Below are 140325 nucleotides of genomic sequence, written 5' to 3' on the forward strand. Positions count from 1 at the left end.
AGCAATAACATTGTCTATACCAAGTCGTATATTAGCTCCATCCCCCACAATATAGCGAGTGCCTTTTTTAAGAAGATCTAACCCAATTAATATTGATGACCATCCATATGACTGGTTTTTCCTAGCACGAGCATCCAAGATAGAGTCATCTTTTTAATATCTGTTTTTCATTACGCGAGCAAAGAGAGAGTTGGGATATTGGATTAATCTCCATGCTTGTTTAGCTAGTAGGGCATCATTGAATTTTGCTAGATCTTTGAAACCCAAGCCTCCTTCCCTTTTTGAAGTTTGTAGTTTCTTTCAAGCTATCCATGGGATGCCTCTTTGGTTTGATGATTTTTCCCACCAAAAGTTCATTAAAAGTGATTCAATCTCTGAAGTGATTCCTAATGGTAATTTAAAGCATGACATAGCATAAACAAGCATGGATAAAGCAACTGATTTTAGCATGATCTCTTTTCCTGCTGGTGATAATTTACTTGCATTCCATCCACAAGTTCGTTTTTTAACTCTATCAACAATATGCAAACATCTCCCTTTTCTTTCAACCAAACTGTTCCGGTAAACCGAGATACTTACCTCCTCCTCCATGATTTGGGATATCTAGGGTTGCCATTAACCGAGTTTGGGTTGTCCCATAAACTCTGCTTCCAAATGTTATCATTGATTTTGAAGTATTTATTTTCTGACCAGAATAGAGCTCGTAGATATCAATACATCTTTTAGAGCTTGACAAATTTTCCTATTAGCTTTGCAGAAAAAAAGGCAGTGATCTGCAAATTGTAAATGTGTGATGCTTGGAGCTCCATTACCAATTTGTTTTCCTTGAATATCACCTTCTTGTTCCCTTGATGTGTTTAGATGACTTAGAATGTCTGAACAAAGAATAAATAGATAGGGAGATAACGGATCTCCCTGTCTAATGCCCCGCGTTGGTTTAATATGCCCGTATGGTGATCCGTTAATAAGAAACGAATAGTTAACAGAGGTTACGACTGCCATAATCCAACCTATCCACCGATCACAGAAGCCAAATATCTTCAAAGTTGTTTCGATGAAATTCCATTTTATTCGGTCATATGCTTTTGTGACATATGTTTTCACCGCCATGTAGGTTTGAGATACTCGTTTATGGACTTTCAATGAATGCATTATCTCATGTGCTATCATAACATTGTCTTGGATAATTCGGCCAGGGATAAAACCTGCCTGTGAGTCTGAAACAATATCATTCAGGTGTGGTTTTAGTCGTTGGGCTAAACATTTAGACACTATCTTGTAGAGAACATTGCATAATGTTATAGGTCGATAGTCTGTAAGAATTTGTGGATTTTCAATCTTTGGAATCATACATATGTTGGTATGATTTATGCTAGGCAAGAATGAGGTTTCAAAGAAATTTCTAACTTCTTGAATGACTTGAGGATCAATTGTTGTCCAACAAATCTTGTAGAATCTTCCTGTTAATCCATCTGGACCTGGAGCTTTGTCATCACCAATCGAACAGACAACTTGCTATATTTCCTCATTTGTAAACGCTTTAGTTAAAGTATCATTTGCGTCATCCGATACTCTTGGAGCAAAATCCGCGAACACTGTAGGTGAAACATGGTGACCTAAAGTTGTGTAAATGTTTGTGAAAAAAGATTCAGCATGGTCTCCTATTTCTTTATCTCCTTGATGAATAAGCCCTTGGTCATCATTGATTGAGCTGATCCAATTCTTAGCAAATCTTGTCTTGGCACAAGCATGGAAAAAATTGGTGTTGCGATCTCCGGAAGTCATCCACTGATTTCTGCTTAGTTGCTTCCAATGTGTTTCCTCATCGATATAGGCTTTAGTAAGACCATCTTGGAGGTCATGAATTGTTTGTCGTCACTAGTTTACTACTCTAGTTGTTCAGATATTAAAACAAAAGATCAGGTACAGAGCGTTTAGACTCTCCATTGCATAGTTTAGTTTTGCTTGAAAAGACACAATTCTTTTCTCTGAGTTTAACCGATTTGTTCGTTTTAAACTTGCCATCGCCTGCCTGCAATTTGTTATGCGTTGGTTGATTGGTAGATCCATAGAATCTGAGTCAGAATGCCATCCATTCTTAAGCGTTTCTTGAAAGTTTGGAAAGTCAACCAATCGTTTATCAAACTGGAATGACCATCGTTCGGGAAACTTGCAGCACCAATAGAATTAAACATGGCTCTATCAAGGCAGCATTGGATGGTGTGAGAGTGTCGTTCTCCAACCCATGAGAATGGATTACCTTTAGAACGTATATCTTGTAGGTCACATATAGAGATCATGTGTCGAAAGTTCCGGAATGTCCATTCATCACGCAGTGGACCACCTAGTTTTTCTCTGTTGAAAGTTATCTCATTAAAGTCATCAGTATCCATGGCATATTTCATGTATGTGACAGTTGTTCTAAATGATCCCATAGTTCATGTATTTCACTAGAATTGGGATGGCCATACACACAACACAAATAAAATACTCTCTCCGTTTCAAAATATAGGATGTTTTAGTGAAAACATGCATATTAAGAAATAGTTACTTTTAAAAAGTTTAACCAATCATAAATAAGTCTGCAGAATATAAAATATAAATTTAATCTAAAAGTTGCATAGATAGTTGGAAACATCCTATATTATGAAACAAAAATACTTCTCTAAACTTCCTATATTATGAAACGGAGGGAGTATAGTTGTATTAAAGTTAGCTGAAACATCAATGAGTCTCTCATCCTTAAAAATCAAGGAGAGAGATACATTGTCATTCCAAAACAAGGCTAAGCCACCATTCCTACCTTGAGGGGGCTGGATAATAACGTTAGCAAATCCTAAGTCACACTTAGGTTTAGTTATTACATCAGATTGATTGAGAGTTTCAGATAGGAATAGAATATCACACTTAGTACTAAAATAGAGTTTTTTAAAACGAGAAGTAGTTAGCTGCGGTCCAATCCCTTGACAATTCCATGAGAGGATCTTCATATTGGATCTATTGGGGGTACCGGACCCCCTGCGCCTCCATCGAATCCTTTGTGAACAGAACACGAACCTACCAAAGTTGTTCGCTGATTCTTATTGCGAAGCTGATTCAGGACCATCAACTCCTCCGCTGCTTCTGCATTGTTGAAAGAAATCTCGAACTCCACTCTCTTTCGCTTCATAATTCCAAAGTCTCCATTTGCACTGTGCGCATGCTCATGTTGTTTGATCCTTGTCTGATAATAAGCATCAATGGTTTTTCCTGCTCTTTTGGCCTTTAAGTAACAAATACGTTCAGCCGTCAGGTCTCTGTCTTGCATCATACTAGCAAGGCTTTGGCTCTCCACCGAATGTGGTACATACTGTTGGACCATGGTTTTTGGCATTGATGGCAATTTTAAGCCCGGGATGAGACTTGCCGGATCAATTGATGGAAGAGTGTTTGCCTCGGACATATCTTTATCACCATCATTGTGATCATCACCATCACTGTCATTGTCAGAGTTCTCTGGACCAGCATCCTCAAACCCAATTTGACATTCCTTGACATCGTGTTTAAGAGAGCCACATTTGGTACAAAAGTTTCGGAGTCTTTCATATTGGAACTTAACAATGGTGTTTTCTTCAGCAATAAAACATATGTTCTTTTGGAAACGTAAAGGATCATCTACATTCCAGTCAATCCTAACTCTTACTGCCCCAGTTTGGTTTTCATTCTCATTATAGTCTACCTCAGACACATAACCTAATTTGTTCCCTACCCATCTAGCCATAACATTGGTTAAGAAAAGGGTTGGAATACCTTGGATTTGTACCCAAAAAGGGATGATCCTCATGTTGGTCTCACTGATATTCGGATACCACCGATGCATAGTGACCATCCAATCATTGAAGGATCACAGTCCCCTGCGCATAACGAGATTCAGAGAGTCTTCAGATTGGAAACGAAATTGAACTCGACCGCCCTCAAGTATCCGTCCGACGCATTCCTCAGCAAAGCCTCAAACTCTTGGCATCTGTCTGATTAGAGCACGAAGATTCTGTTTTCTTGGATTGACCGGAGTCACAACCAGAGTGTGACGATTAACAGCAATTGCGCGGGTGAGGAATTCTGGTGGTAAGGAGATTGGAGCATCGTCAATGCCCAAATCCAAATCTTGAACGGATTTACGAAGATAATCGCTCATTGTTTTTGGAAAGTGGGTGATAGCAAAAGGGTAATTGGAAAGTCGTTGAAAAAAAACGAGGGAAGAGCAGAGATTTATAGATGATCCATGGCGGTTTCTGTTGACGGTTACCACCCGTGAAAAGGGCATACAAATAACTGTCGGAAGAAACTGACAGAAAGAAACCGCCGATATGGATCCCCAAATCAAGACGAAGGGAAATATCGGTCGGAAAATTACTCCTAATAGGAGACAAGATCGGAAAGGAACAAATGGTAGACGGTTGGGTACAATCGCCCAAAAAATCGCCTCTCATCGAATTCTTAAAACGCAGTAAAATCAGTTTATTTTTTTTGTTTCTCCAAACAATTTAATAGTCACATTTTTAAGAAACATGGAACATAATTTTTCAGAAAGAATTTTTGCAAATATTTCTTGTGTATTGTTTTGGTTGCACTATAAAAGTAAGGAATAATAATTTAAATAATCAATTCTAATTTCGTGAAATAGATGGAATTTTTTTTTTGTAGCACTTTCATTTTACATATGTTTCGTTTCTTTTATTTTTCAAAAGTAATATATTTTATATTTTGATGGCAAAACTTTATAAAGCATTTGGTGTATTTTTTTTTTTTTCATTAGTGAAAAGTTTGTAAAGTGAATTATTTATGAAAGGCATAAATTTTCGTAGGTAGGAATTCATCCGAATCTTGGTTTCTCGGTAAAGATTATTACTACTATACTACTTTTGAAAACGTGTGGTACAAATAATTCAATGTTTTAATTCAATTATTGCTGCCATATCTTACTTTGTGTGTCCCATCTGATGTTATTTACTACGTACCCAGTGCGGTTAAATAATAAATGGACGTGTCTACCCGTACGGATGTGGCTGTGGTTAAATTAACTACGAACGCTGAATTTCCCACCAAAAAAAAGAACTACGAACGCTGAATATATTTACACAACGTGACAAGGGAATAAGTGAAACAATTAATAAACATAAGTGAAACAATCAATATACACGACGATTCAGAAGATAATGTTGTGTAAATTATTGAGCAATTTGTATAGTTTTTTAAAAAATTTAAACCTTTACGCTGAATATATTAACACAACGTGTCAAGTTATCACATCTTCATTGTTAGCTGATGTGTGAGCGTGACAATACAAATTTATTACAGATAGAGAATAATAGTGTGATAAGATCCATCTATTTTTCTTTCTTTCTTTCTTTTTTTGGTTGGGAACACTTTCATTTACTAAAAAGGAATAAAAGAAAAGAACACTCAACAGTTCAACTAACTTTCCGGTTTTTTATTTTATTCTTAGGACAGTTAAGAGCCTAACCACATGCTCTTCGTCATGACTATCAAAAAAATTTATATTGTTTTTTTTTCTATTAAAAATAGTTAATCAAATTGAAAATATGGGTGCCATTTATGATTTGTGAAATTAGTGTTCACTTGTTAGTTTGTGACTTACGGATTAAATATTAATTTGGGACGCAAGTAAATTGCATCGCATGTTCACCCTGACTCCTAGTCCAACTCCTAACACAGTAAGAAGATAAGTTTAGGCTTAGCCGGTTAGGTTCACGTTCACGTTCAGGTACATTTAATACATACCTATTACACTATACATGACTATTTATTATAAAGAAAATAACTAATTGCAAATGTAAACTTTAATAATTTTTAAATATTCTCAAAACACTTTAAATGTAAGAGAGGATAATTGCATTGGTAAATTAGACGTGGCCGGTGAACATGCCATGCAATGAGAAATAAGTGTGACGGTACATTTTACGATATTCATCTCTAAAATATATAATTCCCTTTGTTTTATAAGAAGCGTCATCTTACCATTTTCCACACAAATTTTTTTTTTAAAAACATTTAAATTATTCTGTTACATGTTGTAATACACTAAAATGTATTTTATTTCTACCTAATAAGCTAAAAAAAAATAGGAATAAATTTGAGATTTGATTTAAAATATGCATTAAAAATACATAATAAAACCTTTAAATGACACTCATTGTGAAACTAATGAAGTGCAATATATACAACTTCTTCTTAAATTCAGCTTTTCTTTCAATGAAAATATCTGATTGAAATTTAACGAAATGATATTTAAAAGTTAAGAAAAAGAAAAGTGAACGAGTTTTACTAAAATCGAATTTTGGTGGAAAATCAATATTTAGAATGATATTTACCTTAAAACGAAAGAAGTGCTATTTGACTTATTCTTAAATTCAGTTTTTCTTTCTTTGAAAATATTTTATTAAAACTTAATGAAATCAGATTTAAAAGTTAAAAAAAAAAAGTGAATGAGTTTACTAAAATCAAATTCCCGTGGAAAAAACTGTAGAAGGTATAGTAAAACACTAAAACTCATATAGTTTTTTTCCTTTCTTTTAATGCGCAAGGTAAAATGTATTGCCCCTTTGGAAAATATAAAGAAGTACGTATAAGTATTGATATCAATATTCATATGACATCGGTATCCATAAATAGTTGTTATTTTATCTCAGAATTAAGACAATTCAAAACAGTAACACTTAAACTAAAGGCAGTACTCAATATCAGAAGCAAAATTCATCATAACAAGTGAACTCAACTCGAACTCGTCTCCATGATCCCATAAAGCGTTATTGCCATAATACTGACTTGGATCATTAGTACTTGCCACTAAGACACCGGTTTGATCCGGTTCCGGTTTTCTTTTATCCTCATACGAAGCTGATACGATGCCGTCGAAGTTTTCATCATCTCCGGTGGTTTTGACGGCGGATGAGTAATCTCCTACGAGTTTTTTACTGAGATGAGTGTTCCAGTAATTCTTGACTTGGTTATCTGTTCTTCCCGGTACTCTTTTAGCTATTAAAGACCATCTGAATTTGGGGGAAAGTATCTTAAATAAATTCACATTATGAACATGAATGATGATATGGTATGGAGCAACAATATAGATACTATCTCTCTAAACCTATGTATAGCAATATAGAGATATAGTATCTAAATGATATGATTATGACATCTATCTGAATATGATTTATAAATGAATGCATAATTTATATACAAACCTAGAGAGAGCTATAACTTTTTTTTTTCGAATTGTGGAAAACGTTTCTATATATGTAATGAATTTAATCTGAAAAGCGACTATTTTCACCATATACACTTAATATGAAAATTATATATAAAAAATTGAATATATTTTAAGTTTAAAAAGATATACTTGAAGAATGTATGGAGAAACACCTTTTAAAATTGAAGTAATCCACCGAAGGCACCAACACATATGAGAAAGCAATTGTTTTTCTTGTGCTACTTATTTTATTTTTTACATTCGAAAATAAAACATTTAACTATTTTTTCACTTAAAAAAACTCTTTCAAATTAAAAGACATGGAATATAATATAGTATTAATTACATAAAAATGTATGTACCTATTGCCGAGGAGCTTGTGGAGACGAATAATGAGGTCTTCTTCTTGTTCAGTGAAAGTGCCTTTCTTCACATTAGGGCTCAGATAATTCATCCATCTCAGTCTACAACTTTTCCCACACCTCTTCAGCCCTAACAATTCATTAGAACAAAACAAAACCCAAAATTAATCAAGTTGAGTGATATAGAAAAACTAGCTAGAGACTAAGATTTATATAAAGAAGACACACATTGAGAGAGAGATGGTACCAGTTTTTCTGACGATGCGGTTCCATTGCCAGTGCCGTGAGTAAGAACATAGTCCATAAGGATGTTGTCTTCTTCAACTGTCCATAACCCTTTCTTGTATTCTTGATTCTCTCTTTCTTCTCTTCTCCTTATTCTCATCCTCTCTTTTTATTATTATTCTCTGATATTTTTTTTGTTTGTGTGTGTGTGTGATAGAGAGAGGAAGATATTGTTTCCGTGACACGGGCTTATATACACACACTCATCAATACGTATCATTGGGTAATTAATCATGACTATTTACATAGCCCTATCCTCTGTTACCCTACATTCCCACCGGCTACGTACCTTATTTTTATATATTTAAAAGCCAAAATTTGCAGTTGGTTCTATTATGTTTATTTTACTTTCTGGCAATACAGGTAAGTATAAATTTACCCCCAAAGAAAAAACAAATTTTACTACATGTGAATCAGATTTTTTTGCAGAATGTTATATTGTATGTTTAACAGATTTGCATTTTTATTCACTTCATGTTAACCAGTTTGTTAGTTACATTGTATACTCTATAACTTCAATATACTAATGTTTTTTTATATATAAAAACTACAATATGCTACTATTTACTAAATTCTACTAAAATTATCCTTTTTTTTGTTGAAATATTAAATTTTATATTAATGTTTAGTTATATATATATATATATAGATATAGACACTACAAGAAAATCGTGTATTCTTAGCATCGGAAAAACGCTATCGAACAATATCATAGCGTTTTAGTAAACGTTCTATCATCGCCCGCGATAATAGGTCCGAGACATTAGATAGCACTTTACGACATGCTATTTTGTCTTCATCAAATATAACATTTTTTCTATGCAATCGTACATTCAATAATAGCAATTGTAATTTGCGGTTAAATGTAATACTAAATTTTATTGAATTACAATTTTCTAGGATATTTTTTTTGGTTTTTGGATAATTTGAAAAATTAAACGAGAAACATACCATAATTTTATAAAAATTAATTTATTATTATATATATATATGAAAGAGGAATACAAAATATCTATATTACAAAGTAAAAATATATAATTAAAAATAAGTTCAAACAACTCTTGTATATTAAAATTGTGAATTTTCCACACTCTTGAAACTTCTTTGATATCATCACTTAATCAGCTTCAGCTTCAACCTGCAACAAAATAAGACAAACACATGAAGAGCAAAGAAGCATTAATAATCTAAGTTTACAGAAAATGATATAGCAAAGTGATATGCTTTTAGGGAGCATGTTTTGAGTACCTCCGGTGAGTTGAGCCTTGAGTTCTTTAAGCCGCCTACTGCCCCAATAAGCTTATGAACACATCAAAAATTAAAGAGTTAGAAGATACAAGAGACTAAGTCAAATATACACTAACACGTACCATTAACGAGCCTTACAATTCAATCACTGCTCATTAAATAAGAGAACAAAAGTTCTCCAGCTCCACTGAACACGTCTTCTTAGTCAAAATCATCTTATGAGTCGTAAGAAGAAGCTAATGCAAAATTCCAATATTCAGAAACTCTTATTTAAATATTATAAGAGATTATTAGTCAATGAGAAGAAAGATTATTACTTCATGACAAAGAATTTTTTTAACCCACTTAATTATACAACTCCACCATTGAAATTTCTGATGATTTTAATTGTCTCTAAGTCTTTAAAGGTCATCTCGAAATCAAGCTACCATATTGCTATAAAAAACATAAAACCCACAACAAATTATCGAATTATTGAGAGCTAATAAACAAGATTATGGTTGAAATTAAACTTCTCTTGCTTCTCATCTGAAGATCAACTTTAGCCCCTTTTTATTCAGAACAAAATCTCCATTGAAACCCAGAAAAAAAGTGGTTCAAGACTTTCAAGTCCCGTTTACTTTTATCTGCAATTCGATAAACAAAAAAAGGGAGAGTATAATTAGAAGTTCTGAATCAAGCAAATAACATCCTTTTGCAACAAACAAATAAGATCTACAAGTCAAAACCATTAATCACAATTGGAGCTGCAAAGAGGACAACATAATCTCACTGAACCTAACCACATAAAAAACCTTGCTCAATGTACTTCTTGAAATCAATCCCACACTCGGAAGAAACAAGAGACTTGTACGGAGATCTCTAGATCTGCAAGCGAGACCTTCCAATCTGATTTCAAAAGACCAAACACATAGCTAAGCGATTAAAGTGAAACGAAGATATGCAAGTATGTAATTAAAACGAACAGATCTATCATAGAAGAAGAGAGATCTATACGATGGTGGGTAGGGTTTCGAGTCCCAATCTCTCTTTCTTCGACGGTGGCTAGGATCGATTTCAAAAGGAAGAGTGAGAGGGAGAGAAACAACATGATAAAAATATGGATTTACTGAAGAAGAGGAAGATTATTCATCTGGTTTTGAATCTGTGCAAGGATTTCATCGGATGAGAAGCCTGGTTCTAAATCTGGGAAATTGATAAGGAAAAATTAAACGAGTGTGAGAAAAAACTGGAGAAGTTAAACAATGGAGTGAGAGGGAGAATGAAAATTTGTTAGCGGCTCTATTTTTTCACCAAGTATTTAGCAAAAAAATAGATTTATTTTTCCGAATAAAGTATATATAGCGTTTTAAAAATACGAATGCTATCTATACTACAATTAAAAAAAATATTATTAAAAATAAAATATTACCATTGAAACATAGCATTTATATTTTAACAAATGCTATTTAAAACTAAAGCGTATATCAACTATAACAAAAAGACATAAAACGCTATATTGTAGTGCTAACAATACTCTAATTTCTTGTAGTGAGAACAGAGTCGATCGGAACAACTTATTTAAAAGTTCCACAGTTCACCATAGAACAACAGGGCCAGGAGGATAACTTTTTTTTTTTTTTGAGTTAATTCGGTTGTACGTATATGAACTCGAATCATCTAACAAAATAAAAATTATTATTTTAATCTCTTATATTATAGCAGCTTAGTCAATATATTAAGCTATCACTCAACATAAGAGTTTTCAAGATTGTGAGTTCAAGCGTCTACAATAAATACTTCTTTCATTTTAAAATATAAGATGTTTTTACTAAAAACACTTGAAAACTATATTATGAAGTAAAAAAATCTTTTTTAAAAATATTTTATACAATAAAATGGGGAAGCATATAAAAGATTAAAATAATCTGCTATAGTTTCCGGGCTCCAAAACATATGGACTTGAAATCTGTAACTTATCTAATTATATATAAATTGACAAGTACATATTAAAATATATTTGAGTATGCGTTGTGTGTGTTTTAATAACCTAGTCCCAACTAACAAGTTAAGCGGTAGAGAATAAAAATTTGTGAATAGGTTACGAATATTGTCTCTCAATTAATGAATTACTCAAGTGGAGGAATAGAAGATCCGCTGGTCACTTGTCTCCACACCACACACTCTCCTGTATTTTGATTCTCGAGCTAGCTTTACATATTACCCATTATAAAATATGTATACATTTGTTTTATATGAACACCCTTATAAAACGCTATATTCATTTGTTTTATATATCAATAGTAGTACACACACATATATATATATATATATATGGGGGTGTGTTTTTATAGTTTCCACTAAATATATAATTTATATGTTAAAAATAAAAATTAAAACTATATAAATATCACTACTTTTTTACTAAATTGAGAACTTAAATTATTTCTTGAAAAATGTTTAATTATTTACATAAAAGTAGGTATTATTATTATCACTATTTGGATTACTTATAGATTGCTTGTTTTTATATAGAAAGGGGAGTTCTTGAACAAAACTCCGACTAATATTTTCCAAAATCCATAAAAAGTTTGGGTTTTTTCTGTTACTGAAATTTTTTACGGATGACTAAAACTACGATTTGTGATGAATGATTTTTTTTCTTTTTCTTTTTCTGAGACACCTAAGAAGAATAGATAAAAACTATTGATATTTTTTTTTACTTCTTTAGTTTAGGTTGTTAATTTGGGGGCTATACGGTAAAAAGAAAGCCAAACAAACATATATGATTGGAATAGTCAAGCTCTCAACAAGATATTCTCTAACGAAGCAGTTGAGGAAAGGAAACGACATGTCGTATACCAAGTATATTTAATCATTACCAAGTCTGCTCGAAAAGCGTAGTTCTATATTTAACTATTTATGGGTATATATATGATATATCTAAATGAAGAAACCCGTTATTTATGACCCTACAGATTCGAGACAAAAATACAATGCAAAACCAAGCCCTATTAAACCGGTTTGGTTAATTTAGATACAGTCGTCCCAACCATAGAAGATAGATAGAGATTCCTTATTACATAATTTGCGTTACGAAAAATTATAAATACCATGTCAGTGTCTTGTTGGTGTTGTTTATAAATTATAAAGGATGACACATATATTAAAGTCCACGTAGGGACCTTTCTCCTGATCATCTCAGATTCCGGTCGTTATCACATATCTCGTGGGTGATATTTTGATGTTTGGTTCGTGAAGTGTGCTAGAAACTAGACACATGGTAATGAATTTGTTAAAAAGGGGCCGTGAACAAAAAAAAAATGCAAAAATAACCTCAAACTCTCAAAGCCTTGTTCGGTAGAGAGTCACAACAACTGCTAAAAAAATGCAAAAATATCTTCATCTCCACCCTAAAAATAGAAATCTTTGTTGGGAGTTTGATGAATTTATAATTATAAACCTTATTTTTATTCCAAAAAAAAAAACTCAGTCGCTGATATGAATGGTACGACACTGTTAATAGAACATGGGCAAACTTATTTGTTTGCCAAAGCTAGCTACCTTTCACCTCTAGGCTTAAACACAACCATCCACGTCACACACCCAACCTCGATTAAATGATCCCTATCATCAACCGTATAGAGATTATGAATAACATCATTTTGGATATTTATAAAAACAAACCTAATGTCAAATAAAGACCTTGAATGACTTAACAGTAGTTAAACTAATAACCTAACCGTATGAAATCGTAAAATAAAATTATAAAATCAATTTGGCTCACAATATGACATATTAAGGATCGTCCCATGAACATAACATGGTCTTCATCTTTTTTCGCTACAAAGCATAATTATCCCCATCGAATATGGGAATCACCTTGTTGTGATGTTGCCTCCCAGATCTCAGATTTTCCGTAGAACTTTTCTGAATTTTTTCTTGTCTTTGTATTGAGATTGGCCCTCGAATCAATAGAGCTCTGATACCATGTTGGATTTTTATGAGATAATCAATATGAGATACCTGTCGATTCTGGTCTGATAACTCGTCTCTCTATGGGAAACTCTCTGACTATCTGTGCTCGGGAAGGGACTCACGACTGGGGATCCCATCAACTGCAACACTCCAACAGCTCTTCCTTCGTGGTCAATGGTTGCTCCCTCATGCACGGACTGATAATCAGGTTTCTCTCCTAACCCACCTTACAACACTTACCTTAACAGATGAAGAGGATCGATTTGAATGGGAAGTAGAAGGCAAGGTGTATACACGATACTCAACTGGCCTGGTTTATGGTCTCCTTCGGTCTGCTTCCCCTCTTGTACCATGGGCTAAAGCAGTCTGGTTCGCCGGCGGGATCCCGAAGCACAAGTTCCACACTTGGCTACTCACCTTAAACCATTGTCCTACTCGCGATCGTCTTCTGGGATGGGGACTACAAACAGACCCACTTTGCCTTCTATGCAACGCTTCGCCTGAAAGCAGAGACCACCTGTTCTTCAACTGCACCTACGCCTTCGCTATCTGGACTCAAATCGCCACTAGATGTCGATGCCAACCCTCCCCTTCTTGGGAAACGACACTGGAACGCATGCAATCTTTAAGGGGACCGAAAGCTTTGACTCGTCTAACGCTATTAGCCTGGCAGTGTACATTGTATCTTCTTTGGGAGGAACGCAATCGTCGCCTGCATTGTCGTCAATTCCGATCTATTGACGCCCTGCTCCGACTGGTGGATTCTATCATCTGTAACAAGATTACAAACATTAGGGAATCAAACCCTTCCTTATCATCGTCGATGTTCGATCTCTGGTTCTCAAGTTAAGTCGTCGTACACCCTACGACGTTTCACTATTCCATCGGCTACAAACCCTACCTCTAGGTTCTTACTAAGTTCTTTTGACTATTGTGTTGTATTATTGGGCTCGCTTTTTACTGGGCTCCCTAATCTAAACTCTAAAGCGCTGGGCTTTTGTAACATTTTATTTCTCTTTTGCATTTAAATAGAAAGCCTTTTTCAAAAAGAAAAAAAAAAGAACAGAGTAAGATGAAATTTATCTCACAATAATCTTTTTGATTGTGATCACTAACAACACTCCCTTCGGTGAAGGAAAAAAAAACACACTCTACTTTATTAATTCAAGATCTGAAATCTGGTAGTTTTACAACACGACAATAATTGTTTAAATAGAAACCAACGTAAGAGACACAAGTAAAGAGTTGAAGTCCTTAACAATAAGTCACGACTCTTAATCATAAATAAATATGTAACATCCATATTAATAATAATATCTAAACTCAAATTATCGATCAATACTGTCATCTCAACAAAGAAGGATTGAGAGAGAAAGGGTTCATGAACTTGAACGAGGGTTTTTTTTTAAACCTCCTACGAAGTTTATGCTAGTTCTGTTTATATAAAGTATTGCGGATATGCTTGTATATTGTTCTTATTTATCTTGGTATTCTGATAAAGACATGTTGTCCGATAGTTTAGCAACTTTAAGCTTATCGTTTATGGTGTGTCTCCTGTATAAATACTCTTCTTATGAATGTGAATAAAACAAGTTGGTTTGATATCAAAACTCTACATGGTATCAGAGCTAAGATCTGTTTAAATCAAAAAAAAAAAAAGAAGATTCTTCAAGCTACAATGGTAAACGAAGAAGAAAGTAGTGCTTCCGCTCTCAAATCTGGGTCTGAAGTACAGCTACCAGATGCACCGGTGGTGTCTCCTTATACTTTGTCTAGTTCCGACAACCCCGAGGCTATGATCTCATCTATTTTGTAAACCGATGATAACTACAATGAGTGGGCAACGGAGATGCTCAACGCTCTCCAAGCCAAACGAAAAACTGGTTTCATCAATAGAGCTTATCGTTTATGGTGTGTCTCCTGTATAAATACTCTTCTTATGAATGTGAATAAAACAAGTTTGTTTGATATCAAAACTCTACATAGAGTTTCTTCCGCTATTGTAATAGTTTGCTTCTCTTTTTTAAAAATAAAAGTAAAGTGGATTCTTCCACTGTAGGCTTCTTCGTAGTGGCCTAATTTGTAATAAAGTAAGAACTCTTGTGAAAAAAAAAATGAAAAAAAAAAAACTACTCTAAGTCAAGAGAATGAAATAATAGGAACGCGTATCAGAAACTAAGCAAGATTTAGAAGAACGATTTTAACCTCTTGTGATCAGGGTGTGTCGAGGAGAAAACCATCATCCAGCGGGCATGCATGAACGCAGGCGGTACATCCCAGCCTTCAAACCCTATTGGTAGATTCAGGAGGTTAAAGAGTATGATGAGATATAAAAATTGCGTATACAAAGTAAGTAGTGTTTAAGGAAATCTGTCATACCTGTCTCCAACCATATATGTGTAGGTGAGTTAGTTTCTCATATGTTGGTTTTTCCAAGTGTATGTTTAAGCTTTGGCTTTGATCTATGTAGCATCCACGACCAACAGCGATGTCCACCACTGTTCTTTGTTTGATTTCCCAGATAGTTCTGTGTTGGCTTTTAGAAGAAACAAGTTAAATCTATATGTCTAGACAGTAGTGACTCAAACACACAAAATAACTGGAAGCTATATTTGTAAATCGCCTTCAAGTGATCAGGTATCTCCCCAATATTTACTATAGAACCATTCTCATTAATTAATTTGTTTTTCAGTGTTGAAGTCCAAAGTCCCATATCAGCTAAGTCATGGAGAAAATGCTTCTTCACGACACTACGAAATTCTCATCACCACCACTGCATAAACCAAGGAGACGCAATGAGTAAGCAGTGGGGAAAGACCATAAACATATTTAGTCAAATGATTTATTCCCACACCTCATGCCTCTACAGCAGTAGATGTTTGATTCAATTTTGGTTATTTCCAGTTATGCAATATAAACAGATTTTATATGTACACAACCGGACCATCTATTTTCCGTACAATTTGATATACAAAAGTATAACCCACCGGACATTTTTTTCTACACGTTAGGTATATTTACTTCTTAACGACGTTTCTAAGACTCGTCCGGCTTTGGTTCGAGAGTTACAGATATTTTCTCCTTGTGATCGCCTCTTAGAACCTCTACGGTCACCTAATCAAAAATTATTATAATGTCACAACTCTCTCTCAGATGAACAAACTTACTTGACCAAAATGCGGATTTAGGACTTTAAGATTTTACCTCATCACCGACTTTGCATTGATCGAGAATCCGGTACAGATCACTCCCGTTAGAGACTTTTGTACCGTTCACTGACGTGATTATGTCTCCAAGTACTAGTCTCCCGTAACCATCACGTTTCGTAGATTGAAGTCCCTGTAGAGCAAAATCATCATCACACACATTTTAATGTTTAAACCGCAGAGTGGAACATAGAGAAATATATGTTATACGGAAACTTAACAACAACAAGAGCTTACGGCTTTCCCAGCTGGGCCACTTGGAGGAGCATCCAAGACGAGCACGCCACTTACTCCCAATTGTTCAACAGATTGGTCTGGTGCGAATTTGATACCTAAGATTGGTCTCGTGACTTTACCAAATCTCACCAACTGATCGACAATGCCTCCAACCTGAACATGAGAGAAACAGAGGTCAAAACAACTTTACTCTCCCGTTAGTGGGTCAAGGATAGAGTAAGACTCTCTCTGATCGGGTTTAGCAATGGGGGGAAAAAGGAGAGAGAACTCACGGTGTCAACTGGGATCGAAAAGCCCACTCCAGAAGATGCACCAGAAGGAGAATAAATGGCTGTGTTTATACCTATTAGGGTTCCTGAACTATCTAGAAGAGGTCCTCCACTGTTACCAGGGTTAATGGCTGCATCTGTCTGTATCACATCTTGAATTGGACGACCAGTTGCAGCAGAACTAATTTCTCTTCGCAAACCACTGTACAAATCATAAATACACAAACATGCTACAGTTATAAGGAAAGAAAAGGAATAGTAAAGTCATTCGACATGACGAGGGAGCGAGGGAATATGTATATCCTCAAGTACCAGTCATCTATTAGTAAACCACCATTCAAATCATTATACACAAACATGCTACAGTTTTAAGGAGAGAAAAGGTCAGAAAAGGAATAGTAAAACCATTTGGCATGAAGGGGCACGAGGGAATATATTTATTCCCAGGTACCAATCATCTATTTAAACCTTTTCGTATACAAGTAAAATCATTTCCAGCGTAATCATGAAAATCAAAATAACACATCGAAGAAGACAAAGAAGATTTAACATACCTTATAACACCAGTTGTAAGAGTATGATCAAGTCCAAACTGTACAAAAAGGTTCTTGCTTTAGTGTGTGTATACAGGAAACACAAGGTCTGACCCAGCATCCAATATAAAGCAACAAGCAGAGCACTGATATATATACTCACAGGATTTCCGATGGCAAAAACTTTCTGGCCAACAAGCAGATCAGCAGAGACTCCAACAGGTATAGGTCTTAACTTATCTTTCGGTGCATCAATACGTAGAACTGCAACATCCTTGTCTTGGTCAAATCCAACAACTTTTGCATCAAATGTTGACTGATCAGCAAGAGTAACCCTATGATCATTCAGTTTCATCATCATTAGACAAACATCGAATCAACCATCCAACGAAACAGTGTAGTCATGATACCACAACTACTAATTTCCATATCTTGAATCAACCAAATACAATTGTTATCCAAATCAATCAGATTCTCAAAAGTTTCAACATAACTAACCTGAGATCAGAAGCACCACGAATCACATGATAATTAGTAACAATGTGACCTTGCTTATCCCACACAAATCCTGAACCAGAACCTTGAGGAACCTCAAGCACGTCCAATGTAAACGCGTCCTGCCTAATCCAAACCCCGAGAAACCAAATCACATTATACAACTCCTCAAATCCATAGCTAAATTCACCAATTAAATTGTGAGAAATCGAGATCGGTAAATTCATTACCTGACGGCGAGATTAGTGATGTAAACAACGGAAGGAGTGTTCTCTTGAAACAATCGAACAGTCGCGAGCTCATCAGTCTGAAGCTTCCTGGGAGTACTGACTACAAACGCCGAAGCGGATTCGACGGCAGGAGACGCGGCGAACAGAGAAAAAGACAACGCGACGGAGGTGCAGAGGAGGAAGAAAGGTTTCACGGCGGAGAAGGGAGTAAGAAGAAGAGCATCATCGTCTCCGCTGTTGTCGTTTAGTGGAAGCTTGGAGGAGAAAATTCGGAAATAGCGTTTGGATCGGATAGGGTAGAGAGAAATCGAAGTCGGAGGAGAAGATAGAGAAGGAGAGAGATTGAAGAAGGAAGATGAGTTGGAGAGTTGAGGTGAAGGAGGAGAGTGGTGAAGGAAGAGAGTAGAAAGGAGAAGCGAACAACTCGTCGTCGTCGCCATTACTTTGTTTTCTGGACAAATGGGATTGTGGCTCTGTTTTATTTCTTTTTTTTTTTTTTCTAATTAAAAAATGGTAACCTTTGAAAATAATTTTTTTTTTTTTTTTTGAGAGCGATTTTAAAATACGGAACCGAGAGTAACCGAAATAGTTAAACCAAAATTGAAGTAAATCTTCTTCTTTTTTCTTTTCTTTTAACAAGATTTATATTATTACCCTGTTTATAAACCACTAATTTTGTTATTTGACTCAAAATATATGATATATAATAATTTTTATATAACCTAGGTTTAATATAGAAATATTTCAAAGAGTCTGTATATTGTTAACTGGGAATATTCGTGTTTATAATAAGATGCTAAATAAATTCGTAATTTTCTTATTTAGTACAAAAATCTATTTATTTAGCAATGATTTGATGTTAACAATTGTATAATTTGTAATATCAAATCGTTGCTTTTATTAGTAAGTCATCTTTTAACAAAACCAAACCAAAATACCGAACCGAAACAAAACCAAATATTAAAACTGAGAAAAGAACCGAGAGTAACCGAACTAGTTAAACCATTTAACCAGTATATGATTTTGCTTCTTATAAAAAAAATAAAACTGAGAAAAGAACCAACAGCCTAGTAACGAACATTAATCCAGATTAGCCGCCCTTAATTTTGAACACTAGAAAATTAGAACTTGTATCCTCCTACTCCCGTACGAGTAAATGGTTATTCCTATTAGCCTATTCTATATCTCTAGAATCTTTTACTCGAGCTTATTAGAAACGTGACTTGGTCGATCTCTAGTAGATAAAAAGTGCAAAAAAAAATACGGTTAAAGTTTAGAGAATCTTCTGGGACGGTCTTAGTTCTTTTGGCACTTCATTGAAATTCTCGGAGTCCACATCGGATTGATACATTGGTCTCTTCCCCGTTTTCCACACAATCCCTTCAGCCAAATGTTCTTTGTTCGGTGTCAGCATTACAAAGTTTGGATCAGCTCTTTGGTAACTGCAATGTCAGATAATTCAAACAAATGTAAAGATCATATACTGTTTTCTTTGAAACCATCAAAGCTAAAGAGGAATTTTTTTTTTTGGTAACTAGTTACAGAGGGTTTGATTGATCTCAAACAGTCACAAATGGACTGACCTGGCTTCTCTTATGTTATCAACACGGATACCGAACCCACATTCCACGTTTCCAGTCCGATGATTAGTCGTTGCTGAATAAAAAAAAGAGCACGACATGTTCAAATACCAACGTTCATCTGGATTTTGCTGAATTTAGAGCACGCAGATCACGAGTCTCCATATTTGTTTATCGAAGCATACCTGAAAGATTGAATGCAAAAGATGGTTTCCACCACGACTTGAATGCTAACGAGAATGTTGAGCTTCGAGCCCCGACTTTACCCTGCAAAAATTAAAAATGTATATAACTGAGCTGTTCTTTTTGGGTAACTCGGAAAGATATGTGTTCTGCACCTTCAGCAAGAAGTTCTTATTGGCCTGCCAAGACGCAGCCATCTGCAATAAAGAATCTGCGGCATTGTCTGGCTTCTTGGAATCATCAACCCTTCAATATTAAGACAAAAATAAAGATATGTTTCCGTATAGACAAACATTAGCTAAAATGTTTTTTTTACTGAGAGATGTAAACTACCTCGACTGTAGCTCGAAACCTAAATCGATGTAGTTTGTGATTCCAACTACTTGGTTTTCTTCAAAAGGATTTTTCACCTGTTCCAAGTCCATTATATATTGAGCCAAAAGTTAAGCTAAACATTATATATGGAAGACTAGTAATAGATGCAGCACAGACATAGGACTAGTTTAGAAGAGTAGTACCCTTCTTTGAACCACTATGTGTTGGTAGAACGAAGCGATAAACTGCATTTACAAGAAGGATAACACAATCAGCAAGACTAAAAATGCTACAAAATGAATGATATGCGATTGGACAAGTAATATGGTTGTTAGTCAAGTTCCATGAGAAGTGGAGGAACTGTTTCGGCTTAAGACTTATGATAAAGACAGCAAAACAGCCATGTGTTTTTCTACATGGATTTATAAAGCATGACCTGAGAGCTTCTTGCTAGTTCAATCCCAATGTTAAACGAAGGACTCAAGGGGCTTTTTGACCCTACTCCATAGCCAGCAGCACAACTCCAGTTTCTTTGGTCTGTGTACTTTGCCATATCGTCGCTTCCATCTAAAACAAAATCCAATAACAGTTGTCCAAGCTCAGTTTCTTCAATCACATAATGTATAGATAATAGATTCCATGTGTGATTAGTCAAATCTGTTCGACAGGAATAAAATAATGTACTGACTCACGTAGCGGCTCATACTGCACTCCTACTGTAAACCTTCCCATCTTGCTTACAAGCCATGCATGTTTTGGCAATTCGTTATTCGCTGAATTGAAGAATTAAAGGGTCAGCAATGTATCCAAAAGAAACAACAGCAATTTGCAGAAAAACTTGATGTGCTCACCAGAAAAAGGAGTGACAGTAGCTCCGATAGACAAATTTGGTGAGCCATATCTCAACCCCATGATTCTATATTGTTCAGATAAGTTTCCCCTAGAGAGAAAACATTTATTCATGTTACATTGTAGCAAATAATCTACTCAAAGTAAAACGACATCATATACACCTAAATATGACGTACTCCTTTTTTGAAATCAAAGGGTAGACTGCAAATGCCCCAATCCCATATTTAGGGTAGTAAGCAGAAGACCTCATCAGTAGAACCCTTAGTGATGACAAACAAAATAAATAATTTCAAAACATTAAACTGCTGTTAATAAACATAAGCTCCCGGTATATATCAGAAGTAGCACGGAGTTTACGGATTTGAAGTTGACACAGAGAGGTCCACAAAAGTATGGGGATCATCAACATCACTGCACATTTAAGAGAAAAAACAAACTGATGAGAATTCTAATTTTCCAACAGCAACTTGTAATCTTTCAAAAAAAACTTAACATATATACCTTTGCCAGCGAAACTCTGCATTTCCGACAAAATCTCCGTCCCTTCTGCCATCTACTGCGCCCGAAACCTTCGACTATATTAAGGAAAATTTTGATTTTTTCTCTTATCCCCCCCCCCCCCCCCCCCCCCCCCGATTCATCCACAAGACAGATACTTTTAAAAAGCATTATTACATAGAAACTAAAAACAGAAAAGAGTATTATCAAATGGATACAGATGCAACCAAGTCCACATGAGGGTCATCAATAGGCTTCAACAAGAACTTTGCAGTGAAATTATTTGCTTCCTCAAAGTAATCCTCAAAGAGACATTTCAATGCAAGCTTCCCAAACAACAAATTATATGAAGATTCCAACATCCTGCATCATCTCAACAACAACAATACTACGAAATCAAACAAATACACACATTCATACGTATAACAAAATCAGATATCATAATTTATATCAAATCATGTCTAGATTCTCAAACATTAAAAGAAGCCTATAGACTATATATATGCATTGAATCCCAAAATTACTGCAACCAACCAGAATCTATATGCATTGAAACAGCGTCTAATAGATCACGATTCTAGCAAATTTTAACACTCAACAAAATTACATATATATCAAAGCACAAATTACACTAAATACATGTATCAGTACAAGCTATAGAACTCAACCAGAATCCGTATGGTGATTCGAAACCAGCCAGAGAACAGATCGGAGAAGAAGAAGGATTAACCTAGTACGGGCGGAGAGAGGAGGATAATCAAAGAACGGAGGGACAAGCACCACCGGAGGCGGTGGTTCTTTGCGCATAGAATTCCCCATATTCTACAACGGAGAGAGAGCTTCTTCGATGATTGAAGAAGAGAGCTTCTTATTTAGAGCGGCGATGGTCTCGCTTCAGCTTTTTGATATACAGAGGTTTGCATCTTTCAATTTTCCTATATTAAGACTATATTATCAAAATCTAAGGGTTTCTCAAACAAACAAAAATATTCGTATTTTAAACTATTTAATTATATAATTAATACAAAAATCTCTTTCTCCCCCAATATTAAATGTATTATATCTCATATGTGTTGTAAGAGTTTGATTCTATGTTTTAATTTAGAAAATATTATATACATTTAACACTGTTTTCAATTTTTATTTTATTTATATAAAAATAAAGCATTTTTTTTATATTTCTTGCCTTTCTAATTTATTCATATTTATTTTTTAAATTTTCATAGTTAAATTTAAATTCACATATGTTGGTTTTAACAAAAAAAAAATCAAGTTTATTTGAGAATTAGATGTTTCTATTCCTTTTAAACGATCAATGTGTAACATATTACTTTTGAACCAAATTACGGACCCACCAACACTCACTTTAAAATTAAATGAGTTTTAATTTTAGGAGTTGAAAAAGTATAAAAATTTGTTTGTAACTCTCATAATAATATTATAGTAGTGTTCTAAATGAATTTAATTTAATATGATAGAACATGTTAAAAATATATTAATATGCACTTAATTACACTTTTGTAACTCTCAAATAGTTACTTTTGATACCTCGATTTATGTATTATCTATAAAAAGAAAAGCACACATCTCATTATAACCCTCGTGGTCTCATATTTCAAATCTCACATAATTTTATAAATCTACAATATCATTATTTTTTCCTTGATTCAACTCAATAAAAGTTTCAGTTTATTTGAATAGGATATACATGTAATATATGATATATAGTTTAGTTTTATCATATTTTACTCGAAAATATATACTTTGTTGTTTGTTACTTTCAATTGTAGTCATTTCTTTTTTTTGTATTTGTATATAAATATAATTTCAAATGAATTTTTAATGTTGTAGTCATGTTATTTTCTTCATTTGTATATAAATATAATTTTAAATGAATTTTAAATTTTCTTTCGATCTTATGATTAAATGAATTTTTAATTTCTTTCTACCTCATAATTTTTAATCACGGTTTTTAAAATAGCGTTAATTAAACAATTTTATATTATGATTTGTTTATAGTGATTCCATGTATGTGTGATGAATTATTAAAAAATAATTAATAATCGTTGATTACAAAATCAAATATTATATTTTTTTAATTAAACCTTTAGTTGATCTCAAAATTTTAAATTTATGTTCAGAAAATTGATGAATGTTAGATAATATCCTAAATAAAGTTAAACTTAAAGTAAAATGTCAAATTTTAATGTTATAATAGAATTATATATATATATATATATAGATTAGATTTAAAAGAGAAAACTTAAGTTCCATATTCTAGGTCTTAACGTTTGTTAACAAAAGAAATAGTATTTATGTTTATGTGTCTATTATGCTATAATATGCTAATTATTCTTTTGTATATGAAACATTATCATTTTATATAAATCGAAGTCTATACACAATTAAAGACTTTAGTATAATCCTTTATCTGATCAATCACAAGTCATTGTACCAATGATACTGTAACACATCAGCCAACACAAAATCAATTTTCAGAAAAAATAAGAGAAAAGAGAAACATAAAAAATCTCGACAGTGTAATAACTACTCTTTCTCCACATTTTTTTTCATCGTTCCTCTTCTCCATATCCCCACGATCTCCATTATCCTTAATTAATAACTACTATTTTTATGTAATTTAAAAATACTAAACGACTTCTATTTGGCTTTAATGTTTGTGTATCTGATTTTGAATCACTTTCTCTAGACTTTTTTCAGTACTTCATTAGTTTTTTGTACAAAAAGCAGTACATGCCAAAGATGTAACCAATCAGATGAAACTGATCATCATGCTTTATTTTCATGTCCTTTTGCTACATTGGCATGGAGATTATCCAATACAAATCTAATTAATACTAATCAACTTCCATCTACCGCAGAAGAGATCATATATGAAATCATTACTCTCTCATCTCAGACAACAGAAACTTTTGATTCCTTCCTACCTTTTTTCCTGTTATGGCGTATTTGGAAAGCTAGAAACAATTTAGTTTTCAATAACTTTCGCGAGAGTGCAAGCAAAACAGTTCTAATGGCAAAATCAGAAACAAAGGAATGGATTAAAACTCTACAATCAAAGGAGCCAACAACAAATGCCAACAACAGCAGAAACGTTTGGATACCACCATTACATCCGTTTATAAAATGCAACTTTGACGCAGGATATGATATCCATACTAAATAAGGAACATGTGGCTGGATTTTCCGAGATCACCGAGGTGAAGCTTTAGTATGGGGTGTGTCCAAATTATCTTATGCAGGATCAGCACTAGAAGCCGAAACAAAAAGTCTTTTAATATCATTACAATAAGCGTGGATAAGAGGATATCAATCAATAATTTTCGAGGGGGACTGTGAGGTTTTAATCAAACTAGTGCAGGGTGAACAGTCAAATGCTTCCTTACGAAATCTCTTACAAGACATTACCTTGTGGACTTCACGTATACAACAAGTCTCTTTTAGTTTTGCAAAGAGAGAATGTAATAATGTAGCAAATGCCTTAGCAAAGTATGGTTGTATTGATAACTCTTATTATGCAAATTCTGTATTCAAGCCAATATGGCTATTACAATCCCTTTGTAATGACATTTCCTAAATCAATATATTTCACTTTGGAGAAAAAAAAAAAAAAAAGGAATGGTACTTCAACCTCCCGAAACAATCTTTTCTCATGCAAGATTTTGCTTTCTCTCAAGACATTGTAGCCATGAAATCTGTGAAGGAAGATATTTTACTTCGACTAAGCAATAATATTGTTTGTTTCTATTATGGAGTTGAATTTCTGTGTGTATATATGAATTCCCCCATTTCTTTGTGTGTGTTAGTGTCATTGTTGTTCTAAATCATTCTTCCTTTTTTACTAAATTTTAAATATAAACATTTTCAATTTCTCCTTCACACATATCATGCTAAACCTATTTTGTTGAATTGGTACAACATATTTTATCTGAATTTACTATACTAATTATAACTATATTAAAATACAATATTATTCTTTACTCATTTTATTCAGTATAAGCTTAATTACAATACTACAAAGTCTATACCTCTTGTCCGTACGTAGTTGCTGTTTTTTGTTTATGGAAATGAATTAGTCTAATAATCTAATGTTAGACTAACTTAGTTAAATATGTATGAGACACTGCAAACCTACTGTTTATTATTTGATGTTTTCTTAATTGAAACATTTTAAATCTCTTTAAGTTATCACCATAAATAAATAAAAAATATACATAACTAACACCACAAAATAAATTTTATGAAAATATATATCACAATGATTTAAAAATATGACTACAACTACAAAAATATATGACATATGGCATGTAAAATACAATATGACTTAACTGCACTAAATATATTATCATCAAAGGAAAATTTGATTTTTTTACTTTATTTAAAGTTATACAACCTAGTCTTTAAATTTTGATGTATACCAAACAAACTAACATGTTAATTTATATTATTTTTTCAAAATAAAATAGCAATTATGTAAGAACTTAATCGTAGTGTGGGCTAACAACCATAAAAGAAAGCAGATAAGTTGACCCGCAACAACTCCAAGAGCTTTTAGACAATCGAACATACTCACAACCATCAAAGAAAGTGTAGCAATCGCGGTCATCACACAAGTCTCGTTGATAAATCTTGTTCTCCGTTCTGCGATTAGATACAATAAATTTGAGATTTTAAAAAAAAAGTTTCTAGATCTCAAAAACTGACCAGAAATTTTTGACCATTTGGCAAGCGCGACGGTGAAATAGAAGAACACCGTAGCCATAGCCGTAAACCAACTCAGATAGACGTTGTTGCTGCTCCCATTCATTCCATGAAATGTTCCAAATAGAGTCATAAGGATGAGATTTGTTGACGATGTGAATATTAATTTGTTATAAAAAAATTATATTATCCTATAAAAATATGAAGATTAATTTTTATTAAAGTCGTTTTTGTTACAGTTATTTTTCTCATTTGAATATAGTGATAATTGGATGACATATCCATGCTAAATTACACTTCTTCAAAACTGATGATCTTATTATATAAAGTTGGGTTTTGAAAGTAAATCATTAACAAGATGTTGACATGTGTCAATTTCTGAAAATCAGATTTTGACATGTGTAAAAGTTAATATTTAATAGGAAGAATTTGATTACAACAAAAAGAAAATATTTTGTTTAAAAAATCTTAATAGAGTAAAAAGATAATTATAAAAAAATTCAGAATTTATAAAAAAAAATACAAAGTTTTTTAAATAATTATGAGGAGATTATATATATATATATCATAAAATTCGAAATTATAATATTATCTACTATTTTAAGTTTTAAGTCATTAATTCTACAAAAAAATATAGAAAAAGTGATTAAGAAAAATATACAGTTAATTATTAATTCTAAATTTTGTAAACATTCACTTCTATATAAACATAGATTGTCTCATATATAAATAATGTGTAAAAGTTAATATTTAAAGGAGGAATTAGATTACAACAAAAATAAAATATTTTGTTTAAAAAAATATTAATAATGTAAGAGGATAATTATTAAAAATTACAAAATTTATAAAAAATACAAAGTTTTTTAAATAATTATTAGGAGATTATATATATATATATAATTCGTAATTACAATATTATTTACTAATTTTTAATTTTAAGTTATTATTTCTACAAAAACAAATATAGAAAAAGGGATTAAGGTAAATATACAGTTAATTACTAATTATAAATTTTGTAAATATTCAATCTATATAAACATAGATTATCTCATATATAAATTTTTCTTATTTTTTTAAACCAAATTTTTCGATTACTTTCTCCTTTTTCAGTTGGTAATAGGTAATATTAATATGTTGAACCAAAAAAAAGATTAATATATTCGTCTTTTTTTCCTAATACTGTATTTTGAGATTTATTGTAGTATTTTTAGTTTGTTTTATTTAAATTAAATTTTCATCATTGAATTATTTGGATTCATATATTATCGTGCATATAATTTTCTATTGTTTCTTTAATTATGCCAAATTAATTTTGTTCTAATTTCTTAACCTTGATTGGTTGGTCAAAAACCCTTCTTTTTTTATGCAAACATAATTGTTACCATTATTCATTCAATCCCCAAGGGAGATAACGAGTAGAAGTTCATCAACCTAATGGATGGATAAAATAGGCTAATCAAACACAAGTTTAAAACAAACTTAAATAGATAAATTAGAAAAACATAAATCGTTGTTGATAGATCCATAGGAGCTCAAAGACTGTGATACTATGGTTTGCGGAAATGTTTAAAAAAATTGATTTGACCATATATGTCACCAAAATGCACTTATTTTTTTGGTTAAGGGTCCTGAGAGAACTTCATGATGGGTGACCTTTTTGGAAGTGATTGTCGGAACAGTGCGAGTGAGGACAAAACACAAGAAAATATCATTTATTGATTTGTAGGGTCAGTAAACAAATTTTTAAAGCCTCATAGACGTAACAAACCGACCATCGAATATGGGTGGATCCACGGGCCGCGAATAGATGTAGGGCCCACATAGGAAGGTGTGCCCATGGACTGAGAGTGGACATGGGCTCACTAATAAAGGTGGCAGTTGAGGCGTTACAGAGACAGACTACATCATGGTGTGTCAAAGACACTTCCACAAAAACATTGAGAAATTTAACATTGGTTACTATCAAAATATTTTGTGACGTTAGAAAAAGGTTACTTTCATTGGTTGTCGGAGCAAGCCATTTTGAGATAGGAAAAAGACGTGAATTTATCTCCACACAGGAGGAAGGAAGAGCCGAAGTTCTCTGTATGGTTGAGAAGGTTGGACACAAGGTTATCTCTCAAAGGGCGAAAGGTAGAGGAGGTTTGACGCAAAGTTATCTCCCCAAGGGAAAAATTAGTATTAATTACTATCAAAAGATTTTGTGACGTTAGAAAAAGTTTTTACTTTCATTAGTTGTTGGAGCAAGCCATTTTGAGATAGCAAAAAGACGTGAACATGTTCTCTCCACACAGGAGGAGGGCAGAGTCGAGGTTCTCTCTATGATGGAGAAGGTTGGACACAAGGTTATCTCTCCAAGGGAGGAAGGTGCAGGACGCAAGGTTATCTTTCCAAGAGAGGAAGATGGAGCCAAGGTTCCTCTCCATGGTGGAGGAGGTTGGACGCAAGGTTCTCTCCATAAGGGATGAGGTTGGAGCCGAGGTTTTCTCCATGGTAGTCATACATTATTGTGATGATACATCGTTGATTAGTATATTATGTTAGATTTTTTTTATTCAAAATGTTTTTTGAGCTAATAATTTTAGTAATTAAAAAACTATACAGAAGTGAAAGTAAAATAGCTGGCTTAATGTGTTCATATAAACATTTTCTAGGTGGTGTCGTAAAGAATATATTTGTAACATATAGTATATTTAGGTGTAAAAAATACACTGTTCATAGTAACATACCTAACATAATTATAAATTGATATAAATCAGTGTATTATAATAAAAATAAAATATATAAATAACATACAACAAATTGTAATATATTTTTGTTAAATTTAATTTAATTTAGAAAACTTTAAACCCGCACATCGGACGGATCCTCGTCTAGTTCTATATAAACAATGGGTTATGGTTGATTTTGATTGATGATAAGGTATTGACTCACCACATAATTATTTTGAAACTTGCTTAAGATTTTTATATTTATTCTTATTTATGTTTGTTTGTTTGAATAGTTAAATTTATTATTATTATAGTTGTTTATGGTGCCATAAAATTTAGTGAATTGATTTGATATATTTGAATTATAAAGATTTTTGCATCTTATTTCTGAGATTTTAAACATAATGTATTTACGGATTAAAAATTTTACGTACTTAATTCGTCCAATTTGTAAATCACCGCCCAAAACAAAAGAAGAATTTTCCATCATTCCTTTTTGAGCAACAATACCAAAGTATATTTGGATCACCATTTGCTAAAATCATAATTCTAACTTCGTTCATTATTTCATCATAAAGCTTTAGACGCTTGATTGAAACATCTCTATTTTTGAAAGATCCATTCAATTTCGTGGTATGTTCACCTTGTCAAAGTAGTACCATATATTCAAGTTTTTCCACACCCGTGATTACTTTCACTGGTGATGAATCAAATTCATTTTTTTTTCCTTTAAGACACCAACTTCTCGTCATTCTCAATAGGCATTTATACTATTCAAAAAGAAGTAAAAAAAAAATTAATATTTACTAATTGTATGACTCATATGTAGATATGATAATAAACCTCATTAGGGTATATCTTGGGTTTAATATTAATGGATTTTAAAATGGTTTATTCAAAATCACAAGAAACTGAGCAAAAATTTTGAAATCTGATCTATAAACTTGATATGATTCGATTGTGAAGGTTTGACCAATTTATAATTTCCTTATATGTAAAAAAAATAATAATTAAAAAATCTAATTATATAAAGTTTGGTTTTAAAAATTGGTAACTCACTAGATCATGACACGTGTCAATTTTATCGATTAGATATTTTGCAATGTATAATACAAAAATTTCGGTTTACAAATTTTAAAATTAAAAAGATATTTATAAGCAAATTGAAAATTTGAATTTTTTTTTAAAAAATATAAAAAGATAATTATAATACATAATTAAAATTTTAAGAAAATATAAAAGATAATTATAATAGCTAGTATTTCTAATTTTATGTTACCAAATTTAAAAGAATAAGGATTACAAAGACAAATAATTAATATAGTCAATTATTGGTCCTAAAAGGAAAAGGATCGCAGATAATCACCTCTTTATAAGCAAATAAATTGTCTCATAATAAAATAGTTTATACAAATACATCACCACTAATTTAGTTCTTTCTATTACTAAAGCTTTTTTTGCAAAAACATAACTTCTTATAAAGTTTTCTAGTTTTATGTAATTTTTTTAATTTAGCTACATGACAATTGTATAAAAATTTTATTTTGGTCAAATTTAATTATGAGGTAAAAAAAAATCATATGTTTACGTAACTTAGATAATATGTTTACTTGTTATGCACATATTCTTTTTATAGATTTTAAGATTATAAAATTTACCTTCTTCTACCAGGATAACATTAAAAAATTAAAAGCTTCTATGCTTTTCAAAAATACCCCTTTTTCTATGTCACTTTTAAAAAATACTCTTTCATAGTGTCAATTTTCAAAAATACTCATTTTTAATATATAAAATGATTAAATTCTAAACCTTACCTCCTAAAAACTATACCTTAAATATAAATTAGAGAACCCAAATCTAAAAAAAAATTTTAAAAATTAATTTAATATATTATAATTGTGTAAAAGAAGATAAAAACGAAAGTGTTTAAAAAAAAGAATATTTTTGAAAAGAAGTATTTCAAAAAAAAGTATTTATAACACAAACCTCATATAACCGAAATAAAAAACCCTATCCAATTTAAACCTCACCCAGTTTCTTTATCGTCTTCACCCAACCATTTTATTATTTTCATGGCTTCTCTAAAAGTAATACTGATTTAAAAAAAAAGGATATTGGCAAAGTAGTTCAATCAAAATAGAGCTATGGATATTAAAAAATATATATAAATCTAAGTCCGATTCTCCCGAAAAATACATTTTCATACCTAAACTAAACTCATATTCATACATCAAGTAGACGACTGTGCTAATTTATACCTCAACAAATAATTATTACAAGTTTACTACTCAAATTTATGAATTTGTCTAATATCATATATCAGCAGTCATAGTGGCGAAAAATAAATAATTTTTAATGATCTTGAAGACACATGTGAAATGACATAGATAACATGTCACATAGTTAACAATTCGGTTTTTTTTTCTATTTTTCACCATTTAAACTTATTTGTTAAGTTTTGCATAAATATTTAGGGTTTATTGCATCTACACCCATTTTGGATTTAACTTGTTGCACCCACATCCACTTTACAAACTTGCTATACTTTCTTAAGTTTGCTGCTTAGGTGTCTTTGTTAGTTGGACAATTTTGCCCCTCTCATTTTTCTCTCCTTATTTTAAATATTTTTCTCTTTTTTTTTGTTATTAACACTTTATTTGGTTATTATAAAACAAATTATCTATTTATTTATATACAATATATTATGATTATATATTTTCTATATTTTAAGATACATATTGCTATATTTTTTATGAATTTTTAGATTATAAAGTATCTATTTGTCGTTGAAAATTTGTTCAATGATAAGTGGATAGTCAATTGCAGTATTGTTAATAGATAATTACTTGTGTTTATTCATACAGAATAGAAGTAATACACATCAATTCAGATGACTATGACAACATGTCCATATGGAAACATATGAGGTTATAGTGTAATTTGTGGATATGATATTTGTCCACTTGGATAACTATTTGTGGATACATTATTTGTCAAACTTATCCAAATGGATAACTATCTGTGGATACAATATAAGTAATAAATAACACTCACACACCAAAACTCAAATTTTTTCCCAGATCGAACTAAAACAAATTCAATATTTAAAAGTTCACAATTAATCAGTAAAATCACAAAATCACAATAAAACCAAGAAAACCCAGATCAAATTTCATATAATCTAAAGTGATAAGGAAAAAGATCTAAAGATTTCACCTTCTCTAGATTTCCACCATTGTTGAAATGGTTTTTGAAAACTTTAGAAAAGAAATGTGAGAGAGAAAGGGAGAGAAACATAAATAGGCTTTTCTCTTTCAATGGATGAGCAAAAGCAAAACAAGGAAGAATAAGATGTATTGTTTGGTTGAATAATTGTGAGAGAGAGATAGAGAGAGAAAAAAATAGAAGGGGTTAGAAGGAGTGAGGGGTAAAATGTAATTAAACTTGAGAAAAGTATATGAGTAGTAGAAAGTAGATGTGAGTGTTAATACTTTTGGAGAAAGTGGGTGTGAGTGCAAAATTCCCAAATATTTATACCTACATATATATAATATCTATCTCCGATAAATTATTGAATCTTGAAACATAACCAAAAATCTAATATTATTGAACTAGTGTGCATAATATAATAGGGTCAAGCATACAGGTGTAAGGACAAGATTATCGGTGGGTTCTTATAAGGAGGATGTTAAAGACTGTTTGATTTTTTTATGAATTAATTGTGTATTGTTTTGAATATAAGAACCCATGATCTCTTAGTAAAAAATTTCTTCTCCAATGGTAGATTCTAATTTTGGGTCTCTTATTTTAGAAAATATTGTTTTTTGAAATTTATAAATTTTAAATAGAATAGAAGTGGTATAAATGTGTAAACATTTAAGAATTTATAAAAATAGAAAATATTGCATTTAATTAATTTTCAAACATACAAAACATAATAAAAACATTAATACATATTATAGTAGAAGTGCAATTCATAAATCGGGAAAATGATTAATGTTATATTGATTTGTGCCAAATTTTTAGGTTCTGTTTCTAAACAAGCTGTGTTTTGGTTGAGTGTGTTTTTAAAACAGTAAAGAATGGGAGAACAGACCCAATTTGTTGGTCTTGTACCAGAAATTTAGACCAGTCTCCCTATGAACAGACCGTGGAACAAAGGTCTTGTGTCTGCAGTGGTTAGCGTGGACAGTGCTGAGACATGACCATCAACACTGGCTTTGTCTTCCACTTCCATAGCATCTGAAGAAGCTTCTTCTTTGTCTTCTTTGTGTTTCAAGTTCTGTTGTAAAACATTCCACAAAAGCAGATACATTTATACATGCTAGTCATATAAAAGTTTCTTTCATTAAGAATCTAAAGCACAACCATGATACTTAAACCACCAATGCCGCCTCTCTATGACTTCAGAATTAAAACCGAGAATGCTAATAAGTTCTGTTTCAATCAATTCTACATGCACAATCATGAGTTCTTGACACACAAACCTCAGATTCACCAATGTTTAATGTGACACATAAATCACCAATATTACTTGCCTCCAAATTAAAAATAGAGAACATGCTAGCTAGTTCTGTTTCAATCGATTCTATAACAGCATATACTTTAACACCATCTTTAAAACAAAACATGTCACATAAACCAACAATGCAGCGTCTTTAACCTCAGATTCACAAAAGAAGAAGATGAAGAGAGAAGGAATCATACGATGGAACAAACACTTAGCAAGAGTATCATTAGGCATGAAATCTAAAACAAGAAGCCTTTCATCTTCATCGAAACAGTACCCCAACAACTTGACGAGTCTCTTTTGCTTTAGCTCCGCAGCGTCTTGTGCCTCTACCTGAAAAAGATGGGACAAACAGAATCAAACCCATAAGAAGAGATCACACCTCTGCTCCTAATAGTCCATCTATACATAAAAGTTACACCTTTGCAACTCTGAGACTAACAACTTCAAATTGTGAATTCGCAATTGCCCAGATTTAGTGGAATTCACAAATTAATTGAGCTATTCCCACGTTTATTCAAAATCCAATGAAACCAATCTAAAACAGTTTTAACCAAATCTTTCTAAATGAGTACCAATATATGTATATCACCCATTCAATCAAAACCAGCAGAAACTGCAATCTGTGAAAATCAAATAGAAACAAAAGAAGAAAGAAAGAAAGATATACCCAAGACAGAGCATAGTTTTTGGACAGCCATGGAAGCAGGAGAAGGAGCTTTGCCAGTGAAAGTCTCCTTGCAGAGGTCGTAAAGCTCTTTTACTCTGGGAGAAGAATTCTCCTGATTCCTTGACGCCATGTGAAAGTCTTTCTTGTTAATGAGATTCAACAAAACCTTTTCACCAGCTTTGAACAATCTCGACAACATTCTCCTCGATTCAAAACCCTCCGATTAGCGTCCGCTGATTCAATCTCCGTCGCACCTCCTCCGACCCGATTGTCCTCTGATTCCATCTCCTTTGATTTCATCTTCTTCCATTGCCAATTCGACTTCGATCCAGAGAGAGAGACAAAGAGATGGAGAGGAAGAAGAAAAATAATCAGTCGATATTTTGTTTTAACCAACATATAAGTGACATGTAGAGTCTCTTAGATCACAAATGAGTATACTACACAAGGGGAGTTCTTAGATTTTTTTTTTTTTCCACCAAAATGCTAAGAACTCCCCCTAAAAATCTGCCGATGGGGAAGGAGGTTAGACTATCCTCATTGGTGTTTCTTATTAGAAACTTTTACAATAAAAAAATCAAAAAGTTATGAAAAGTTATGAGTGAGGAGAGAAACGTTTCTTCATCAAAAAACATTTGAAACGTTTCTTGCATTATTAGACTATCCTCATTAGTTCAACTTTTTTAAAAAAATTAAATATAATCAAACAATTAAAATATTAATTTATTTTGTTTATAAGAAACTCTGTGGATTTTTTAGTGATGAGGATAGTCTTATATTTCATAAGAGAGATTGTTTCTTAGGGAGAAGTAATTTAACACATTTAGATTACGGAAAAATCCAGCATAAATGTTAACAAAATCGATATATGGATAATTCAGATAATGAGAAGCAGGTAGTCCGAGATGCTTAAACACATGAACTCAAAAGGTCGAGATTTGTTGATACGAGTTTGGTTTAGGAAAGCTTGTGTTTTTGTTTTGTTTTTCAATTTACAAAATCTAAAGAGAGCTTTGTGATGGTCGATATTGTATGAGAATTAGAGTCAAAAGGTATTAAGGTATAACACTGCATTAAATTAATACACCATACTTTCTGTAGACTGTAGACGTACCTAACAGCTATCAATTTTGTTTTCAATGAACATTTTTAATAACCACTATCATCATTTTTAGTTTTTTTTACTCCTACATGTTCTTATATTTATTAATTTATAAATAAATGTCAGTCAAATATAATTAAAACCACTATGTATAAAACATAATTTAGCAATAATATTGTGGGTGAACACTATAAACTGTGTTATTCTATTTTCTTGCTTAAATCATTAATCTGAGAATCATATTTAGGATCCAAATCCTAACATGAAAATTACAATAGAAGATGCCATTTTACACATAATTGTAAGTTTGCAACTTGTAAGTGTCCAACGTTGACATTCGACTTCGAGCTTAGTTATTTGATCCACAAAATCATAAAAATCGACTGCAAATAGTCAAGCAAAGCGCCCCATGCACGTGATTACACAACAACTTGCTATACAAACTTTGATATATCTGTTTATTTTATAATCTACTTGTTGATAATATAATTTCATCTACTCTCTTCCCTTAATTTAATCTTTGAAAAAAAGCTTAACGTGCCATATAAATCGTGAAGCGACGACTTCAATAAATACCAGACTAATCTCGTATTGTCAAGCTCTTCTCATCTATACTTACTTGACATGGCTATTTCTAAAATAACCCTTGGAATCATATTTTTACTTCTCGGGCTCACTGATACGTTATCTCCTGTATCGAATAATTGCAAGTTCCCGGCAGTTTATAACTTTGGAGATTCGAATTCTGATACCGGAGCTATTTCTGCGGCCATCGGAGAGGTTCCTCCACCTAATGGCGTTGCCTTTTTTGGAAGATCCGTCGGACGACATTCTGATGGCCGTCTCATTATAGATTTCATTAGTAAGTAATCTTTGTTTTTTTTTTTTAATCCTTTTCTACACATTCAACTATGTCTACAATGATTTTGTATTCAAATTTTGTGTTTTCAATTTGTTGGTAATTTTGCTTACTAGAGGACAAAGCATATATTTTCCTATGGTTATTGAATCGATCTTGGCGATATATTTGTTATGATTTTTGGCAGCTGAAAATCTCACGTTACCGTATCTAACACCGTACTTGGATTCTGTTGGAGCTAATTACCGGCATGGTGCTAATTTTGCGACTGGTGGTTCTTGCATCCGCCCCACGGTTGCTTGTTTTAGCCCATTCCATCTTGGGACTCAAGTGTCACAATTCATTCACTTCAAGACTCGTACCTTGTCTCTCTACAACCAAACCAAAGGTATGTTCAACTGGTGAAGTCATACCAGTTATACCAAACCGGAATTTAAAATTAATGCATGCCCTTATAAACATGTTCTTTTATAGAAACCTTGTTGTTTTCGGCCATAGGAAAAAGTCCATTTTGTAGAGGAGTCCTTGCACGGCCCAAAGATTTCTCAAAGGCTCTTTATATATTGGATATCGGCCAGAACGACCTTGCGGTTGGGTTCCAAAACATGACAGAGGAACAACTCAAAGCAACTATACCTACAATCATCGAAAACTTCACCATTGCCTTAAAAGTAAGCATCTAAATTATCGTTAGGCTTATGGGACAGTTTAATAGAAATGAATCTCTAATCTTTACAATATACTTTGTTTGTTTCCTTAGTTGTTGTACAAAGAAGGAGCAAGGTTCTTCTCAATTCATAACACCGGGCCGACAGGTTGTTTACCGTACCTTTTGAAATCTTTTCCCGCTACACCGCGAGATCAGTACGGTTGTTTGAAGCCTCTTAACAATGTGGCCGTTGAGTTCAACAAGCAACTCAAGTACAAAATATCCGAACTAAACAAGGAGTTACCTTCTTCTCTCTTTACTTATATTGACGTCTACACAGCCAAATACAACTTGATCATCAAAGCAATAAATATCGGTAAGCACTAAACCAAGAACCAATTAAACCAAATCTCATAATCTTCTGGTTTTTCTTGGTTTCATTTAATCAAATCTAAATGCAGGTGTTGTGGATCCATTTGATTATTGTTGCGTTGGGGCGATCGGACGCGGAATGGGATGTGGGAAAACAATATTTCCAAATGGGACAGAACTTTATAGTACTTCCTGCAAAAACCCTACAAATTTCATAAGTTGGGATGGTATACATTACACCGAAACTGCGAATATGCTTATCGCAAACCGGATCCTCGATGGTTCGATATCAGATTCACCTCTCCCAACACAAAAAGCTTGCAAGCTGACGAAAACTTAAATTTCCAATATATGAACTAATGAATGTAAACTACATATACTAGTTTTTATTGCTTTCTAATAATTAAACCAATATTCGATTCAAAAAACCTTTTCTTATTTTGTTGGTTTGCATAGTGACAACTTCTTGATTCGGTGGGACGTTTCTTTTTCTCATGTTACATGTGGAATAGGTATGTGTACATTCGGTGGCTGTTTTGTTTGACATTCATGAACATGACAAACAGACCAGACACAAGAGTTGATCAAAAACTTGTTGACCAAGATCAGAAACTTACATCTAGAAGATCATATTAGTACCAGAAAGACCAATCTAATTGCGTTTACTCTTTTTTTTTTTTGTAAAGGAAAATTAAAATCGCCAAGATTTACAAAAACAAATGCAACAAGAATATTTTTTTTACTATTGCATGAAATCAGAAAACGCAACACCTCTTCAGTTTTTCAATCTCTCTCGACTGTGTAAGTACAGTATTTGAATTCGTATTTCGTATATATATACATATTAGACCGGATCATATAACCCGGTTCATCAATAAACCGATCTCTGTCCATTTGCAATTTCAGGGTTGTTGTCCAAAAGGGTAAGAAGTGCTCTGTTTCTCTTGCTCCTTCCTCTTCCAGCTTCTTTCAACAACGCAGCTAGCCTCTGCTTTTCGTCTTCCACCTCAGGATTCGCTGTCCCGAGCTTCTCTTCTCTTGTCCCAACAACATACTCCAATATCTCTATAGCATCATCTAACCTATAAAAACCAACAAAAGATTACTTGTACCACAGGCAATCCCAAAAAAACATAACCTAGCAAGAAAATGTGTTTTCCAGTTTTTACTTTACCTTCCCATTGCATCGTATGTTCCAGCGAGGTTACTATAAACTGCTAATGTATCAGGATGGTATGGTCCATACTCTTTCTCGAGAATAGTTTTTGCTTCTTCGAACAAATCCGCAGCTTCGTTGATCGCGTAACGCTGAACACAAGCAAGTCCCATCTGATTCAAAGCAATTCCAAAAAGAGCTGTTTTCTTCTCCCCGCTGTTACGAAACTTCGATATCGCACTCTTGAATATGTTGTAAGCTTCTGAGTAGTTCCCCATCATATAAGAAATCACACCCATTTGAGCTTCAATACCAGCAACTGTGTTCTGCTGACCAGGAGCGTTTCCATATATCTTCAACGCCCTTCTCAGCAACTTAAGAGACTGATCAAGCTCAGTCATCGACTGATATATCGCAGAAATCTCTATAAAACCCGTAGCAACCTCTTCCATAGGAGTTCCCGGAGTTGGTTTTAGGTAAATCTTAAGAGCGTTTTCGCAGTACGATTTGGAATCACGTAGTTTCCCTATTTTGTTGTACAAATCAGCAAGCCTGACGTAAACTGAAGCAACAGAGGAATGAGTCTCACCTTTCGCTTGCTTAAACACCGCTAAAGCCTTCTGGTATGCGAATATTGCTTCATCAAAACGAGCTAGAGACATGTAAGCATCACCTATACTGCAATCTATAGATGCAACATCTTCTCTGTGATTCTGAGACGACATTGCCATGCTCGCCAAAACATAATGCTCAAGTGCAACCTCGTAGTCTCCTTTAGCATCGCAGATAAGCCCCATTAGTTTTCTATCAGCAGCTTCTTCAATAGAAGCCGTAGTGGCAGCTCCGTTTTCTTTGTGAATGTCCAATGCCATTTGACAAAGCCTTGAGGCTTCATCAAACTGCATTGCTTGAACATGAGCTTCTGCTAAGTATCTACAAGTTTCACCAACTCTTGCATCAGACTCTCCAAGAACTTGTCTTTGGATCTCCAAACCTGCCGTGTAGAGCAAAATCGAATTCTCCACCTGGCCCATCAAACCATACATGTCACCAAGCTGCATACACCCTGCAAATTTCGCCAACGCGTGATCCTCCCCATCTTCAATCATAGGTATCTCAATAGAACGCTCAAGAACAGGTACCGCGTCGTTGTACCTCCCTAACCCTGCATATATAGCAGCCAAGATATGCAAAGACATCACCAGATTCAACCCGTGTTGTTTCTCTCCTTCTACTGATTTCTCAAACGCCTTCACCGCTCGAAGCGCCAGATCAAGAGCCTTATTCAGATTCTCACCAGAAGAAACCAACTCTCTAGCTTGCTTCAACAACAACACCCCAAGCTCAGGACTCTCCTCATCCTCAGAAACCTTCCCTAAATCCGGAGACTTCCTCGAAGAGATCCTCGAACCAGGAATCTTCGGATTAGTAGGACTCGTTTTCGCAACCTTCTTAACATTCGAATGAGATACAACAGGTTTCTTCTCACTCAAGCTACCTCCACCATTACTTTCCTCCTTCTTCTTCTCCAAAACAATCTCTTTCTTCCTCTCTCCTCCATCTCCTCCCACATCTCCTCCAACCAAATGCCTCAACTCCAAATCAATCCTAGATTCAGCTCCATACGAAATAAAACTCGCTCTTGACGGAGACTGATCATCAGAGCTCTCCATTTCACAAACGTTGTGATACAACTGCTCAATAGAAGCATTCATAGCTCCATCAACTGCAAGATCTATAGAACTGAGAGGACTCCTCGGTGAAGCTTGAAGGGCTGAATCGTCTTTTCCCCCCTCATTGCTCTCTCCTACATCCATGGCCTTTCTCTCCCAAAAATCACCAAATCTGAATCAATGGAGAATCAAAGATTTAGAGTCAAATCAGTTAGAACAAGAAGACAAAAACATCAAAAGACTCCAACTTTTCTGTTACCAAATCGAGAAACTATAAATTCCTCTAAATAGGACGATGTGTATTCAGTTAATAACAACAGAGCACAAGAAACCCAGAATCAAATTCAACGAAATTGAAAAGAAAAATGAAAACTTTATACAAATTAAGAGATAAAAATCAAACCTTTATGTGTCTTCCTCTGACTCTGAAGAACAGATTCTGTTATTTTTTCGTAACTTAGTGGTTTGTGTAAGAGAAGGGATTTGGTGTATTGTACTTTTCACATTTAGGTGTTACTTTGTTTTATATCTCTTCTTCGCCTCTCATAATCTCAAAGCTAATGAGAATGATGTATAAGATTAATACAACAAACTCTATAATGAGAGAGATGAGATGAAGCAACAATAACATTTATGCACAAACCCTTTCACTGTCCTATATGTTTTTTTTTGAAAAAAGCTCTTTTTATTTTATTTTATGGGTCTACAAGGGGATTAGTTTAATTTAAATGTTTTTTTGTTGTTTACCTTTTAATTTAATTATTATTGAGTGATTGATTATATTAAGAAAATGAAGATGATAATTGACTCTTTTTCATGTGATTAATGATTAATTATTTTAGGAAAGAGATACATACTAACAAAAATAAAAACCAAAAAAAAAGAAATTGAAAGATCATTCATTAGGTTGAAGAAGATTGACTCTTGAAGCAATAAAAAGAAGATGACTTCTCCCCTACTCGCACTCTCATTTTCTATTTATCTTTTTCCCTCAATTTTTATAAATAAATTTAAAGAATTTAATCTTTTTTGTTTGGTGTGCTCAATACTCAAATCTTTTACTGATTTTTTCGTCATTTTATTTTCACTAGTTGAGTCAAATATATAAAAAATAAAGATGTGAGTTTTCTGTTTAAAAATTTAACTTAGACAGCTCAAATCACTTAAGAGAATTTTCTCATTTAAAAAAAAATATATATATTTATAAATAAAGACGTGAGTTTGCTGGTTAATTAATTAAACAGCTCAAATCATGGTCTTATTATTTTTTTGTAATTTTTTTCCATATTACTTTCACTTTTAACGTTTTTTTGGTGTGTGCACAAAAATACATAAAATATTTTATTGAGTTTTTTTAGTATTTTACTTTCATTATTTTTTTTGGTAGACATTTTACTTTCATTAGTTGAGTTAAGAAAAAAAAATAGCAAATAAATAAAAGAATTGAGTTTTGCCGGTTAATTAGTAGCCAGCTAATTAAAAGCTGGGGGAAAGAGATCACAAGTCTACGTCAAACCCTTCAAATTCACAGCTGTATATTATTTCCGTTGAGATTCCGCCACGTGTCATACTTAATCATTTTATTATCTCTAATCATCATCCCATTATCTCTTCTTATCTGTAATAAATAATAAAAATGTGAACAGTTAAAAAATGAGCTTTTTGATGTAATGATGGCTGCACTGTTATAATTACTATACTCTTTAGACTCTTTATGAAAAGAAAAAAAAAACAAAAGAACTGGACCACTCGGTTTATAAACGATTGGATCACTTTTGATTAAATTAGTTTAAGTAAGAAATTTTCTCTTAATGACAAAATGATATTACACGTGGACTACAGCTGCATACTAAGTTCGACAGCCTGGTTTTATGGTCCAGATGTGGTCCACCTTCAAGCCCATTACGGCTATTATGGGCCCTTATTGGCATCTCTGTAGGGTCTATCAAAAATGTAATACTAATAATTATTAAAATGAAACGATAACAAAAGTACATTGAAGATTTTTTTTTTTTTTTCTTTGTCAACGTAGAAGAAAATATTTCAATACCTTGTTGTTAGCTGTTTAATGCACCAAGGCAAATTTTATAATGTGGGACGATGAAATAAGTAAGTCAGAAATAATAATGTTTTTTTTTTCCACGTTAGAATGAATAATGTGATATATAGCTATGTGGATGAAAGAAATAATTATTATTATCGGTTGGTAGAAAATTCATTCGGCTAATCAACCAACAAAAAAGCTAAATGACTGTTTCTATATAGTCCACTAATTTTTTTAATTGGTAATTTTTTGGTCAAGAACGCATAATTGTGTATAACATTAATTATTTCAAACTGAGTTTAACTACATTTTATCTATCAAAAGTCAACATATGGTTCATGCACAATATTATTTAATTAATACTTAAATGAAGATGTTTTTAAGATTAAATTTCTCAAAAAATTGTGAAAAACACGACGATAGCCATTCAAATTTATATTGAGTCTTTTCTTTTGTCAACATTCAATTTTAATAGACAAAACTGAATTTAATTTTGCCTTGGAATGAACATTTAATAATGGAGTCATATAATCTCAAGGCCAATAACATTAGGTTATTTGGTTGGTCGGTCATCATATACATTGACTTAGCCAGATTCTTACAAGAGACAGAGACAACCCACACGTTTGTTCATGATGCTAAGACCTAACAACAACTTTTCTTCCTTCTGATTTGTATTTTTGTGTTTCATAAAGACAAAACTCTCTATAACCATATTATTGTATATTTTATCTTTCATAACGTTCATAAGCAATTAATTAATTTATGGACCGAGAACAAATTTTAATCATTGTGGACTGTTGGGCGGTGCTTCCTTTCTTGAACTCTTTCGCCGCTCGAATCACTTATCAAAATCTTTATCTATTATTTGGTTTTATAAATACGTACACGTTGATACACCAAACACGTTTTTGTTTTCTTCTACCGTCATTTCAAAGTTTTCGGATCGGGGATGTGTATGAAATTTTGACAAATTGGTCAATAAATACCGATGTCAGTTCGGGTTGAGAATGTGTTGGTCACACATAAATGTTTCTTTTTTTTCGTTAATCATTCGGCGACAACAACATGACCCATTACTCTAATCTCTAGATTTGTAGAGAGTGAGATTCGATACCTGTTGTGATAGTATCTTGTGCCTTAATAACTTACCATTGGCAGTGTACTAAAACATAAATGTTCTACAATTAGTCGGGTAAGACTCTAAAGTAGATATGGAACAAATTCGACAAAAATTCATTAGAAAATGTTATCTAATTAGACAGACATTTATATTAAAAAAATATTAATGTGTTATTGGATTAACATATTTTAAACATTCTTACAAACTATTTCAATTTTTAGTGTTTTTCAATTTGTTAATTTCTTGACTAGAGTTTTATTCACTGTTAAGAAGTTTTGTATGACAATATTATTTGACAGGAATTTAATTGGTAAAATTAGCTCATAATAGTATGATTTTCTTTTGGAAACTAACTTTAGTTTTTGGAATATGAAATAATGTTTCTTACTTTTTACAAAATATAAGATATGAAAGAAAAAAAACTAATTTGAAGAGCTTTTGATTAACCAACAACTCTCACAATGTTAAAACAATGTGAGTTATGATCATTAGTACTTTTTGTAACTGGTGTCTGGTGTCATGATCTTTCGTCGATTGGCAAAACCTATATATAATACTTTCACTACAAGTAAATTGGTGACACAAAACAAGAGGACTTGACATACTTTAAACTTATGCATCACCAAGCGGTCCAAACCGACAAATAACGAACCATCTTTTCCTCTTCTCTTCTTCTATGGTTAATTTAACAATGATTGTTACAAGACAGTTTTAGAAGCCTAGGTCAATAAACCCTTTCTCTGGACCTGTAATATATAGCACTGCATGCTTCCGCAACTATATGATTTCATTATTTCTACTGCTTCACCTTCACCAATATATAAATAACCACATTATCTTCACGACTCTTTTGCAATTCCATTTCCAGCTCTTAAACTTGTAGCGTTAATATTTCTACTTCTTCAGTAGCTTTAGAGGCACAGCCGAACCATCTAAAGATATAGAAACCCCACTTTGGAATGATCCAAGTCCAAGTACACAACTATGTTTCGATATACCAGCAATCATACATGTGTCATATTTAAAAACTGGTTGCGGTGATTGAATATGTAGAGTCAAGATTGATATTTCTTACATCATGAAATCTACTTAAAATACATCAAGTTCTGCTTTAAACATGCAGCAGTTTCTGGTTTAGCAATGTGTGTGTTTTTCTTGAGCTTCCATGAGGTATCTTGCTAGGTACGTAAGATATATACTACAATTAAATACCTTTATTTTATTACATGACATAATTAGCTAGAGAATTGGAATAAGAAGGGTATGTGTGTGATTTGGCAAGTGTTGCAACTATTGCCTACAACTTTGAAAAATTCTATTACCGTCGAAAGCCAATCCTAAAGATTTTTTTTCTTTTTTCTTTTCCGAAATAATATATTTAAAATAAAAAAATTCAACATAGTTTAGAATTCAGAGTATTTAGATCATTTAAAATTTTTTAAGTTCAATACACCAAACTTATGTAAAAAAAACAGATTATCAAAAGCATGGTATCCCTTTGAACTAAACTTAATATACCAAACTTATTAGTAGTATTTCTTGTATTATCTTGGCATTTCTCAAGTATTTACTTCAAAATAATCATTATTCATAGTACGAGATACCAAATTCATAATTTTTAGACGATCGAGAGTAAACTTTTTTTTTTGTAATCATAAAACACAAATTTTTAACGTCGATGTAAAATAATATTAGTCATATTGAAAATACTAACTACATATAAAAAAGGTAAAGCCCTACACGTATATCTTACATGTGTTTCTTATATATATCGAAAACATTTTTGTAAAAATGGTAGCAATCCTTTGTGTAAAGTCGATTTTATTAACCATAAAATGAGAAAATAGAAAAGTATATCTAAATACATTATAATAAATATAAGTAAAAATAAATTATAAATTTAAAACATAATATATTTTCATACATATATAGGTAAACAATAAAATCCATGACTCCATGATAAAACTGAATACGAAAAAACTTATTGATTCTTTTTTTTTTTTTTTTTTTCTTTTTACTATAATAGCTTTTTCTTGGTAAAGTAAGCATCTTTCAATCTTATTTAAAGATTCTCTGAAGTATTTCATCTTTTACATTGTCTTTTGAAACCATATTTTTAAATCCTTTTATAAGCAGAAAAATAGCAAAAGACAAAGAAGATTTGTATTTGCTTGACTTAGGTGTACGAGTGGGATTGACAAAAAAAGAAAAAAAGATTTACGAGTGGTTGTTGAGAAAGTTTGACTGTCCCATAATGGGCTTCGTGTCCTTCCCATGATGACCAATCCATTCCGCATTCGTGTATACTGTAAACAGTCTTAGAATAATGAGAGATACATTATTCCATGGAAAATATTGTGTTAATATTTTTGAAATTATGTCTTACAGAAGAATTAGGATGATCGTCTGTATTTCGTATATAAAAACTATTGGAACGATATGATTCCTTTTTTTTGTTGCTCGTGTTACGCAATAATTTGGTCATCATACGCCTAATTTAAATGGAGACGGATCACACAGTCACAACATGTACATACCACATTACCACTACAGTTTTTAGAAGAATATACAAATTTTAAAATGTTTATGAGGTCATATAAGGAAAAGAAAATTACTAAAATTTCTTTTAAAACAAATCTACTAAATTTTTATTTACTGTGCTATTTAAAGTTATTCTTTGTAACAAAGCAAACAAATGTTTTTAGTTCTCTGTTAACATCTCTTTATTCGAAGGTAATATACAAGCAAACAATGCTTTTATTTAATAATCCAAAAACTCAAGTGTATATTAGAGCTAGATAGTTACTGACTTATATTATGTGTGATTATGTTAGTCATGAAATAGATGAATTAATGAATAGATGCAGTCATGAAATATGACAAAAGAGCATCTGAAATTCCGAATTATACGGAATATACTAACTTTTTTTACCTAAATACATGTGAGTAGACCTACTAACAATGCCCCCTCGTAAACCTATATTTCTTCATCTATCTTTTGTTTTTCATTTTTAAAAAGAATTATCTTTCAATTTTTCACATTCTCATTTATACATATACATGTATGTAAATTGACATGTATAATATGGTTTCAATTTAAAAAACACAAACATGTGTAAATTGACACGAAAAAGAGAAATACGACGATCAAATTAAAAGATAATAATTACTTTTTTTTTTGGTCAAACCATGAAACTATTATAGACGAAACGAGTTGAAGGAATATTTTCAACAAGAAAAAAAACATTGAAAGTATTAATTGGATTTTCTTAGGCTAGAAAAGAGATAGGTGTATATACATGGTCTGATACCAAAGGACCATTTCCGCGTTTGTTCTTTAACACAATTTTTTATTTTCTTTTATGAGAATTTGGAATCCTTTTGGATCAAACACTACAAATTAGAATCTTAGACTTGGTCCATTGCTCGGTCAAAAGATGGTTTTCTAAATATGTGCCAAAAACTTCACACCTCGAGGATACCACCATCAAGAGGAATAATTACTTTGAGTCAAAATTAAGAATCTAAAAAACATGAGTTATAATAATGCAGTGTGACTGATATATCTTATAGTTTATGTCCCCAAGATTAAATTGTAGGTTATCAGAAAAAAGAAATCGTCACTCAATATTTGCGGTATTTGATGATGTTTACATTGAATATTATGATAGAAATCATCGTGTCAATGATATGACATACATACAAACTAGGAACACATAATACCGAAAACAAACCATTGGTAGGAAATTTAGATAGTTCGTATTGATAATGGTATGTTATGTATTGCAAACTTGTGAGCATGATATTGTAGCAGTTAAAAAAAAAGTTTTTATGGGAATACCCTAAACCTTATCTTCAGCATAAATAAGATAAAGATAAAGATAAGACTTTAATATTGCATGACTTATCTTCAGCATAATAAGTTTTTTTCCATTTCAGAACTAGAAATTTCTTTTAATAAATAATTTTTCGTAACTTTTGTTTTCCATTATTATTTTGATCAAGCATAAAATTTTTTAACTTAAGGGTTTGCTAATTCCTTCTCTATCACGGGAAAAAATGTGAAATATGGGCCTACCCTATATAAAAACACTTGTAAATGTAATAATTAAGCAAATGAAAATATGATGGATACTTACCTGTTTTGTGCCTTTGTAAATTAAGTAAAAACTTCCTTGGTGTGAGCTTTCAATTTACATTTTTTCTTGCATAAAACTACTGTACTTGGTGTTCGATACTTGCCTGTTTTAAGCTTTTCTTGTTTACGAACTCGATCGACGTCAAGTATTCACACACTCGTGCACACATACGATATTAGCATCTTCGTTATCGTTCAGACAAAGGAGAACTAAAACTGTGATTCTTTTTACCATGAGAAGTCGACCCTACCGCATGAAGGCATCTATACATCCATTTGTGTTTGTCTTCTTTTGTAATTATCTTTACAAAGCTCCAAATGGTTATAGATGAGAACGGTCAGCTTTGCTTTTCTTCTTTTTCTTTCATACACCCATCTATAAATACCTTGAGACACCTTCTCCATGTTTCACACACTCAGCTATTAAGACGAGAAAAACTGATCGAAACGGTTCTTTAAACTCCCTCAACGCTAGTTCTCAAGTTCGTGCTTGCAGTTTCCAGTACTTACCATGGAGTACAGATCATCAATGGAGTCGTCCGAAACCTTAAGGTAACTATTTCTAATGCCTAGCTACGCATATTATACCAAGAGAAGACTCATAGAGTCGCATGCAATATCATATCCAAACTCTATAATAAATTGATTAATAACTAAAACTATGTTTTTTATTATAATGAAATTATATATACACGTGCAGGAACAAGTGTGCCGCTTGTTATAGGCAGTTCAACAAAATGGAACATTTAGTGGAGCACATGAAGATCTCTTATCACTCGGGCCATGAGCCTACTTGTGGCGTTTGCAAGAAACATTGCCGATCTTTTGAGTCCCTCCGCGAACATCTCATTGGTATATAAGAATACATATATAATTGTCCGCGAACAACTATTATGTGTAATATATATACAAAATTATTTTTAATTGTGTTATTATCTGTAGGGCCGTTGCCAAAACAAGAATGCAAGAATATTTTCAGCCTTCGTGGATGCAGATTTTGCATGACGATCCTTGAGAGCCCGAATGCTCGTAGGATCCATCAAGAGAGATGCCAATTCTCGAGCGTCAACTCTGTAATCTTCTTTTCTAATATCTATGTAAATTGAACTTGTAACCTATGAATTAACGCAAGCAATGTATACTTATATATTATATGGTTTTCTCGTTTTCAGGGACTTGCGACTCGTATGGCAGCTTTAGGTCTAAGAGATAAGTCCATGATCGACAACACGTCATCACGGTCTCCACGAGTGGTTGCTTTCTCTTGCAAGATGGTAGGTGGAGGAAGCGACGGGTCGTTGGATCTATGCGCGAGGGTTTGCATAACGGATGAGAGTGACAATGTCGTGTTCCACACGTATGTGAAACCGTCAATGCCTGTGACAAGCTACAGGTACGAGACGACGGGGATACGTCCGGAAAATTTAAGGGATGCAATGCCGTTGAAACAAGTACAAAGAAAGATTCAAGAGTTTCTTTGTAATGGAGAACCCATGTGGAAGATTCGTCCAAGAGCTGGAAAAGCAAGGATTCTTGTGGGACATGGCCTCGATCACGATCTTGACCGTCTTCAACTTGAATATCCTTCTTCCATGATAAGGTTGACACTTATATAAAAAACAAAGATTCTTTAGTCTTATTTCCCTTGCAATATAACCCATAGTACTATGTGAGTTTATATATTAACGGTGAAGTTTATATTATGTAGGGATATTGCAAAATACCCTCCTTTGATGAAAACAAGCAAGCTGAGTAACTCTCTCAAGTACTTAACCCAAGCCTATCTCGGGTAATAATATATCCTTTTATTTTTTTATGAGATAATAATATTTTGAATCAAATTGATCAATTCGTAAAGCGAGTATACACTATATGTGTATCATATGTAGAATTACTATTTTTTGATGATGTGGGTATTGATGCTTTGGATGGGCTTAAAGTTATATGGAAGAGTTTCAGAACGTGAAAAGATTCACATGCTTTTAAAAATATTAATTTCTATAGCTACACACACGTATACATTTTTATTCTTATTAGCTAAAAAACGTTTCTCCATGCATATACCAAATTCACTTTATAACTGTTCCCTCTCTTTTCATTAATCGTACAATAGTTAAATATTGTGTATAGGTAGATAGTTGTACACAAAATTTTACGGATATGTATAATTAGTATCATATGTTTTTGTCTTTACGCTCAGCAGATAAATCTAAACTACTTGAGATCAACGAAACGAAATGTCTAAATTCAAGATTATATATTAATAAATGATGTGTTTATTATAGGTATGATGTTCATTATGGGATACAAGACCCATATGAAGATTGTGTAGCGATGATGAGGCTTTACACGAAAATGAGATATCAGAAACACAAGATTGAAGCTTACCCATTAGCCGCCGATGCTCAGAACCGTAGCAACCAGGTGGCTTGGAGGCAGAGCGAGGTCGAGAGGATGTCTCCTAATGAAATGCTCTCCATCTCTCGTTCTGACTATTACTGCTGGTGCTTGGACTCCCTCGCTTAATTTTTAAACCTAAGTGGTCTCTCAAAATTAGTAATTCTTACAACTTTTCCAGAGATTTTTAATTTAGTAGTGTAACGTCGAATAAGCATTGATATGATTTTGTAGTAGTATCTACATTTTAGAGTGTGTGTGAGAGATGCATATATTGTAATTGTACTTTGCAATAATGCTTTGATCTCAATTATTAATTACATGCACGATTTTCTTTTGGTATCACCTACTCCCTCTAATATATAAAATATCTAGGCTTTTTTCTTTGTTTTAATTTATAAGATTTTATTTTCTATGCACTTTTTAATATTAATTTAATATTTTTTTGACTATTTAAATTCTGCATGTTGTCTTTCCATTGGTTGAATTATGTTAAATGATTAAACATTTATTGGTTTTTAATTTTGGTGCTTTTAACCAAAACTCTTATATAATGCAACATCATGAGTATTTAAAAATCTATTTTCTTGGATTTCAATAAATTTTTGAGCTAGTTAGTATAATTTTAAGATGAGTATTCTACTAATAGTTCATTTTCAGTACTATGTACGTAAGTGAAGAGAAAATTTTATTGTCTTCTATTTTATGTAAAATTTATTATTAAATGATTAAACAACTTTATTTGAAGTTCTCTAGTAAAGAGATAATTTTATTTAATTTTTTAAGTGGATTGTTTTAATTAATTTAATATTAATTATATAATTAATTAATATTTGAGCAACATAAGTGAGTTGCTGGAGATGGTCTTAGTTATTTGGAAGAATAGTAATTAAGTCTTTCGAATCGCGTGAGAAAGCATGTAGGCACGCAAACAATAATATTCAGTATGTGAAATTTATCAATGCATGCTAATATGATATCCTCAAATTTTTTGATAAACTAAACAATATAATTTAGAGAAGACTATATAATATTTCTATTACGATAGATATAATAATTCCATGGAAACAACATTGCTTGTTTGAGATCTTTGATATGGCGGAGATCATCATCGACGATCCGGAGGTGAATGCTATTTTTACCTCAACTTCTCAAGGATCAGGAATCCACCCTGACAAAGCTTTGTATCTGTTTGTCAATTCAAATTGGGACCCAAAGAGATTTGAGACAGCATCAAGAACTCTCAATCATACTCATGAAACCCAATCTTCTGTGCGTTTTTAAGGAGAACGTTTCATTATGTGGCAACTGTCAGCTTCAAAAGGCCAAAATGTCTATTACTGATTGTGGTTGTTTCCTGTGTAACGATTGCATCAGCACCCATGTATCTAATGTGGTTAAAGAAGGATATGTGCTTGGTCTGTGCCCTATTTGCGTGAAGTACTACCTAGCTCCTAAGTTTCTTTCGGAAACACTCTCTTTAGCTATGCGTATTGAGTGTACTAATCTTATGATTGAAGACTTCAAATAGAAAACAAAGAAAACATTCATTTCTCAAGGTGTTGAATGTGTTTGGAATCACAAACACATCATTGGTGTTGTGTTACTGGCTTTCTATGTGATCCCTAAATCACTGAACGGTTTCTACACCACCATTGCCATGTCCCTTGATGAATTAAAAACCACTTTCTTGGATGTCAAAAATGGCCTCAAATCTTGGATTGAAAACCATCCAAGAACAGTCAGTGCATTGAAGTATTTGCAGGATCAATATGAAGAAGGTGGCTCTCCATCAAGCCCATGGTTTTGGGGGAAATTTGTTAGGTCAATCTAAAGCTGCTGAAATCAAGTTTATCGTCCTCTGTTTTTCTTTTGCAACAACACTGTTAAACAAGTTGTATTTATTTATGCCTTATTTACTTAAATACGATATGTTAATAAAGATCTTTGATATATATGAATAAGCATGTTATCAAAAACATCATCGTCGATAAAACAACGTATATAAGAAAAAAAGAACAAATACATTAAATCGTCAAAAAAATATTCATCACACCACACAAATCTTAAATTTTATATTCTTCTTGGGTCCATCTGAATCTACTAATATTAGTGACTGGGAACCCAGTTCTACATTTACCAGAAAAAATTACACACCATTTTGAAATACCATTTTCCTTGCAAGCACTACTAATTAGTTTTATAGTTCTTTTAAAATTAACCGCAAAGTATCCATGAGTAGCAAATTATCCTTTGTATATAGATTTGAAAATTGCAACTTTCACTCCATTTTTTTTTTGGGCAAACAAGGAATTAGATTGATAGAAAGGAAGATTACACTCCATTACAGGAGGAAGAGTTTAAAGCCATTAAGGCTGACTTTGCAACAGAATCAACAGCAGAATTGCTAGCTCTTGGAATAAATTTAAAAGAGATAGTGGCAAAGAAGGACTTTAACAGAGCTATATCATGAAGGATCCCCTTGAGCTCTGTAGTATTTTCATTTGCATTGATGAGTGTTATGAGGATTTTGGAATCCGAGAACACTGAGATGTTAGAGACGCCTTGCTGACCTGCAATCATGGTGAGAGCGCTTCACATGGCTAAGGCTTCTGCAGCTAAGGCAAAGCCTACGAAATCTCTAGTAGCAGAGTAAGATGATGTCTGGTGGGAGGTTGGATCTTTGATTACCCACCCTGCACCGTATTGACAAGAGGAGGATGACCATGCCGCATCCACAAAGCAGGAGAACCCTGATGTAAGTGATCTTTGGACATATGGGGGCGGAATATTGTGCAGGGGTTTTGAGGACTTTGTTTGTGCTTCGTACCATATCTTGGCATCCCGGATCGATTTAGTCACAGTTTCTTCCTCTGGGAAGTTACGGTCCTCAAAAACAAAGCTGTTTCTTGCCTTCCATAAGTTCCACAAGATCCAAGGAAAGATAGGGGTGGAGGCGATACCTGTTGGAGGGAGGTTTTGCATTAATCCTGCATTTATAATGAGGTGACATATGGAGGTGGAGCTGAGGTTATTAGGCTTTTTCAAACCCGGTACCAAGTCCCAAACTTTTGCCGCGTAAGGACAGAGGAGAAACGTGTGCAGTTCATTCTCAGCCTCTCCACATCTTTTACAAGAGTTTGCGGAGCCCATGCCTCGTTTTGCTAGGTTGGAGCCTAATGCAAGAGCCTGATATGTGACTTTCCAGAGAAAGCTTTTTAACTTTGGTGCAGTTTGCTGGTTCCAAATGTTTGCGTGCCAGTTGAAGGGGGGAGATTCCTTGGGGGAGTCCGCTAAGATAGCTAGTGCATACCCTGTTTTGGTTGAATATACGCCTGATTTCTCAGGAAGCCAAGCCAGGGAGTCTCTGTGGGGATGGGTGCTAGTGATTAATTTCCTGATCATGCCCTCATACTGAGGTAAGTTTTCGCGTATAGCACTGACATTCCAGTCATTAGTGTCTGGACAGAGGAGATCACTGACTTTGAGTGATATGTTTTCCTTGTTAGGAGGACCCATAGGAGTCAGCGGTTGTGAAGTTGAGAGCCACGGAGTGGTTCATACATTAATGTCTTTTCCATCACCTATAGTCCAGCCTAAGCCCTTGCGTAGGATTTCTCTGCCCAATAAAATGCCTCGCCATCCATGAGATGCTGAAGTTGGTGTTGACGAAGCATTCATGAAAGTGGTCGAATGACAGTATTTGCCTAAGAGGACCCGTGCTAGTAGAGTTGTTGGCTCTTTTAAGATTCTCCAGCTGATCTTAGCCAACATGGCGTCGTTAAAAGCTTCTAGGTCCCGAAAGCCAAGTCCTCCTGCATATTTCGGTTGAGTCAGTTTTTCCCAGGCAACCCAACACATCTTCTTTTTCCCCGGTTTGTCATCCCACCAGTAGCGAGTGAGGACTGATTGGATTTGTTTACAGAGTGAGGATGGGAGTTAGAAGCAAGACATTGCATATAAAGGCATGGCTGATAGAACAGACTTAAGGAGAACTTGCTTCCCAGCTCCCGAGAGAAACTTTGTAGACCAACTGTGTGCCTTCTGTCGTATCTTGTCTACTATAGAAGAGAATATATCTCGTTTCTTTCTGCCAAAGTGTTCTGGTAGCCCAAGATATTTGCCTATTCCTCCTTCGGTGTTGATTTGCAGGGCTTCTTTCACCCGTTTCTTGCATTCTGGTGATGTTTTGGCTGAGAAAGTTATGGAGGATTTTTGGCGATTGATACACTGGCCAGAAGCTTTTTCATAGATCTCAAGGATGTGAGTAAGGGCGGCACAACATTGGGGAGAGGATTTGCAGAAGAACATAGTATCATCAGCAAATAGCAGGTGATTGACTAGAGGACTCGCTCTCGCTACTCTGATCCCTGAGAGGGTGCCTTTCTTTTGAGCTTTTGTGCATAAACCAGAGAGAACTTTTGTGCAGAGGATGAACAAGTAAGATGACAGAGGATCTCCTTGCCGTAGTCCGCGCGTAGGTAACACCTTGCCTTGAGGAACTCCGTTTATAAGAAAGGAGTATGAAACGGAGTTTACGCATGTCATGATCCAAGAGATCATAATTTCGTGAAATCCGAGACGGTTAAGCACTGCTTTGAGGAAGGTCCACTCTATGCGGTCGTAAGCTTTGCTCATATCGGTTTTTACTGCCATAGAGCAGTACTTCTTAGCCTTTGAGGTTCGGAGGAAGTGAAGTATTTCATGCGTAATCAATACATTGTCAGAGATGGCACGATTAGGAACAAAAGCTGATTGGTGGATGGAGATGATTTTAGGTAGTAGAGGTTGAAGTCTTCCTGTGATTATCTTTGCTATGATCTTATAATGTGTATTGCATAAAGCAATAGGTCGATAATCACTCACCTTTCTGGGAGTTGAGCCTTTAGGTATGAGCCGGATGTGTGTTTCATTCTGTCTGGGGTCCAGAAAGCTTGTTTCAAAGAAGGTGCGTACATCCCTTGATACATCTTTCCCGATGAAGTCCCAGTAAGCTTTATAAAAGCTTGAAGAGAACCCATCGAGCCCGGGAGCTTTGCTTGCGTTTATAGCAAAAGCTGCTGCTTTAATTTCTTTATCATCTGGTATTGTGATCAGTTTTGCATTAATCTCCGGGGTGATCTTAGGTTGTAGTACTTGCTCAACAATGCTGACGTCCTCATTCAAGTTGGAGGTAAATATATTCTGGAAATAGCCTGCAATGACAGAAGCTATTTGTTCTTCTTCGTGCACCTCTGCTCCAAGTTCGTCCTCAATAACAGAGAAAGAATTCAGGGTGCGTCTGCTTCTTGTTATGACGTGAAAGTAGGCTATATTCCTGTCTCCTTCTTGTAGCCATTGGATGCGACTTCTCTGCAGCCAAAAGCTTTCCTCTTCTTTGTAAGCTTTGTCTAATGACTCGGTTAACTGAGCAATTGCTTCCGGGTTCTCTATTGTGGATGACAGTGCCGTTTCTAAGCCGCTTTGAAGCTCTTTTATAGTTTTGCTACTATTAAAGTGCTGCTCTTTTGTCCAGGCAATAATTTTTCGATGACAAAGGTTGAGTTTGGTTAGCACTGAATCCTCCTGGGAGAGGTTCCAGGCTTTCTTGACAATATCAGTGACCTCTGCTTTTTCCACTAACCTTCTGTCAAACCGGAAAACGCCTCGTTTCTTCTCTTTCAAGACATTGAAGTACGTCACTAAGGGACGATGATCTGATCCCTCAAAACGGAGGTAATGACACCTACCAGCAGGGTAAGTTTCTGACCAAGAACAGTTTGCCAATGACCTGTCTAGTCTGGATTTGATGAAATGTGTATACCTAGTTCCTCTCCAAGACAGGGGACAACCTGAATGTTTGAGGTCACATAGCCCGTTTTGTGATACGAAGTTTCGAAAGTTGAGGAATGAGCCTTCCCACCGTGCAGGGCCTCCTTGCTTTTCAGAATTATATAGTATGTCGTTGAAATCGCCTGTTAGGAGCCAGGGGGAGCTTCGAGTAGACCCAACTTCAGAAATTTGTTGCCAAAAGCCAGCTCTGTTTTCCATATTAGGTGGACCATAGATAAAGGTAATGAAAGAGGAGATCCCTTTAAACTTGATTTCAGCATCAATCATATTCGTGGAAGAGTGAATAACATTGATTTCAACTGTTTCTTTCCACAGAAGGGCTAACCCTCCACTCAAACCGGTGGGAGGGACAGTGAACTTGGAGGTAAAACCCATCCAATCAAACTTTTCAGAAATGTATTCATCAGAGTTCTTAGTTTCCATAAGGAACATTATGTCTGGAGAAATCGTTTTATGAATTTCTTTGTGACGTCGAACTGTAAAGGGGTTCCTAAGACCTTGACAGTTCCAGCTCACCACTACTAAGGAAGAGGATTTGGTGGGGATTGAAAATCCACCACCTCAGTGTCGGTAGATCGAAACAGTTGTACTGCAGGGTAGGCTCCTGTTGGACGAGAGCTTGGTCCGGTTTTGTCTGAAATACTTGGACTGGCTTGACCCTTTTTAAGGCATCGTCGCTTTTTTGGAGGATTAGTAGTAGTGGTGGTCTTCAGTTTCCTGGTCTTAGCTGCTTGACCTGGGCTCCTCACTCCTCTGGTTTTGATTGGTACCCGGGGAACCTTCCTTTTAGGTGCAGCCTTTGGAACTACAGGTTTTCTTCCCGGTTTTTTCCCCGTGACGTTGGTAGCTGCAGGCGGAGATGGTCCTAGACGCAGGGACGTCTGAACTCTCCCTTCTTGAACAGGGGATGTCCCTTGCGGTTGAGATGCTGGATTCCCAGATGAGATATCAATAGGAGTGGGGATACGATTCCCCGACATGTTTTCGATAGCAGTCTCATGAGTTTCCTCATTCTGGTATCTGATTTCTACATCCTGTAGTAAAGTTGAATCTATGGAATTGCCAGTCCCCAAACGTGACTTAACAGATGGAGCAGGGAGGGACAGACGTTCTAGGACAGGTCTTCTTTCCCGTGATGAGCTGTTTGCAGATTCAGAAACTTGTGTAGCAGGTAACTGCAATGGTTCTCTAGTATTCCTTGGAGAAGGCGTAGCAGAGTAATGTTGTGAAGGTTGTGAAGGTTCTCTTAACCCTGATAATCTATGTGAGTCTAATGGAGAGACTCTATTGGTTCTACCAGGACTAGCCTGGGTTCTTCCTTCCACACGGTGAGACAGAGTAAGAGGAGATGGTTCTCTGAAAGACGATCCTTGAATTTGGTGTGAGTTTGTTTTCATGACCCATTCTTTTTGAGGTGGTTCCCTTCTAGTCGACTGTGCTCTAGAGTAATTTCTGGAGGGAGTGGCTGCTCGGTTAGGTTCATATTGATGACGATACTCGCGAGCTTGGTTTGATCTAGACCTGATGGAACCATTGAGGGAAGCTTGAGAGGTCTGAGGTCGTCGAGAATAGTGGTTGTCATCTTGCTCTCTGGATAAGGGAGCAGGGGTTCTTCTCGAGATTGATTCTGGGCACCTTCCTTTAAATCCCTCTGAGGTTTGGTTGGAAGGTGGAAACGTTAAACTTCTGCGATTATCCGCCCTACGTTTATCAGCCTCTAGTCTTATGAGGGTTTTTCGCTGGTTAACTCCCAAAGGGCGGGTTTAAGGGTCTTTCGCAGTTGAACTTTTAGGGCAATTTTTCTCTTCATGTGAGAGAGAGAAACAAATGAAGCAGTGCTTCTCAAGTTTTTCATATTCCAATTCAACAGTGGTGATTTCACCAGTAGGGAGACGGATATCCATGAGCATTTCTAGAGGTTTTAGTCCGTTGATATCGACTCGGATTCTGGCTTCCTCGATATCCTTTTCAGAGACGTGTCCTAGCTCCTCGCCTATTGTAGTGATGGTTTGCTCAGTCTAGTGGAGGGTAGGGATCTCTTGGATTTTAACCCAAAAAGTGATGTTTGATGGGAAGGTGTTGGACACGGAGGGTTCCCAGCATTGGAGAATGAGCATCCACTTCTTGTAGTGGAGTGGAGACTTTTTCAGGACATTTAGGAGGTCCTTTTCGAGCTCAAAGCGGAACTGAAAGCGTTCAGAGCCAAGTACGCGTCCAGTGACTTTCCCTTCTAAGGTCCAGAGTTGGGGGAGGAACTCTATGACTGCACGGGGTTGTTGTACAAACGGGTTAGTGACTCGGCCAACCAGTGACAGAGCATTTTCTTCAAGGAGGTTGGAGTTGTCGCTCTCAGGTATGTTCACTGGGGGACGTCGGACGTATTTGTTGGCTCCAAGAGGCCATTTTTCCTTCTCAACTCTAGAGTAACGGTGAGACATTTTGAGTCAGGAAGGGAGCGGTTTTATTACCGCTAAGGGGAACACACTGGAGGGTTCTAAAGCAATAGATGAAGTTAAGGTCTGCACACTGCAGTAGGTACCTGCAAAGAAACGGTAAAGTCTGCACAAGGCAGTAGAGGGGTCAAAGGTACTACCACTGTGTTACTACGTCCCAGCTGCGGATGGGGGTAGGGTTTAGCTTTCCCATTGGAACAGATGTAGTGAGGTGTAAGCTCATAAGCGTCTCAGAATTTTGATTCTTAAAAAACAGCGTGAAGAAACACGTTTTTAACAAGTACGAGCGGTGGCGCTGTGGTGGAGGGAACTGTGAGAGATGGTGGGGGAGCGGTGGGGGAGTCGCTGGAAAAAGTTGGTACGGTGGAAATTCAAAAAGCAAAAGGAGAAAGAGCTTTTCTCGGGAATCGGGCCTGAGGGAATTTCAAACTCGGCTAATAAATATTTATGTATGTTCTTTCTTTCTCCTTTCACTCCATTTATTACTGTGAAATCTATGATCATTATTGCAATAATCATCATTGCAATATATACCTTGGGATTCTGGCCCATTGTAAATGAACATCTCATCACATCTCTCAATTTACTTCATTTATCTTGTACAATTCCTCATCTTCATCAATTTTATACATTTTCCCTTATTTGCTCTAACGTCAAATAGGGAAACTTAGCATACATCAAGGAGCCGTTGATCAAACTATTATTAGGTGAAAAAAAATTATATATTTATTGAGACCACTCATATTATTCAGCAAATCAGATGTACTATTTTCAGATATTTTTGTAACATTAATGCAGTTTTTGATTTTAAAATATTTTTAACAAATGAAATCATGGGCTTAATTCAATGGTATTTTTGAAAAACCTCATTTTAGTGGTATTTATTTATTTATGATAATTGACCAAATAACAAAGTTGTTACAAAGTGGATTTCATATGTGATTTGTAAAATGACATTCTATATCTATATGACTATATCCATAACCATATTTGTCTCCATTACCTTTTTTAAGCTGACACTTCTGAAATCAACACTACTGATACTCTCTTAAGATTTACACTTTACAATGTTTCTACTTAACTATTTATACACAAACATTGAGACATTGTAAAACCTAGTTGCTCTGACACATGACTTCATTATCTTAAAGGTGACTAAGGATGTCGAAAATATTATTTGTCTCTATCTGCAGAGCCTTATGACAGCTCATATCTTTAGTTTTTGCAACGGCTTGGTGGTACGAAGGTTCCTCTGCAACTTCCTTCTTCTTATCTTCATATGACCGTTGCTTTATGTTGAGTTTGGTGGGCAGCGTAGTGAGCTTCGTCATTTGAATGTTATTAGGCTTCAGTTGAGTTTGATCCATCTTCTTGCTTTTGAAAGGCTCTGTTTGAAAGGCTAATTAGGCTGAGAGCTTTGTTTCTCCTTTATACTACAATGCAAGAAACATATAAACTCGATTTACGTTTCTCCACTTACAATCAAATTCCAAAATTTGTATGAAATGATACTATTGCCATATAAGAAGTTACATAACCCATTTTATTAAGTGGTTGTGAGCACTTTGTCATGGATGAAGTACGTTCAATTTTGTTTTCTTTTTTCTTTCAACTTATGAAGGGCGTTGTTTTCTCAACTTCAAGCTGGTTTTAAAGATGCCTTTAACCAGCCGCTAGCTCTTCATATCAGCATCATGTCAACAACCTCGGCAGAAACAGTTGACCTCGCTCCACAAGCTCTTCTAAATGTTAACATGTCCAACAACACGATATTGTCGGCAAAATAACTATACGATGTGAAGTGTTCAAGTCTATGCTCTTCAGCTCTTCTTGATGGTTCTGAGATGGCTGGTTCTTAATCTCTGCTGGTTTCTTCTTACGCAGCAACGGCTATGCTAAGCAAAAGGCAAAATTAAAAATGCCGAATTTCACCAAAAATATGTGAATTTTGTGATCTTTAGACTCTGAATCGTTGTGCTTTTGTGTGTACTACGGTTTGCATCTAGTGATGAAGGTATTTAAGTCAGTTCGACTACTTCAGCAATTAGAGTTCATTTTTACTGTCCCATATTAATTAACTTAGCAAACATTTCTCAAACTAAAATAAAAAATCCACTCATATATACATATAGTTTAACATAGATTTATATTGTCGCACATTATAGTTATCTTTCATAGACGAAAAAGAGTTTGAATTTTTACACAGCAAGAAAAAAAACTCACAAAAATAAGATTACTTATAGTTTAATCACCCAAAAACTTTAAAATAGAAAAAAAAAAGGACATAAAACTAATTTCATATCTTATTATCCAAAATATATAATCAAGCTGCAACTCGTTTAGCTTGTCCATGGTTTCTACTAAGTTGTAACTGAGAGTTAGCCTTCGAAAGATTCTCCTCATCTTCTTCTTCATCATCTTTTGGTGTTGTCTTGTAATAGCAAGCATAGAGTATCAGTTGTACTAAACCTGATACTGTTCCAAGTCCATTTCCAATCTATGAAAGAAAAAAAAAAGTGAAACTAGTACATAATAGAAAATGATGAATAAGAATATAAATAATTTAATAAACTTACCAAAATGAAAAGATCAAATTTAATAAGTGCATAAATAACCCAAACGACACCGTTGAGAAAGTTGGCAAGTGAGAGAGAGAATGGCATGTACTTCACACTTTTTGTCTTGATCACCTTACTCTGTTTCACTCAAAGATGAAAAATATCATGTTTTTTTTGTTTTTTAATAAAAAGTGAAGGACACATACAAAACATTTGAGAAGTGGATACTTAATATTACCATGATGGTGAGAGGAGCAATATACATGAGGCTAACAAATATGACACAAAGGATTCCAACAAAAGAAGATCTCTGGTTATGTGTGTGGAACAATAGCAATGTGCATGTGGCTACTATTCCTACAAACACCATCTCTCCTATTAACCATAGCCCCACTTTCACCTGCACCAAGAATCACAATTTTGATTAAATCATTTCATAAATAAAACTGTGTAAACCTTTTGTTTTGCCTATCACTAACCTAAAACAGTATCAATCATTGTCTCCCACTTCTTATTACTAATTTACTACGGTATTCTAGCTTTCATTTTTCCCCCAAAAAAACAAAGAAAAAATTGAATATTTCTTTGTAAAATTTAATTAAGTATATTGTACAAAAAAAACATAATAATTAAGTATTATAATAATTAGGTACGTATAATCAGAGCTGTTAGGTATCGTACCTTGCGAGTAGTTGGAGAAAAGTAAAAGAACATAGCGAGATAGAAAAGCTCTATTGCAAGGCCAGTGGCATTAATGGTGATCACAAGGAGACTATCTGGATGAACCACTGGTAAGCCATAAAAGACCCATAGTGCGCAATTTAGCACCGTGGCTAAGTATGGGTCAGCTTTGTACTCCTCCACCTTCTTCTTCTTGTATATCGTTATGAACGTAGGTCTGCATAAAATATAATATATATTTACTCATAAACATTAATCTAAGAGATCTAAGTTGTTAGCCCAAAAGAATAAGATCAAAGGTAGATATAGAGATCAATAATTACATGGGAGATAAGAACAAGAACAAGGAGATGACATTTCCTGCGACAATATAAACAAATAAAATTACAAGTGTTAGTAAAAAAGAGAAAGGTCAGAGATTCTTATACGCATACAAAACTTATGTACGTACCACAAATGCCGGCAATGAATCTAGCAACTGTCGCGTTAACCATTTCACTTCAAACGCAAAATCTGAACAAGAACAAGAAGAAAGAGAGCAAGAGAGAGAGATAGAGAGGGATATGTAATTTGGTATGTCAAATATGTGTGAATGGTTTTCGCATATATTTATAGATACAAGATGAGATGTTGGTATATTAATATAGGTACTCATTTGTATACTTTTACATATAAGTAATAAGTATATATATGTGTCTATGTATTGATGACGAAGCGAAACTCAAGAAGTAAAGGAATTGAAATGAAAACGACCTTGAATTTTTGTTTTTTCATTTTGGGGAAACAATCATGACATTTATCTACATATATTTCAACACTTTCTCGTTTGGCTTATTGTTTTTGGAGCCATGATTATAACTATTATGCCTACCCTATATAGTATACGTGTGTATGTACATGTATATGTTACATTACATGCATGTGCATAGTATGTAAGTTACGTGTCATAATCTTATTCACGGCCATCTTTAACTTTAAAAAAAATACAAAAAATTATCCACGTGAGTGTAAGCGAGTGATCTAAAAGAAAAACAAATCACGTAAGATTTATTTTCTTCTCCTTTTTGATCTTTTTGGACGACTACTGAATTTGTGTTGTTAATATGTATATATCATATTTATATGTTGAAAAAGGAAAAATAATTTATTAGTTTTCATGGATTTCATATGTGTATATATGATCTTTCTCTTCATTTCGTTTTTATGAGGCATCCCATTTGCTTGCGATTATTAAGCAGAATAATAGTTTCATTAATTATTTTCTTCTGAAATCAAACGTTATATATGATTTCAAAGAATATATTACTTTTTTCTGTTAAAGGATCTTCTTCAACTCCAACGAATATATTACATTGAAACTAAATAATTTATAGTATCAAGTGCTATATAAACAAAAATTTTAGGCAAAAGGGAAATAACTTTACAGGTGTTGTGAGAAGGTACACAAACCCAATGATTTTTGTAACTTTAATATAAAATAAAGTAAGCATGCGACTATGTCCATTTCGAATTTTGGATTCCGATACTATATTGCTAACGATCTTTTATGAAATCTATGGACGATAAAAATCGCAACATCTATGCTTCCCGATCGGCGCAGTTTACCTAATTTTTTTATAAAAAGTATCAAGAAAACAAATATCTATGCTTTGTGATGAGTAAGGTACACCAACAACTAGATCAATTATTTACTAAAATGAAAAATTAGTCGTGCTGAGACAATTACATGGTGAAAGGGATGTTTTTTCCAAGATCAGATAGCGCTGTTGCTAGGAAATCTATGCTAAAATACTAATTTACTTATTAACCTAGTCTCGGACTCGCACGTACGTGCGGGGTTAATTTCAAAAACTAAATTTATTATCATGTTTATAATATATTACGTATATATAGATAAACCAATAGCTCTTTCAATCATGCAAGCAAGATTGGTTGGATCAGCTCATTTTTCTGTAGGTTATATATTCACATAGGTTTATGTTTATCTTTTAGGAATCTTAACATACATATTTCAAACTCATACTAATTTAGTATTCGATTTGTCTTTAATTAATTCAGTTTAGAGAAAAGAATAATCAAATTTGTTGTTTGTTAGATGTAAAGGCAAAAGTCTAAAGGTCGCTGGTTCGAGGGACGACGCTTGGAAGAGGACCATATAAAATGCTCTGGTCCCTGGCGCGAAAGAATGTACAAACGTAGGCCCCAAACCTCTTAATAATTAAAAAAAAAAAGACAACTATATTAAAAAATTGTGAGAGATAGTGATATGTCTATTTGGGACAGAAAATAGTAAGAGAAATGTGATATGTCTCGTTTCAGATATAACTTTTTAATCTCATAATTATAGTTTTAATAATAATTTACTCATTTCATATTGTATATTTTATTCCAACAGATAAGAAAATAGGTAAGTGTTTCACATCCGCCGGTTTTATTTGTGGATATATTTATTTGGTATAACATATATAACATAACTTTATATTGGTTTGCTTTCATCAAGTTTGTGAATGAAATAATTATCGTTTCTCCATAAATTTTATAGAAGATCTGAATCTAGTATAAACTAGATTAGTAATCAGCTATATTAATCTTGTGAACTATGAGACCAGGTAAAAACAACAAAAAATATTAAAACTTCATGAACCGGATGGTCTAAATATTTGAATCAAGCGTGTCAAACCCGCTTTGTGTGCCTTCCACGTAACTTATTAAAATATTTTGATCCACAAAAAGCTTGTTCCCTGTAAGGTCGTAATCCACATGAGTAAATTTTGTGTCCTCAATTATCATGCTCGAATTCACGTTACCCAAAATTATCAACCCATATTTTATATAAAACAATTTAGATATTTTTTTTTGTTTTTTGAATTACCCGTACGCATTATTTCATGTCAATATTTGAAATAAATAGGGAAAATTGAAATTAAATTTATCAATTTAAATCTCATGTTCATGTATTCATTATTTGATATTTCAAATTTGAAATTAAGATTTAATCCAAATTTTATGATCTCCTCTTGGTACCTTTGTCCCCATTTTAATAAAACAAATAGTTTAAATAATATTTTTATTTTTTGAAGGACCTGTTGTCGTAATCATTTTTAGACCATCTCCAATGTAAATCTCTATACTTTCGAAGTATATATTTTTTAAGTTGACAAATGATTAATTTATATTGGATTACATTTCTTTATTGTTCAATCTGTTAACTATTAAAGAACATAGTTTTGTGTCCTTCTTTATTTTTTGAACATTTTTTATGTTAGAGAAATTGAAAATTGTTACATAGAAAATTGGAAGCATTAGTTTATTTTAATTATAATATGAAGTTGGACTATGTTTTTTTTTAATTATTTTTTGGTCTCATCCGGTTCCATCCCGTTTTCTCAAATTATGTTCCTAGAAGTTAGTACACAATCACGTAACAGATTAAAATTCTTTGAGCTCTGGTTGACTGGTTAATTAGTTGCCATTACCCTTTTATATGGAATTTCATTTTGTTTTTTTTATCCCTTAGTGTGCTTTCCAAATATTTTTTATATATTTAAAATATATAAGGTTAGTTTTAGAAATAATCCCTAAATTTTAGATATTTGGTAAACTAATTACTGATTTATTTCAAGAAATCTTGAAATAAATCATCTGTTTAAATTAAAGTTAAGTTATTTTCATACATACTATTTGAATTTAATTAGATACAGTTGTTATGGAAATCTTAAATGATAAGTTTTATTAATTGCTAAAATCTCTTATTATTTTATACAATTTTAATAACTATATAAAATTCAGGAAACTGTTAATATAAATACTTTCGTTTTTATTATAATATTTAATATTTTTATTTTGTAATCTTATTGGCTGTATTTTTATGTATCATTTATAGTTAATATAGTTTCCTAAGATACTGGAATATTTTGAATTATAAAAAAAGTTAATCAATTAGTTCATTAATAATTGTTACCATTGTTGAAGGAAGTTTTTTTTTTTTTTAATTATGTAAGTAAGTTGGTCTGTTTGGCAACATGGATATATGTCATGTTTTTTGTTTTTTGTTTTATTCTTAAATATGCTCCCTATTTAATAGTATAGATAGTAAATTATTATAAAAATATATTCATAATGGTTAAGTAATTGAGAATTTTACTATTTAAATTGAGGAACCAGGGTCCGGATATTTCTAATGCGATTTCAATAATTGTTTCTACTGTGCATATTTAAAAATACTAGAAAAAGGTACTCTTTCAATCGTATTCTTCGCGAGGCACTAATAAGTTTGTAACAAATGAAACATTTAACTTGAACGAATATGCGCAAGCCGATCAACAAATGAAAATCAAACAAATGCATTTATTCACAAACGTACGATTGATTTTTTTTAATTAGCAAGTAGTATCGATCTAAACACTTCGATGATATTAGTCACTAAAATTTTTAAACAGACATACTAACTCGTAGGAATAGTATTAAAAATGGAATAGTATTTAGTTGTTAAATATCACGTCAGCATGAGATGTTCATGGTTTTGATATGTGAACAGAACACTAGTGAGTTTTTAGAGTAGAAATATCCAACTAGGTTTTTTTTTATCGATTAGTGAGATCTTTAAGTCGTGGAATGGACTCCTCTATTTATTGAGAACGAACGTATGTATATAAATTACTTTGCCCGGTTTGGTTTCCGGATGATTAGGTCTAAACTCAGGTCAAAAGATGGTACGTAAACCTCATGAACGTGTCCACTCTAGTCTGTTCATGCATCAATGCGTATCTAATGCTTGAGTGATGTGCTTTGGTCATTAATGTTCGTTTGGCAAATTATGATTATTCTACTTACTCTACCTATCTATGTAGTAATGAAGTTTTGACCCTATATCAATTGTCTTTTAGTATACAAATATATATTCGAGGCTGAATAATACTGCTGAAATGGAAATCGGAAACAAAACAAATCTGGTGTATAAAAAGCTTTCTTCTCTAGGGTGATTACTTGAGAAAGTGTCACACACATTTAATGGTCAATCCATCGGCTCCAACTACTTTGTATAATATTAATTAAAAAATATACAATATTCTCGAAAGTATATAACTATAACTTAAAACATATATACTTTTAACTTGTATACTAATTACCATTTACCGAACATTCTTTAAAGATTTACGATATAATTTTATTATTTTAACCATGTAGAAAAAATATCAACTGTATAATAGTAGTGTTAGTTACGGAAGTCGTTATCTATTTATATAATAAGAAGATATGTGTGGACCTAATTTCTTATAGCAGATGTATAGTATGTTAAAATTGATGATAATCAAAAGTTTCTCTTATGTTATCACATTTGTTTAGATTAGATATGATAGCTTAATTGACCAATATTAATACGTTTTACATAACAAAATAAGTAGGATTTGTATCACGTACGGCATGAGACCGATGTTTCATACATAACTTAAGAATATAGGATGGTTACATATTTTGGACATACGTTATATAACATACATCATGTTTACATCAAGCTTGACTTTTTCCTAAGCTATTTTAAAAGCCTAAACTGTAATCAAAAATACTCTACGTGTGCCTTTTTTTTTTTTTTCTAAACTCTTTAGGGCAATTTTATTAATTTAAAACAAAATGCGCACCAATAGGTGGCTAGGCAATTCCCAACAATGTGACAATCATTCAACGTGTCTATAATAATTGTTCCTTAAAATACATAATTTGTTTGTTGTGAGAAAACTAACTTCGATTTTGTTGGATTACTAATAGATTTATCATAGAAAATGAACTAATGCTTTTATTTCAAATTGGTTACGATAGTGATCATCAGTTGATGAATTTATTCTATGCAACAACTAATGTATTCGATGTGTTATGGGCTTATGGCATGGGTATAAACATAATATGCACATTTTTAGTGAAAAGAAAGTGAAACCAAAATATTTGATTTGGCACACCAAAAGAAAAGGAGAAAAGAAACTACAACAATCAAACTAAACCAAACGGTCTAAATTCAAATGAACGTTACAAGTTTCAAACAGTAATATGAAACGACCAAAACAAGAAAACATCAATCCACTATCGGTTGTTATCCATTACTGTAATTGTAATATATTGGCTCAATAAACATATTACTTTATAAATTTTTGTACCAAACACGATAGAATTGAATCCTAACAAGGAACAATTCCAAACCGTCCATATTTTTTAAAATAGTCTTAATGAAGAAAAGCAAAAGCTTTTTGCGGTATCTCTATCTCTTACAAACAAAAATAGGCATAAAGTTTGAATTATTGCATCATGTGATACTATACTATTGGAACAACGAAAGTCCCACCCAGGATCTGTAACTCATTATCATGTTAATTACGTACATAAAAAATCTTTATAATTTTTCTTTATATCTTTCTAATTATACTTTAATATTGGTTAGAAAGTTTGTTTAACTTTTTAAGTTTCAAATTGGTTAGAAAGGTACGTTCGTAGTTTAGAAAGATTAATTTCTAAAGGATATTTTATGGAATTTGGTTGAACGACTTGTTTTCACTATTTCCTAGGACACTTTAGTCCTTATTCTAATGAAATAAAAAGATAAGTTTACGCCATTTTATGTGTATGATATGAAACGTGTGTATATCGTACTACGCATCGTTAATAACGACGGTGAACAGTTTCCAATCTACAGCGGTGTATAATGTGAAGCGGTGTGATCTCAAAACTACTTATTAATATAAGATATGTTCTTAGCATCGATCCGTACTATCAAATTGGGTAAAGACGTTACCAAAATTGACCAATATGTACTTAATACGTAATATAAACATAATTTTTGTGATTATAATTGTTTTGATCTTGTGGTTGATCAATGATTAGGGGTTTAATGTTTTAATTTACCCCATTTTTGGGATTTTGATCCTAGATAATGGATTTTTTTTTCTTCTTTTTGTATATTATGGATGCAAACAAAGGTTATGTAGCATATTTAACATAACCATAACTCACATTAATACTGTCTTATATTAAACGGATAGAAGCATCTAAGTTTACCTTTATGCTCGGCTAGATATTCGCATTTTTTCTTTTTTTTGTTCGCTTTCTATTGTTCTACTTTTCTTTTTTGGTCGGCCATTTTTTTGTTTTTGCCTTCGTGTTGGTTCGACACCCGATCACCGGAATAGAAAACTCACCAGCTCAACATCACACGTGTAGACAACATACATGTTGGCTTACCCGTTTTCGTTTGGACTTGTGATATCCCAAATAAAATTAGTCAAATAATTAATAAATGGGAAGAAGAAGAAGAGAACGGACATACATGTATAAAAGAAGACATTTGACCCCAAGAAGAAGAAAAAAATCTATATAAAGAAGACGTTATAAACAAAAAAGCGGAAAAGCATTTATCTTCAGGTTTTAATAAATTACTATTTTGTATGCATATTGTTACTACGTTTTCGTTACTAGTAGAGAATATATAAGTTCCTTCTTACACGGTTCTCATGTTTCACCAGAAACTTTTGCCTCCACATGTAGAAACAGTATTGTTTTCCACAAGCTGAGAGCTGTTTTGTGTATGATTCAGCATCAATGCTCTTCCTCGTCACAAAATTAGTCTCGCTAACATCCTGATTGAGTTCACATGCAGTGCGGAGTTTAAGATCTTGGCAGTGTTCTTTGATTGAGAGGAGCTTGATCTTTGAAAGAAACAACAGAACCTCAGGATGAACGTTGTAAAGCTGTTCTTTCACTGACTTTACTTTGTCACTCTTGAAAGGTAAGATAATGGTTGTGGTCAGAAGAGCAGAACCTTTTTTTTTTTTTTTTTTTGGCAAACAAGAGCAGAACCAAAACCGTATATCCTTTGTATATCAACTAGAAAAGGATGTTGTTCAATCACCCACTCAGGAACAAAGTAGCCAAGGCTGCGGTGGCTGCATGGTGCCTCATAACCCTTACTGAAAATGTATCATATATGGCGTTGAGGTTATCGAAAACACACTCTTGAAACCGATACCTAGCTACCACGATTGAAACAGAACAAACATGTAAGAATAAATGTCTGCGAGGACATATATGAAAGAAGGCAAAGATGTACCTTTGTCTCCAATATAACCACGTTTTCTATTGCATTTCTTTGTTGACCTTCCAACGCTGCAAATCGAATCGATGTTCTTCTCGGAGAAACCCTTCTCATTTTTGAAGATAAGACCAAACGAAATGGACCAAATAAAAATGAACGTTACAAGTTTCAAATAGTAATATGAAAAGACCAAAACAAGAAAACATCAATCCACAATCGGTTGTTATCCATTACTGTAAATGTAATATCTATATTGGCTAAATAAACCTATTACTTTATAAATTTTTGTACCAAACACGATAAAATTGAATCCTAACAAGGAACAATTCCAAACCGTCCATTTTTTTAAAATAGTCTAAATGAAGAAAAGCAAAAGCTTTTTGCGATATCTCGATCCATCTTATACAAACAAAAATAGACATAAAGTTTGAATTATTGCATCATGTGATACTATACTATTGGAACAACGAAAGTCCCACCCAGGATCATTCATATCTGTGTAACTCATCATGTTACATATATATATATATATATATATATATATACAAAATCGTTATATCTTTCTAATTGTACTTTATTATTCAGAAAATTGGTTGGAAAGATAGTTTAATTTTTAAGTTTAAAATTCGTTAGAATTAAAGGATAGTGTTTTAAAAAAAACTTTGGTTAAACGACTAGTTTTCATTATTTCTAAGACATTTTAGTCCTTGTTCTAATGAAATTACACAATTGTCACATCCATACAATATTCTGTGTATGATGAAAAGGTGTTTCGTACTATGCATCGTTAACAACGACGGTGAACAGTTGCCACCAAGCCACCAACACACGTTGTGACTTGAAGCGGTGTGATCTCAAAACTACTTCCATTTTTATAGCATCGATCCATACGTGATACGTAGTACTATCAAATTCAGTTAAGACATTGGTACAGAGTGTCAGAGCATATATTACGTATATTGGTCAATTTTGGTTTCTCATACTGTCATACATATATGTGTGTGGTAGAACTGTAGAAGGTAAATACCGTTTGTCATATACGAATCAATCCAAATAAGCTATAGCCTAAATATATTGGCATTATCTTTTTTTTTTTTTTCTAGTATTCTTACCTTTTTTGGTCAGTTATTTTTTTGTTTTTGCCTTCGTGTTAGTACGATCATGAGTACACCCAATCACCATAATAGAAAGCTTACCAGCTCAACATCACACGTGTAGAACATACATGTTGCGCTGACCCGTTTTCGTTTGGAATTATGATATCCTAAATAAAATTAGTCAAAGAATGAATGTAAGAAGAAGAAGAAAAACGGACAACGACCGGCGCAATCTCATTTCAAAACCATTATGCAGATGGAGAAACATACATTCTCACTCACTCTTTTATATTACATACATTTTCACTCACTCTTTTACATTACTTGTTGATATTACAGGTGAAAACAAAGAGGAAGTATGAATTGTGGTGGACATTTTCAAGAAAGCTAATAAGATATGCGATTGAGGATTTTTCCTAGTTACTGATTTAAATTGCGACCTAGGAAAGTAAATCTAGCTAGTAGTTGGTAATAGAAAGGAGAAAAAGAAAGAGCATATATCTCTATCACTACAAGAAAATATGGTTTTTACGACTACAGTTGGTGACTACATATGTAGTCGTTATTTTTGGTGACTATCTAACGACTATTGGGCGACTATTTTACAACCATAAATATTTGGTCATACATTAGTCACCTTTTTATGACTACATATAGTAGTCGGTATAATAGTCGTAGTTTAACGACTATTTTATGACTATATTGCATATCAGAACAAATAGTCACTAATTTAGCGACTATTTTATGACTATATCGCATATCGGAACAAGTAGTCACTAAATAGTTGTCAATTTAGCGACTAATATGCGACTCAAAGTAAAGATCGCTAAAAAGTCGCTATTTAGGAAAACATCAGTCGCTATTTAGGAAAATTTTAAAAAAATTAAAATATAGCCTCAAACCCTTAACCAAACTCCAAAACTTAAATCATAAACTCTAAATTTTAAAGTTTGACTTTTTAATCTTAGAAATTAATTCATAAAACATACAACCAAAACATAAACATTATTATATATACATAAACCAAACTTTAGAACTTATAAGAAAATATATCCCAAATCTTAAATCTTAACCCTAAACCTTATACCCCAAACCATTAACCAAACTCCAAAACCTAAATCATAAACTCTAAATCTTGAACTTTGAATTCTTGATCATAGAAATTAATTTATAAACCATAAAACCAATATTTAAAACCATTTACAGAATTTTTACGAAAAATAATTTTTAAAAAACCTACTAACTTATAAATTTAAATCTTTAAACAACAATTCAATATATATATATATATATATATATTGAAAACTAAATTTTATAGTTCTATATTTCTAAAACTTAAATCCCAAACCATTATAAACTCTAAATCTTGAACTTTATACTCATACTTCAAAATTAAATAATCTAAAATTTACATTTAAAGATTTATAATATAGAGAGAAATTGAAATTTGAGGCCAATTGGAGGAAAGTGAAATATGGGCCTACAATTCTTCAAAGCCTTACTCTTTCCCTTTTCTATGTCTGTGCTTCTTCTTCTGCCGTAATTCATCTCTCTCTCTGTATCTCTCTCTCTCTCTCAGAATCCAAATTCACACTTTGAAATTCCGACTATGAGCGAGCATGTTGCTGGTGGGTTCGAGATCGGCGATGATTGGATCTGGCCTTTCTAAGAAGGCGACAACTGAAAAGCAGTACAGCCGGTCTCCTGTTCCCCATTGGCCGATTAGCTCGATTTCGTAAGAAGGACGAGTACGCCGAACGTGTTGGTGTCGTTGCTTGGATTTAGTTAGCCGCCGAGGTAATTAGCCCTTCTCTCACAGTTATTTTGATTTTCAAATTCATAAAACCCTAATTTGAACGGGGTTTTTTTTTTTTTTTTTTTTTGTAAATTATATCTGTGTAAGTTATGGAATTGACAAGAAACACAGAGATGGATAATAAGAAGACTATGATTGTATCACTTCACTTTCAGCTTGCGGTGAGAAACGATGGGGAGCTGTGTGAGTTGGTTGGTGATGTGACGATTTCTAATGGAGGTGTTGTTGGGTTGTTGTTCTCTTTTTTTTTTTTTTTTTTTGGTTGAAGTAAATGGATAAGAAAGCCAGAAAACCCCTTCATCTCAAGTAAGCTTCTTTCTTTGATCTTCTTCGTTTCGTTTTCTTTCGTTTCTAATTGTAAGTCTTCTTTGGTTCATTATACATTTCTTTGTTCTGATGTTTGTGAGATCGTGTTAAACCCAACCGTTTCCCAGTTCTATTGTAGTTTGTAGAAACTCACTTTGATTTTGTCGATGAAATCTAACCTATTGTATGATATCGTTGAGTTTCATGATCTTCTCTTCCGTTGGTTTTCAATCATTTGTCATAGATGTTCCTGCCTTGCTTCAATTTCCACCTGTATTGCTCAAAGGTGTCTCTTTTTTTTTTTTTAATTGTTTTGTTTAGTTTTATTTGCCTTGTATTTGTAGGAGAAATGGCTGAAACCAAGGTAGTGGTTCCAGAGTCTGTCTTGAAAAAGATCAAGAGGCAAGAGGAATGGGCTCTGGCCAAGAAAGAGGAAACTGTTGCTGCCAAGAAGAAGAGTGTTGAGACCCGTAAGCTTATCTTCAAGAGAGCTGAGCAGTATGCCAAAGAGTACGCTGAGAAGGTAAAAGAGACATGCTTTTGTTGGTTTTGGAAGTAATTAAGATGATTGTTCTGTTGATGTTTGTTCTAATGTTGTATTCTTTGTTTTAGAATAATGAGTTGATCCGATTTAAGAGAGAGGCTAAGTTGAAAGGAGGGTTCTATGTCGACCCAGAGGCTAAGTTGCTCTTTATCATTCGTATCCATGGGTATGTGTTTTACTATTATGTTCGTATTCACATACATACTGCAAACAGTTTCTGTTGTTTCATGTACATTAGTTGTTTGTGCTTTTTGCAGTATCAATGCCATTGACCCAAAAACCATAAACAGCTTTTTTTTCTTGTCTCAAATGCAGCTGAAACTTGAGCTGAAGGAAAAGGGTGTCTTGGTCTCTGCTGTTTGTTTGCTTCAGGTTAATCTTTAACATTCATCACAAAAGCAAAAGACTTCCCATATGGGGAAAGCAAAGCAACCTCCATTTCCCTCGTTTCAAGCTCAGCCATTAACCCTTGATATTTTTTAATTATGTTTTTAGTTTTATTTTGTAATACATTTTTTTTTATATCATGGTTTCATAATAAGAAATATAGTATTTTTTATTTTTAATATCAATTCATTCCAAAAACAAACAGTTATTCAATAACTTACATATATTTAAGAATAGTTATAAAATTATATATATATATATTATTAAAATAGTATATATATAATGCTGTATAAATACAATATTGTTTAAATACATAATCAGTCGTTAATTAGTCACTAAATTTGGTGACTATATTATGACTATTTTACGTAGTCATAAAATAGTCGTAGTTTAGTCGTTAAATTTAGTGACTATATTACGACAACGTTTACGACTATGGAAAATAGTCGTAATGTAATCGCTATTTAGCGACTAATTTTATGACTATTTATTTTAACGACTTTTGATTTACGACTGGTTTTAGTCGATATTTAATTGTAACACATTAATTAGTGACTAATAGTGCAGTTGTTATTTGCCTGTTTTTTTGTAGTGTATTAACCAAGATGATTTAGATATGAGGAATTTTTTGTTCTTGAAGGGGAGATACGGACACCGAAATCTATTATTAACAACCTAACCATCAAAAAGTTCAGACACTTTTTTAAATTATTTGTACCAACTTTTATATTACTAGTTGAAACGAATATTTGTCTAACTAGTGATTTTTCTAAAGCTCATATTAGACGCGAGATAGTACGGATGTTGGGTGGTGTAGAAGAGTTACTAAAATGCCCATCAAGACAAAAAAAAATTCTCTTTGCTATTCAAAACTTACAGTCAAAAACTCCTTTTCATTACACTTAACAATCATTAATTGTAGTGCAAAGTTTTACACATGCCATGTTTCTTGTAACCATGTCCCACTCTAATTGGTCATTCAAAAAAGGGGTCATAAGAAACATTATAGAATGTTATGTCCATAGAAATTTTGGTCATTCGTGTCCATTTTGCATGTAACCATTATCAACATGGACAAGTGAGTTGGTTTTTTTTTTTTTGGCTTTCGATAAAATAACAACTCTTTATGGACATAACATTGTGTAATGTTTCTTTTTTGGCCTTTTCATGGATGACCAATTAAGGTGGAACAGCTGCAGAAGGTTATAAGCAACATGGCATGTGCAAACCCTTGCACTGCAATTGATGATTGTATAGGGTAATGAAAATGAATTTTTGATTGTACGTTTTGAACAGTAAAGAGAAAAGATTCTCGTCTCTATGGACGTTTCAAAAACACTTCTTCATCACCCAACATCCGTTCTATCTTGTGTCTGATAAATGCCTTAAAAGAATCACTAATTAGACAAATGATTCATTCAACCAGTATTATAACACCCACTCTAAACAGTTTCAAAAGATCTCTGACTTTCTTGCTAGTTGGTTTGCTAATAATGGATTATGGTGTGGATATCTCCCCCTTCCAGAAGAAAGGAGTTCCGAATGTCATCATCATCCTGGTTACTAAAAAGGTCTGCTATTTTTCTTTTAGCCTTTATGCTACTAGCTATTAGAGAGGTTTGCCTTCCTAGCTTGCAATATAAAATAGTAACTAGTGCAAAATCTTCAATTGCAACTCATAATTCTTCTTTGTTTTTAGCTGCAGTGTCAACATGTAATGTACAAGAGTGACTGAAAATGTTATATTTTTTTTTGTACAATTTATTATTAAAAATATTATATCAACCAAAACTGATGATTTAAGGCTAATAAGAGAATATTTGGTACTTTTTTCAACCAAATTTGAAAGTTGATGATTTCTTTGACAGTTTTTCTAATTTGAAAATATATATACAACATCACAAAATAATAAACTATATATATACATGTATTTCCACTTAACCAATGCCTTAAGATTTGGGCCTACATTGAAGATCTAAAATTCATCGGAAGTTAGAGTCTTTTGCAGCGAAGATTGTGTAATCAACACGTATCTTTTTCCTTTTGACGCGTCATGTGAGCTGAAGAGTTTGTTTTGCTCTCTCTTTTCCCTTCTCGGAGGGTTTTATCTTGGATCTATTTTGTGGGCTTTATTCTTCAAAGTCCACTGGATACGGTTTGTTGAAGGATTTGGGTGATAGGCTTCTTCTATCAATAATAAATAAAACTCAGTTGACAAAAAAAAAAAATTTGGGCCTACATGGAGAAAAACACAACCAACGGTTGGTAGATTTTTTTAGTACGGCCAATATTGAACCGGTTTAGTTAGCTCATAAACCGGGCCTGAGAGCACGAAACGACGCCGTATAATTTTTGACCGCCGTCGATCTTCAAGGCATATATATAAAGGGTTTCCGATGGCGGCAGATTCAACGGCGAAGTATCGGTGAAAGAAATTTAAGAAACTGAGAAAAAAATGGGAGTGCAAGGTCTTTGGGAGCTTCTCGCTCCTGTAGGTCGCCGCGTCTCCGTCGAAACCTTAGCCAACAAACGATTAGCCATCGGTAACAATCTCCGACGATCCAACTTCAATTGAATTCTTTTTTTTTTTTTTCTCTTTCCTCGAATTCGAAGGTATTAACTGATGATGTTGCAGATGCGAGTATATGGATGGTACATTTTATCAAAGCGATGCGTGACGAGAAGGGAGATATGGTTCAGAACGCACACTTGATCGGATTTTTCCGAAGGATTTGTAAGCTTTTGTTCCTAAGGACTAAACCTATCTTCGTCTTTGACGGAGCAACTCCGGCATTGAAACGACGCACTGTTATTGCTCGTCGTCGTCAACGTGAGAACGCTCAGACCAAAATCCGCAAAACCGCTGAGAAATTGCTGCTTAATCGGGTTTGTTTTCCTGTGTTTAACTAGTTTCCAATTGGTGTGGTTGCTTAAAATTTAGCAAGTTTTTTTGAGTAAATTGCTTTGGTTTTTGGGATTTGTTGATGTTAGCTTAAGGATATGAGGCTTAAGGAACAAGCTAAAGATATTAAGAATCAAAGACTGAAGCAGAATGATAGTGATAGAGAGAAGAAACGTGTGTCTTCTGATTCTGTGCAAGATAAGTTGCGAGATTCGGCAGAGCAAGATGATGCAGGGGTTAGTTTTTCTGAGGAGATGTAAGCTATCAAATTTTGGTTTAACTTTAACAGTAAATTTCAATTTTGTTGGTAGAATTTGCGTTAACAAGCTTAGTTGATGTAGATCTCCAGCATCTATGGTTGGAGAAAAAGGTGTTGGTGAGGTCATCAAAGAGTCCACGGTAAGTGACTGCAAATAAAAACATTAGTTGGTGTTGTTGGACTGCCTTGGGTGATTTGTGTTACTAAGTATCCCACTTCTTTTTGTTGATTAGTTAGGATTTTTTTTGGCACTGACACACTCAAAATAACTTGATGCTAATTGTGTATGTCATAGTTGATATTCTTTTTGTTCCTTTTTATGCCATCAATCATGCATATTGCGGTAAGCAATCAGGAGTTGGGAAATCTATTTACGCTTTTTTGTGATGTCTTACCAGTTAAATGTTTATCTTTGCTTCCACATGCCCTTAGCCTTGCATCTTTCGTAGTTTAGTGAACACAGAATCTGTTTACGGAACTCAACACTTGGTAGCAAACATGGTATTGATTTCTTCATGGTATTTTTATGGCTATTCCATAATCTGTCAATTCTTTTACGGTCACTCTATGTTCAGTGTTTTTTAAGTACTTTGTTGTTGAGATTTAGATAATGTCTATGATTTGTTTGTTGGTAATTCGTAGAAGGATGATCCCAAGGGAAAGGGAGTTTTGTTGGATGGGGATGACCTGGATAACAAAATGAAGAGTAATATTGAACATGATTCCTCAGTACAGGGGAAAGATTATCAGGAAAAATTGGATGAGATGTAAGGAGAGTAATTGAGAATTTGAGATATTGATTGAAGATGTTTATTTGCATGTAGTCATTTCGTGTTTTCCTGTCTTGGTTTAATATAGGTTGGCTGCATCTCTTGCAGCAGAAGAGGAAGAAGAAGAACAAGAACGAAACTTTACCAGCAAAGCATCAACTTCAGCTGCAGCTATCCTATCAGAGGAAGAGGACAGTGACGAAGATGAGGAAATTTTATTGGTAATCTGTGGTCTTTGTACTACATCTTTCTCGTTTTATTTACTGTTTCTTAAGTTACAGATCACTTATATTCAGGGGATATAAATTGGTTAAGTGGAAGATGTCTTAGTTAAGCAATTAACAACAGTTGTCAACTTGTTTGGTCCTCTTTCTGAAAAGGGGAGATCTTTATATCTGGATGAAATCTTCAATTGCTTAGAAACGAATCATGATAATGTCTTTGGAATTTTATGCTCGCTTTTTCCTCTTTATTAAGGAGTTATCTGATACTTTACCATCCTCAATCCTCATCTGCTAATAATATTTTGTCTACCTTTCTAGCCAGTAATGGATGGGAATGTCGACCCAGCTGTTTTGGCTTCCCTTCCTCCATCCATGCAACTTGATCTCCTTGGTCAGGTAATTAACAAATTTTACACCATATCTTTGCAGCATGTTGAATTTCATGGACGTTTTGGATTATTTTATAATGTCTTTACTTGTAGATGAGAGAAAAATTGATGGCAGAAAACCGGCAAAAGTACCAAAAGGTCAAGAAGGTGAGTTACACAAATCACTGGCTCATTCTAGCCCCATTTATGTATTTGAATCTTTCTGTATTGGGAGACGCGGAACACTGACTATGGAATTAATTATCTTGTTTATGAGTGTAGGCCCCTGAAAAGTTTTCTGAATTGCAAATAGAAGCATACCTTAAAACTGTAGCCTTCCGTCGGGAAATAAATGAAGTTCAGAGAGCTGCTGGTGGAAGGGCTGTTGGTGGAGTTCAAACTTCTAGGATAGCTTCGGAAGCCAACAGAGAGTTTATATTCTCATCTTCATTTGCTGGTGATAAAGAGTGAGTTTCAGTTTGAAGTCTTAGTTAAGAATAAGGTTCTTTCGTAGTAGAAAATAACTGATATTTTTGTTATTTAGAGTACTTGTGTCTGCCAGAGAAGGAAGAAATGATGAAAATCAAAAGAATACGTCACAGCAGTCTTTGTTAGTCCCCGTTAAGAATGCTTCCTCGCTGAAAAAATCAGATGCTACCATTGAGTTGGATAGGGATGAACCTACAAATCCTGATGAACATATTGAAGTATATAAAGATGAAAGGGGGCGTTTTAGAATAAGGAACAGACACATGGGAATCCAAATGACACGTGATATCCAGAGGAACTTACATTTGATGAAAGAAAAGGAGAGAACAGGTTCTGGTTCTGTGGCAAAAAATGACGAAACATTCAGCGCCTGGGAGAACTTTCCTACTGAGGACCAATTTCTTGAAAATTCACCTGTTGAGAAAGATGATGTTATGAACGTGGAGATCCCGAATGATGATTCCATGGTGCAAAATCCATCTTCAATAGAGATATCATTTGACCATGATGGTGGTGGAAAAGATCTCAATGACGAAGATGATATGTTTCTTCAGTTGGCAGCTGGAGGACCGGTGACAATCAGGTCTACAGAAAATGATCCTAAAGAAGACTCTTCACCATGGGGTTCTGACAGTGATTGGGAAGAAGTGCCTGTTGAACATAATACTTCTGTCACTAAGCTTGAAGTGAATTCAATAAATCAGCATACCCCCGAGGATATTAGTATCGATGATGGCGGCGCAGCAAGGGAAGAAAGTAGTTTCGAATATGCCAGTAACTCCACCGAGAATGATACAGTAACAAAGTTCACAAAAGGCTATCTGGAGGAAGAAGCTGATCTGCAGGAGGCTATCAAGAAAAGCCTTCTTGAATTACATGATAAGGATTCTGGGGATATCCTTCTTGAAGAAAATCAATCAGCAAGGGTAAACCATGTTGACAAGCCAAGCCAAGATAGTCTTTGCTTTAGGGAAACCGTTGGTGATGCTGAACAAGAGGGATTTCTTGACGAAATAACAGACTTGAAAACCAGTGGTGCTATAAATGAGCTGTCCAACACTTTTGTAGCGGAGAGTCCAGATGGTCAGAAAGAGATAACCAAACAGTTTGGCACACACTCTTCTTCTGGTTCTAATAACTTTAGCCGTGATATGAGAAATGAATTGCCAAAGGTAGGGTCAGTTATCTCACCCGAGAAAGCATTTAATGCTGCTAGTCAAAGCCGCATGCTGTCCACCATGGCTAAACAGCACAATGAAGAAGGTTCTGAAAGTTTTGGTGGAGAATCTGTCAAAGTGTCTGCTATGCCCATAGCTGATGAGGAGAGAACTGGTTTTCTTGGTGACACAGCTATTTGCGGTGGTGTCGAAAAAGGTAATGCTGACGGTGACTCATCTATCATGATGGATGATACGGGAGATTATAGTAGACGCAAATTCCAGAGTCCTGTCACTAAATTTGGGGACCCTTCTCGTGATGTCATCAGATCGCAAATAGGGATACTACATGACATAGATTCACACAATGAAAGAAAAGAGGAAAATCACTCTAACGAGCACACTTTCAATATTGACAGTTCAATAGATTTAGAAGGGAAAGGTGTGCCTGTTGAATTTTCAGAAGCAAATATAGAGGAGGAAATTCGAGTTCTCGACCAAGAATTCGTAAGTTTAGGGGATGAACAGAGGAAACTTGAGCGGAATGCTGAATCTGTGAGCAGTGAGATGTTTGCAGAATGCCAGGTTTGCCCATTGTCTTTTAATACATATGAGTCAATTGTCCTCTGGCAAACCTTTCGAAGTTTCTGTTCGGTTTGATTTGAAAACAAATTCATCATGCTTTTGTCGATTTTGAATTTCCTTAGGAGCTACTCCAAATTTTTGGCATACCATACATCATAGCTCCCATGGAAGCAGAGGCACAGTGTGCATTTATGGAACAATTAGACCTTGTTGATGGCATTGTCACTGACGATTCTGATGTATTCTTATTTGGAGCAAGGAGCGTGTACAAAAATATTTTTGATGATCGCAAATATGTGGAGACATATTTTATGAAGGTGTGCATATCCTTCCCTAAACTCTGTTTTCATACATGTGCATTTGAGAAATGAGATCAGTTTATTTTTGCTGCGATGAGTTTATTTTCTTCTTCAGTTTCACATAAGCTTTCATACTATCTGCGGCTTGTCTTTTTTATAGCATCTTAGCACTTCTGCTTCCTATGATTGTTACTTTTTCGTTATTAAGTTATAGATTTGCCTTTATCCGGAATAAGTTGATACATCGTTTCGGTAGTAAGTAAGTTGATATATTTGTCTCTGTTGATCTGTTTGAACTTACATTTTGCATACATTCGAGTTTTCATATGTCTGGTGATTTCGTCTCTAACCTCTTTTAATTTTCAGGACATTGAGAAGGAGCTAGGCTTGAGCAGAGATAAAATAATCCGCATGGCAATGCTCCTAGGAAGTGATTACACAGAAGGAATCAGGTTAGTATAGGTTTAACTTTTAACTGCATAGAGTCAAAGTCCGGTTCTATATGTAACTGATATCATATTGTTTTGACATGCAGTGGTATTGGTATTGTCAATGCTATTGAAGTTGTGACTGCTTTTCCCGAGGAGGATGGGCTTCAGAAATTTCGTGAATGGGTTGAATCACCTGATCCTACCATTTTAGGAAAGACTGATGCAAAAACAGGTTCGAAGGTAAAGAAGCGTGGGTCTGGCTCTGTAGATAATAAAGGAATCACTGCAGGTGCCTCGACTGATGACACTGAAGAAATCAAGCAAATCTTCATGGATAAACATGTATTACTCTTTTAACTGAACTTTAATGTTTAATTTATTGGTCCAAATTGACAAAATCTTTACTAATTTGATTTACCATTTCATATTTACAGAGAAAGGTAAGCAAGAACTGGAATATTCCAACAACTTTCCCTAGTGAGGCTGTTATTTCAGCCTACTTAAACCCACAAGTCGATCGGTCGACTGAAATTTTCTCGTGGGGCAAGCCTGATCTTTCAGTTCTTAGAAAGTAAGTCATTTTTAACTTAACATTTTATCAATATTGGGTTTGAATATGATCATCCTTTGTTAGTACCAGGTTTGCGAACTAATACTAATTCCGTCTTCTATCTAGTTTCCTTCAAACAATATAGCATAGCTTAGACTTTATATTTGTGAAGCCACTTAGGGCGTGATAAAGGTTTCAATGAATCTGAAGCAGAAGCACAATTTTTTTCATGATTTGTCTGATGGGCTCGGTTTCTGTAATAAACTACTTCGAATATATGAAACAATGTCCTGAGTTCTGATTCTGTAGTATCACTTTTTTGTGAAGGCTATGCTGGGAAAAGTTTGGTTGGAACGGCAAGAAAACAGAGGATCTACTACTACCAGTTTTGAAGGAGTATGAAAAGCGCGAGGTCTTCATCTACATTTGATCTCTTATCTTCAATATGCATATGATTGGTAATATGAACAGAATCTGACAATTTTACTTTTTTCTTTTTCTCCACAAAGACGCAACTTCGGATAGAAGCTTTCTATTCCTTTAATGAAAGATTTGCAAAGATCCGTAGTAAAAGAATCAACAAAGCTGTCAAAGGAATTGGCGGAGGTCTATCTTCAGAAGTGGCGAGTCATACTCTCCAGGAAGGTCCAAGGAAACGAAATAAGAAAAGAGTTGCTCCTCAAGAAACTGAAGATAACAACACTTCAGATAAAGACTCACCTAAAGCCAATGAGAAAGTGAAAAACAAAAGGAAGTGCTTAGAAAAACCATCTAGTAGTGGAGGCAGAAGCAGAGGCAGAGCCCAGAAAAGAGGACGAGGTAGAGGAAGAGTCCAAAAAGATATCCTTGAGCTATCAGAAGACACCTCTGATGATGATGACAAGGTAGTAGAGTTGCCGGCAAAACCAGGCAATCTTCAAAAAGTGCGAAGGGTAAGCCTTAATTTATCTTTCTGATAATGGAACAAATGTTACTTGTTGTAGTTGATTATGTTGTGGGTTCACTTTTGTTATCTGTCATTTCCCCAGTCAACCCAATCTCGGAACCCTGTGAAGTACAATGCAAAAGAAGATGATGAACTGGAGGAGTCAAGAAGCCATGGAGGATCCCTTAATGAGAATTTGGAAGATGATGGCCAAGGCGGAATAGGAAATGTCTCTGCAGAAACAACCATCGATGATGCATCAATCAACAATTGTCCTTCTGAAGATTATATTCAAACGGGAGGTGGATTCTGTGCAGATGAAGCGGATGAGACTGGAGATGCTCATTTGGAAGATAAAGCTACCGATGATTACAGAGTGATTGGTGGCGGATTCTGTGTAGATGAAGATGAAACAGCAGAGGAAGATGCAATGGAGGATGATGTAGAGATGTTAAATATGGAGAGTGAAGAAGGACAAAAGAAAGGTAAACGTCGAAATGAAGAAGATAATGAATCATCATTGGAGAAAAATGTTGAGATTGATTTTGGGAATTCTTCTTCAGTTGGTGGATTAAATGCTATGCCTTTCTTGAAGAGAAAGAAAAGGAAGAGCTGAACAACTCAATAGTATATCATCGTTAAGTAGGAAGTAAAAACGTTTGGCAAAGTTAACAATGTGAATATATAAATCTTTGAAGCTACAACTTTTGTTTTAGTAGGAAAAGGGTTGCCGGACTATTTTTTTTATTTTTTTTATTTTTTTGGTTCAACATCAACTTTTCATTAACCCAATTGTTACAACCAAATCAAAGGGCACATTACATTCACCTATATAGACTTAGACCAAAACAAATGCAATGGTTGATCAAGTACAACCCTGAAACACTAGCGGATCCAACGCTACCTAATCGAAAACCATTGCATTTTTTAACCACAGTTAGATAGATAACACACCACGATTCGATGTGAAATTATCTCTTAAACCACCTAAATTAACTTAATGACACGAAAACAAATACTTACACAGAGAAGACCTAACCAATACTGAAAACAGATCAAATCCCAGCTAAGAAATCCTCATGATCGACGTGTAGAGCTTGTCTCAATAGCTTCAACACCAAGAGGTGCATCATTAGAAAAGCTTGGTCTCTCCGGTTTTCACTGTTCCGGTCTTAAACCTAAAACGGACAATACATCCGACTGACCCAACCAAGAGTCATGAAGCTATAATAACCGGCGAAAATGATGGTTCTCCGAACTAACTATACAAAAACCAGAATGCTAATCATCTAAAGATTTGAAATTGGAGCCCAGAATAGCATTCATCATCTCACAGTACAAGTTCAAAGTGACAACATCACTTCCGTCAAGTTACTGAGATATACACCACACCTTGGTCGGACTGAAAAAAAACAAAACGACTCCACCCCTTGCTGCAGAACACCGCCGTGGTTGGTATGAGAGGTGAGATTTGAAGAAGAACCTAAACCCCACCACTGTAGCTCGACGAAGAGAGACTTCAGACCTCACTGCTCTCCGAAGCCCACAAACCACCGGACTATTTACCTTCATGTACATGTTGCTTTTTCAACTTTTATACATTATTTTTTCGGCTCTCAAATTCCCACCTATAAGAAATTTTTTTTTCTTTATAAAACCTAATTAAACTTTTAACTTATTTTTACCTACATTACTACGCCTCTAATCGAACAAGAGGGTAAACCTGATTAAAAAGAAATCGTGTGAACAACGAAACTTTGACATCCTAGTACTATTATGATTTGAAGATCAACGCTAATGCTAAGAGAATCGATTGTTAGTCCCCAGTCCCCACTGTTGTTTCCATTATCATCAAAACAAGCAATGCAAAAGAACCATTGTTTTCTTGAGATGCTAAAGGTTCTTACATTAAATATCGCTCTCTAAGGCAAACAAATTCCTTGTTTTTGTGTATAATTTTGTTGTTTTTTTTTTTTTTTTTTTTTTTGGCAAGGTTCAGCTTTCTAGATCTTATTCTAAGTAACGCCTAAACTTTCATCTAATAAAAGGCAAACAAATCATGAGCGTGTGCTTTGATTTGCTTAATGCTTATGTATTCCTTGGAATTGAATAAACATCATCATCATACCTTAACATTACCTGTCTTTCTCAAAAAAGAACTATTTTATACCAGGAATTTATAGAAAACTACTTATTAACGAGTTAGCATGGACCGACATTAGAGGCCCTTTCGAAAACTTAAGACACAAGTTTCGTTTAATTAGGGTTTATTTATTCTCAGGCAACTACTTTTTGCTCGTTGGTTGTGTAAATTTCTCCAAGTCGTTTGTTCTCCGCTTCTACACGACGGTCACGGCTGATGTATGTATCGATGTTTTCTTATCTCTCTCCGAATGTCCTAATTAAGTAGTCCTTGGATTTCTCATGCATCATATCGATGGATCCCTTGTTTCTTTCACACTGCCTTCCTTCTCCGATGGAAATAAATATATATTCATCATGTTTTTTCTTTTTTCTTTTGCCCCTAATTTACCTCCGCCTTATATTCAACCTATTTCGGTAGATTTGGTAGTTTGTTTGTGGCGGATCTTGTATACATATATAGGTAAAAAAAAACTGATTTAAATGTTTTTTAATCTTTGTGTGGTTTTTGTAGGAAAAACAAAATGTCAAGTTCGACGCAGAATAATTTGCAAAACAAGTCAAGTAAAGCTCTTGCCAAGAAAATGGCACGTTTTGACCTGAACCGGTTTGTCTGAATTGAACCAAACTGGATTTTTGGTTTGAAATCGGTATAGTAATCAGTTCACTACGGCTTAATTTTAAATTAGTTATTATTAGTTTGGAATTGGTTATTAGTTACCCGTTTTTTAAAACCAAAAATATACTGAGTCAAACCAAAATTCAAATTTAAAATTTTAACATTCGTGTGATTGAGTTCTGTTTTGTTGCAATATTGTGGCTGGCAAGAAGAATATCTTGAAATATGGGTAAGAAATAATTATTGAAAAACGACCAAGATTTGGGAACATGCTCCGTTCCCAAACATCAGACACCAGCTTGATCAAATCTTCCATATCTCATGCAACGATGTGATGATGAAAAAAACACAAACAAATTAGAATTGAATGATATTATATATAGAAATCAAAATGACGAACAAAATTACAAAAGAATGCGATTGGATATATACCTTTTAATAATTGATGTGTGTCTACTGTCTAGACATTTATCACTTCACATCACTGAAAATACATATTTCTTGTAAATTTGCTTTGACTAAATTGAGAATGCTTTTTTTTTTTTTTTTTTTTTTGAGCTAGTATCTGAATTCCTGCATTTTTAAGTCGTATTCGTATAAGCTATTGAAATTTCCTTAAGATATAACCAATTCCAAAGTCATATTTTGGTAAAATAACTATGAGGTTTTTTAAAAATGTCGTTAAAACCAGGCTGATTAAAACTATACTCCACTAGTGACAGATAAAGGCTTAATTCTTCACAAACTTAATGAAAATCTCTAATCTTTTGCAAGCAAATCGTTCATCATTACTTTAATAATTTCGTGTAAATCGCTCGATCATAAGTGTGGTGCATGTAGACAATTTATCGTGAATTCTTGTGATGCTAGTAGTATACATGTTTATCATATATAATTCTTTGTGGTACGGATATAAATATCTACTATATAAATAGTCATCTAAAAATTGTTAACCTTGAAAAAATTAAAATGAGTTTTTTTTTTTAGTTGTGAATTTTAAGATAGATCGTTAGGATAATACATAATAAGGTATATTTCAATAATAATGTAACAAATAGAAGAAATATTCCACATAATATTCTTAGCCATTAGATTCATCATTTCTTAACTTGATTTCAGTGAAACCAAAAAGGCTTATAAGAACAAAAGTATATTGGTTATCTATAAATATTATTTATACTGATTCCAATAACGTTTTTCTACAAATATTATACTTTTAGCTTATCTCCATTAATAAGTCTAAAAAAAAAACATGTACCCAAACTAAATACGAACTCAAATCATAGTCAATTGTGTTTTTAAAAACAATGTCTCTAACCAAGAAACATTTCAATCTCCTTTAGTAATAAGGGTTATAAACTTATAATCTTAAAAAAGCTTAGTTTAAGTTTGTAATTTGAATCTAAAATAAATTGAGAGGCGGGGAGGAGAGAGAGATGTCGGGACAAAAAGACAGATAAGCTAATTGTGCGGTGGATTTTACACATAACTTTGTCAGTCACGAGTCTTTCTTGTTCTAATGGCACCAAACCCTATTTTTGTTCTTTTCTTCTTTCCTTTTTATTTTTTTTTCTTTTTAATTATCATATTTTATTAGGATTCCCATTTTCATAGGTCTCTATCCTTCTATTGACCATATCTTTTTTCATCTCATCTCTTTCCCTTTCTTGTGATATAACTTTTTACTCTATTATTACGTACAAGTCGGGGCTAGATATGGTTGTAGTCCAATGATATTTATTTTATGATCTAGACTACACACTTATATCTATTGGATAATACACACTTGCCAAGACCCTGATATTATATGGAGGGTTGTAAACATCAAAATTTAGACCTTTACAATTACATATTATTCCTTTCTGAGTCAAACGAATTTATATATGACCCTAAATGGAGATGAGTTCCTAAAACTTAGTAACATGTTGTTAGTTAATGGTATGGCTTATCATCATCATTTATGTATTTAACAAGTAAAGAAGACACATCTAATTTAAGATAATCGACTAAACCGGACATTTTTGGTTAAACCGAATAAAGACCATGTGGTCCATTTAGCCATAGTGATCATATATTCATATGTAAACTCGATCTAGTTGTTGTCATGTAGCCAACTTCAGAATCTTACACTCACTAACACTTCGAGTTTCATCTCATTGGCACAAAACTCAACTCCATTCTCTTTTTCTCTCTCTTTCATAAAAATGTCATAATAACTCTCTCATCCATCTCTCTCTCTCTCTCTCTCCTCCTATACAAATTAAGTTTTATCTCTCTACCCATCAAGAGAGAAACATCACAAATGGGCGGTAAGAGAAGAAACATGATCTCATTCACTCTGTTTCTCGCAACGACATTGATGATGGTCTCACTCATCAATGGTGAGATTGACTCAATCCAACTAAACGACGACGTTCTAGGACTCATCGTCTTCAAATCAGACCTGAACGACCCATCTTCACACCTTGAGTCATGGAACGAAGACGATAATTCTCCTTGTTCATGGAGCTACGTCAAATGCAATCCCAAAACATCTCGAGTCACTGATCTTACCCTCGACGGTTTAGCCTTAACCGGAAAAATCGGCCGTGGAATCCAAAAGCTTCAGCATCTAAAAGTACTCTCACTCTCCAACAACAACTTCACAGGAAACATCAACGCTCTCTCAACTAACAACAATCTCCGAAAGCTAGATCTTAGCCACAACAACCTCTCCGGTCAAATCCCATCTTCTCTTGGATCAATTAGCTCGTTACAACACCTCGACTTAACCGGAAACTCCTTCTCCGGTACACTCTCTGATGACTTCTTCAACAACTGTTCCTCTCTTAGGTACCTCTCTCTGTCACACAACCACCTCGAAGGTCAAATCCCAAGTACTCTGTTTCGATGCTCTGTTTTGAACAGTCTCAACCTCTCAAGAAACCGTTTTACGGGTAACCCTAGTTTCGTCTCAGGGATATGGAAGCTTGAGAGATTAAGAGTCTTAGATCTATCGTTTAATTCTCTTTATGGATCGGTACCTTTAGGGATACTCTCTCTACATAACTTGAAATGGTTGCAATTACAGAGGAATCAGTTCCAAGGACCATTGCCTTCAGATATTGGACTCTGTCCTCATTTAAACAGAGTTGACCTAAGTTTCAATCTTTTCTCTGGTGAGCTTCCAAGAACACTTCAGAGGCTGAGATCTTTAAACCACTTCGATTTATCAAACAATCTTCTCTCTGGTGATTTCCCGGTATGGATCAGTGACATGACCAGTTTAGTACACGTGGATTTCTCCAGCAATGAGTTAACAGGGGAGCTTCCTTCTACAATAGGTAACTTGAGATCTCTAAAGGATCTAATCTTGTCTAAGAACAAACTCTCCGGAGAGCTACCGGAGTCTTTGGAATCTTGCAATGAGCTTATGATTGTTCAGCTCAAAGGGAATGGCTTTGTTGGTAACATTCCTGATGGTTTGTTTGATCTTGGTCTTCAAGAAATGGATTTTTCGGGTAACGGTTTCACTGGCTCGATCCCGAGAGGCTCGAGTAGGTTATTTGAGTCACTCGTAAGGCTCGACCTTTCACGTAACAAACTCACTGGGAACATACCTGGTGAGGTAGGTCTTTTCATTCACATGAAGTACCTCAATCTGTCATGGAACCATTTCAACACAAGAGTTCCTCCTGAGATCGAGTTTCTACAGAACCTAACAGTCTTGGATCTTAGGAACAGTGCGCTGATTGGTTCTGTTCCAGTTGATATATGTGAGTCTCAGAGTCTTCAGATCCTTCAGTTAGATGGTAACTCACTAACCGGTTCTATACCGGAAGGAATTGGAAACTGCTCTTCTCTCAAATTGCTGTAAGTCTCTTTTTCGTATATCTGTTTTTTTGCTTATTTGCAAAATGTTTTTCCAATATTAATTACAAGTTTCTTGTTGTAGGAGTTTGTCTCATAACAATCTTACCGGTCCTATTCCTAAATCCCTTTCAAACTTACAAGAGCTCAAGATTCTAAAGCTAGAGGCAAACAAGCTTACCGGGGAGATACCAAAAGAGCTTGGGGAATTACAGAATCTGTTATTGGTTAACGTTTCGTTTAACCGATTCATCGGAAGGTTACCGTTTGGAGGTGTGTTCCAAAGCTTAGACCAGAGTGCTATTCAAGGAAACCTAGGTATTTGTTCACCGTTGTTGAGAGGACCTTGCACACTGAATGTTCCAAAGCCTCTTGTCATTGATCCAAACTCCTATGGGAAAGGGAACAATATGCAAGGAAACCAAGCGAGCAATGGTTCTGGAAAGTTCCACCGTGGAATGTTCCTTAGTGTTTCAGTGATTGTAGCAATATCAGCTGCTATACTCATTTTCGCTGGGATCATAATCATAACGCTGCTTAACGCGTCTGTGAGAAGGCGGCTTGCGTTTGTAGACAACGCGTTGGAGAGCATTTTCTCGGGGTCTTCGAAATCAGGAAGAAGCTTAGTGATGGGTAAACTTGTTTTGTTAAACTCAAGAACGTCGCGTTCGTCGTCTTCGTCTCAAGAGTTCGAGAGAAACCCGGAGTCTCTTCTGAACAAAGCTTCAAGAATCGGTGAAGGGGTTTTTGGAACAGTCTACAAGGCACCTTTGGGAGAACAGGGGAGAAACTTGGCTGTTAAGAAACTTGTCCCGTCGCCGAATCTTCAAAACCTAGAAGATTTTGATCGCGAAGTTCGGATATTGGCGAAAGCGAAGCATCCAAATCTAGTATCGATCAAAGGGTATTTCTGGACACCGGAGTTGCATCTTCTGGTATCAGAATACATCCCTAACGGAAACTTGCAGTCCAAGTTACACGAACGAGAACCCTCAACACCACCTCTTTCTTGGGACGTAAGATACAGAATCATCCTCGGTACAGCCAAAGGACTCGCTTATCTCCACCACACATGCCGTCCAGCAACCATCCACTTCAACCTGAAACCAACCAACATCCTCCTCGACGAAAAGAACAACCCGAAAATCTCGGATTTCGGACTATCTCGTCTTCTAACTACACAAGACGGGAACACGATGAACAACAACAGGTTTCAAAACGCTTTAGGTTACGTAGCGCCTGAGTTAGAGTGTCAGAACTTAAGAGTCAACGAGAAATGCGATGTTTACGGGTTCGGGGTTTTGATACTCGAACTAGTGACCGGTCGAAGACCAGTGGAGTACGGTGAAGACAGCTTTGTGATACTTAGCGACCATGTCCGAGTTCTCTTAGAACAAGGGAATGTGCTTGAATGTATTGATCCAGTTATGGAGGAACAATACTCTGAAGATGAAGTGTTACCTGTTCTGAAACTTGCTCTTGTCTGTACCTCTCAGATACCATCAAATCGGCCTACAATGGCTGAGATTGTTCAGATCTTACAGGTCATTAACTCTCCTGTTCCTCATCGGATCATGGATAGTTTCTAAAACACTGTCTATTAGTTTAATTTTCCCATTAGGTTTTTCCATTTTTTCTTTTCTTTCTCTATGTTTTGTAGAGACTGCTTCTTTGACAATGCTACTACGCTTTCTCTACTTCGTTATGTCATCATCATCATAACAATCATTGACCAGTATTATCTTTAGTAGCCTTGTTTTGTCTTCTGAGAATTGTACATGTGTTTATATTATTTAGCAATATATGGTACAAATGTTAAATAATTACTGACATTGAAATCGAACTAAAATAAAATTTGTACAGTAATTATTATCTAGTGGCTCGAATCGGGTAAGAGTGACAAAGACAATAATGTGGCATTGTTTTCTTTATTTTGTTATATATATATATTCGATGTCGTTTTCTATTATCTAATAAATAAAGGTTTCTTATACTTATAATTTACTTGTAGGACTCAATCTCTTGTCATATATTTGATTTTTTTACACCGTATAGTTTTCCTATCCAAGTTACTTAATACATACACACAAGCGCATCACGTCGCCTACTACTATAATTATCGCTTTAGATTTTGTAATTTTCCTATATGACTGACGTAAAAGTCATATCCCCAAATTCATGTATCGATGTTTTAGAAAACCACGCCAGCATATGTTATCCAAAGTCATACCCCAATTTCTTATTATGATTCATTCAATCACATTTTTTTTTCCTTTTTTTTTTGTTGATATGTAATCCTCATTAGGAACAGTCAATCACAATTTAATATGTTGGATATAATATAATTATTTCAAGTAAAACTTCATTAGAAGTGGTCTCTCGTGAAGACAATTTAATTTCGCAAATATATGAGATATATAGATCACTAGAACTTATTTGTGAATAACATAAAATTTCTTTCTTTTACATAAAACAAAATAAAAATCAAGAATCTAGTATTTCAGTTTCCACGTGTCCAAATATAATCGATTAATTTTTGTATATTGTAATTTAATTTATAATTATTTGTTATAAATGACCCTTTTGAGATATTTTTTTCAAAAATATTCATTTTTTTTTCAAAAATATTCATTTTTTTTTCATTTTTGTTTTTTTTACATAATTAAAGTATGTTAAATTAATTTAATTTTTTTTTAAGTTTGGATTTTCTATTTTACATTTAAAATATAATTTTGAAGGGGTAAGATTAATATTTGGTGTTAGAGCTTCAAATTTAATCATCTTATATATATATATATATATATATATATCTAAGATATTTTTGGAAATGGAAAAAATGAAAGAGTATTTTTAAAAAGTGAGAAAATGTCCATTTTTTTAGTTAGGTGTTGAATCCTACATAAATGCATGAAACTTTATATATTTGATTATGTTAATTATAAATGAGATAATTAGGTTTTAATGTGATGGCGTGTGGAAGATGCATGCTTCCATTATATGAATGGCCTAAACCATGTGTTTTGGCATTGATTTATTCTATATAGAAAAATTAGTTAGGACTTTGCAGCCTTTTTGTGATTATGATAGGATTTTATTAACTTGACAAAAAGAAGATACCATCTTATGGACACTTTAGAATAACTTGGTATTACATTAGAATATAGGTGTTTGAATAAAATTTGGTCTAACATTTATAGCACAAAAAAATGAGGATCTCGAATCTATGAAAGTGGAGCAAGGTCTACCAATGGCTCCTTGCTGACCTGAAAAACTGCTGTCAAGTATCATCTCCGAGACTTTGATACTTTGTAGGGTGTGATACTTTTAGAAAGATGTTTTTGTTGGTAATTCGGATTGTTACGGTGGCTTAAAAACCTTAAAAAAAAATCGAAATTGATAAAAAAATAATTAGAATTTGGCGTCACACAATTAACCTTATTTAACAATCGATTTATAAACCCATTAAATTGATAGTTGGTTCGTAGCTAGTCGATACCAATCAAACTCCAAGAAGATTAATTTTTTTACTAATCTCTAAATAAACCGAAATAAGCTTTATTAAGTAAAATCAATTGAAGATCAAGTCTTCCTTAATTCTAATAAACCTTAATCGATGACTCAAATCACCTAGATACAAAATTTTGTCTCCTCCAATACATTTTTCTAAAAAAAAAAAAAAATCTCAAATAACGTAGACTTAACCAGGAACATGAAACATCCAACAAAAAAAATTTAATTGATCACCCACAAATTTGTTGAGTAATAATCTGATAAATGATCTTTTTTATATTATTTTTGTTGTACTGGAATAAATTCCATTCATATGGCTATGGCATATAAAACAAATATATAACATGTCAGCATGTTACATGGCCAATTTTTTTTTTGTCCGCTTCACATCTTTCTCAAGTGTGTGTGACTACACAATACAATTGCTGAATCTAACTTTCACCCACTCACCTTCTTTTCTTCTTCTTTTCCCCAAAAACAAAGAAAAAAAAAACAGAACAAACTCTGTTTCTCTCATCTTTACATATAGTGTTAAAAAAACTCACTTCTTCGAATCTCCACATCTACATATCAACAGAGAGACAAGTAGTAAAGAGTCAGAGAGAAGATGGCGGTAAAATACTTCCAGAGAGAGGTGTTACCAGTAACAGCGCTGGTGATAATGGAATGTGCAAACGTTGGTTTAAACACTCTCTTCAAAGCAGCTACTTTGAAAGGCATGAGCTATCATGTTTTCATCGTATACTCTTATGGTCTCGCTGCTCTTCTTCTTCTACCTTCTCTGTTTTGGTCCTTCAGGTTTGGTCTCTCTTTCTTGACTCGATCTTGAAATTTTAATATTTTCTTGAAACTTTTGAGTAATGGGTTTTTGTTTAATTTTTCACAGATCAAGAACTCTTCCACCGATGAATTTCTCAATTCTCTACAAAATCGTGCTTCTTGGAATGATTGGGTATATTATATACTAATTTCTTCTCTTTTTTTTTTTTTTTCTTTTTCTTTAATTTAGAAGTCTGAGTTTGAGATTTATATTACCCGATTTGGGTCTTGGTAAGATCCAAGAGAGATGAAAATTTTGCATGAGAGTTACTGAAAATTTATTTTTTAACCAAAGTTTAGAGGACAACAAAGTAGGGTAAGAAAGAGACATTTGGCTTAAAGTTGCTTCGAAAAGCTGCAACTTTACTGAAAAAATCTAACCCCCAATTTCATGAAATAAATATTTTATTCTGGGTGTTACTATTTCCCATCTTCGTAAAAAACGGAATATATATTATTTTTGTTATTTTGACAAAATAAAATTTATATTTCTAAATATTCGTGTTGATAAAATATATAGATGCTGTTCAAACATAATGGGATACACAGGGATCAATTATAGTAGTCCAACACTTGCTTCTGCGATCAGCAACCTTACTCCAGCTTTCACCTTCTTACTCGCCGTCCTTTTCAGGTGCCAACTTTATACATTATACATCCCTATTTTACTTATTCCTTTTACACTAGCTATTTACCAAATCACCCTCGGCCCATGAACTGTTTTTTGGGCTTCATTGCCTTTAGAGCCCCATGTTTTGAGAGTTTGAGAGTTGGTTTTGTAGGATGGAGAGTGTGTCTTTCAAGAGAACTAGTAGTGTGGCTAAAATGTTAGGAACCGTTGTTTCTATTGGAGGTGCGTTTATAGTGACTCTTTACAATGGTCCTATGGTGATTGCTTCATCGCCACCGTCAGTTTCTTTGCGATCGCAGTCGACAAACCCTAATTGGATACTTGGCGCGGCTTTCCTCTCGGTTGAGTATTTCTGTGTTCCATTATGGTACATTGTTCAGGTATAGACATTGATGAACTATATATGTATGCATATCTAATACATTTTTCTCTATGGTTTGTTCGTTTTCTAATAGAATTATGGAATCTTGAATTTTTTTTTTTTTTTTTTTTTGGTAGACTCAAATCATGAGAGAGTATCCGGCCGAGTTTACCGTTGTTTGCTTTTATAGCATAGGCGTGAGCTTTTGGACTGCTCTCGTTACATTGTTCACAGAAGGGAGTGACTTGGGTGTATGGAAGATAAAACCAAATATTGCCTTAGTGTCAATCGTTTGCTCGGTGAGAACATTAATTATATAATGTGAATTTCCTATGAGTGTAATTAGTTTTATTTTTTCACCAAAGGAAAATGTTTTGTGTTGATTGTAACTATCTTTAGGGATTGTTTGGATCTTGCATAAACAATACTATCCATACATGGGCATTGCGGATCAAGGGGCCTTTATTCGTTGCTATGTTCAAGCCATTGTCCATTGCGATAGCTGTTGCAATGGGCGTTATCTTCCTTAGAGATTCTCTCTACATCGGCAGGTAAATTAACCCCACTTTATAAACTACACAACACAAGTCTTGTAGTTTTGCCATGTTGTGTTGTGTAGCGTTTCCGACTATTGCGGAATTTAAATATAAATAATTTCGGGTTAGTCCAAGATTAGTTTGGAACTCGCTGTAATGTTAGAACCATACCTCCAAATCGTTGCAAAATGTTTAATGTATTAAACTCTCATTCTCAGCTCGCTTAAAAGCTTTTGTTTTCGTTTCTGTACTTGAATGTTGATCTCAGCGTGATCGGGGCAACGGTAATAACAATGGGGTTTTACACGGTGATGTGGGGTAAAGCTAAGGAAGTGGCCGTGGTCGAAGATGACAAAAAGGCTAACCGCGAGCAGGCCAACGAAGCTGATCTTGACTCTCCATCGGGTTCACAGAAGGCTCCTCTCTTGGAAAGTTACAAGAACGATGAACATGTCTAAGGACTATCAAGCATTGAAGATCGCGCTATATATATGTGTGAAAATTCATATGTGAATGTCTTTTGTAATTTTATTTGACGAAACAAATATGATCTTTAATTTTTAGGAAACAAATGTTTTCTAATCAATATCTCATAATTTAGGATATCTTCAAATCATCATTGTAATTGTTTTTTTCTTAGACCTCTACATGATATTAGGTTAGAATGAATCTCACAAAGTTAAGTAAGGTTGATTCTTCATTTAAGATTTTTTTCGGAGTTACATGTTTCAATGATTGACCTTTAGTCCCAAATTTTAGTGCTAAGCAGAAGTTTTGAGATTTTTCATCGCTAATAGTAATTAATACTTGTCGCTCAGCTAACTATACTACTTTTTAGTATACGATAAACTTAAATATGTAAATTAAACAAGTTAATGGCTTCTGTCTAGTCTAAAGTTTAAATTCCCACATATCTACAACTTAATTTAGAACACATTTAAATTTGATATGCTATTTTTGAAAAATTATGCCCATCCAAAATACCGTAAAAAACAAAATATTTTAGTTAATAAATCATTAAAATAGAATAATGGCAGATAATGGTTTTTCGTTAAAAAAATAACAAAGAAGAATCAATTCATTAGATTTTTTACCGCAGATTTTGAGATAAAATGGAAGGAAACACGTGATTCTTACCAATTTTCTATGAAAAATATTGGGGGAAATCGCTCGTAGGAGATCATGAATGGAGAAAATTTTGAAGGTTTATTGGAAGGAACGATGAAGGGCAATACTGACCATTTTCCTTCTGTATTTTCGTAGGAAAATATTTTCTTCGAGTTTCCTTCTAAACATTTCCTGTGTGTTTTCTTTCGAAATGTTCCTTCTCATTTCCTTCAAAAATTTCATTCTCTTTCCCTACGAAATATTCATTCTATTATCCTTCAAAAAATTAAAACTCCATTTTATGCGCCTGTAAATGTTGGTAGGAACAAGTCTGATTCATTTTTCAATTTTTCATAATCATTTGTAGATGATTTTCAATTAATTTTGCAGTTTTAAAATTTTAGATGAAATTACCCATGTATACAGGCATTGATAAAATCCAAAAGTTTTACAATACATAGTCAAACATTTTACAACATCATTTCTGAAACAATTATGGTTGTGTTTCGTCATCGTCCTCGACCTCGACGCTCGTGGTCACTGTGTGGTTAGGTGGTTGTAGGTCAGTAAACTTACCTAGGAGGAGCTTGTTACATTCCATGAGGTGTTTGATCTGGACGTCTTTTTTGAGTTCACGTGCCTTCAAAGTTTGAATCTTTACTCATAACTTAGGAATCTGGCGTGGTTGAGCTGAAGAAAAGTCCTCATCGAAAAGGTTAGTGAAGCCATAGCGTCTTCCTCGTACCTTTGGAATAACCTGTGAACAACTAAGGCATAAATCATTGGATAGAGATTGTTAGAAGCATACCATATTTGATAATCATAGAGTTCATATGTTTTTTGTGTAAGATTTATTTACTGATAGTTGGTTCAGGGGGTGCAGGGGGCTCAATTACCCGGTGTTATGTGGATGGCTCTTGGAAACCTGGTGATAATTTCTCTAGCTCATAATGGTACTGCTTGGCTTTGGATGGTGGTCCACCTACTATGTGAGCCGCGAACCTACGATGAAGTTTATCTCCTTTACATACAGAGGTTGAAGATTTAGTTTGGGCGATGAAGTGTATGATTGGTCCTGACCATAGAGATGTTGCTTTTTTTACTGGCTGCTCAGACCTGGTGAAGATATTGTTTTCTCTTTCCGACTACCCGACATTTTCAGTTTATTTGTACGAGTCGACATGGAGGAGTTCTCTACGTTTTCTCTTTCTCTTATTTCTCATGGTGCTAATGTTGCAGATTTCTTAGCTCAAAATATTCATACTATACCCGCTATGTTACTCTTATAAACAATTTTCTTCTAAATTGACTCTTTTTGAACTAATCTATTAAATCTGCTGACAAAAAAAAAAAAATTAAACGTACTTATCATCTGGTTTTCGTGCCTACAAATTTACAAAGTTCCTTTTTTTTTTTCCGGTCAAACCAGTACTTGGATTTCATTCAAATAAAGCCTCTAGGGCAAAGTTAACACAAGCTTCAAGCATAAAAAGGGTTACAGTAAGCTTTAGAAAGCATACATTAGTAAAGGATGGATAGGCCATAAAAGATCAGAGACTGAAGCAAACAAGCAACAAGCCACAAGCGACCTTATGGTGTATCATAGACACTTCCGCAAATAAGTCAGAGAGATTTGGGGTAGTCACGATCAAACTGTCATATACCTCATGGTTTGCCGGGAAAAAGCGAAGTATCCCAACATCAGATACAAATTTACTTAGGTATGCAAGTTTTTACATAAACTTAGGTATTCATTCCATTCTAAAAAAAATAAAAATCTCCAAAAGAAAATAAATATAGAAAGATAAAAAAAAACCTAAAAATCTTCGTCACTATAACATTACTTAAGGTTACTAATTAACTAATGGTTAGACATTTTTAATGTATATAGAGAGAGATATATTGATGTTGGAACATGAAGTGGTCCAAATGAATTGAAAAGTTGTCAAATTCCAGTTACCAAAAAATAAATAAATCAAAAGAGGCTCGCAAATTGGTCAAAACTCAAAACATAGTTTCAGAGTAAGACAATAAAAAAACCCAACAAAAATGTCTGGGAGATTATGTCAAAGAGACAGCGGGATCATGACGGCAATGGTGGCGGTGGTTGTCTCCGACGTCGGAATGAATACTCTGTTTAAAGCAGCAAGTTCAAAGGGAATGAGCTCATATGTCTTCTTAGTATACTCATATGGAATCGGAGCTCTTCTTCTTCTTCCTTCTCCTTTCATCACCCACAGGTCTCTCTATATCTTGATTCTTCATCTTCATTCTCCAACTCCAAAATCTTGAAATTAAAAACCTCAGGTCAAGATCTCTTCCACCGTTAAAGTTCTCAGTTCTTTGTAAAATGGGACTTCTTGGATTACTTGGGTAAGTTCTTGGTCTCTCTGTTTCAATCTTTAATCTTAAATCAAGATTTGTGTTTGTTCTAATTTACTAATCAGATATGATGTTACTGTTCAGATGTGTGTATCTGATGTTGGGATACACAGGTATCAAATATAGTTCTCCTACTTTAGCATCAGCAATGAGTAATCTCACTCCTGCTTTCACTTTCATCTTCGCTATTCTCTTCGGGTACTTTCTCTTCTATGCAAACCCTCTAACAAGACCAAATTTGATTTGATTTGTCAGATCTTATCTCTTTATCTAATCTTGTAAACCGAATTTGGATTTTGGTTCGGTTTATCAGATTTCTTGTCGGATTTTTGGTTAGGTATTTTGGTGTAGAATTCAATACCATTCTGTTATTCTGTTGGGTTTAGATATATTTTATTTTTGTTTTTGTTTTGAGTTGGTTTCGTATATTTCTAGTTTAAAACCAATTTTGAAGTCGTATTATATTTTGGTGTTTATATTTGTAAGAATGGAGAAGGTATCGATGAGGAAAAATAGCAGTGTAGCCAAAGTAGTTGGCACAATAGTTTCGATAGTGGGTGCACTTGTGGCCACTCTATACCATGGTCCCATCATCTTCACCACATCTCAACCATTCATTTATCTTCCTCAGCCTCTTACGCCGCCTCCATCATCACTGTCGAATACTAATTGGGTCACCGGTGGAGGACTTTTGGCACTTGAGTACACTCTCATTGCGGTCTCTTATATCATTCAGGTATACTTTGGTTATACCTATTTGTTTGTATGACAGTCGAAACTTAAGCTAATGTTTTTATATCTCTTAACATTTTTGGTGGTGTAGACGCATATAATGAGGGAGTATCCATCAGAATTTGCTTTGGCACTTTCCCACAATGTATGCGTTTCAGTGTTAGTTTATTCGCTGAAAAGAACAATCCTAGCACATGGATTATGAGATCGAAAATTATGTTGATATGCATCGTTGCAACGGTATGAAAAGTCTCTATAGTTTTAAATAATTCCAAGATCATCTTATTGAGTTAAGATTTGTGTAAATGTAATATCAGGGGATGGTAAATTCGACGGGCTATGTTGTTGAGTCATGGACAGTGCGACATAAGGGGCCAGTGTTCCTAGCAATGTTCAGGCCATTAGCTATATTAACCGCGGTGGTACTAGGAGCGATATTTCTAGGCGATTCTCTCTATCTCGGACGGTGAAAAAGAAGTGCTAACTCTCAAAATATGGATTACCTAATTTTTCATTTTGGATATTCACTTTCAGTTTCTTCTTTGTATTTATTTGGCAGTGTGATCGGTGGAACATTGATTACGATCGGTTTCTATACGGTTATGTGGGGAAAAGCAAAGGAGGAGAAGGCTAATATCGAAACTAATGTAGTCACATCGTCGAATTCAAAGAGAATTCCGCTTTTGATGAATTATGCCGCAGAGAAATAAGTCTTAACATTGTAACATTTTGAAGTCGTATAAAGCAACAATTCATTTTCAGGGTTTCAAAGTCAAATAGCAAATGGCTTTAATTAGTAGTTTAGCCTATCTAATTTTCCAAAGCATACTGGTATGATTAGGATCGAAGAATTTTCCTCATAGAAATCATTATTGGAAATTCAGGCAACAACCTATTTCCTTGTATGAACTCATTTTTGGAAATGCAGGTAACAACAATACTTGTATGATTAGGATCGAAGAGTTTAAGCTATGTTAGGGTTATGTAGTTTGAATCTGAAGTACTTCAAAAACCGATTGAGATAGTATTTATTATTTATGCACCCAGATAGAGTATTGTCTAGTCTTTATTATATTTTTTTTTATAAACTCAATAATACCAACTCTATTTTTAATACAAAAAGAACATGCATTTTGTTCCACAACGGGATAGTGCAAAAGATGATAAGAAAACAAAGAGAAAGAACAAATGTTTTACATCAGTGATTGATGTACATATCTTTTTTGGATTCAGGGTCTAAATAACAGTGAAAGATATATGCTTCGGAACCAAACCTTCTTACATCTCCCTTCTTGTCCCTAAGGATTCATCTCAATTCACAAATATCCAAACCTTCTTTCCATGAAACATCCACGTCGTATTTTAGTTTCCGATCAATAGGCACTATAGGAGGATACTATATTGAAAGAGAGGGTACCATTCGCTCATTGAAAGGAATCTAATTCTTTAGAATCCAGTCCACTAGCTAAACCCGTTTCAGACTCTAGTGGTCCTTCCATCATAAATTCAAGAATTAGCAGTGGACCATTCTCAATAATTATTCTTTGTCCCTACTCCCTTAGCATATAACTTTATGGACGATTTCCAACATATAAATCTGTTTTTTTTTTTTGGCCCCTTTGTTGAAGTTTTGTTGGAAAACTTTTGTTTGTCCCTCTCTCGCCCTAGAGCCGGGCCTACACGTACTGTATAGTCTATATACACCATTTATTTTACTTAAGAAACATAAAAAAGCAAACAAAGGGATAACAAAGACTCACATTTCAACACCAAACCTTTCTACCATATAAAAAAATGGCCGGAACAGCAAGCCACTGGCGGAGAGAGACCGTGTTTTTGACGACGATGCTGGCGATAGAAACCACTAGCATCGGAATAAGCACACTGTTTAAAGTAGCAACTTCAAAGGGACTCAACATTTACCCTTTCATCGGCTATTCTTATCTTCTTGCGTCGCTTCTCCTTCTTCCTTCTCTATTTTTCACCAATAGGTTTCTAATAACCTTAATCTTTATCTAAGATTTATAACCGTTCTTTAAAATTTTTTGTATGCATATTTATTTTTTTCTGCTTTTTTTTACAGGTCAAGAACACTTCCTCCACTAAGTCTCTCAATACTGTGCAAGATTGGACTTCAGGGATTTCTAGGGTAATTTCCAAATAATACATTCCTTCTTCCAATACGTAATATGAAATTATCATTATTATAGTGTTGCTAATATATGATTTTTGGCTGAAAATATATACAAAAAAAAGATCAATATATGTGATTACAGGATACGTAGGCATCAAATACAGCAACCCAACCTTAGCTTCCGCCATGGGCAATATCAGTCCTGCTCTTACCTTCATCCTCGCCGCTATCTTCAGGTTTGCTATTTTTTTTTTCTCAGACTTTAGGTTAATGCAGATTTATTCTGACATTTAAGATGTATAAAAAAATCATTTTAGTTGGAAATTTTTTATCGATAGCACAAAAATAAGTTTTATTTATAAATTTAGCACATAATCTCTAAAATTAAAAAAGTAACACTGTTTCACAATTAAATGCTAAATTTATACTAAAACATTTTCTTTAGAAACTATACACTCATGTAAAATAGATGCCCCAAACTTTAAAAAAGAAATTCTAAAAATATATTTAAAATATTACAATTGTATCAATTGGTGCTCGTTTTGTAAATTTGTGGAGTGTGTTATATATAATTGTCCATAAAACTTGTTTTAATATTATTTTAAGATAATTCTTTTTAAGATATAATAATAGTAATATCCAGCACGTTTATATGTGAAACGATCACACCCGAATTCCTAATCCTCGCACATGACACAAGAGAAACAATCTAAATGAAATCCCATTATTCCGATGAGACAACCGGCTTAGAAATTGGTTCTTATAAAAACTTACACAATTAGATTGTTACGAGCAGAATGAACAGTGGTACAGGCTACGTCCAACTAACCCATACTTCGCATTCAAACACAGTCATACGAAGGTACTTCGGTTCCACAAGCACCTTACATTGGTAGACTTGGATCAGACTCTTTCGACGCCCGACCGGACGAGCCACTTGTCTCTACTTCTTGGAACAAGCTTCACTCACTCATGTATCTTAAACACCACCTCATCTTGGTACATATTCACACAACAAACCAGCTCTAAGCGACCAAGTAACAAGAGAGATGGGCTGGAATACTCCTTTCAATTCTAGCCACGGACTCTGCCTCACCAACGATCTGATTTCGACTCACACTGGCCATACCACAATCCAATAAACACGATTACGGTTCACCCATAAGACTTCCACCCAAACGCTTAAGCATCCCCGATAACTCTTGCCGGAAACCAATCTAACATAACACACTCTCCAAGAGCTAGACGTTGGTGTCGAGCGACACCTCCACTTTGTGTCGAGCGACACCTCCACCATGTGTCGGTCGACACCCCCACTAGGCATCACCAACCTTGGCTCTGGTGTCGATCAGCACCTCTACCTGGTATTGATAATGACAAATCGGGAACCACTCGCAAACAACACATATAGTGTCGATAGACACCCTCGTGGTATGGTCGAACTGTTCACGTACGACCAAACACACAACAACATTCTGGTGTCGATCAACACCACCTTGGTGTCGCTCGACATCCCTACCTTGCAATAAAATCGTCCATGCCAGATCATAATATTAACACTAGATTAATTAACAAATTAACCATTCAATTGACAAACCCAGTGTCAGATATGGAGCATGTATCACCACAAAGCTCCTGAACAAATTTCAGCCAAAGCGGACTCTGTTTCATCCTCCAAATGCTGCCCCGAAATAGTCATACTGGACTAGTCCGTGCAGTTCGTCTGCAGCTGCTGGTGTCGAATGACACACCAAGCATGCAACCACGACCTAGGATCCTCCTTCAGCCCCTCTTGGCCCCAAAACTCTAATCCTTCACCACCAACGATTCTCTTATTGATATAGACCAAAACAACACACTCACTAGGATGAAGAGCTACCGTGAGTCGCCACACTCTCCCACTCATGGATCCAAACGTCGAGACACCATGTTAACACCATCCCTCTTGTCTCTCTCTCTCCCGTGAGCCTCTTTCTCCATCGTCCTCCACCAGGAGGCCGAGTCTTCTCTACATATGTCCCCAAATGCAGACGACACTGCTCCCTTCTCTTCTCCACTCCTGTCCCATCCCTAATCCACTATTTTCTTCTCTCTTTCTCTCTAGGGCAGAAATCGATTGGGGAAGAGAATCCCTAAAACAGTGAGGGTCTCTCATTGTATAAGGAAAGTTTAGGATTTCTCTAAAACATTTAAACCGCACAAAACCAAGAACAAACCAGACCGACTAACTCAAAATTTTGCTAGTGTCGACTGACACCCTTTGGTGTCGCTCGACACCAAGCACACAAATCGTTTCCAGGTTAAAGGTGTTACAATATGATATAAATATTAACTCATTTGATCAAATACATGTCTATATTAAAAAAGGATAATTATCAAAAATAATACAAAAATAAGGTTTTTTCTAAATCATTTCTAATGTTTTTAAAATAGCACCATGTTTCAAACTTAAACTTCAAAAATAATTTCTAATCTCTAAACACTACCCTCTAAAAACTATACCTTATATGTAAAATAAGCAACTCAAACCTAAAATATATATTTAAAATTTAAAAAATATATTTAAATATTTGTTTTTGGTGAAAAATAAAGTTTAAATATTAGAATTATAATTTTATCAATTGGTGCTATTTTTGATTTTTTTTGGAATGTGCATGTGCTATAAATTTCATTAAAATTTGTTTTAATTTTATTAGTACTGTTTTAGAGTATATCTTTTAAACAAGTTACATAAGTTATAAATCGTAAATGACACATCACGTATACCTAACATGAATAAAACTGCGTAAAACTTTTATTTGATACATTATATGTTTTCGTAAAAAAACAGTTATTTATGAGAAAGAGTTTCGTATCCGTATACTTAAACTTTTAATCAATAAAATGGTTGAAGATTGCTTTGACTTACTACAAAATTTGTTTCAAGTAGTGAGGTTTTGTTAACAATTTTATATTAAAAAATCGGATCAAATGAGGCAATTCGAGAAAATATATAGTATTTTTAATTTGTTATATTTGGTGTTGCACGTGGATGTGTTATAGTAGTTGGGTAAAAAATCCACATAATGATTTTGGTAAATGTGTTTTTTATTTTATTTTATTCTTATTTCTTTCTACAATATATACATGTATTTAGGTTCGGCATCTCAAATGATATGAAGATAAGTTGGTTACTACTTCGCTAGTGCATAATCTTGTGTTCCAAATCTAACATTGCCTAATGCCTAAACTGTTTATAATCATCGATTGTAAACCTAAACTGTTTTCATTTTTAAATATTTACATTCTTAAAAAATCTAACATTTCCGTCTGCATGAATATAATAAATGTGTATTAACATTTTTAATAAAATATTTACATTCTCAAATCATTTACTTTGGAATAAAACGTAATCAACAACAATAAATGTCAATTTTTTTGAATAAAGGATGGAAAAAATATCATTTAAAGAAAAGAGCTGTGTAGCCAAAGTGATGGGGACGATCTTGTCAGTGATGGGCGCACTTGTGGTGATTTTCTACCACGGTCCACGTATTTTTGTTGCATCTTCTCCACCGTATGTAAACTTCCGTCAGCTTTCTCCACCGTTGTTTTCATCTTCAACCTCTGATTGGCTCATCGGAGGAGCTGTTCTAACCATACAAGTCATCTTCGTTTCTGTTTGTTACATTCTACAGGTACCACATTTTGATACCTATCTATAAATAATTTCTAAATTTATGCTTCAATCGAAATCAATAAGAGAGAGGGAACAACTTATAAAAGATGTCGGCTTCATTCTTATCATATAGAGAATTGATATCATTCCAATGATTTTTCTATGTGACTATATTGGACAGGCACACATAATGAGTGAATATCCAGCAGCATTCACAGTCTCCTTTCTTTACACTGTATGTGTTTCAGTCATTACCACAACGATTGGACTAGTAGTCGAAAGGAACAATCCAAGCGTTTGGATCCTTCAATTCGATATTACTTTGATCACAATTGTAGCTGTGGTATGTTATATACATTTTCGTTTTTTTTTTAAAAGAAAAAAAATCAAAATACTTTCTTTTGCATTTTAACATAGTCTTCTTTATAAAATATTTCAGGCAACAATAACTTCGGTATCCTATACGATTCATTCATGGATAATACGATACAAAGGACCTGTCTACCTTGCCATATTTAAACCTTTGTCTATTCTAATAGCAGTGGTTATGGGCGTGATTTTTCTTAACGATTCTCTCTATCTTGGATGGTATATGAATCATTAGTCTTCATACACATTATCTATTAGAAAGAACATCTACTCATCTTCGATTTTGTGTTTCATATTATAGTTTGCTTGGAGGAATTTTGATAACGTTAGGCTTTTACGCTGTGATGTGGGGCAAAGCAAACGAAGAGAATGATCAGTTGTTATCATCTTCAGAAAAAGAGAAAATCCCTCTTCTACTGAACTGCAAGAATGACCAAGTTTAAAACAAGTCATATGCTTGTTGGTATGTAGAAGGATCTACAAGATCTATAAGAAAATATGAAGATATTGTAATGTTTATTTTATAGATACATAGCCGGCAAAGGACACATGCGCGGCCTTTGAATATATGTTTGTGAAAAGTTTGTTTGTCCTAATGGTAAAAACCCTGTACAAATGACACAAGTCACAACACTGATTTTCTTCCTTTTCCATGTTTTTTTCTTTAGAAAAATTATAGCAAGCCTAAAAAGAGTTTTCAGCTTAAGGCCCTATAATTATCTGGGCCAGCTCTGTATAGAGATATAAAGATTTAATTCTATCTTAAAACCATTTTACTATATAAACTTAGAGAGTCAATATATAATGCTTGCAATTTTAAACAATTCTTAATCTCTACATTGTATTAGAACTATAAAAATATAAATAATAGTGAGATATTTATACCCGTCGAAAGATCGGGATACTGAATAAAGAGAGATGGAGAGAAAGAGTTGTAACTCCTTTATAATTGAAGTTTTGTAATTGTATTCATGTTTTACAACGATCGAATTCGATCGTTTATATAGAAGTAAAATGTAAGTTACTATGTGTGCATAGTGACAGTGGGCTCCACACAAAATAATAATAAACGCATAACGTTATACACATGCGCATCATCTGTTGACATTGTATACGTCTTCTTTTTCTGAGTTTCACAACACTCCTCTTTGGAGACCAGTGTCACTATGTCTCTTGCATAATGTCTTATGTTGCCTTGTTAAAAACCTTTTTAGGAAAACCCAATAGCAAAAATCTTAGTAAAGTAAAAAGAGTACAACCTCGCAAGCTCCCCCTCAACTGATCATGATCTCATCTTACAAGTCTTGTTGACAACACATTCCAATGTTATGGACATGTTTCCTGAACATAGTCATGGGTAATGATTTTGTGAAGAGATCTGCAGAATTCTCGGATGATCGAACATATCTTACTTCAATGTCTTTATTCTTCAAGAGTTCTTGGGTGTATGAAAAGAAATTTGGAGGGACATGTTTGGTTCTATCACTTTTGATATACCCTTCCTTTGTTTGAGCAACACATGCAACATTGTCTTCATATAAGATAGTTGGCTTTGTGTTCTGATGAATTCTGCTACTTGATTTAATATGTCGACTTATCGACCTTAGCCATACACATTCTCTACTTGCTTCGTGAAGTGAGATAATTTCAGCATGATTCGAAGAAGTAGCTACAAGCGTTTGTTTCTAAGAACGCCATGATATAGCATTGGCTCCAATCGTGAACACATATCATAATTGTGAACGAGCTTTGTGTTGATCTGATAGATATCATGCATATGCAAAACCAATTATTTGACCATTTAATTTGTTAGGACATGTTTAATTCCATTCCAATGCCTTTGTGTAGGAGAGAAACTAAATTTAGCCAAAAGATTAATTGAAGATGAAAAAACAGGTCGAGTGCAATTTGCAAGATGCATAAGGGCTCCAATTGCACTTAGATACGGTATTTCAGGACCAAGTATCTCTTCATTTTCCTCAGGTGGTTGGAACAGATCACCTTCAACATTTAATGATCTGACAACCATTAGAGTATTGAGAGGAGTTACCTTATCCATATTAAAACGTTTAACACTCTTTTAGTGTATATGGATTGATTCACAAATATACCCTTTTGAGTATGCTCAATTTGTAGACCTAGACAAAACTTTGTCTATCCAAGATCTTTCATCTCAAATTCACCTTTTAAATAGTTTGTTGTTTTCTGTATTTCATGTTGAGTCCCGATTATATTAAGATCATCAACATATACCGCAATTATCACAAATCCGGAGTTTGTTTTCTTGATGAAAACATATGGGCATATAGGATCATTCACATATCATTCTTTTGTTAAATTATCACTAAGACGATTATTCCACATACGTCCAGATTGCTTTAACCCATATAATGATCTTTGCAACTTTATTGCACATAACTCTATGGATTTAGCCTTTAATGCTTCTGGTATATTAAATCGTCTAGGAACTCTCATGTAGATATCAGTATCTAATGATCCATATAAGTATGCTGTAACAACATCCATGAGACGTATCTCTAAATTTTCGCCAACTGCTAAACTCATTAGAAATCTAAACGTTTTTGCATCCATAACGGGGAAATATGTTTCCTCATAATCAATCCCAAGTCTTTCAGAAAATCCTTGAGCTACGAGAGCCTTATATCTCGTAATTTCATTTCTCTCATTTTGTTTTCTAACGAATACCCACTTGTATCCAACCGGTCTTACATTTCCAGGCGTGAGTACAATAGGTCCAAGTACATTTGGTTTATTAAGCGAGTCAGGTTCGATTTGATTGCATCTTTTCATTTTGTCCAATCATGTCTCTTTTGACATTCATATGCATACTTTGGTTCTGGATCCTCACTTTCCTCATCTATTTTCCTTGAAACAAGGTAAGATAAAGTGTCATTAACATCATTGATTTTATTTCGATTCCATATCTTTCCATTATGGATATAGTTGACAGAAATCTCATGATTTTCTTCAGGCTCATGATTCTCAATACTTTCATTAGACTCATGGCTCGTTTCTTCCAAAATGCTTTCTACTATTTTGGGCATATCATGCTTTTCAACTTCCTTTCGTTTTTTAGGATTTTTATCCTTAGAACCAACTAGCCTACCACACTTCAAGCGTGTTCTAGACTCTCGTGTATCGTCTGCTTTTCCACGTTCTTGTGGTATTTAAGTTCTAGCAGAAATATTTTCAGCTGGTATATATGATTTAGTTACCGTTTTGGTATCAACAAATGCATCAGGAAGTTGATTTGCAATACTCTGCAAATGCATAATTCGTCGAACTTCTATTTCAGACTGCTTTGTAGGAAGATCAAGGTGTAACAAAGATGGTACAAAAGATGGTACACACCATTTGATATCTTTTCCTACTTGTTGATTTTATCTCTCAGAGCTAGGAAAACTTTCTCATCAAAATGACAATCGGCAAAACGTGCCGTAAAGACATCACCAGTCTGTGGTTCTAGGTACCTTATAATTGATGGAGAATCACAACCAATATATATATCCAACCTTCTTTGTGGTCCCATCTTTGTAAGTTGTGGAGGTGCTATAGGCACATATACCGCACAACCAAAAATCCTTAGATGGGATATGTTTGGTTCTCGACCAAATGCTGACTGCAAAGGGGAATACTTATGATATGCACTTGGTCTTATTCGAATAAGTGCTTCTCCATGAAAGATGGCATGTCCCCATACAGAGGTTGGAAGTGTTAATCTCATGATAAATGGTCTTGCAATCAATTGCAGACGTTTAATTAATGATTTCGCCAAACCATTTTGTGTATGAACATGAGATACAAGATGTTCAACTTCAATTTCTGTTACCATGCAATAATTGTAACATCCGCGAACCGGAATCCCGGTTTGGGATGCGCATCGGCTGATGCTGGAGGAGCATCGGTCGATGCAAGTGCAGTTTTCTGCGTTTTGACTTAAGTTAAACGCTGCATTTTGGGTAAAGGAAAACCCTTAAGTCGTGTTTCTGTCTCATTAGGCGAGTTTAGCCATTTTTGAGAGAAAAGAGAAGAGAGAAAAGGTTCTTGAGAGTTCTTGAGGTTTTTGGGAGATTTGAGGCTGTTCCTGTAGAGATCTGTAGCTGGGATCGTTGTAGGAGCTTCCTAGGAGCGTGTTCTTGCTTGTTGAGGTTCAGATTCGTCTGTGGCAAAGGTAAGTGTATGACCATGGCTTATCTAAGCTGGAGATATCTCTGATTTGCTTGTTATGTGTTGCTAGTCTTGTTAGTTTGGTTATTTGGGACGTTAGGAAACTTTCTTGTGGTTGTAGGAACGAAGATCCGGTGAGAAGCTTCGGGGGAAAACGATGCTCGGCATTGCATCGGTCGGCCGATTATTTATTGCTATTGGTTGTGTTTGAGGATAGATGGTTAGTGGGTATGGGACCGATAGTTGTAGTTATTATTATTATTTATTATTAAAAAAAAAAAAATGGGTTAGGTCATTTCAATTTGGTATCACAACCCTTATAGTTGTAGGTTTAGGTTCACTAGGTTTATGTTGCTGATGTTGGGATTGCATGCTTTGATTGATTATGTGAATTAGTCAATTTTGTGTGGCATGGAGTCCTAGAACATCCTCTTCGAGCCTACAATGTGATTCCACGGTGAATTTATGTTTTTGTGTTATTATAATTGTGTGCTTAGCCTTCTGTTCATGGTAGTGCAGATGGTTAGAGAGGATGCTGTCGCTGGTCGTGGTCGTGGTCGTGGACGCGGACATGGTCGTGGTAGGGGCAGAGTCCCAGTGGTTAGTGAGACCAAGGACCAGAGTGTGACAGAAGAGGGTGTCAACGAGTCGTAGGGTGTCCAGGGGGATTCCATGACTGTGGAGGGAGGGGGCGGTGTTGATGCTCCAGTAGCCGGTGATGTTAGGGCTCCAGGTGTGGGAAATCCAGTGGGTGGAGTCCCGGGTGTCGACCTTGCGGGTTTGCTGGAACAGTTGATAGAGCGGTTGCCGCAAGTGGCACCGGCTCAGGCTCAGGTAATGCCACCAGTGGTGGTGGCAGAGCGGCAGCCGGTGGCTGCGGATGTGGGGTTCCATTCTCGTTATATCAGCATGTTGACAGAGATGGACCGTATTGGTACCGAGCGGTTTTCGGGAGGTACTGATCGTACCGCTGCGGATGCGTGGAGGACGAGTGTGGAACGTAACTTCCATACTTTGAGATGTCCTGAGGAGTTTTGGGTGGACATTGGGATCCACCATTTGTCTGGTGATGCTCAGTTGTGGTGGAGTTCTGTGGCAGCCAGGAAAGTGCAGAGGGAGATGTCTTGGGCTGAATTCGTCTTGGAGTTCAACCGCAAGTATTTCCCTAGGGAGGCACTGGATAGGTTGGAGGTGCAGTTCCTTCAGCTAGCTCAGGGGACTTGGTCAGTGCGAGAGCTTGACTTGGAGTTCAGTCGACTTCTGAGTTATGGGGGTCGAGATATGGAGTCTGAGGAGGCTCAGATTATGAGGTTTTTGAGGGCCTTACGTGATGACTTGAGGGTTCACTGTAGAGGGCAGAGTTATGCTTCGCGTGCAGAGCTGGTTGAGACTGCAACAGGGATCGAGGAGGATATTCGGGCACAGTCAGTGGCGGCTAGCCCATCAGTCCAGCCTAGCAAGGCTCAGCATCAGGGAGGTTCTAGCAAGGGCGGCAAGCCTGCGCATGGAACCAAGAGGAGATGGGAGGCTACACAGAGGCCGAGTGGTCCGAGTTGCTTCGGGTGCGGGGGCAAGGATCACAAGATTGCTAGCTGTCTCAAGAGGAGTGCTCCGATGGCAGCAGCTCGTGTATGCTATCATTGTAGGGAGCCAGGGCACATCAGGCCCTATTGTCCCAAGTTGCAGCCGGTAGCAGTGGCAGCGTTGCAGCAGGTGCAGCCAGGAGGGCAGCAGGTGACACGGATTGAGCAGGCGCCACGGGTTTACACGATGGTAGAGACTGGTGGGACCAGTGCTGGAGCGATCACATGTATAATTTCTGGTACTTTGTCTTTGTGAATTCTTAGTAAGTTCAGATGTTATGTTGTCCTGTGATAAAGTGTTAGGTTCTCAACACATAAGGTTTGTGTAGGGACCTTGTTGGTGGGCGGGTTTAAGTCCCACGTTATGTTTGACTCTGGAGCTACTCATAGCTTCATTATGATACGCCCAAAATTCGAGGATCACTCAGCCGGACTAAAAAGGATAGAAACTCGCCAAGGTGCAAGGTGCAACAAGGGAGATTTGATGGATTGAGGGGTCGCACAACAGTTGCGGAAGGCTGCTGATATTCCCAACTCCAATCACTGCTAGATATGACACACTAGTCCAGCAAAAGGAGGCTGTTGCTTGGATATTACACACCAAGAAACAAACAAATTTTCTAGACAAAGAACAAAGAGATAAACTCATAAAATGAAAAGGAAAATTGATTGATGATTCTCAAATGAGATTACATGAGTTTATATAGAGATAGAAAACTTGGTCACAAAGCCAAGTATTATTCTTGAAACTAAAACACAATAAAGATAGATAGTTTAATGAAGATTCAATTCTTTAACTTTGTCTTCCCAAGGTGTCATTCCCAAGGTGAGTTGAACTCAATTTTCGTCACTCCTCTTTGACAACAAAACAAAGTGATTATTTTGGGCTTTCTTGGAATTGAATTAGGCTCAAAGTGGGCTGGACTTGATAGGTATCATCCCCAATAGTTTTTTCCCATGCTCTCTTTGGCCATAAGCTCTTGAATAAGCCCATTTAATGCATTTATTAGCTTCTTAGCTTTTGCTCTAGTCATTGGTCCTTCAGGTACAAGCAATGATTCCTCCGCTACAAGCTCCTCGGGTTCAAGCTCAGCTACAAGTTCCTCGGGTTCAAGCTCAGCTAAAAGCTCCTCCTCCCTAGCTCCATCCATGATCACATCATCCTCCTCCTCTTGAAAAGGATTTGACCGCAAATCTGGATCATCTGCCACAAATGGAGCCAAATCAACAACATTAAAAATTGAACTCACTTTGTACCTACCTTGCAAGTCGAGTTTGTAAGCATTGTCACTGATTTTTGTCAAGACTTTGAATGGACCATCGACCCGTGGCATTAACTTAGACTCTCTTTCTGCTGGGAAACGTTCCTTTCTTAAGTGTATCCACACTAGATCTCCCTCTTTAAACACCAATTGACGTTTTCCTTTGTTTGCTTGCTTCTCATATTGCTTTGTCTTTGCTTCAATATTGAGTCGGGCTTTCTCATGAATCTGCTTAACAAGTTCAACTTTCTTTTTCCCATCCATACTAACTCTTTCACTCAAAGTCAAAGGGATTAGATCCAAAGGCGTTAGAGGATTGAAACCATAGACAATTTGGAAAGGAGAACACTTAGTAGCAGAATGAACTGAATGGTTATATGCAAACTCAACATGAGACAAACATTCTTCCCAAGATTTGATGTTCTTTTTAATGATAGCACGCAAAAGAGTAGACAAAGTTCTATTCACTACCTCGGTTTGTCCGTCAGTTTGAGGATGGCAAGTAGTTGAAAACAACAGCTTAGTTCCTAACTTAGACCACAAAGTTTTCCAGAAATAGCTTAAGAACTTAGTATCTCTATCAGAAACAATAGTTCTAGGCATGCCATGCAATCACACAATTTCTCTAAAGAACAATTCAGCAACGTTTGTAGCATCATCAGTTTTGTGACATGGGATGAAGTGTGCCATCTTAGAAAACCTATCAACAACCACAAAGACAGAATCTCTACCTTTTTTGGTTCTAGGTAATCCTAACACAAAGTCCATTGACAGATCAGTCCAAGGTTCAGTAGGAATGGGTAAAGGAGTATACAAACCGTGGGGTTGAAGTTTAGACTTAGCTTGCTTACAAGTGACACACCTCCCACATATTCTTTCTACATCTCTCATTAAGCTCGGCCAGTAGAAATGCTCATGAACCACTTTGTGGGTCTTCTTTACTCCAAAATTTCCCATCAGTCCACCTCCATGTGATTCCCTGACAAATAACTCCCTCAAAGAACATTGGGGCACACAAAGACGGTTATCAAATAATAGGAAACCAGACATTTGATAATATTTTCCATAAGCGACTTTAGAGCATTTTCTATAAATCTCTTTAAAATCCTGGTCAGTTGTATACAATTGCTTCATGAAATCAAAACCAAGCAACTTAGTCTCAAGAGCTAAAAGAAGAACATACCTTCTAGACAAGGCATCAACCACCACATTTTCCTTACCTTGTTTGTATTTTATGACGTAGGGAAATGTCTCAATGAATTCAACCCAACGAGCGTGCCTTTTGTTCAACTTTTGCTGGCCTTTGAGGTGCTTCAAGGATTGGTGATCTGTATGAATTACAAACTCCTTTGGCCAAAGATAATGTTGCCATGTTTGGAGTGCCCTAACCAAAGCGTATAGCTCTTGGTCATAAGTGGGGTAATTGAGTGTAGCTCCTCCCAATTTCTCACTGAAGTAGGAAATGGGTTTCTTTTCCTGCATCAACACAACACTAATACCCACTCCTGAGGCATCACATTCTATCTCAAAATTTTTGGAGAAATCCGGAAGTGTAAGTAAAGGTGCTTGAGTTAACTTCCCTTTAAGTATCTGAAACGCCTCCTCTTGAGCTTGTTCCCACTTGAAACCAATATTCTTCTTGATTACCTCTGTGAGTGGAGCTGCTATTGTGCTGAAGTTCTGAACAAACCTCTGGTAAAACCCAGCTAGCCCATGAAAGCTCCTTACCTCTCCAACATTTTTGGGGCTAGGCAAATCACAGATGGCCTTGATCTTTTCTTCATCCACCCTGAGTCCATCAGCACCTACAATAAAACCTAAGAAAACCATGTGATCTGTTCCAAAAGAGCACTTCTTAAGATTTGCAAATAACCTTTCTTTCCTAAGGACGTCTAGGACAGATTTCAAATGCAGCTTGTGTTCCTCACGGTTCTTGCTATAGATAATAATGTCATCAAAGTAGACAACAACACAATGACCAATAAAAGATCGCAAGATATGATTCATCAAACGCATGAATGTACTAGGTGCATTAGTAAGGCCAAAAGGCATGACAAGCCACTCATACAATCCTAGCTTAGTTTTGAATGCAGTCTTCCATTCATCACCTTCTTTCATGCGAATTTGGTGATATCCACTTTTCAAATCTATTTTTGAGAAAACAGAAGAACCATGCAATTCATCTAGCATGTCATCAAGCCTAAGGATTGGATGCCTATACTTTACCGTAATATTGTTGATGGCACACCAGTATACACACATGCGCCAAGAGCCATCCTTCTTAGGCACAAGGAGAACAGGTACAACACATGGGCTTATGCTCTCCCTGATGTAACCTTTTTCAAGAAGTTCTCCAATCTGCTTTTGAATTTCCTTTGTTTCCAACGAATTAGTTCGATAAGCCGGCCGGTTTGGAAGTGACACACCTGGGAAGAAATCAATTTGGTGTTCTATACTTCTTATTGGCGGCAAACCGTTAGGGTTTTCTTCTGGAAAGATATCTGAGAATTCCTGCAAAACATCTATCAAATAACTCGGGAGCTCCGGTGCAAGGTCAGAAAATGCTATTAGTGTTTCTTTATACACAAGCAAAAGCAATGGCTGTTGAGAGTACAAAGATTTCCTTACTTGACTCTCTTTGACAAAGAAGTTAAAGTTCTTAGGAGATACCTCAGGTTTTGCTGGTTTAATTTCTTTGTCTCGGCTTTTTTTCAACTGGACTTGGTCTTGATGGACCTCCAACGGAGTTAAAGGAACCAGAGTGATCTTCTTTCCTTTATGCTCAAAGGAATGCCGGTTGGTGTAGCCATCATGTATCGCCCTCATGTCAAACTGCCAAGGTCGTCCTAGAAGAATATGGCTTGCATCCATGGGAAGGACATTGCACATGATCTCATCTTCATATCGGCCGATGGTAAGAGGAACCATGACTTGCTCCCTGACGTACTGTTTGCCCGTTTCATTCAACCATTCCAGTTTAAAAGGTCGCGGATGAGGTCTTGTCTCAAGTCCAAGCTTCCTAACAAGAGTTTCACTAGCAACGTTAGTACAGCTTCCACCGTCAATGATCAAAGAACAAACTTTATCTTTAACTAAACATCTAGAGTGAAAGAGATTCTCCCTTTGTTCTCGTTCATTGGACTTAGGTTGAACGCTCAATGGTCTCCTAGTGACCAGAAGTGTCCCTTGAGTTGGATATTCAAACTGCTCTTCCTCTTCGTCAAAGATTAGTCCCAGATCTTCCTCTTTTTCTTTATCGTCCTCGGACTCCACTTCACCGTTGTCTAGGAGGATCATTACCTTTTGATTCAGACATTTGTTGGTATAATGTCCAAGTCCTTGACATTTGAAACAACGAATATCCCTTGCCTGATTGTTGGTCTCGACTGCCTTTCCTTTCTCAAGACGAGTAGGAGCATTAGTCTTAAAAACTGAATTTGATGGGGTTGAAGACTTACCTTTATCTTGATAACTTGGTTTTGGAGCAAAAGAAGGTTTAGAGAAACCCTTCCTCTTGGTTTGTTGTTCGATTAGAATCGCCTTGTGCAACATTCCCTCCAAGCTTTCATATTCTTGAAGCTCCATTCTGTCCTGAATATCTCGATTGAGGCCGGCAAGGATCTGGCCATGGTAGCTTCTAAGGTTTCATCTACGTCCGCCTTGATCATTAAGCTTTCCATTTCCTGGAAATAGTCCTCCACAGATTTGGTTCCTTGAAGCAAGCGTCTAAGTTTTTGGTGGAGATCTCTGTGGTAATGAGCCGGCACAAACCGTTTCCTCATCAAGGTAGTGAGCTCATCCCATGAAGCTACTGGTCTTCCACCTTTCCTTCTCCTGTGAGTCAAAACTTGATCATACCAGTTAATAGCATAGCCTATAAACTCAGTTGCTGCTAACCTAACCTTCTTGAGTTCAGAGAAATTTTGACATTCGAGCACTAACTCTATTTTCCTTTCCCATTCTAGATAAACATCCAGATCAGTTTTACCTTCAAAGGTTGGAATTTTAAGTTTTAAACCACCTAAATTGTCATTTCTTGTACCAAAAGGATTAACATCACCTTGATCACAATTTCTATGACTTCGTCTAGGTCGGTTGATTGATCGATCATCTTCTTCATGGAACTCCTCTTCTTCAATTTCCTCTTCGGGCTGGTAAGTCCTCCTTGAACGTTCTCTCCTGGCTGCTGGTCTAGAACGGGTTTGTTGACTGTTTTGAATCTCGTCGAGCCTCTGGTGTAGTTCTTCTAGACCTGTATTCATAAGGTTAGTAATAGTGTCATTCAATGCTCTCATTTGCAAGTTAGATAGCCCGGCGACAGAATTCCCTGGTCGATCTCGTTCTCCATCACTTTCCATGGTTTCCTGAAAACTTAAACACCAAAAGTTAGCAGATAAAAAATCCTCACAAAAGTGTTTCTCTCAATTTTTTTGGTAGGTCACTCAAGAGATTTCTCCATAAGTTCTAAGAGAACAAATTCAAGCAACCCAATGGAATTCCCAAGCAACAAGGGAAGAAGGAAGATAGAAAGACAAGAGGATTTTTGTGAAATCTGTTTTAATCACTCCAAGGATGGATTTCTCCTCAGCCAGCAGGATTTCTCTTCCACCACCTAGCCAAATGCAAATCTTTTTTTTTTTTTTTTGCTTTTTTTTTGTTTTTTTTTTTTGAAAATAGAAATGGCCTAGGTAAGGAGATGACCCAGATTTAAGATAGAAAGAAGATGAAGTATTTAGAAATGGAAGATGAGAAGATGAACAGACAAGTACCGGTTGAGTGGCTCTGATACCACTTGATACGCCCAAAATTCGAGGATCACTCAGCCGGACTAAAAATGATAGAAACTCGCCAAGGTGCAAGGTGCAACAAGGGAGATTTGATGGATTGAGGGGTCGCACAGCAGTTTCGGAAGGCTGCTGATATTCCCAACTCCAATCACTGCTAGATATGACACACTAGTCCAACAAAAGGAGGCTGTTGCTTGGATATTACACACCAAGAAACAAAGAAATGTTCTAGACAAAGAACAAAGAGATCAACTCATAAAATGAAAAGGAAAATTGATTGATGATTCTCAAATGAGATTACATGAGTTTATATAGAGATAGAAAACTTGGTCACAAAGCCAAGTATTATTCTTGAAACTAAAACACAATAAAGATAGATAGTTTAATGAAGATTCAATTCTTTAACTTTGTCTTCCCAAGGTGTCATTCCCAAGGTGAGTTGAACTCAATTTTCGTCACTCCTCTTTGACCACAAAACAAAGTGATTATTTTGGGCTTTCTTGGACTTGAATTAGACTCAAAGTAGGCTGGACTTGATAGGTATCATCCCCAATAGTTTTTTTCCATGCTCTCTTTGGCCATAAGCTCTTGAATAAGCCCATTTAATGCATTTATTAGCTTCTTAGCTTTTGCTCTAGTCATTGGTCCTTCAGGTACAAGCAATGATTCCTCCGCTAAAAGCTCCTCGGGTTCAAGCTCAGCTACAAGTTCCTCGGGTTCAAGCTCTGCTAAAAGCTCCTCCTCCCTAGCTCCATCCATGATCACATCATCCTCCTCCTCTTGAAAAGGATTTGACCGCAAATCTGGATCATCTGCCACAAATGGAGCCAAATCAACAACAATAAAAATTGAACTCACTTTGTACTTACCTTGCAAGTCGAGTTTGTAAGCATTGTCACTGATTTTTGTCAAGACTTTGAATGGACCATCGACCCGTGGCATTAACTTAGACTCTCTTTCTGCTGGGAAACGTTCCTTTCTCAAGTGTATCCACACTAGATCTCCCTCTTTAAACACCAATTGACGTCTTCCTTTGTTTGCTTGCTTCTCATATTGCTTTGTCTTTGCTTCAATATTGAGTCGGGCTTTCTCATGAATCTGCTTAACAAGTTCAACTTTCTTTTTCCCATCCATACTAACTCTTTCACTCAAAGTCAAAGGGATTAGATCCAAAGGCGTTAGAGGATTGAAACCATAGACAATTTGGAAAGGAGAACACTTAGTAGCAGAATGAACTGAATGGTTATATGCAAACTCAACATGAGGCAAACATTCTTCCCAAGATTCGATGTTCTTTTTAATGATAGCACGCAAAAGAGTAGACAAAGTTCTATTCACTACCTCGGTTTGTCCGTCAGTTTGAGGATAGCAAGTAGTTGAAAACAACAGCTTAGTTCCTAACTTAGACCACAAAGTTTTCCAGAAATAGCTTAAGAACTTAGTATCTCTATCAGAAACAATAGTTCTAGGCATGCCATGCAATCACACAATTTCTCTAAAGAACAATTCAGCAACGTTTGTAGCTTCATCAGTTTTGTGACATAAGGATGAAGTGTGCCATCTTAGAAAACCTATCAACAACCACAAAGACAGAATCTCTACCTTTTTTGGTTCTAGGTAATCCTAACACAAAGTCCATTGACAAATCAGTCCAAGGTTCAGTAGGAATGGGTAAAGGAGTATACAAACCGTGGGGTTGAAGTTTAGACTTAGCTTGCTTACAAGTGACACACCTCCCACATATTCTTTCTACATCTCTCATTAAGCTCGGCCAGTAGAAATGCTCATGAACCACTTTGTGGGTCTTCTTTACTCCAAAATTTCCCATCAGTCCACCTCCATGTGATTCCCTGACAAATAACTCCCTCAAAGAACATTGGGGCACACAAAGACGGTTATCAAAGAATAGGAAAACAGACATTTGATAATATTTTCCATAAGCGACTTTAGAGCATTTTCTATAAATCTCTTTAAAATCCTGGTCAGTTGTATACAATTGCTTCATGAACTCAAAACCAAGCAACTTAGTCTCAAGAGCTAAAAGAAGAACATACCTTCTAGACAAGGCATCAACCACCACATTTTCCTTACCTTGTTTGTATTTTATGACGTAGGGAAATGTCTCAATGAATTCAACCCAACGAGCGTGCCTTTTGTTCAACTTTTGCTGGCCTTTGAGGTGCTTCAAGGATTGGTGATCTGTATGAATTACAAACTCCTTTGGCCAAAGATAATGTTGCCATGTTTGGAGTGCCCTAACCAAAGCGTATAGCTCTTGGTCATAAGTGGGGTAATTGAGTGTAGCTCCTCCCAATTTCTCACTGAAGTAGGAAATGGGTTTCTTTTCCTGCATAAACAGACCACTAATACCCACTCCTGAGGCATCACATTCTATCTCAAAATTTTTGGAGAAATCCGGAAGTGTAAATAAAGGTGCTTGAGTTAACTTCCCTTTAAGTATCTGAAACGCCTCCTCTTGAGCTTGTTCCCACTTGAAACCAATATTCTTCTTGATTACCTCTGTGAGTGGAGCTGCTATTGTGCTGAAGTTCTGAACAAACCTCTGGTAAAACCCAGCTAGCCCATGAAAGCTCCTTACCTCTCCAACATTTTTGGGGCTAGGCAAATCACAGATGGCCTTGATCTTTTCTTCATCCACCCTGAGTCCATCAGCACCTACAATAAAACCTAAGAAAACCATGTGATCTGTTCCAAAAGAGCACTTCTTAAGATTTGCAAATAACCTTTCTTTCCTAAGGACGTCTAGGACAGATTTCAAATGCAGCTTATGTTCCTCACGGTTCTTGCTATAGATAATAATGTCATCAAAGTAGACAACAACACAATGACCAATAAAAGATCGCAAGATATGATTCATCAAACGCATGAATGTACTAGGTGCATTAGTAAGGCCAAAAGGCATGACAAGCCACTCATACAATCCTAGCTTAGTTTTGAATGCAGTCTTCCATTCATCACCTTCTTTCATGCGAATTTGGTGATATCCACTTTTCAAATCTATTTTTGAGAAAACAGAAGAACCATGCAATTCATCTAGCATGTCATCAAGCCTAAGGATTGGATGCCTATACTTTACCGTAATATTGTTGATGGCACACCAGTATACACACATGCGCCAAGAGCCATCCTTCTTAGGCACAAGGAGAACAGGTACAACACATGGGCTTATGCTCTCCCTGATGTAACCTTTTTCAAGAAGTTCTCCAATCTGCTTTTGAATTTCCTTTGTTTCCAACGAGTTAGTTCGATAAGCCGGCCGGTTTGGAAGTGACACACCTGGGACGAAATCAATTTGGTGTTCTATACTTCTTATTGGTGGCAAACCGTTAGGGTTTTCTTCTGGAAAGATATCTGAGAATTCCTGCAAAACATCTATCAAATAACTCGGGAGCTCCGGTGCAAGGTCAGAAAATGCTATTAGTGTTTCTTTATACACAAGCAAAAGCAATGGCTGTTGAGAGTACAAAGATTTCCTTACTTGACTCTCTTTGACAAAGAAGTTAAAGTTCTTAGGAGATACCTCAGGTTTTGCTGGTTTAATTTCTTTGTCTCGGTTTTTTTTCAACTGGACTTGGTCTTGATGGACCTCCAACAGAGTTAAAGGAACCAGAATGATCTTCTTTCCTTTATGCTCAAAGGAATGCCGGTTGGTGTAGCCATCATGTATCGCCCTCATGTCAAACTGCCAAGGTCGTCCTAGAAGAATATGGCTTGCATCCATGGGAAGGACATTGCACATGATCTCATCTTCATATCGGCCGATGGTAAGAGGAACCGTGACTTGCTCCCTGACGTACTGTTTGCCCGTTTCATTCAACCATTCCAGTTTAAAAGGTCGCGGATGAGGTCTTGTCTCAAGTCCAAGCTTCCTAACAAGAGTTTCACTAGCAACGTTAGTACAGCTTCCACCGTCAATGATCAAAGAACAAACTTTATCTTTAACTAAACATCTAGAGTGAAAGAGATTCTCCCTTTGTTCTCGTTCATTGGACTTAGGTTGAACGCTCAATGGTCTCCTAGTGACCAGAAGTGTCCCTTGAGTTGGATATTCAAACTGCTCTTCCTCTTCGTCAAAGATTAGTCCCAGATCTTCCTCTTTTTCTTTATCGTCCTCGGACTCCACTTCACCGTTGTCTAGGAGGATCATTACCTTTTGATTCAGACATTTGTTGGTATAATGTCCAAGTCCTTGACATTTGAAACAACGAATATCCCTTGCCCGATTGTTGGTCTCGACTGCCTTTCCTTTCTCAAGACGAGTAGGAGCATTAGTCTTAAAAACTGAATTTGATGGGGTTGAAGACTTACCTTTATCTTGATAACTTGGTTTTGGAGCAAAAGAAGGTTTAGAGAAACCCTTCCTCTTGGTTTGTTGTTCGATTAGAATCGCCTTGTGCAACATTCCCTCCAAGCTTTCATATTCTTGAAGCTCCATTCTGTCCTGAATATCTCGATTGAGGCCGGCAAGGATCTGGCCATGGTAGCTTCTAAGGTTTCATCTACGTCCGCCTTGATCATTAAGCTTTCCATTTCCTGGAAATAGTCCTCCACAGATTTGGTTCCTTGAAGCAAGCGTCTGAGTTTTTGGGGGAGATCTCTGTGGTAATGAGCCGACACAAACCGTTTCCTCATCAAGGTAGTGAGCTCATCCCATGAAGCTACTGGTCTTCCACCTTTCCTTCTCCTGTGAGTCAAAACTTGATCATACCAGTTAATAGCATAGCCTATAAACTCAGTTGCTGCTAACCTAACCTTCTTGAGTTCAGAGAAATTTTGACATTCGAGCACTAACTCTATTTTCCTTTCACATTCTAGATAAACATCCAGATCAGTTTTACCTTCAAAGGTTGGAATTTTAAGTTTTAAACCACCTAAATTGTCATTTCTTGTACCAAAAGGATTAACATCACCTTGATCACAATTTCTATGACTTCGTCTAGGTCGGTTGATTGATCGATCATCTTCTTCATGGAACTCCTCTTCTTCAATTTCCTCTTCGGGCTGGTAAGTCCTCCTTGAACGTTCTCTCCTGGCTGCTGGTCTAGAACGGGTTTGTTGACTGTTTTGAATCTCGTCGAGCCTCTGGTGTAGTTCTTCTAGACCTGTATTCATAAGGTTAGTAATAGTGTCATTCAATGCTCTCATTTGCAAGTTAGATAGCCCGGCGACAGAATTCCCTGGTCGATCTCGTTCTCCATCACTTTCCATGGTTTCCTGAAAACTTAAACACCAAAAGTTAGCAGATAAAAAATCCTCACAAAAGTGTTTCTCTCAATTTTTTTGGTAGGTCACTCAAGAGATTTCTCCATAAGTTCTAAGAGAACAAATTCAAGCAACCCAATGGAATTCCCAAGCAACAAGGGAAGAAGGAAGATAGAAAGACAAGAGGATTTTTGTGAAATCTGTTTTAATCACTCCAAGGATGGATTTCTCCTCAGCCAGCAGGATTTCTCTTCCACCACCTAGCCAAATGCAAATCTTTTTTTTTTTTTTGCTTTTTTTTGTTTTTTTTTTTGAAAATAGAAATGGCCTAGGTAAGGAGATGACCCAGATTTAAGATAGAAAGAAGATGAAGTATTTAGAAATGGAAGATGAGAAGATGAACAGACAAGTACCGGTTGAGTGGCTCTGATACCACTTGATACGCCCAAAATTCGAGGATCACTCAGCCGGACTAAAAATGATAGAAACTCGCCAAGGTGCAAGGTGCAACAAGGGAGATTTGATGGATTGAGAGGTCGCACAGCAGTTTCGGAAGGCTGCTGATATTCCCAACTCCAAATAATGCTAGATATGACACACTAGTCCAGCAAAAGGAGGCTGTTGCTTGGATATTACACACCAAGAAACAAAGAAATGTTCTAGACAAAGAACAAAGAGATAAACTCATAAAATGAAAAGGAAAATTGATTGATGATTCTCAAATGAGATTACATGAGTTTATATAGAGATAAAAAACTTGGTCACAAAGCCAAGTATTATTCTTGAAACTAAAACACAATAAAGATAGATAGTTTAATGAAGATTCAACTATTGAACTTTGTCTTCCCAAGGTGTCCTTCCCAAGGTGAGTTGAACTCAATTTTCGTCACTCCTCTTTGACCACAAAACAAAGTGATTATTTTGGGCTTTCTTGGACTTGAATTAGGCTCAAAGTGGGCTGGACTTGATAAGTATCATCCCCAATATTTTTTCCCATGCTCTCTTTGGCCATAAGCTCTTGAATAAGCACATTTAATGCATTTCTTAGCTTCTTAGCTTTTGCTCTAGCATTGGTCCTTCAGGTATAAGCAATGATTCCTCCGCTACAATCTCCTCGGGTTCAAGCTCAGCTACAAGTTCCTCGGATTCAAGCTCAGCTAAAAGCTCATCCTCCATAGCTCCATCCATGATCACATCACATTACCCCGGAGTGTGCAGAGTGTGCGGGTATTATAGGAGATCTCGGAGAGCGTGCGGGAGTTGTCAAAGTTGCTGGAGGCTAGTTTCTGAGAGTTATTGGTCGAGCGAGGGGTATTGATATTCAGATTTGCTTATCAGCCCATTGGAGCTGTATGACGTTATCTTGGGGATGGATTGGTTGCATTGACATATGGTTCATCTGGATTGTCATCGGGGTAAAGTGGAGTTTGAGCGTTCAGGAGTGAAGTTGGTTTATCAGGGGATTAGACCGACTTCGAGGAGTCTCGTGATCTCGGCCATTCAGGCTGGGAAGATGATCGAGAAGGGCCGTGAGGCTTACCTGGTTACTATATCTGTCAGAGTCAGTGGGGAAGTCTACGGTTAGCGGTATTCAGGTTGTGGAGGAGTTTGAGGATGTGTTCCAGTCATTGCAGGGATTACCACCTTCCTGGTCTGATCCTTTTACGATTGAACTGGAACAAGGGACGACACTGTTATCCAAGGCTCCTTACAGGATGGCTCCAACAGAGCTGAAGAAGCAGCTAGAGGATTTGTTGAGCAAGGGATTCATCCGTCCTAGTGTATCACCGTGGGGAGCGCCAATGTTATTCGTTAAGAAAAAGGATGGGAGTTTCCGCTTGTGTATTGATTCCAGGAGTCTCAACCGGGTCACTGTGAAGAACAAGTACCCTCTTCCGAGGATCGATGAGTTGTTGGATCAATTGAGAGGTGCTACTTTGTTCTCCAAGAAAGATCTGGCATCGGGTTATCATCAGATCCCGATAGATGAGGCAGATGTGAGGAAGACTGCTTTCAGGACGAGGTATGGGCATTATGAGTTTGTGGTGATGCCATTTGGATTGACTAACGCACCAACTGCGTTTATGAGATTGATGAACAGCGTGTTTGAGGAGTTTCTAGACGTGTCTGTAATAATTTTCATCGACGACATCCTGGTTTATTCTAAGAGTCTTGAAGAGCATGCAGTGCATTTGAGGGCAGTTCTGGAGAAGCTGCGGGGGCAAAAGTTGTTTGCTAAGTTGAGCAAATGTAGTTTCTGGCAGCGTGATGGGCTTCTGGGTCATATTGTGTCTGTAGATGGGGTTTCTGTAGATCCGGAGAAGATTCAGGCTATCAGGGATCAGCCTATACCGCAGAATGCTACAGAGATCAGGAGTTTCCTGGGGTTGGCAGGTTACTACAGGAGGTTTGTGCAGGGGTTTCCGAGCAGAGCACGTCCTATGACTAAGTTGTCAGGGAAGGATGTTCCTTTTGTCTGGTCACAGGAGTGTGAGGAAGGCTTTGCAAGCCTGAAGGAGATGTTGACTACCGCTCCAGTGTTGGCTTTGCCTGAGCAGGGAGAACCCTATGTGGTTTATACAAATGCATCCAGAGTTGGTCTAGGGTGTGTGTTGATGTAGCATGGGAAGGTGATTGCCTATGCTTCGCGGCAGTTGCGAAAGCATGAGGACAACTACCCTACTCATGACTTAGAGATGGGTGCTGTAGTTTTTGCCCTGAAGATTTGGAGATCCTATCTTTATGGTGCAAAGGTACAGGTGTTTACAGATCATAAGAGCCTGAAATATATATTCACTCAGCCCGAGCTGAACTTGCGACAGAGGCGTTGGATGGAGCTGGTGGCGGATTATGATCTAGAGATAGCCTATCATCCGGGTAAGGCTAACTTGGTTGCAGATGCTTTGAGTCGGAAGCGGGCGGCTTCGGCTCAGGAGCAGGATATGGAGTCTCTGGTAGGGGAGATCAGTGCGTTGAGCTTGTGTGCGGTTTCTCAGGAGCCGTTGGGTTTGGTTGCAGCTGATAGAGCAGATTTGTTGAGCAGAGTGCGGTTGGCTCAGGAGACGGATTTGGGGCTGGTGAATGCCTCAAAGGATGTTGATATAGAGTATCAGGTTTCGGCTAATGGTACTATTCTGCTGCATGGGCGGATATGTGTGCCAAAGGATGACGAGGTGAGGCAGGAGATTCTGAGAGAGGCTCATGCTAGCAAGTTCTCTATTCATCCATGAGCGACTAAGATGTACCGAGATCTCAAGAGGTACTATCACTAGGTCGGGATGAAGAAGGACGTGGCTAGTTGGGTTGCGAGGTACGATGTGTGTTAGCTAGTGAAGGCTGAACATCAGGTACCAGGTGGTTTGCTGAAGAGTCTTCCCATTCCAGAGTGGAAGTGGGATATGATTACTATGGATTTCGTGGTTGGTTTGCCAGTGTCCAGGATGTTTGATGCCATTTGGGTCATTGTGGACCGGTTGACTAAGTTGGCACATTTTCTGGCCATTAAGAAGACTGATGGAGCAGCGGTCTTGGCTAAGAAGTATGTGAAGGAGATAGTCAGGTTGCATGGGGTGCCAGCGAGCATTGTGTCTGATAAGGATTCCAATATCACTTCGGTGTTCTGGAGGGCATTTCAGGCAGAGATAGGCACTAAGGTGCATATGAGGACATCTTATCATCCCCAGAAAGACGGACAGTTAGAGAGGACGATCCAGACGTTGGAGGATTTGCTGAGGATGTGTGTGTTGGATTGGGGTGGCCATTGGGCAGATCATTTGAGTTTGGTAGAGTTTACTTACAACAACAGTTACCAGGCGAGTATTGGGATGGCACCTTATGAGGCTTTGTATGGGAGGCCGTGTCGTACACCGTTATGCTGGACTCAGGTGGGGGAGAGGAGCATGTACGGGGCAGATTTTGTTCAGGAGACCTCGGAGAAGATCCACGTTCTCAAGCTGAACATGAAGAAAGCTCAGGATTGGCAGAGGAGTTATGCCGATAGGAGGAGGAGAGATCTTGAGTTTCAGGTTGGAGATAGAGTGTACCTCAAGATGGCCATGTTGCGGGGTTCGAACAGGTCGTTGACTGAGACTAAGTTGAGTCCGAGGTATATGGGTCCGTTCAGAGTGATTGAGCGAGTTGGACCAGTGGCATATAGACTAGAATTACCTGAGGTTATGCGAGCATTCCATAAGGTTTTCCATGTGTCTATCTTGCGGAAGTGTCTTCGTGAGGACGATCAGTTTTTGGCTAAGATTCATGAGGATCTTTAGCCTAACATGACTTTGGAGGCGAGACCAGTGAGGGTTCTCGAGAGGAGGATCAATAAACTTCGGAAGAAGAAGATTTCTTTGATGAGAGTCCTTTGGAACTGTGATGGTGTTGAGGAGCAGACTTGGGAGCCAGAGGCGAGGATGAAGGCAATGTTCAAGAAGTGGTTCGAGAAGCAGGTCGCGACTTGAACTTGTCTAGCCTGGTCCCAGTTGTAGTCCGTGGCTAGAGCGGGAATGGAGTATTCCAGCCCATCTCTCTTGTTTACTTGGTCGCTTGGGATGGTTGGTTGTGCGACTAAGTAACAAGATGAGGTGGTGCTCGGGGTACGGAATTCCCGTGAGGCGGTGGTTTGAGGAAAGTTTCCGGAAATAGAAGTTTCTATAAGTGGAAAGTTCTAGTAGTGGAAAGTCTAAAAATGGAAAGCCTTTGTGGCGGGCTGTTTAGCCGTGTGTGGCCTGTGTGGCGGGCTGTTTAGCCATTGTGTGGCCTTTGTGGCAGGCTGTTTAGCCGTGTGTGGCCTTTGTGGCGTGCCGTTTAGCCATTGTGTGGCCTTTGTGGCGGGCTGGTTAGCCATTGTTTGGCCTTTGTGGCGGGCTTTTTAGCGAATTGTGTGGTCTTTGTGGCGGGCTGTTTAGCCAGAGTGCCTGTTTAGGCGGTCCTTCGGGACTGATGGTCTTTGTGACGGTCTTTCGGGACAGATGCTCTTTGTGCCGGTCCTTCGGGACGAGTGGCCTTGGTGGCGGTCCTGTTTAGGATATTTGTTTGGCCTTTGTGGCGGTCCTGTTTAGGACATTTGTTTGGCCTTTGTTGCGGTCCTGTTTAGGACATTTGTTTGGCCTTTGTTGCGGTCCTGTTTAGGACATTTGTTTGGCCTTTGTGGCGGCCTTTGGGGCAGTGAGATGATCCTTGTGTGGTCTTGAGGTATTCTAGTGAGGGGATATGTGGTTGGTAGGACATTGTGTTGTCTTACGCGAGCCACGAGAAGGAAACCTGGATAGGGATAGGACTCAGACGTGTTCAGAATTGTTTGCTCGCGACTCGTGGGGGACTTTGGTTCTCCTAGTACCGTCATATTCTAAGACTTTGTGGCTTGAGAGTATGATTGGTATATCGACTTCGGATGACGATCCAGGGGCGCACTGTAGGGTGGCAACCCGAGAGACGAGTATTGGACTTCTTTTTATATTATGGCATGCGAGCTTAGGCCCGATGAGGAGCCAATATTATGGCATGCAGGCTTCGGCCTGATGAGGAGCCAATAAAACTCAAGGTTTAGGCCTATGAGAAAAGGAAAGTCCAAAAGTCAAGAGCAAATAATGCCTGGAGCGTGAGTCTATCGCCTAGAGGTGACCTTTTGTATATCGGTCGGAGGAGTGCGGGCCATGAAGACGGTAGCACGAGAGTCCTTGGCCGAGTGTTGTTCAAGATTCGAGAACGAATCTAAATTGGTGGGGGATAATTGTAACATCCGCGAACCGGAATCCTGGTTTGGGATGTGCATCGGTTGATGGTGGAGGAGCATCGGTCGATGCAAGTGCAGTTTTCTGCGTTTTGACTTAAGTTAAACGCTGCGTTTTGGGTAAAGGAAAACCCTTAAGTTGTGTTTCTGTCTCATTAGGCGAGTTTAGCCGTTTTTGAGAGAAAAGAGAAGAGAGAAAAGGTTCTTGAGAGTTCTTGAGGTTTTTGGGAGATTTGAGGCTGTTCCTGTAAAGATCTGTAGCTGGGATCGTTGTAGGAGCTTCCTAGGAGCGTGTTCTTGCTTGTTGAGGTTCAGATTCGTCTGTGGCAAAGGTAAGTGCATGACCATGGCTTATCTAAGATGGAGATATCTCTGATTTGCTTGTTATGTGTTGCTAGTCTTGTTAGATTGTTATTTGGGACGTGAGGAAGCTTTCTTGTGGCTTGGGATTGAGTTTTGTGGTTGTAGGAACGAAGATCCGGCGAGAAGCTTCGGGGGAAAACGATGCTCGACATTGCATCGGTCGATGCAGATGCGAGGACGGCGCGTGAAATCTAGGGTTTTTGTGCTATGTCGAGCATGCGTCGGTCGATGCAATGGGAGCATCGGTCGATGCAGATGCGAGGACGGCGCGTGAAATCTAGGGTTTTTGTGCTATGTCGAGCATGCGTCGGTCGATGCAATGGGAGCATCGGTCGATGTAGGTTAATCTTGCATCGGTCGATGCAGATCTTGCGTCGGTCGACGCAACCTCCATCTGGTGTCGGTCGATGCATGTTGGTGTCGGTCAATGCTGAGTCCTGGTTTGTTATTGTTGATTGTTTATTGATTGTTAGAGATGTCTCTATTGCTTGTGTGTATAACCCAGTAGATGGGAGGATTGCCTTACTGAGGGTTTTTAAAATACTCATGCATTGCAATTGTGTTTGTAATGCAGGTAAAGGCAAAATGTGATCGTGGAATCAAGGCAATGAAGAGGAGGATGTTCTAGGAACTCGATTGGATGTGGTCTGGCATTGCTAGGTTGCTAGAGTTGGGTCATTAGAAACATTGCTAGGTTGCTGGTTCCATGTGTTCTGATGATTGGTTATTGGTTATTGATATATTGATTATTGGTTATTATTTATTGGATTATTTATTGCTATTGGAATCTGTTATTTCCGCTATTAGTTGTGTTTGAGGATAGGTGGCTAGTGGGTATGGGACCACTAGTTGTAGTTATTATTATTATTATTATCATTTTTTATTATTTAAAAAAAACAGGTCAGGTCGTTTCAATAATCATTAAATGCTTTGGATGTGAGTTCACCAGCGTTGTTTAGTCTAACTCTCTTAATAAAATAATCATAGAACTGAGATCTTAATTTGCTATTCTGAGTTAGGAATCTCGCAAATGCCAAATTTTGAGATGACAATAGACAAACATGTGACCATCTACTAGATGCATCAATCAACTCCATATAATAGTGGAATGGTCCATATGGTGGATGTATCAGTCCACATATATTGCCTTGAATTCGTTCAAAGGAACTTTGGCGATTCTTTATCAATTTTGGTTGGCGATGGTCTTATGATCAATTTTCCAAGAGAACACGCTTCACATGTCATTTTATTCCCCTGATATATCTCATTAATTTTCAGTGAATGACCATGTGAGCTCTCTATAATTTTTCGCATCATTGTAGTGCCTGGGTGACCAAAGCGATCATGCCACAATGTGAAATCTTCTGGATTTCTTTTGATCACAAGATGCGATTCTGTTGCATCTATATAAGTATGATGCAAAGCAGAAGTAAATTCTGGAAATTTTTTCAACACATGCCTTTTTCCAGATTCATTAGAAGTTATATACATACACTTCTTTCCATTCTTAGTGGTAGACTGAGTTTCATATCCTTGAAGGTATATGTCTTTGAAACTCAACAAATTCCTTTTAGAATTCAGAGAATATAAAACATTTATAATGGAAAATTTTGTTCTATTAGGCAATACAAAGTTAGCTTTGCCACTTCCTTTAAGCAAGTTTGTAGGACCTGATATTTTATTGACAATAATTTTTGTCGGTGTTAACTTAGAGAAGAATCTCTATGTCTCAGAATAGTGTGTATTGTTCCACTATCTGGTATACAATTTTTTTTTGATATTTTTCCTTATAATTGTTTTATTTGAATCCTCATTTATTTCTGTAATAAACACAAATGTGAATAGTATAAGTAAATTTTTACAGAAAAACATATAACAATTATATATTATCATATTTTAAGAAACAAAATTATTTTAAAACAAGTGAAATACATAATTACTTATATAACAACATTACTGGAGACTACTAGTCTCACTACAAGTATTTCAGTTATCCACATGAGCGGTCTCAATAATCTTTTCCGCTATTAATAGTGCCACAATCAAATCTGAAAACTTGGTATACCCGCGTAACATATATAGTTCTTGCTGGGTCATGTGGTCTTTATGGAATATGGTATACGTTTTCTCAATAATCTGAGATTCAGTGATGATATCACCATAGTATTTCAGTTTAGCCACAATTTGCAACATAGCGAAATTATAATTATCACAATTATCAAATTCTTGGAACTTTAGACTTTTCCATTCATCCCAAATAAGTGGGAGAGCTATGGCTCTTTGATGATCAAATAGATCTTTTAAATATTTCTAAATCTCTTTTGGATATTTTATGTGTGCATAATCATCGAAATTTCTTAAAATAAACATCATCGATTTTGATTTTTCTTCAACAGTCAAAGTATTATTCTCTTTTCTGGGTTTTATAAAGCCAGGAGATTTTAAATGTAGTTCGACGTTGGCAATCCAAGATATATAATTAGTCAATGTGATGTCTAGAACCAGAAACTGAAGCTTCTCATTATTTGTCATTAGTTGTCTAAACACAAAAGCGAATAAATATTATTAGTAAGATAATTTTATTTATTTTAGAATGTCCTATCTATCTTAACATTTTTGAAGTACATTTTTGGGTCATCCATACAACCAAACAAGTCTCAATTAAATTCTCTACAATTCTCTCTTATTAGCTTTAAATGTACAATATTAATCCAATAATATCAATTGCGACTCAAAATAAGAATATGCCATATCATTCATTCCTAAATCATAACTAATCAAATCATAAAATGTATATTAACTTGCGAATCAAGAGTTTATACAAAACTTATCTACAACCGTTAACAGTATATATATAGATGCAATTCACCATCGACTACAAGCACCACTAAACTATTACAGTATCATATCAACAAAATAAAAGACCCGTGGTGTACCACGGGGTAAAACCTAGTTTATATTTATAATGCAAGCAATTACAAAGAACACAAATTCATAGAAAAATAAACCGATGTTAATGGTAAACTCTTTGTGGGTAAATTCTCCAACGAAGAGACCATAAATACAAGTAATAATTGCAATTAAACAAACAATTAAAAACAAGCTAATCATTTTTCAAAATGAAAACTTAAACAACTTTCTTTAGAAAATTTTATGAGGAGTGATGTGATTTTAGATGAACGAAATAGTTAAAATATGTGTATTTATATATTGAAAATTACTGTTCATAGCCATTTGAAATGTGTAAGATTTTTGATTTTTTTTTTGTGACCATTGGTGAAAAGTATTAAACATAAAATAAATCATAAGTTGAACAATCAATCGGTTAAATTCAGCAATTTCAGATATATGTTAATATACAGGTGACTGAGCCTCCTTATATATTAATCATAATATAAATATAATTTAACAGCATCATTATGGTGACGGTCATCCACCTTATAACGGTAAATAAATTATGGGGACAGAATCATGCACATTATCGACAGCTGAGCCGTCCATTGTTATGATGCGTGAAGCAGCCATTACAATAATTACATATAGGGACATAATATCTCCCACTATAGTAACAAATATATAATGGTGTTTTGAACAACCACTGAAAAATATATTTTTCTGACGAGGCGACATACTGCCCCGCAGAATAACATATAGAGTATAATGACATATATATTATAAATATATAATTATAACCTACCGTAGAGTGGTCGTGCTGTAACTTGTTATAAAAAGTGTTTAATTTTTTGGTGAATAAAAATATAAATAATAGTGAGAAATTTATACCCGCAAAAAGATTGGGATACTTGTTGTAAAACACTTGGAGTGGACTTCCATAACCGGCCCATTACATGTCTTGGTGTGTAAGGCCCATGGCCGATGGCCTATTTCCTATTTCCTAGTCGGTTTAAGTTTTAGTCTTTGTCACTACTATATATATGTAACCTCTATTTGATTGATTCAATAATAATAATAAGAAGAGAACACAACCTTGTCTCTTACTTTTACAACACGTTATCAGCACGAAGCTCTAAAGCCAGCTGAGAAAAACCCTTACCCTAAAAACCCTAAAACCGCCGCCGCTTTTATTCCTTGTTCGTCCAAGTCCGGTGATCAGTTTCCATCGGTGTTTGCGGCTAGTTCCTGTTCGTGATCAAAGGAGTGTTCGGAGATCTGTTCCTGTTCGTGAAGCAGCTCCTGTTCGTGATTTCTTCCTCCTATCTAGGCCGAGGTTCGTGGATCAGCTCAAGGTACAACCAAGGTATTTAGCTCCCGGTTCAAATCCGTTCAACCCCAAATCAGTGGAAGGTAAATAAAATCAAACCTCCTTAGAACCCATAAATCGAACTTGATCCTTAAATCTATTGGAACTATAAACCTACAAGTACACAATCAAACAAACAAGTTCATAAGTTTTGAAAATCGTAAACCCTATAACTTAAAACTTTAAAATCGGTTGTTATAGGTTGTTTAGATTGATTGCAATTGAACTGCTTATACTATGACTAAAATCCGATCATGATTGTTTGATTGTTTGAGAATTTCATTGCATAAAACCTTAGAACTAAAACCTAAAATCCAAATTGCTTAAGATTAAAATTTTAGGGTTGTTTGAATTGATTGTTTGTTGCATAAGAACCCTAGAACTAAACTATCAAATCCAAAATTCATAGAAGAAAATTCAAACTAATTGTTCTAAGGATTAAATCTGGTTTAGGTGTTTGAGAAATTCAAACTCTAAAACTAAGAATTTAAAATCGGAAATTATTATGTGTTTGCATAAAATAAATTTGGATAACTTCTAAATTAATTATAATTATTATGTTAAAGGTTTAAGAAATATTTCCTAAAAACTTTGGTGTTATCCAATGTTAAGAAAAGGAAATCCAATCTAGTAAAGGAAAATTACTAAAACCCAAAATTATTTAAGAAAAAGGAAATCTTTGCATGCTAGTATCTATCTAGGTTTGTTGTCTTTGCATGCATACATAAGCCACGAAATTTGAGTGTAAAATTAAGGCATGGATCGATCTCAAATACCGCATGACCTAATGGTTGATGGCTTGGTTCGGTCTCAAATACCGCATATCCTAATGTTGATTGCATGGTTCGGTCTCAAAAACCGCATGCTAACTATCAAATGTTTTGTTCTGTATTATGCAGATGGAAAAGCTCAACAACCTCTCCTATGCTGCTCTTAATGTTTCGGGAGCATACTTGTGGCTGAGGACAAGAACATACTTGTGGTGGACAGTGGATCCAGCCACACAATTTTGAAGGATAAAAGATATTTTATTAATCTCATTATGAAAAGTGCCAATATTAGTACAATTAAGGGTATAGCAAGCCTAATAGAAGGCTACATCCAGGCTAATATTTTGCTACCTAACGGCACACATCTTGAAATATGTGATGCCTTGTATTCACCCAGCTCAAGGAAAAGTTTATTGAGCTCTAAGGACATTCGTTTGAATGGTTTCCATGTTGAGACAAAGGGTGAATGAGACAAAGAGTTTCTAGAAATTACAGAAATCACCCAAGGACATAAGAAAGTCCTAGAGACTATAATTGCACTAGCCACTGGTATTTACCATGCTAAGATTAATATGATAGAGGCTAACTTGGCAATGAACAGTTCACCTTATGGCATGATCGGCTTGACCATCCGGGTTCTAACATGATGCATAAACTTATAATGAATTCAAATGGGCACACTCTTAAAGAGAGGAAAGTTATCCTTAAACATCTCACGTGTGTAGCATGTACACAAGGGAAACTTATTATAAGGCCATCACCAGCAAAAGTAAATAAAGAAACTTTGCATTTTCTGGAAAGGATACAAGGAGATATCTGTGGACCAATACACCCACCATGTGGGACGTTTAGATACTTTATGGTTCTAATCGACGCATCGACCAGATGGTCGCATGTTTGTCTATTGTCAACTAGAAACCTTGCGTTTGCCAGATTGCTGGCCCAAATAATACGTTTGCGAGCCCACTATCCAGATTTTCCACTTAAGACTATACGTCTAGATAATGCTGGTGAATTTACATCCCAAGCGTTTAATGAATACTGTATGTCCATGGGGGTAAGGGTGGAACATCCTGTGACACATGTCCATACACAAAATGGATTAGCTGAATCCTTCATTAAAAATATTCAATTGATTGCTCGACCATTGCTTATGAGGTCGAAGCTTCCTGTGTCGGCTTGGGGACATGCAGTATTACATGCAGCTGAATTAATACGCATCAGGCCATCTAGTGAACATAAGTATTCACCATCCCAACTATTAACGGGTCATTAGCCAGACATATCCCATTTAAGAACATTCGGGTGTGCCGTTTATGTACCGATTGCTCCACCACAGAGAACTAAGATGGGACCTCAAAGGAGGATGGGAATATATTTTGGATATGATTCTCCCACCATTATTAAGTATCTTGAGCCAACTATGGGTGATTTATTTAAGGCCAGATACGCAGATTGTCAGTTTGCTGAATCGGAATTTCCTTTGTTGGGTGGAGAGAATAAAAAGCTGGTCAAAGAAATTTCATGGAATCAAACATCCTTGAATTGGCAAGATCCTCGGACTCTATCCTGTGATGCAGAGGTCCAAAAGATTATTCATTTGCAAAAGCTTGCTATACAATTGCCAGATTCCTTTACTGACCCAAAGAGAGTAACTAAATCGTACATACCAGCTTGTAATGCACCAGTACGTATTGATGTTCAGAAGGAACACAATAAGCAAGTTGCTACAGAGTCTAAGACCCGTTTGAAATGAGGTAGACCATTAGGTTCCAAAGATAAGAACCCTCAAAAATCTAAGAAAGGTGCAAATCAAACCAAGGTTAAGGAAATAACAGACATGGCTGCGACAAATCCTAAGGCACCGAATGAGGTTTGGGACGCTGAACCTCAAGGTCCTGAAGGTATTGATAATAATGAGATCTCAATTAATTATTTCATGTCTGGAATACAATGGAATCGTAAGGATGTCAACATTGATGAAATATTTGCATATAAGGTAGCAATTGAGATAAATGAGGATCATGAACCCACGTCTATATTAGAGTGCACTCAGAGTAAAGATTGGTTAAAATGGAAAAAAGCCATTGACGTGGAGTTAAACTCTTTAAAGAAGAGGAATGTGTTTGGTCCGATCTTAAGGACACCATTCAATATAAAGCCAGTTTGACATAAGTGGGTATTTGTAAGAAAGAGAAATGAGAATAATGAAATCGTGAGATATAAGGCACGGCTTGTGGCACAAGGATTCTTCCAAAGAACAGGAATAGATTATGAGGAGACTTACTCCCCTGTGATGGATGCAACGACTTTTAGATATCTAATAAGTCTGGCTATAAGAGAAAAACTGGATTTGCGGTTAATGTATGTTGTAACCACATACTTATATGGTCTATTGGATAATGAGATATATATGAGATTACCAGAGGGTATTGAGCTCAAAGATAAGAGCGGTTCTCGAGAACAATACTGGATAAGGCTAAACAAATCCCTTTATGGACTGAAACAAAGTAGGCGTATGCTATACAATAGGTTAAGTGAGTACCTAGCCAAAGAGGGCTATAAGAATGATCTATATTTATAAAGAAGTTTGCAAACAAAGGGTTTTCATAATAGCAGTATATGTGGATGATTTGAATATCCTAGGAACCTCTGGGGAAATCACCCAAACAGTCGAATATCTAAAGAAAGAATTCGAGATGAAAGACCTAGGCAAGACAAGATTCTGTTTGGGATTGCAACTTGAGTACATAAATGATGGAATCCTTGTGCATCAAATGGCATATACTGAAAAGGTACTCAAGAGGTTTAATATGGACCAAGCTCACCCATTGACTAGCCCGATGGTTGTGAGGAGCCTTGATTTGGATAAAGATCCATTTGGTCCGAAGAAGGCCGATGAAGAAGTTCTCGGTCCGGAAGTGCCATATCTCAGTACAATAAGAGCGTTAATGTTCTTGGCTAGCCACACTAGACCGGACATATGTTTTGCCGTGAACCTCTTAGCTAGATTTAGCTCTTGTCCAACCCAAAGGCACTGGGACGGTATTAAACATATACTACGTTACTTACAAGGAACGTTAGATTTGGGTTTATATTATACTAACCATAACAAAGAAGGTTTAGTTGGTTTTGCTGATGCAGGTTATCTATCGGATCCGCACAATGCTAGGTCACAAACCGGCTATGTGTTCACACACGGTGGTACAGCTATTTCGTGGTGTTCTATGAAGCAGACCATTGCAGCTACATCATATAATCATGCCGAAATCTTTGCAATGCATGAAGCCAGCCGTGAATGTGTGTGGTTGAGGTCAATGACTCAGCATATCCGATCAGATTGTGGCATGGCCGACGATAAGGAGCCTACGGTTCTCTATGAAGACAATACGGCCTGCATCGCACAACATAAGGAAGACTACATCAAGGGAGATCGGACGAAGCACATTTTACCCAAGTTCTTCTTCACACACGAGTTACAAAAGGCCAGAGAAGTTCGAGTGGTACAAGTTCAATCATGCGACAACTCATCCAATCTCTTCACCAAATCACTACCGACATCAACGTTCAAGAAGCTCGCGCACCAGATTGGAATGCGGAGGCTTAAGGATTTACAGTGATGCTTAAAACAGGGGGAGAAATGCGTGCTGTTTCTTTTTCCTTCACTATGGTTTTGTCCCAATGGGTTTTCCTGGTAAGGTTTTAATGAGGCAGCACCCCCAAGCGTATTGCGCTGATCCCTTAGCATCGGCACGATTATGTCATCCAAGGGGGAGTGTTGTAAAACACTTGGAGTGGACTTCCATAACCGGTCCATTACATGTCTTGATGTGTAAGGCCCATGGCCGATGGCCCATGGCCGATGGCCGATGGCCCATGGCCTATGGCCCATGGCCTATTTCCTATTTCCTAGTCGGTTTAGGTTTTAGCCTTTGTCACTACTATATATATGTAACCTCTATTTGATTGCTTCAATAATAATAAGAAGAAGAGAACACAACCTTGTCTCTTACTTTTACAACAATACTGAATAAAGAGAGAGGGAAAAAGAGTTGTAACTCCTTTATAATTGCAGTTTTGTAATTGTCTTTGTGTTTTACAATGATCGAATTTGATCGTTTATATAGAAGTAAAAAGGTAAGTTACTATATGTGTATAGTGACGATGGACTCCATACAAAATAATAATAAATGCATAAAGTTATCGCATCTTTATATATATTTTTGGAGACACTTATGAAATAAATTCTGAAGTTCAGCAATATTTTTAATTTATAATATTAAATAAAAATTTAAAAAAAAAAGATTTTGTACGACTGAGATTTCCTAAAATTAAGAGAGTTTGAAGATATTAATACTCTCATTAAAATATCTAACTCCAACATTTTTAGAAACAATTTATCTACGAGATATCTACTTCAATTTTTTTTATCTTTCCTCTAACTAAACGATTTATAGAAACAAACTAAGTTGACAAAACCAATATTTAATGCTAACAATAAAGATATCTGCAAATCACAAACTAACATTTAATTCAGTAAATTTCTCTGCAAAAAAAGAAAAAACAAATATTATTTATCTATAGCTTATTTCTAAATTCTATGTTAAAAATTCCAAAATTAAGAGATATGAAGATATTGTATACTTGATAAGCAAAATTATACAAATGTCTTAGCAATAAATTACAATTTAAAAAAAAAAACTAAAAATCTTAATATTCGCTCCGAAATTTACGCTTCTCCAACTATTTAAAGGCCATATTCGATGTCTTTTGAGTCATCATCTGTCACATTCGTCCAATTTCTTTTTTTTTTTAACGTTTGTTTTTTTTTTGTTTTCTTTTATCTTTTTGTAACTAACATGTATTTGTGTAGGATGAAATAAAACATGAACCAAATACTGAATCGAAAGCACCAAGTGAGTTTTCATCTTGATCTATTCTTTTTCTATTTTATTTTATTTTATTTACTTCTTATATGTTTGAATTTCTAGATTTCTAATTAAATAATTGATCTTATTGTGAGATGTTTCTGTTTTGTTTAGTCTGCATCACTAATATATTTGCTATTCTTTTGTTTGGCAGTTTAATTAAATTATAAGAGATCATTCATACCAGTTTATCCCTCACTTTCGTCCATCTTTTTTTTTTTTTAATGTGTTCTTTTTAACTTACCATGTATGCTATTTGTGTATGATGAAAGAAAGCATTAATCGAATAGCACCAAGTGAGATTTTACCTAAATTGTTTCTTATTATATTTAATTTTTATTTTCTATTTATTTCATACATTTTTGAATTTCAAAATTTGTAATTGAATAGTTGTTGATGTTATGAAGCGTTTATTTATTATAAGATGTACTTGCTATATTTTTTTTTTTTTTTGACAGTTCAATTGTAAGCGACCATTCAAATCAAATAAAAGATTGATACATCACAAAATATTTTTTTAGTTTAGTTCAATGTTCAATTGGGTTTTAGATACATTATAATTGAATAATCTATATTGCCAAGATCACATATACAAGAGGAGAGACTACCTATTGCCCACTATTTTGTCTAAAAAGAAAGAAATCTTTGGAGCATAAGATATTATTGAGTGTTTTTTATTATAAAAAAAACAGTTATTACTCTGTGGAAGGAGACTGTTTTTTTTTTTTTTTAGTGAATTTTTTGAAACTTCAATTTTCAATCTCGATTTATGATGTATATAAAAATTAATTAGTGGAAGTTGAGATCAACATAATATTTTTATATAAATCTTTAATTTGTATATAATGTTATTATTTTTGTCGTGATTTTATATAGCAAATATAAATTATTTTTTTGTAATAAGATTTATAGAGCATCATATTAATCTATATAAAATTATGTTTTTTATGTAAATTATTCTCAGTTATTTCTTATATAAATTAACATCTCTTAAATTATTATTAACGAATTTAAGATAATTTCTATATTTATTATATTCAATAAATTTTATATTGTAAACTAAAAAATAACAAAACATTATATTTCTGGACAGTATACATTTAAAATCAACGGTTTGATATCGTTCCTATCTTATAAAAAAGTAAACATAAAACAAAGTTTCTATATATTTCTGGACTATATAAGGGTAGTACTACATTTAAAAATATTAATAACTTACATATATAGTTAATCTATTGTAAAAATTACAATTTGCTTTTTTTAAAAAAAAAAATAGTCCCACGATGTACTGCGGATAAATATCTAGTACACATTATTTGTTGACATTGTATACATTTTCTTTTTCTGACTTTCACAACAATAACATGTTTGTTCCCTATTTCTATTATTTTGTTTAAAGTATTGAGTTTTCTTTTATTTTATGTTAAGCCAAGTGCTTCTACAAGTTCATCATGAATCTGTGAGAACTAGTTTTTTTGCTTGTCGTTGACAACAACGACATCGACCAGCCATAGCATTTGTTGTTTATTTGCTTGTCAATGCGAGTTGTCATGTTGTTTTATTGTTGCGAGTGATTGATCTTAGATTTTTGTTAAAAATTTGAATTTTTTGAAGTCTTTAAGTTTTCTGTTTATAAATTTTGAGATTTATAATATCTTCACATCAATAACAAAAAATATTTAAAATATATTAAGAATCTACTATGAAATATAAATTTTTTTAAAATTATAATAAAATTTGAAGCGACTTAAATTCTGAGTCAATGGTCGCTACTTTTAGTCGCTTAATGAAACACTTAAACGAGCGTGGTTTCCTGGTCACTGTCGCTAGTGACACCCAAACAAACATGGCCTGAATCTAAACCATAGAAGCTATAAGAAGGCATTCCTCCTCCCCCCCCCCCCCCCCCCCCCCCTCACCCAAATTTTTGATTATGTGATTGATATTACCTTCCTTAGGTTGTGTCAAGACCTTATTATAATTTTTAAGACTGTCAGTTTTGAAGACAATAATTTTTTTGTATGAATTAAAGACAATATTTATCACTG

At 35.3% G+C, this 140325-nt stretch overlaps 12 protein-coding genes, 4 long non-coding RNA genes and 3 pseudogenes across 32 annotated transcripts; 12 read left to right on the forward strand and 7 right to left on the reverse strand.

Annotated features, from left to right (window-relative positions):
- Positions 1–6608: 6608 nt before the first annotated feature.
- On the reverse strand, positions 6609–7993 carry LOC104698708 (trichome differentiation protein GL1-like). Its single transcript, XM_087455555.1, has 3 exons — positions 7856–7993; positions 7609–7738; positions 6609–7049 (listed from the first exon to the last, which is right to left on the reverse strand). The coding sequence occupies exons 2-3, from the start codon at positions 7698–7700 to the stop codon at positions 6722–6724; spliced, it is 420 nt and encodes a 139-aa protein (XP_087311681.1). The 5' UTR covers positions 7701–7738; positions 7856–7993; the 3' UTR covers positions 6609–6721.
- A 6644-nt stretch (positions 7994–14637) lies between these two features.
- Positions 14638–18621, reverse strand: LOC104790445 (protease Do-like 1, chloroplastic). Of its 7 annotated transcripts, none has more exons than XR_015560402.1 (11): positions 18069–18621; positions 17842–17964; positions 17507–17678; positions 17365–17402; positions 16814–17012; positions 16542–16694; positions 16303–16437; positions 16120–16212; positions 15478–15871; positions 15304–15388; positions 14638–14978 (listed from the first exon to the last, which is right to left on the reverse strand). XR_015560402.1 is itself a non-coding variant. In XM_010516199.2 (8 exons), exons 1-8 carry the CDS (start codon positions 18506–18508, stop codon positions 16135–16137), a joined length of 1338 nt encoding a protein of 445 aa, XP_010514501.1. In that variant the 5' UTR covers positions 18509–18621; the 3' UTR covers positions 15927–16134. The 7 variants fall into 7 exon arrangements, 1 of the variants encoding a protein (XP_010514501.1); XR_015560400.1 differs by having other exon boundaries at positions 14638–15018; XR_015560401.1 differs by having other exon boundaries at positions 14638–15197.
- A 432-nt stretch (positions 18622–19053) lies between these two features.
- LOC104790446 (uncharacterized) lies at positions 19054–22592 on the reverse strand. The gene is made up of 14 exons (XM_087455911.1): positions 22227–22592; positions 21715–21859; positions 21500–21567; positions 21356–21409; positions 21175–21258; positions 20998–21086; positions 20839–20919; positions 20583–20713; positions 20350–20391; positions 20165–20241; positions 19987–20077; positions 19834–19915; positions 19652–19724; positions 19054–19510 (listed from the first exon to the last, which is right to left on the reverse strand). Exons 1-14 carry the CDS (start codon positions 22313–22315, stop codon positions 19342–19344), a joined length of 1275 nt encoding a protein of 424 aa, XP_087312037.1. The 5' UTR covers positions 22316–22592; the 3' UTR covers positions 19054–19341.
- Positions 22593–25859: 3267 nt separating this feature from the next.
- Positions 25860–26487, reverse strand: LOC147942286 (uncharacterized). 2 transcript variants are annotated; one of them, XR_015559542.1, is made up of 2 exons: positions 26222–26487; positions 25860–26158 (listed from the first exon to the last, which is right to left on the reverse strand). It is a non-coding gene; the product is annotated as an uncharacterized LOC147942286 (long non-coding RNA). The 2 variants fall into 2 exon arrangements; XR_015559541.1 differs by having other exon boundaries at positions 26236–26481.
- Positions 26488–35753: 9266 nt separating this feature from the next.
- Positions 35754–37519, forward strand: LOC104790447 (GDSL esterase/lipase At3g27950-like). Of its 2 annotated transcripts, none has more exons than XM_087455914.1 (5): positions 35754–36073; positions 36258–36458; positions 36569–36741; positions 36831–37095; positions 37181–37519. In XM_087455914.1, exons 1-5 carry the CDS (start codon positions 35836–35838, stop codon positions 37429–37431), a joined length of 1128 nt encoding a protein of 375 aa, XP_087312040.1. In that variant the 5' UTR covers positions 35754–35835; the 3' UTR covers positions 37432–37519. The 2 variants fall into 2 exon arrangements, with proteins under 2 accessions (XP_087312040.1, XP_087312039.1); XM_087455913.1 differs by having other exon boundaries at positions 35775–36073; positions 36545–36741.
- Positions 37520–37811: 292 nt separating this feature from the next.
- LOC104790449 (protein KINESIN LIGHT CHAIN-RELATED 2) lies at positions 37812–40868 on the reverse strand. The gene is made up of 3 exons (XM_010516202.3): positions 40324–40868; positions 38266–40092; positions 37812–38173 (listed from the first exon to the last, which is right to left on the reverse strand). Exons 2-3 carry the CDS (start codon positions 40062–40064, stop codon positions 37963–37965), a joined length of 2010 nt encoding a protein of 669 aa, XP_010514504.1. The 5' UTR covers positions 40065–40092; positions 40324–40868; the 3' UTR covers positions 37812–37962.
- A 6767-nt stretch (positions 40869–47635) lies between these two features.
- On the forward strand, positions 47636–49967 carry LOC104790450 (RNA exonuclease 4-like). Its single transcript, XM_010516204.3, has 6 exons — positions 47636–47777; positions 47926–48077; positions 48168–48298; positions 48398–48825; positions 48934–49014; positions 49511–49967. Exons 1-6 carry the CDS (start codon positions 47737–47739, stop codon positions 49749–49751), a joined length of 1074 nt encoding a protein of 357 aa, XP_010514506.2. The 5' UTR covers positions 47636–47736; the 3' UTR covers positions 49752–49967.
- Positions 49968–60056: 10089 nt separating this feature from the next.
- Positions 60057–61996, reverse strand: LOC104790451 (bidirectional sugar transporter SWEET4). The gene is made up of 6 exons (XM_010516206.3): positions 61598–61996; positions 61470–61506; positions 61147–61363; positions 60704–60865; positions 60484–60603; positions 60057–60404 (listed from the first exon to the last, which is right to left on the reverse strand). The coding sequence occupies exons 1-6, from the start codon at positions 61638–61640 to the stop codon at positions 60231–60233; spliced, it is 753 nt and encodes a 250-aa protein (XP_010514508.1). The 5' UTR covers positions 61641–61996; the 3' UTR covers positions 60057–60230.
- A 6441-nt stretch (positions 61997–68437) lies between these two features.
- LOC109133393 (uncharacterized) lies at positions 68438–69272 on the forward strand. Its single transcript, XR_015560284.1, has 2 exons — positions 68438–68553; positions 68655–69272. It is a non-coding gene; the product is annotated as an uncharacterized LOC109133393 (long non-coding RNA).
- Positions 68543–69609, reverse strand: LOC147942287 (uncharacterized). Its single transcript, XR_015560285.1, has 2 exons — positions 69239–69609; positions 68543–69157 (listed from the first exon to the last, which is right to left on the reverse strand). It is a non-coding gene; the product is annotated as an uncharacterized LOC147942287 (long non-coding RNA).
- A 2092-nt stretch (positions 69610–71701) lies between these two features.
- On the forward strand, positions 71702–73552 carry LOC104790452 (large ribosomal subunit protein uL30x). Of its 7 annotated transcripts, none has more exons than XM_010516212.3 (5): positions 71702–72117; positions 72292–72442; positions 72764–72965; positions 73055–73152; positions 73302–73552. In XM_010516212.3, exons 2-5 carry the CDS (start codon positions 72408–72410, stop codon positions 73303–73305), a joined length of 339 nt encoding a protein of 112 aa, XP_010514514.1. In that variant the 5' UTR covers positions 71702–72117; positions 72292–72407; the 3' UTR covers positions 73306–73552. The 7 variants fall into 7 exon arrangements, with proteins under 7 accessions (XP_010514514.1, XP_087312440.1, XP_010514509.1 ...); XM_087456314.1 differs by having other exon boundaries at positions 71704–72117; positions 72787–72965; XM_010516207.3 differs by having other exon boundaries at positions 71780–72117; positions 73244–73552.
- A 1072-nt stretch (positions 73553–74624) lies between these two features.
- On the forward strand, positions 74625–83070 carry LOC104698711 (DNA repair protein UVH3). 2 transcript variants are annotated; one of them, XM_087455915.1, is made up of 17 exons: positions 74625–75916; positions 76009–76259; positions 76365–76531; positions 76617–76674; positions 77177–77301; positions 77393–77525; positions 77847–77924; positions 78011–78064; positions 78179–78363; positions 78441–80127; positions 80250–80444; positions 80793–80878; positions 80962–81199; positions 81292–81428; positions 81735–81819; positions 81917–82339; positions 82436–83070. In XM_087455915.1, exons 1-17 carry the CDS (start codon positions 75829–75831, stop codon positions 82946–82948), a joined length of 4503 nt encoding a protein of 1500 aa, XP_087312041.1. In that variant the 5' UTR covers positions 74625–75828; the 3' UTR covers positions 82949–83070. The 2 variants fall into 2 exon arrangements, with proteins under 2 accessions (XP_087312041.1, XP_087312042.1); XM_087455916.1 differs by having other exon boundaries at positions 74738–75916; positions 77851–77924.
- A 4104-nt stretch (positions 83071–87174) lies between these two features.
- Positions 87175–90639, forward strand: LOC104790455 (probably inactive leucine-rich repeat receptor-like protein kinase At3g28040). Its single transcript, XM_010516215.3, has 2 exons — positions 87175–88945; positions 89028–90639. Exons 1-2 carry the CDS (start codon positions 87396–87398, stop codon positions 90529–90531), a joined length of 3054 nt encoding a protein of 1017 aa, XP_010514517.1. The 5' UTR covers positions 87175–87395; the 3' UTR covers positions 90532–90639.
- A 1923-nt stretch (positions 90640–92562) lies between these two features.
- On the forward strand, positions 92563–95415 carry LOC104790456 (WAT1-related protein At3g28050). The gene is made up of 7 exons (XM_010516216.3): positions 92563–93250; positions 93339–93404; positions 93792–93905; positions 94054–94282; positions 94401–94562; positions 94663–94814; positions 95068–95415. The coding sequence occupies exons 1-7, from the start codon at positions 93060–93062 to the stop codon at positions 95255–95257; spliced, it is 1104 nt and encodes a 367-aa protein (XP_010514518.1). The 5' UTR covers positions 92563–93059; the 3' UTR covers positions 95258–95415.
- Positions 95416–95878: 463 nt separating this feature from the next.
- LOC147942288 (uncharacterized) lies at positions 95879–97211 on the forward strand. Its single transcript, XR_015560405.1, has 2 exons — positions 95879–96621; positions 96781–97211. It is a non-coding gene; the product is annotated as an uncharacterized LOC147942288 (long non-coding RNA).
- Positions 97212–97955: 744 nt separating this feature from the next.
- LOC104790458 (WAT1-related protein At5g40210 pseudogene) lies at positions 97956–98535 on the forward strand (annotated as a pseudogene).
- LOC147942289 (WAT1-related protein At3g28060-like) lies at positions 98373–99816 on the forward strand (annotated as a pseudogene). The gene is made up of 5 exons (XR_015560404.1): positions 98373–98486; positions 98775–99024; positions 99112–99260; positions 99338–99497; positions 99580–99816. The product of XR_015560404.1 is annotated as a WAT1-related protein At3g28060-like (transcript).
- A 797-nt stretch (positions 99817–100613) lies between these two features.
- LOC104790461 (WAT1-related protein At3g28070) lies at positions 100614–105797 on the forward strand. The gene is made up of 7 exons (XM_010516219.3): positions 100614–101011; positions 101104–101169; positions 101277–101390; positions 104582–104831; positions 104994–105155; positions 105252–105400; positions 105483–105797. The coding sequence occupies exons 1-7, from the start codon at positions 100815–100817 to the stop codon at positions 105622–105624; spliced, it is 1080 nt and encodes a 359-aa protein (XP_010514521.2). The 5' UTR covers positions 100614–100814; the 3' UTR covers positions 105625–105797.
- A 30503-nt stretch (positions 105798–136300) lies between these two features.
- Positions 136301–136969, forward strand: LOC147942290 (secreted RxLR effector protein 161 pseudogene; annotated as a pseudogene).
- Positions 136970–140325: the final 3356 nt, after the last annotated feature.

Source organism: Camelina sativa, chromosome 6, assembly GCF_030686135.1.
Source record: "Camelina sativa cultivar CO46 ecotype springtype chromosome 6, ASM3068613v1".
NCBI lineage: Eukaryota > Viridiplantae > Streptophyta > Magnoliopsida > Brassicales > Brassicaceae > Camelina > Camelina sativa.

What these genes read in the sequence shown, in the direction of transcription:
- LOC104698708 (XM_087455555.1), bottom strand. Translation starts at nt 7,700, where the DNA reads ATGAATTATCTGAGCCCTAATGTGAAGAAAGGCACTTTCACTGAACAA. An exon ending in CACAAGCTCCTCGGCAATAG is followed by an intron (nt 7,050 to 7,608) that starts GTACATACATTT and finishes CCCCAAATTCAG; the next exon opens with ATGGTCTTTAATAGCTAAAA.
- LOC104790445 (XM_010516199.2), bottom strand. Translation starts at nt 18,508, where the DNA reads ATGGCGACGACGACGAGTTGTTCGCTTCTCCTTTCTACTCTCTTCCTT. An exon ending in CGTGGTGCTTCTGATCTCAG is followed by an intron (nt 17,679 to 17,841) that starts GTTAGTTATGTT and finishes GAATGATCATAG; the next exon opens with GGTTACTCTTGCTGATCAGT. An exon ending in CTTACAACTGGTGTTATAAG is followed by an intron (nt 17,013 to 17,364) that starts GTATGTTAAATC and finishes TGATTTGTACAG; the next exon opens with TGGTTTGCGAAGAGAAATTA.
- LOC104790446 (XM_087455911.1), bottom strand. Translation starts at nt 22,315, where the DNA reads ATGGGGAATTCTATGCGCAAAGAACCACCGCCTCCGGTGGTGCTTGTC. An exon ending in ACATAGTGGTTCAAAGAAGG is followed by an intron (nt 20,242 to 20,349) that starts GTACTACTCTTC and finishes GACTTGGAACAG; the next exon opens with GTGAAAAATCCTTTTGAAGA. An exon ending in TTTTGCATTCAATCTTTCAG is followed by an intron (nt 19,725 to 19,833) that starts GTATGCTTCGAT and finishes TTTTTTATTCAG; the next exon opens with CAACGACTAATCATCGGACT.
- LOC104790447 (XM_087455913.1), top strand. Translation starts at nt 35,836, where the DNA reads ATGGCTATTTCTAAAATAACCCTTGGAATCATATTTTTACTTCTCGGG. An exon ending in TCTCATTATAGATTTCATTA is followed by an intron (nt 36,074 to 36,257) that starts GTAAGTAATCTT and finishes GATTTTTGGCAG; the next exon opens with CTGAAAATCTCACGTTACCG. An exon ending in CATCAAAGCAATAAATATCG is followed by an intron (nt 37,096 to 37,180) that starts GTAAGCACTAAA and finishes ATCTAAATGCAG; the next exon opens with GTGTTGTGGATCCATTTGAT.
- LOC104790449 (XM_010516202.3), bottom strand. Translation starts at nt 40,064, where the DNA reads ATGGATGTAGGAGAGAGCAATGAGGGGGGAAAAGACGATTCAGCCCTT. An exon ending in ACATACGATGCAATGGGAAG is followed by an intron (nt 38,174 to 38,265) that starts GTAAAGTAAAAA and finishes TGGTTTTTATAG; the next exon opens with GTTAGATGATGCTATAGAGA.
- LOC104790450 (XM_010516204.3), top strand. Translation starts at nt 47,737, where the DNA reads ATGGAGTACAGATCATCAATGGAGTCGTCCGAAACCTTAAG. An exon ending in GAGTCGTCCGAAACCTTAAG is followed by an intron (nt 47,778 to 47,925) that starts GTAACTATTTCT and finishes ATACACGTGCAG; the next exon opens with GAACAAGTGTGCCGCTTGTT. An exon ending in CCTCCGCGAACATCTCATTG is followed by an intron (nt 48,078 to 48,167) that starts GTATATAAGAAT and finishes TATTATCTGTAG; the next exon opens with GGCCGTTGCCAAAACAAGAA.
- LOC104790451 (XM_010516206.3), bottom strand. Translation starts at nt 61,640, where the DNA reads ATGGTTAACGCGACAGTTGCTAGATTCATTGCCGGCATTTGTG. An exon ending in TTTCTCCAACTACTCGCAAG is followed by an intron (nt 60,866 to 61,146) that starts GTACGATACCTA and finishes TTCTTGGTGCAG; the next exon opens with GTGAAAGTGGGGCTATGGTT. An exon ending in AATTTGATCTTTTCATTTTG is followed by an intron (nt 60,405 to 60,483) that starts GTAAGTTTATTA and finishes TTTCTTTCATAG; the next exon opens with ATTGGAAATGGACTTGGAAC.
- LOC104790452 (XM_010516207.3), top strand. Translation starts at nt 72,408, where the DNA reads ATGGATAAGAAAGCCAGAAAACCCCTTCATCTCAA. An exon ending in AGAAAACCCCTTCATCTCAA is followed by an intron (nt 72,443 to 72,763) that starts GTAAGCTTCTTT and finishes TGTTTTGTTTAG; the next exon opens with TTTTATTTGCCTTGTATTTG. An exon ending in TTTATCATTCGTATCCATGG is followed by an intron (nt 73,153 to 73,243) that starts GTATGTGTTTTA and finishes TGCTTTTTGCAG; the next exon opens with TATCAATGCCATTGACCCAA.
- LOC104698711 (XM_087455915.1), top strand. Translation starts at nt 75,829, where the DNA reads ATGGGAGTGCAAGGTCTTTGGGAGCTTCTCGCTCCTGTAGGTCGCCGC. An exon ending in GTTAGTTTTTCTGAGGAGAT is followed by an intron (nt 76,532 to 76,616) that starts GTAAGCTATCAA and finishes TAGTTGATGTAG; the next exon opens with ATCTCCAGCATCTATGGTTG. An exon ending in AGGTCATCAAAGAGTCCACG is followed by an intron (nt 76,675 to 77,176) that starts GTAAGTGACTGC and finishes GGTAATTCGTAG; the next exon opens with AAGGATGATCCCAAGGGAAA.
- LOC104790455 (XM_010516215.3), top strand. Translation starts at nt 87,396, where the DNA reads ATGGGCGGTAAGAGAAGAAACATGATCTCATTCACTCTGTTTCTCGCA. An exon ending in TGCTCTTCTCTCAAATTGCT is followed by an intron (nt 88,946 to 89,027) that starts GTAAGTCTCTTT and finishes TTCTTGTTGTAG; the next exon opens with GAGTTTGTCTCATAACAATC.
- LOC104790456 (XM_010516216.3), top strand. Translation starts at nt 93,060, where the DNA reads ATGGCGGTAAAATACTTCCAGAGAGAGGTGTTACCAGTAACAGCGCTG. An exon ending in TCTCTGTTTTGGTCCTTCAG is followed by an intron (nt 93,251 to 93,338) that starts GTTTGGTCTCTC and finishes AATTTTTCACAG; the next exon opens with ATCAAGAACTCTTCCACCGA. An exon ending in TTACTCGCCGTCCTTTTCAG is followed by an intron (nt 93,906 to 94,053) that starts GTGCCAACTTTA and finishes TTGGTTTTGTAG; the next exon opens with GATGGAGAGTGTGTCTTTCA.
- LOC104790461 (XM_010516219.3), top strand. Translation starts at nt 100,815, where the DNA reads ATGGCCGGAACAGCAAGCCACTGGCGGAGAGAGACCGTGTTTTTGACG. An exon ending in CTGTTTGTTACATTCTACAG is followed by an intron (nt 104,832 to 104,993) that starts GTACCACATTTT and finishes TATATTGGACAG; the next exon opens with GCACACATAATGAGTGAATA. An exon ending in GATTCTCTCTATCTTGGATG is followed by an intron (nt 105,401 to 105,482) that starts GTATATGAATCA and finishes TTCATATTATAG; the next exon opens with TTTGCTTGGAGGAATTTTGA.